Source organism: Molothrus aeneus, chromosome 4 (assembly GCF_037042795.1).
Source record: "Molothrus aeneus isolate 106 chromosome 4, BPBGC_Maene_1.0, whole genome shotgun sequence".
Classification (NCBI taxonomy): Eukaryota; Metazoa; Chordata; class Aves; order Passeriformes; family Icteridae; genus Molothrus; species Molothrus aeneus.
Window position 1 is genome coordinate 60,362,759 of NC_089649.1, and position 143,109 is coordinate 60,505,867.

At 39.6% G+C, this 143,109-nt stretch overlaps 2 protein-coding genes across 3 annotated transcripts; one reads left to right on the top strand and one right to left on the bottom strand.

The window, feature by feature from the left end:
- Window positions 1-19,159: 19,159 nt before the first annotated feature.
- On the top strand, window positions 19,160-95,874 carry SLC2A9 (solute carrier family 2 member 9). 2 transcript variants are annotated; one of them, XM_066549195.1, is made up of 12 exons: window positions 19,160-19,246; window positions 22,844-22,942; window positions 27,750-27,910; window positions 31,714-31,838; window positions 33,017-33,162; window positions 47,816-47,948; window positions 55,888-56,075; window positions 59,480-59,590; window positions 67,600-67,701; window positions 70,220-70,295; window positions 86,447-86,574; window positions 95,617-95,874. In XM_066549195.1, exons 1-12 carry the CDS (start codon window positions 19,160-19,162, stop codon window positions 95,872-95,874), a joined length of 1,614 nt encoding a protein of 537 aa, XP_066405292.1. The 2 variants fall into 2 exon arrangements, with proteins under 2 accessions (XP_066405292.1, XP_066405291.1); XM_066549194.1 differs by having other exon boundaries at window positions 19,160-19,237.
- Window positions 95,875-134,553: 38,679 nt separating this feature from the next.
- DRD5 (dopamine receptor D5) lies at window positions 134,554-136,624 on the bottom strand. The gene has a single exon (XM_066549196.1). It carries the CDS (start codon window positions 136,622-136,624, stop codon window positions 135,167-135,169), a length of 1,458 nt encoding a protein of 485 aa, XP_066405293.1. The 3' UTR covers window positions 134,554-135,166.
- Window positions 136,625-143,109: the final 6,485 nt, after the last annotated feature.

Sequence of the window (143,109 nt, forward strand, 5' to 3'; positions counted from 1 at the left end):
GATCTCCTGAAAACACTGAAAAGTAGTGTACACCATACAGTACTGAGGTTGTGATCTTTTATCTTTTTTTATCCTTTATCTTTTTGAGTCCAAAGGTAGAAGAAAGTAATTCACAGAAAGCACCCTTTGCTTAGCCACACAGTGTGAAAGGCAAGCAAAGATCACAGACTGCCTCAAGTCTGTCAAGAACATCCTAAGAACAGACCCATCTCTTTTTAATTACCTTCAGTATTAAGTGATTTGGAGTAAATTTTCACTTCATGATTTTTGAGAAGAGTACCTAACACCTGTAAAATTCATTCTTCCTGCAAGCACTTTTTGGATCATCTATCCTCAGAGGTAGGAGACAAAAACTGGCAATATCACAGACTTTATTACCTGCTTGCTTTGAATTTTGTTTCTATGTTTCTGTTCTAATGCTCTATGGTCTAATGGTTGTCCCCAGTCTTTTTGAGTGCAACATTATGGTTAAATCACCAAAATTCTTTATTTGGAAATTCCACTTCCACTAAGTCATAGAGTTAAAGACTCTAAGGCTGAAAAACTGCAAGTTAGGCAGGTCAAGAACCTGGTTTGACAGTGGGTACCTCCCTCTCCTACTGGTAGACTCTCCTAGTGAATGTATTTAATGCTAATCATAAAAGGATGAATCAAAATGAATACAAAATGTGTATAAAATCCAAATCCCTTAGTCTCAAATACCTGTGAAGGTTGGTCAGACTCACCCAGTCACATTGTCAGGGAACTGGAGAGCCAGTTGATGGCAGGCTCTGCATGCTGCCCTGTTTGCTCCTGAAGCAACCTGATACCTCCCAGGCTCCTAGTCCAGTCAGGATTGATTCTCTCCGTATTAGCCCCTGTTCAAGTCTCACTAACCTCCTATTTCTCATTCTTCCCTCCCTCTGCTCCTCATGTGAGGAAGGGGTTTGTTCCTCTGCCTGTGTAGGTGAGATTTGCTCTTTGTTGCTCAGTCACAGTGCTGAGAGGGCAGGAATAGAAGAGAAGGAAGCTAATGGCTGTATGGAGAAAACAAAAAATGGGAAAAATCTGCTTCTCAGTTCTCATAATGTGGGGTATGTGTGGTGGTGGTGGTTTAGTGGGTTTGTTCTGTCCCGTTTTGCTTTTCAAAACAAACCTTTCTAAATAGCACTATGTTGAAACATGGAGTAGCCCTCCCTATCCATTGCCACATCCAAAAACCTTGATAATCTCTCTGTACTTCAGGAATGTGTGTTTCCCAATGAGTCTCATGTTATGGAAACAAAAAGTCAAATATAGGTTCTATAATTTTTACATATATATAGGTACAGCAAATCACTGAAGAATAATCTTCAGTCCTTCTTCACAGTAAAAAAAAGGGGCTGATAAGAAATAGAAATTAACTACTTGTTTCTGACACTAATCTATAACGCCAACTGCTTAAAGACAGTTAATCTCTATTTCTGGATTTCCAGTCAAACAAAACTAGTCCATGAATGAAAAAGAAGAAAATGGACAAGTAAAGGAACGAGGGGTTTTCCTTCTTTTCCACACTGCACTGAAACAGAGGAATCCTACCAAGGGATACAGCTTTCTCATTACTTTGTTTTAGCAGACAGACGTTGTTCCTCATTCCTAAACTGTGTGTTACAGTGGAGAGGAAAATGAAGCTTTTGACTCTTAATAGAATTTTACTAGGAAGGAATTTTATGAACAAACATCATAGACAATGGGTAGAAGGAGAAGTAGTAGAGATTTGTTTACAAAGAGTTGTCAAATCAGGTTTCTCTAATTGCAAAATGATTTTGAGGTGTGCCACAAAGTTTGGAAGATGTTTATTACTGTTCCATTACTTTATTACTGCTTCTTAGTTTACAAGTTGGCAAGAGATTTTGTGGTCATACAACAATACATTTTAATTTAAGTTTAAAAGGAAGAACAAATAGGTAATATTGGAAGCTACTAGGATTTCCAGATGAAAAAAACCCTTCAGATTCTGCAATAGGAAGCTATTCCAGTAAAAATCTTTTTGATTGCAAACTGTTTTTAAAAGGATTAAAATCCCCCCCAATTCGAGTTCTTGAGCAAGTGAAGCAGATAGAACAAGATCATAACACAGAGACTGGAAAATTTGAAAGGAATGGTATCAGCTCCTAGACTTGGACAAAGGGCTTGGAGTCTACATTGCTACAGAAACCAAATCATTTAATTTCATGCTAAAACACCTAACAGTAACCTTGAAGAGGAGAAACTGTAGTTAACATAATGTTTTGTCTGCCAAGCTGTTAGTATTTCAAGGCAATACTTGCAAACATGAAAGAACATGTAGAGAAGAGGGCAGCTTAAAGGAAGTCAAAACCAGATTCCTCCCTTCTTGGATTTTTGAAAAAAAAGCTAAGCCACTTGTGATCTAAAGCTGTGAGATCTTCTCAGTCTCCACAGTTGCTTGTAGTTGTCACATTATCCCTTTAATTGCTTTCATATCTATAAGATCCCTCACTCTGAAGTCCAAGAATTTCCTTGGGAATTTAGGTGGAAGAATCTGTATCAACAGTTCAGATCGCTTCAGCTGAGAGGCAACAGTGAATTAGGAGAGCTTTGGATGGTTGGTGTCCAAATGCAGTTGGAATCTTCTCCATGCTTTCTTTCACCTAAAGCTTACCACAACAGAAGTGTAGATCAAGGAGTAAGACCTGAGAAGTAACGTCACATGTAATCTGCTGTCTCTAAAATCTGTGGTCAGTCCTAGACCGACAAACAAGACACAAACAAGGCTTGATTAGGCCAGAGAGGGCTGTGGCTTCCGTGTAACTATGTGTACAGGCATGAATCAGAGCAAAGACGTGCATGGCAAGGTGATGCAATCTAACCTCTGATGTGGGAGATTATCTTGTCTCTGATATATCCCACCCACAAAGGATACTAGACCTCAATCAGCTGATGTAGGTCAGGACAGAGGTCACCAATGAGGTCTGAATGCCATAGAGCTTGGTATGGTACACAGTCTTTGGCTGTTATATCTCTTGTGGATTTTTGGGTAAAGAATCAGTATACAGTTATGTCCCCATAAAGAGACCAGGAACAGCATAATATGCATTAATTCCAGCAGGAATTAAATTACTTACACACAGAGAAAGGAGTTGAAGAGTTAAAGCTAGGGTTTCAAACAAAATTGAAGCTGTGATAATTGCAGACAGCAGGATATTGGGGCAGTGCTTTGCACCTAGAGGGAAAAAAATATTAATCAAAATGATCAAGGATGGAGGGGCCATGTGGCAGTACTGAGCCTCAGATAACACCATATTATGATCTGGCAGAGATAGGAGGAAAGGCAAGATGGGGAGAGCTTAAGGAGTTTCATGAATGAATTAACTAAATAATTTGAGGGGCAGACAGGAAATTATAGTAAGAGAAGAACAGGAGAATGAATGGAGAAGATCATAAAAATTTTCCAAATTTCTGTTTCAAGAGAAATGCAAAACCTCTTACATCTGAAGAATATGGCATTTATCATATCTTGCTGCCTTGAGGACTGTTGGGAGCATATCAAACTACAGCTGACACCAGCATTTAACCCTTTCAAGCATTTAGATATATTCTGGGTGTTCCATGAAAAGAGTTTATATGTTTGTAAGTATGAGCTTATGTGTCTACCCAATGCAGCTTTGGTGGCAGATCCTGCAGAGAGAAAAGTTACTATGGTATGTCATCATTTTCCTTCCTTTGAGACAGTAATTCATGCAGGAGTGAGAGAGACTACATTAAATGTAGCACATCAGCACACCAGGTGTTTCTCACAGGCTGGATAGAAGCTGCAAGCTCTTTTGCAACTGCAATTATACAAGTCAGATTTTTAGTGCTCCTGCTTCCCTGGGTTATGTTTTTTCCAGTCCAATGAAACAATCAGGCAAGTTTCCAGCTGTTAGTTAACTGCATGTGAATTTTTTTTTTTGAAGAAAGGGAAATATCAAACAGAGTCTGTAATAACTAGGGAAACACCATCATGAGTTTCAGTTTATACAAATGCATGGTGTTTCCCTCTTCCATGGTGATTCTTCTCTCAATGTCTATTAAAATCTTGTATAAAAAGTTGGAAAAACTGAATACTGTGGCATTATAATCATGTTTGCTTGCAAATGATTATGTTGTCCTCATGCAGCAGATAAAACAGTAATGGTTCTATTTAAATGTCATACCATTTGTTGATAATGAGTTATTAAACTACGGGGTGGATATTTGCTCTCACTACTTCTGCAGAACACCATATTATGCCTATTAAACTGTTTCATCTGAAGCTTAAATGCCACTCAGAAGATTCTTTCAGGGACAGGATTAATTATGTTGTCTGCATCTCACTAATTGATACATGACGTATTATGGAACATCAACAAACTGTTTTAGAATTAACCATCTCTGGAGCAGACCTCACAGTGGCATTTCAGACAGTTTTATGTTCACAGTTCAGCTGTCAGGAGAGTGAGGATAAGAAGAAGAGCAAATGTGCATAAGAGAAGGATTTTACTATACCTATTGCTAAAAGCTCTCAATAGTTCCTATAAGACACATCTGTTTCTGCTGTCTCAGTTACCTGCCTGGCTGTCATCTTGTTTTTGACCAGACCTAGTCTCACTAATTGAGAATCCACTCTATTTTGCAAAATAAATGAGAGGAAAAAGGTTAATGAATTTCCCTATTTGCCTTGTACCCCTCTATAGTGAGATTTGTGAGTCATGGTATTGAAGCAGTTTGCAGGGCTCCAGAGCACACTCAACACTCACAACATGCACAAACCTTTGCTGTGCAATATCAGTGAACAAAAACCACTCTGAGAGCCTGATGTGCACACTCTGGAGAGGGGTTGGGCAGGGGGAAAAAGGGAGCAGGCATGCCAGGCACTGGTGGTATGTAACAATCTGATTCCTCAAATACAACCCATCTCATATATAATTCCTCAGCCACAAAACCATGCAAGTACAAGAATCTCTATATTTTTGCTTAACTACAATATTTCTTTTTCCAGGACTTTAGGAATAAATGGTCAGAAACCTGTGCCCCTCTGCTCCAAAGACAGTACAAACCTGTTTTATCACAACTGAAGTAGAAAAAGCATAAGGATTCATCTAATAAGATGGGAGTGAAGGGGCGAGAACTATAATTAAACCTTTTCTGAAGAGGAAATAAACTGAGCAAGGAATGTTTTTTCAGGAATCTTGAGAGGATGAAAAATATGGAGAAAAATTAAATTAATTAAATATTGCCCCAAGGCAAACTAATAACTCAGAGTAATCTAATAGAGGTCCAGTCTTCAGTCAAGGTGTGATTGATTGCCTCTGCTCTTTACTTCTTATTCTCAGCCTCTTGCCCTAAGAGAGTACACTGAGGACTCTGCCTCTGTAGGCTGTAGTGCTCCATATTGTTGATAATTCTGCTTTGCTACTTCTGATGCCCTGCTTTTCCCTGTCCTGGAGCATCTGGCTCCAGCTCAGGTTTGTCTGTACTCTGAGTGATCTCTTGCACCAGTTCCTGGCACTACTGCAGCAGGTCAGAAAAAGAAGTGAAGAATTTTGCCAAAACAGACATTTCCTGTCCATAGCAATTCCTTTTGAAAATAAACACACCACAACGCTCCTGGCAGAGGAGAAACCTGAGGCTGAGGTTGCCTGTTACAGCATTACATGAAGAGAGATTCCTTGGGCACATTGGAGAGGTTATGGTGCGACCACAGTGGTGTTTTTGTTTGAGTTTCAGCAAACCAAGACATGTTCTGGCTAATAAGGCAGAGTAGCCTTGAAGCATGTGGACTGGATGTCTTGTAAAGTCTAGGAAAATGAGAACTATTTTAGTGACTAATATATATACAGCCTGTGAGATGTAACTGCTTAATGTAGCACAATAGGAGTGTGCCCAAGGGACCAATGCAGGGATGTGCAGGTAAACCTGCACAACTTCACTTAGGAAGGGTATGGCTGATAAGTCTCACAACACAAGAATTAGGGAAATTCCAGATAAGTAATCAGAAAAGAAGTCAAAATTGACAACCCTGTCAAGATAAAATTGAACCCTGTCAAACTCATTGCCACAGGAAGCTGGAACAAACAATATAAGTAAATTGGGCAAGTGACACAGAAGAATGGAAAGTGGATCCAAATACATACTTTAGTTTGGGAAGTTTTTAAGGAACCTATTACCAGAATCTGGACACATAAACTTTCTTTGTTTCTCATAAGATTAATTTTATTGTTTTTCTTGTTTTTTCTGTCTCAGAGAACTCAACTGTCAGCTTTCTAAGACTATTCACAATGGTTTCAGGATCTTTCAAAAAATAGCTACATGTGAGTCCATTTCTGTGTATTTATTAAGAGTTTTTCTACATTAATATGCATATATAGCAATTAATTTTATCTGCCACTTGATGTACAAAGTGACTTTCTACAGGTCTTTCTAATCAGCCTTAGATTTGAGTGTCCCTAGTTCACTTTTATGTGAACTTTCTCCTTACATTTCCCCTTCTTTTCAAAATAACTCATTGATAGGTTGAGCAATACAATTCTCAGATAGCCATATTATTGTGTGTTGTTCTTTCATTTAATGGAATTGATTTGATACAGAAGCAGCTCAATTCAGCAGTATTACCAAGGCCAGGTTTAGCATAGAGTGCTTTAGCTCTTGCATAACTTGTTTGTGTGTTTGGATAGCATTTACTTGCATCCTATACTGGTGTGGAACAGTGAATGACCCTTCAAGCAACAAAGCCACAGGAAGTATTTAAAAACCTGATTTTCATGACATCCATAAATGGGAGATAAGGGGACCTATAAACAGAACTCTGCTGTGCAGCTATCAGTAATTCCAATAATGGCTTGTGGAATAAGATGACTACTTTGAATATTCTTCTCAATGGCTTAGTGTGCACTACCTATAGATTCCTGTTTCTGTTCTCAGGTTAATGTTTTATTAGTTGACAACATAAGTCTTAGCATGAAAGCAATGCCCCTTGAACCAACAGCAAAGTGGAATGCAGTAACATAGTGTTGTTACAGGATTTTTTTGCCATACATGGCATGAGTCATGCACTTGGACATAATTCAGTCACTATCACACCCTGTTCATATAATTGGCAATAAAACTAGGAACAATTTCACTGTTAGTGACTTGCCCTATGTCAGTGTTCTTGCTTTCACACACTACACCGTGAAATTACAGTAGTTTGTTCAATTTTTGAACCTTTAATAGCAAGAGTGGGCAGAAATCAACTCTGACTGAACCCTAAACCAGTACTTAAGTCTGAAGAGACCAAAAGGTTGCTACAGTGGGAAATGCTGGAGTAGAAGGGAAGCAGGAAAGCTGGAATACAGTAGCTGTCAGTAGCAACACAAACAAAGAATATTGGGCTATATAGGATGTCATACAAATTTATAACCTGGGGATTTTGTGTTGCCTAAGAAGCTGTGCATCTGTCTGGATACTTGTGCAGGTCCAGAGTAGGCTATCACAGAATCATAGAATCATTTACTTTGGAAAAGACCTAAGAGTGATAAGGTCTCTCCTGAGCCTCCTTTTCTCCAGGCTAAGCAACCCCTGTTCCCTCAGCTGCTCCTCATAAGAGAAGCTCCTCCCCCATCATCAGCTCCTTTGCCCTTCTCTGAACTTGCTCCAGGACGCAAATGTCCTTCCTGAACTGAGGGGCCTGGAACTGAACATAGGATTCCATGTGAGGCCTCCCCAGTGCTGAGTACAGGGGGAGGATCCCTGCTCTAGCCCTAGTCTTTCTCTCCATAGGAAAGTCTGGACCCTAAATGATGGCTTTCTGTCAGTGTCCTTTTATTTCATAAAATGAGATAAAGAATATCTTATTCACTCAAAATTACAGTGACATTAATTTAATTTCTAACATCTTCCTAGGATACGCTGTTCTGCTTACATAATTATTTCCATGAATGATTAGACCACCTAAATAATTAGGTGGTTAAAAAGTATTACTTACCATCCTAAGCAAAGATTGACAATGAAGTTTACTGCAAAAAAATTGTTTTACAATTCAACTGCAACTGAAGCAAAGATGATCTTTTATGGAGAATTCCATTTGCTGTCACTAGTGCTCACCTGCTGAGAGAGTCCTGCTTTTGACAAATAAAAATACTGTACTAAACGTTTGCAGTATCTTCTACCTCCCTGTCTGGACATCACATTTCAAGTGACTGGCTTTCAGAGCAGAAAAACATGGAACAGAAACACTGCCCAAAGCATTGTTTACTGTCAAAGAGGAAACATACCTTAGATCTATTAAGACTTTACTGTTAACTGTGAGCCTGTTTCTATAATTGAGATTTTAAGAGTCTCGCTATTAGTCCAGATCTACTTATTACAGAGAAAGAGAGAACAACAGTGAGTCAGCAATGTTACCCCACACTGCTCAGATCCTGCTCCTCTCCCTAGCATGACACTCATCCATCCCCTGCTCCTCCCAAGGCTGATGGTTTCACCCTGGTGGGGGTGGGTTATGGCAACTCACCTGCACCTCCAAGTCCTTTGGTTCTGGGGTTTTTTTTGCCTGCAACTCCACAGATGCTGGATTTATGATATAATTGTGTCTTTCATGCATGTTTGATACTATTTCTTTGACAATTTCTTTGTTTGACTTCCAGTCACCTGGTAGCAGTGATCAGGCTCAGCCAGAAGCGCGACCTGCCCTGGTGATGAGGCAGGTCTGGGGTTCAGATGTGAACTGAAGTCACCAAGCCAGGGCCAGATACAGCCCTGTGACCAACAGGCAAGTCCACAGTGATAGGGCAGGTCTGAGTTAGTCAGGGTAAAGTTCAGTTTTACCTGGACTGAGGACAGGGCTGAGAACGTCCCTTAGGTGCTCTCCTGAGGGAGGTGGAGGGGAGTCCCCCTCATGGCTGGCTGCCATGAGCTGCTGAAAATGGTAATGACTAACAGACTTTGATCCCAATATCTCTGAAATGCAAAGTAGGCACTTCAGCCACCAGAATTTCCAGTGTTTCATAAGCCTTGGCAATGTAAGGGAGTTTTGTATCTTTATGTTCGCGTAATTGAAACTTACTGAGTGTGACAAAGCATTTTTTGTACCATTTTTTAAACTACAACAAAAGACATTGAAATGCCTCTGGAAATCACAGCTAAAGCTTGAGTGAGGAGGGAGGACCTACCTTACTAGCTTTTTCTTTTATTCCCCAGTTCCTCAAAGTGGGAGAAAAGTACACATGTCTAAATCATGCAGGATTTTACCATATTTACATATCAAGATTTAATTACACAAATTAGGGTAGTGATACATTGACACCTATTTTTGTATTACATCACCTACCCTACTTTTAGAGGGGAATACTTTGATAATATCTCTTAACCTTCAAGAGAATAAATCGTGAGCCGCTGTTTGCCAGGTTTCATGAATCTGAGAATGGGAGAATAATTTGTTACACAAATATCCCTGATTATTTTTAGTCCCTAGATGAAGAAAAATGAAACTTCAAACCTAAAACTACAGCTAGGCAAACTAAAAGGGTTTGACTTAGATTGAAGCAAAGCAGGGATTGGGGTTATTTAAAATAGCTGGACAGGTTGGATAGGGCAAAGTTTGGCAAAGTTTATTTTCCTAGCTTGATTTCCAGGACTGACTTTCAGAAGAAAGTAACATGAGTATATATTTCTACCCTAGGCTTGTTCTGCATCCTTTTTAGGCACATTCAGCCTTGAGAGGAATGTGTGTACTCCAGGCTCAGGCAGTGCTTGCTGCTCTCAGGGGACTGGAGCTTTGCAACTCAAGGTTTGAGCAAGCACGTGACTGGCTGAGGTTGCAGTGCATGCAAAGGCATTTTGATTCTTTCTTCTCCACAGAGATTGAGAGTCATGTCTAAGGCTAGAAGAAGTCATTATATCAGTGAGAATGATCCTTGAGTCAGGACAGAGAGCTTGTTCTGTAGGGTTAGGAATTCAAGTGATCTTTCAAAAGATCACCAGTTCTCTAAAGATTTTGAGAAGTAATAAACAGTTCCTGAGTGTTATAACACTGCTCAAATGTCTTGATCTCAGAAACGTTGAAATATTCTTTGACGTTCAACCAAAAGGAACTCAGATGCTGGGTACTCTGCCTTCAGGATTGAGTCCAAATTTCTCATCCTAGGAGGGCTTCATTTTGTGGCATCATCCTTCTTTATAACACAAATTGCTTAAAAAGTGTTTCCTGTCCACCTGGAGTGAACTTATACAAGGCAGCAGCTCTGGTCTTACCTCAGGGCATGACCTCACAACATAAAAGCTTTCACTTGTCAATATTTAATTCAACATTTACTAAATGGTACATAGATGCTAGGCTGATTTCACTGGTAATAACTTTGCAAAGATTTAACTAGCTTTACTGTACATGGAGGGTAATGTTGGAAATAACCCTAACATAATAAAAAACATTAAACTCATGGCTCATAAGATTTTTCCTAAATGATGACATACCAGACTTGCATGTGTACACAAGAAAAAATGGTTAAAACAACACTAATGGCCAACACAGCAAAGAGTAATTATTAACCACTTTTTCTTGCAAAATAGCTGGAAAATACTTTGTTGTAGCTTACCCTATGAACTGTCATATACAATCAACAAAAAAACTATTTTAAAATATTCAATATTCTTGTTCTGTTCCCCCCAGATCTGTTTGATCTCGTTGTACAGAAGCATAAGGATTTGGAACTTTGAGATTTTTAAGATTAAAGAACTTCTAAATGAAAATAGTCAATGTCCTTCCTTTTCTCTTAAAACTGTACTTTTAGCAGTGCAGGAAGCACTGCATTTCACTAATGACATGCAGCCATAAAAAGACACCAAATTCCAGTTTTGGTGGTTTGACTGAGTGAGAAGCTAGATATTCTCTCTTTCACTAGAAAAGTATTTATGGATATGGTTAATTTTCCTATGGAATTAGCTTAAAACTAAACTGTATGCTACTCTTTTGCTAGATCAGAACATTTTTGTAGACCCAAAATCTTAGCATCAGTTTAAACCTGCATTTCCAAAGGGACCTATCCATCTTTATGTGTGAATGAGCATTCACACCCATGGTTACAGACACTGTACAGCCTCTGGTTATCACATTTTCTCTAGCATTTGTGTTTCCAACTTCCTAATAATGAAAAAAACCATTGCAAGCAGCAAAATTTCACAGCCTTCTGATTGAATAGTCAATTTGTAAGCTTTTGACATGGGCTTGCTTGTAATATTCTAATTTTTCTGTTTTGTTTGTGATTTCTTTCTTGTATGACTTCTAACATAGAAGTTCATGTTTTGATTGTGCTTTTTCTTGGTCATGTCTGTGTAAGTTGCCCTTGAGATGGGCAAAGTTTCTTTGTATTCTTGATCAAGATGAAACAGGGCAAACTAATAAACCTGAATCTACAGTTTGGGAAAACTTGGATCAAAGAGGTAGTTTGTTTAGCTTGAAAGGATTAGTTTTATCACAGAATGAGCTTCAATGATCATTGAATTAATGCTCTTTGAACATGCATGTGTGTCCAAAGCATACATAACTATGTGAAACTTGTTTTATAATGTAGCAGTACCAGCTTTATAGTTCTTCTTGTTTATTTTCCTGTCCTTATGCCAATCATGGGACATGCTGAGCAACAAGACCTTTCCAGTAGTGACAGGTGCTACTAGGAAGCAGAGCATCTTGGTTTTAGTTTTCATAACATAATCACCTTGGATTAATTTTAAAATTGTAAAAGTTTCTGTTCAAGTGTAGATTATTTGAAGTGAAAATTAAAAGTATACCAGTCTGGAAGGCATCATCTCTCATTGGTAGCTGAGATATAAGATTTGTTTGAAACTCACCTGTCTGCTCCCTCATTCTCACTCCAGAGAATGAATCTCCTATTTTCTTTTAGCCACCATGTTACATAGAGCTAAAGTACAAGAGTGTATATCCTGTTAATTGTAAGATATTGGATTCTAAGTCTAAAGACACTTTTACATAAAATATGCCAGGGGATCTTAAGGAGAACTTCTTTCCTGTTGCTCAGAAGTGGTGTTTTCTTTGATTAGCATCTTGCAACTGGAGAAGGATGCCTATGTTAAGCTGAAGAGAAACTGATGCTAATATCTTTTGAGAACCTCAGCAAGGTTTATGTAACAGGGTCAGAGGTGATCTGTAGAGCTGCCAGAACAATCACAACTTGAAATACAAACCAAGTACCACATGCTCAGTAATCCCACTTTCCCCAAAAAACAAGGTTACTTCAAATCCCAGCCAGAGTTTACAGTTTCAGCCAACTCACCTCTGCACAGCTGCTTCTCTACCTAACATATCTTGGATACCTTAACATCCGCAAATTTAGGAATAATCCAACTAAATTACCTATCAGGTCCTTAGAAAAATGCTGATGAGACCGATTTAACATACCTTGAACTTTCCAAGAGAGCAATATGTGTAGGATCAGGGAAAATTCAAGGCAGAGAGCACCTTTTTACAATGGAGTGTTCTTATCTCTCTTAGCTTTGGGATGTAAGGAATTTATAACAAAGCAACACTGCTACACCCTTGTCCTGATCCATATTTTGTTCAATTTTTAAACTAATGTTGATATGGAGCACCTCTCTATGGCACAAAGCCAGAACAGCAAACAAGGTAAATCTTTTTTATTAACTCCTGAGAGGTTAATTAGTGTACAGTATGTTCTGTACTGTACTGTCCCAACCTTCTATCATCTTGCAAAGAGGAGAATCCTTACAAGTACCAGACACCAGCTCTCATGCTGACCTCCTGGCCACTGTTAAAAGCTATTTATAACACATGGAATGCTGTGGGTGTTCCTCAGTGTAGTCACTTGTAATCAGGTAAAAGTATAAGAATGCAGGTCCTAGCCTTAGGCACTTGCATTTCAAATATCTAATGGTTCAAATTCGGGAAGCAAAGCTTTTTCATGTTTGTGGCATCTGAAACAAAGACCTCTTGTAGGGTGTCACAGCCATACAAGGCAGTTTGTTTTCTATTGGGCAAAAAAGAGACATTGCATGAATTCCAGTTGAAACGTCATACTATGCTTTGTTTTTACTGTTAATTATTTATTACTTCTGAAATGGTATAAAAGAGTTAAATCTGGCTTTACATTTGACTCAATGACTTAGTTGTCCCTATTTTAGAGAAGAAGTCAGCAGCAGCAATTCTGAGGAGGACTGCTTCTGAGCTGCACTGAACTTCACTGGAAGAGAAGAATACTTCAGATCAGTGGTGAGTAGCATCTAAAAGTTGGACTTGACACTTTGCAGCAAATTTGACAATGTTCTCAAGGGGTTGACTTGGGGAGGGAAGAATAGATTTATCTTGGTATAAACCAATGTTTTGAAGTTCATAAACAAATAATTACCTGTGCTAGCCAAGTACTCAGCTTCTCTGTAACTAGTCATTAACTCTGAAATCTGTCTTCCTCTCCTAGTGTAACACATTTCTGTGGAAAATAGCTTTAATTTTCACCAGAATTTTTTAGAAGAAAATCCACCCAAAACCCAACAACAAACCACAACAGAACACTTTGAGATAGAAACTCAGTCTTTCCGCTTCTCAGTATAAAAGGTCAGATTATGAATTGTATGAAATATTGAAATGCAAATGTAATAATTCGTCATTTTGCAAAGGCACTTTAGGATGAATACTACAGGTACAGGAAAAAAAGACGTGTTTTTTTCCCACTCAGTTAACTAATTACGTATGAGACATGTATTTCTGGGATGGGGTGTCTACAGCATTTGAGAATAACTTTTTCTAAATAGTTCAGTAGCATTGGAATGCTCTGTGTCTAATTAAAGTCATACCCCATCTGATTCCATCAATGGTATTTTAATATTGGTACTCCGAGATATTTTTCATGAACAATATAAGGAACATTGACCTGTACAGTCTCACTAGAATCAGACTAGATGTAGATTAACAAAACTGCTTGAGAAGAAAAGAATCCCTTCAGTTTTCAATGGAGTTCCATTGTACCTATTTTAACCAGACAGTTATGTCACTTCCCAGGATCTAATACATAAACCATTACTGCTTTGGGGACACAGACACTCAGAATGTGTTCTTCACATTGGATGCTCTAATTAATCAATCCTTTAATTAATCGATGGTGGATTTCTTCTATGTGAGTGTGTATGTGTGCTTTATGGTACCAGGGAGAGGAGCACATTCATTGTAGTACACACCACAAACTAGGGGCAGAGGTATCTGTCTTGAAGCACAGGCCAGTCCTCTGCTTGCATGTCTTACACTGCAAGAACAGCTCAATTTTTGAAAGGCACAAGCAGTCAGCAACAGAGGACTTCTTCTATAGCTGAGTAGAAAAAAGATAGCAGCACACAAGCTATGGAATAAGAGTGAGATGCAAAACTTTTCTCCTCCATGCTCTTTTGCTAGAGTTTTAGAGCTGAATCAAAAAAAAAAAAAAAAAAAGAAAGAGAAAAAAGATATTTTGAAACATGGACTTATTTCCAGTACAAAGCACAGCAAACCAAAGTAATTGAGTTGGGCAATTTTGCCTCCCAAAGGCAAAAATTATTAGATGTCAGTCTATCATGGACAATAAGACTTGCTGAGTCTATTTGGGTTATTTTTACACCAGTGTTTTACTAAGCTTTGCCATTCACACCTTATTGTGGTGTTGTCTCTCCTGGTGCTTCTTTCTCCTGCTTTTAGAAGAAAGGAAACTATTCTGTGCTTCAGTTGAGAGAGATGTGTCCTGAGGGGTATAAAGCCCTTTCCATCCCTGAGAGGTCATACTAGTTTATAATTACAAGTGAGTTTTGTCAGCTGGAGCCTGCTCTTCCACAGTTCTCCTGTCCATAGTAGTGCAATGTTGACAGAGAGATTATTTTTCCATGGAGATGGTATAATTTTTTACTTGGGATACAGACAGGGAAGCTGTGCATGCTCATCATGAGGAATTTGTGACAGAAGAGTCTTTTATATCACAGATAAACTGACTGAAGCTTGTTTGTGTTTTGCATTGGGTGGGGTGACCAGGGCCTTGGTGTTAGTCCAAGCTCATCTGATGAAGATGGCAAATGGGCCCTCAACGGCTACTGAGCCTTGTGCTCAGACTGGACAACAATAATTGATCCAGTCCACATTTTATACACTTCTGGCTTGGTCTCATTGGTTTTTTAAACAACTCTGTCCTTTAACTCAGCTTTTCTGAGGTGGTCATCCCCTTGGTGATTTCATCATCTAACTTAGCAAATATGGCTGGTTAGAATCTTAGTCCACCTGAACAGCTCCCTTTGCATATTTGCTTTTTCTGAACAGCTTTCCAACAGCTTTTATTTTTCCTGACTTGCAGTCAGTAGGTGAAAGATGAATGTTCAATAGAAGCTCAGAATTAAATCTGGGTTACAGTTGGTTTATTCATACCCCTCCCAAGTCAGTTTGCTGTGCCAGTCATAATGTTCCTTTTTTGTGAACTGCTGAGCCTTCCTTGCCAAAGCTAACAATTCATAGGACTCAGCTGGATTCCATGTCCTACTAGTGAACTCAACCCATACATCACCAAATAAACTGTTGGATAAACAGATAAGCAAACTGTAGCTGAAATTGAAGATGCCCTGGGCCTGACATAAATGAGCCTTTCCTGATTTGTGAGTCACCTCCTGACTAACTGTACAAGCTATGGAACAGAAAAATCTAATCTTCTGTGTCAAAGAAAAAATATTGAATGAATATCTTTGGATCAACAACTTTAGAAACTTTACCTGGTACTAGCAATATGAACTTCAGAGGGAAGGAATACTTTTTTACATTATCTACTAAAATTTTTCAGTGAGTGATAAACAGCAGCATCAGAGCAAATATGAACTTTTCATTACCCTAAGTGGATCATCACTTCTTTAGATTTTGTCAAACTCTGCAATCTGAAGATCAGGTTTCTGCTTGCTGTAATCATGTCTCCCTTCCCTGCACAGGAGTCAATAAGATGCAAAAAATAACATTGACACAGCCATACAGGATTTCAGTGATTTCTACTCCATCTCCAGTCCAGATTTCTTATTTTTTGCATCAACTAGAATGTCTGTTCTGGATATGATGATGTTCCTTTTGCTATACAGTCAAGTTGATATCTTAAAAGAGTAAAAGAGGGTTACCTGAAATATAGGAAGGATAGCTCAATCTTAACACTTACACTGATGGTGGATTGCTAGCAATTAAACTTTCCAGACATATCTTAAAATGTTTTAAAGATATTCTGAAAAAAATTCAGCCATATAAAAATAAGTTCAGTGAGGGAAGGCAGACGTAAGTTATCCTGCTAGTGGCTTAGCTGTGAGGCTATGCCTCCTAAGATATTTAGCAGATTGTTTCTGACTTTGTTGTTTCTGTTTCAGTGGTATGACCCATATATTCTTTATCTTGTCGGCTCTTAAATTCCAGTTTGACGATGCTTTGTTTGTGCTCTGTCAGAACCTTCATTAATTTAATCATCTAAATTATCCACATATGAAATCTGTATGGGATGTGGAAACTTCAGTGAACAGGTCATGACATTATTTTTCATATACTTGTTAAAAGTGGCATGGGACAGGAGAACTGTTTGGGGAGACTAAGTCTCTCTCCTATAAAGTTAAATACATTTTCATGAAAGTCCTTTTTGAAGAACAATTTAGCAGGAATTGACTAAGGCCCCTTGAAGCAGAGGAAAAGGAGGTTGTTTGCAGGTTGTTAGTACTGACCGCACTGGTAAGTAGAGAGGGAAGAAGGTAACTTTTCTGGCTTTAGTGCTTCTAGGATGTTGTTACCTCTCTGGTTTCTCTCACTCAGAAGCTCAGACTGGTTGCTTGGAACAATCTGATATAATGGCCTCAGTAATGTCAATGTCTCATGGAAGTGATTCCATCCTAAAACCCTCTTGTAAATGTGATGGCCACAATAACCCAGTGTGCTGCTTCACCAAACTGCCTGTTACTCCCCATGTCTCATGGCTCACTGTCTTGTAGACTCCTGTCTGGAAGACAACTTGTATTCAGGACTGGATCTATCATTACCACAATGGCCACGCAAGAAAAAATCTTGAAATGCACTATCATCTCAAGAGGTTGAAGCAGAATAACACAGTAATCCATGCTCCAAATTAACTGAACAAACTGGCAGACTGCCCAAGATCATACAATGAAGCACCATGTAGATATCAGATTGTCTCTGAAACCAGTTTAGTTTCTTCATAAATTAAGATTAAAATGCCCTTTAACATTGTTTAAGTACCTATGGTGACGTACAGGCAAGGATTTTCTTGACAGAACAGTAAATAAGTGGACTCCTCCTTTGCAAGTGCACAATGACCTAGCTAGTTTAGGTCTAATAATCTTTAGAATCACACCAACAATTAATCCAAGTGCCCTGGCTGGAACCCAGCCATAGTAATGTAGTTCTACCTGACTGACTAAACTTCTTTTGTAGTTGCAGTGGGTCTGATGTTCCTACTCTAATAGTGACAGTAGATCTACTAAAGAGCTTGTATCTTTCTTCCCTCCTGAACAGTAGCACAACTTTCCTTCTTTTCTTCCTCAGCTATTATTTCACAAGGTAACAGAATGGAGAACAAACAGCAAAGCAACGGCATGACAAAAGGAAATAATGCAGTAAAGAAAAATGTGGTGAGTGAATTCATCAAATCTTCTGTCAAGGCATTTGTTTGCTGTTTGGAGACTGGAGGTGGAAAATAATTATAAAATAATTATTTGGAACCTATATTAATATTTACTCTTTTTTTTTGAGTAGCATATGTTTAGTTTCTGTAACTAACCAACAGTGATTGGAATGGGTCAAAAATTGTGAGTGTGTTAAGGTGGGAAATTATGTACATATTAATCACTTGTACATATCAATCACATGTAAACCTCACAGCTAAGCCATGGTATTTGTATTTGAGTATGAACTGAACTACTTGCACCTATTTAACATGAAACAAAACAAAACACAGGTGTCTGATTCATCTCAAATACACTCTGTATATTCCAGGGGCTTGATTCTCCTAATTTGACTTATTTTTTTGACTCTTACAACAATTCAAAGGGATGATAGATGTTGTCCAGATCTTCTATCAACATGTACAATAATTGTACACACTCATGAGTATCCTCTGGCTTTCTATTCAAACACCAGTCATCTTGATCTGAGCCAATGACACCTCGAAGTTGCTGCATCATAAAGTGTTTCCCAGCCTGCATCGCTCAGTGGTGTTACTTACTATGTGTCTGAGAGCTCTAAGATAGTTCTGAGGTATGTAACATATCAGAACTGAAAACAGCTCAGATTTACACCAATATCAGCTACAGTCACTTGGGGACAATTCCCAGATGCACTTAATACTCATCATTGCCAACTAGAAGGTGTCATTTGACTCTTAGCAGTTCAAAATTCCATGTTTGCAAGTAGGTACCTTCAACTATAATAGCTGAAAGCTTTTATCTTCCCCAGGTGGCATGTCTAATCCCCATGCTTAACACAGCAGTAGTGTGGCGTGTCAGATCTAAACCTCCTAAGGCTGTGGAAACATCCGAAACATCTTAATTGGCTACAAGTCTTGTGGTACTTTCACTTTCCAGCCTCGGCAACACGGGAAGTCTTCCCCACCTTAGTCTAGAGTCTAGCTCACAGAAAGGCTGCCTGGATCTCCAGTCGGGACCCTGCAAGCCGTGGTCCTCCAGCCCCACTGCCACTCGGCGGCGGGGCCGCGATGGACACGAGTGGTGACATTGCCCTGCCCTACCTGCTCTGCTGGCTCAATCCCCGCGGAGGGACGGGCCCGGCCGGGCAGCCCCAGGCACGGCGGCGAGCGGGCACATTCCCCTAAGTTATGTGCGAGCACGCACAGCAGTGCGCTCGTGTTCCCTCCCCATCGCTCGGTCCTGCCCGCAGCCCCGGGCACCGGCTCTGTGCCCTCCCGAGAGCCGCCTCCTCCCGCTGCGCGGCCGGGACAGGGACAGGGGCCGGGGCAGGGACAGGGATAGGGACAGGGATAGGGATAGGGACAGGGACAGGGGCAAGGACAGGGGCAGGGCCGCAGGGCCCCGAACGCCCCCGAGCGCCCGGCGCGTCCCCCTCGCCCGCCGCCGCCGCCCCCGCGGCCGCGCCCCCGCTGCCCCCGGAGATGCGCGGCCGTTGCGCCCGTGCGGCGGCGGCGCGGACGGAGCCATGGACGGAGCGGCGGAGCCCGAGGCGCACACGCTGGTGAAGCGGGGAGCGGGCGGCGAAGGCAGCGCCCGCAGGGGCGTAAGTAGTGCGGGGCAGCTTTCCGTGGTGCGGGAATGCCCGCAGCCCCTACCGCGGAGCGGGAGCGAGCCCGGCGGCGCGGGCGGGGAAGCTCGGCCTGCGATGCCCACGCCTCGGGGAGGATTAACGGGAGAGGGGGTGATTCCCATCCTCTCTGGCGTGATGGGCAGGGTGGTGCACGGAGGCTGCGGGAGCCGGAGTAACAGCCCGGGGCTTCCCCGAGGGCCGGGCAGAGCTTAGGTTGCACAGCCCTTCCCCGCCCGGGAAGTTGTTGGTGCCGGTGCAGCGGAGGCCGGTGGTGGGCAGAGCTAAAGGCACCGCAGCCGCCGAGCGGGACCCGGAGGATGCGCGGGGTCAGCGCGGGGCCGGTCTGTGCCGGGCCGGGGGGCGCCGCCGCCGCGGGTGAAGCGCCGGCCGGCGAGGGCTGAGCAAGGCGAGGGCGCTGCTGCTGCTTCCTCGCTGCTCCCCAGGACCATCCTATTGGCAAGCTCTCAGGGCGAGGGCAGAGCCGGGGAGAGAGGGACGGAGGTTTCCATTCATCGCCCGCAGCCCCGAGGGCAGAGCTGCCGGAGGGCGCCGGGACCGCGGGCACCTGCCGGGAATGCCTGGCCCGGGCCGGGTCTGGGGCTCCCCAGTAGGGTGCTCCAGAGTCCAGCCTTCCTGTGTCAATCAGCAATATCTATTTAAAAATATTAAACTTCCTTATGTATGCATGCAATGTTAACCACTAACAATTGTGCTTAATTTTATTCTGAGGAGGGGGCTATAACTAGCCAAAGTACAACACTCTAAACTGTGTTTTGAAAAATGAAGTGCAAACCGTCATGCAGTAAATGAAAAAAAAAAAAAAAAAAGACAAATTGAGACTCATGGTAGCCAGCAGAAATATTTCACTGCAATCTGAAAAAGGACTGGAGTTGAGAAAAACATCTGTAGATCACAGTGCCCTACGATCTGTGATTAGACCAAAAACGTGGGCTTCCACAAGTAAGCAGTCCTCGGGTATCTGCAGGTGTTTGCTGTGAGCTGACATGCAGCTTTCCTGACTGAACTCTTATTGCTGTGGTGACGGTGACACGTTCCTGCCCCTGGGCGGACAGCAGGGACGCATGAGCACACACACGGCCGTGAGGCCAAGGAACACCTGTGAAGGAGGCGTGGTTGCCTTCTTGCTTCCTGACCATTTAAAAGACACTGGGGGTTGTGTTTATCTTTTACTAATGTTGCCACAGGGTAAATTTTTTTTGAGCAACAGTTTGATTTTTGGGAATTTTTTTTGCATTCTTGCTTCATTGTGCTTTTGTCTTTATCTGGTGTTGCTGAAACCTGAGCAAATATTTAAAATAGTGAATGAGGAGACAGGACATGGAGAAGTTGAAGTTCATGTTCCAAGTTCCAAAACCTCTGAATTGAGTGAGCCTGAATTTTTCTGCAGCTGCCTATATACTTAAAAACTCCATAGTACTGAATAAGTTTCTAAACCCAGCTATCACAGTGCAAGATTTTCTAAGCACTTCTGTGATTTGCCCTACAGTATCTTCCACTTAGACTCATGTGCATATAATTTGCCTGTACTGAAATTTTATGCATTCATTGATGTTTTTAATAACCATTTGGCTATATGTTCCAAATAATTTTGATTGGAGGATTTTTCTGATGTGTCTAATGTTGTTGAAGTAGAGCCCTTTAGAAATACTGCATCAACATTACTGCATAACACTTGGGAACTCACTGTTGGTGAACCCTTTGGGAGCAGCCTGGTAGACCACCAGAAATATTTTCCCCAGCATCATTCATTCAGAGTAGTAGCAATTCCTTCTAAGTGGAGGAATGTTTGTGCATAGCAGAGAAATAATGAGCGCCCAATATGAGGTGTTATCATCAGAAGTTAAATAAAGCCTTATGTCAAGTTTCTGCATTTTGTTAACAAAGTGATGGTGCAAACTCTGTGTGTGTGTGTGTGTGTGTGTGGCAGGCTCATTTTAAGAAGCTGGCTAATAACAATAAATTGTGTTTGGCTTATGTAATGATCTCAACGGGATATATTTCGTATACAAGGCTTTTCACCCCCTGCACACTTCCTCCTGACCTGACCAAAAGCAGGCTGGTTAATGAACTGTGTAATCTCTTAAAAGGTTCCCACACCATGTGGAAGAAGTTAAAGCACTCAGCCGTCCTGCAGGGTTCATTTTGAACACTCAGAGCTGGCAGGTCTGAGCATGGCAAACCCCACATATACTGGGCAGTACGCTGTGCTCCCCACCCTGGCACCTGGGTATCTCATCCCTTCTCCACAGGTGACAGAGCCTGTGAGAACAGTGTGGCACAGGAGCTCTGGCACATGCCAATAGCCATGGCATGTTCACCTGCCCACAAGGCTGGTGGAGCTTGTTCCAGTCCACTGTCACTGCAGCTCTGCCATGAGCCAGCTACACAAACCTCCTTCATGCTCAGGACCTGCATTTCCCAAAGTGAACACACAGCTTTGTGCAGCTGACAGAACATATTCATTCATTAACCTGTTGTGGTGTGGTCAGTGGTAGAACTGAAGCTGAGCTCCTTAAGCAGGTCTTCCAACTTTTGAAAGGATTGGGGCTCCAGTGAGTGAGGAGGCTGGGCATAAACAGCAGTGAACTGTGCTCGAAATTCTATATTCTTGTCATAGCTGGTTTTTAAAATTGAAAACACATTAAAATACATCCATTTTAATACATTCAGAGTTGTCTTTCATTATCTACACAATTACATTTGCAATTGACCAGCCACCCAAACACTAACTTCAATGTCTCTTGGGAATGGCTGGGAATGGTCTCTTCTGCCATATTCTGTGACCCAGCAGGAGAAGTGAATGGCAGAAAGTAATACTGGGGAAGTTGGAAAGGAATGCAAATGCAAAATGTCTCAAATCAAAGCAGTTCTACCTTTTATTCAACAGCTGTTGTGGAAGCAGAAATTGCAGATTTGGGCTAAAAAGAGTATGAGGAGGATGAGGGGAGGGAGAAGTACAGATGTGCCACTGGGAAAAGGGCACTGGAGAGTGTGTGTGGCAACAAGTTGGAAACTGGCATGCAGATTGCAAAACCTAGTTTGTAGGCATCATTTTGATGGTTTTGGTCATAATTTCATTAATCCTTTGGGGGGGGGGGGGGGGGGGCGTGTGGGGCATGTGTGAGAGTATGGTGTGCACACCATCTCATGAATTTTCAGCCAAGTCAGATCTACCCACAGACCTGTTGTATCACATATATGCTATACCTTACTTCATTGTGTTAGTGATATACTGTCAACAGCTTCCTTTGCTGAGATTATGCTTCCCCAGCATTTTACTTTTTGGTGTGGGAGCTGCTACAACACTTGCAGCAGAACTCTGTAAGGTTGAAAGAAGTTCAAATGTTCACTTATGCCTCCATAGATGTTAAGTGACATGCTGTCACTTCAAATGTAATGTTTCTCAGAATGAGCAGGGGGAAGTGTTTCAGGCTATTATTGTGCAGCAAGGACATCTGCCTGCAGGAGCTATGCAAGATAGCTAAAGGGTGTTTAAAACCTGAGGTATGTTAATTTTGAGTGGATTATCAATGGCTGCATCTTTTCTTTGTTTTGCAGAATTGGTCTGGGAGTCTTATTGTAGCCTCCTTAACTGGTGCTTTTGGGTCGTCTTTTCTTTACGGTTACAATCTGTCGGTGGTGAACGCTCCCGCAGGGGTAAGTGACTGACTAAAGAGGAATTTAATATCAGTAGAGGGCAGCCTTGTCCAACTATTCTCTCCTCAGCATCCTGCCCTTATAGTCCTCCTGATTACATAGTAGAAGGGGATTAAATCTCGTATAGTAACATTGTTTACCCAAAACCTTCTTTCTGCTTCCCGTGAGGTTTTCACATAAATTCAGTAAAAGTCAGAGAGCTAAATGCTGCTGTTGAGGTGAATGGGTGCACATGGTTTGCTTCTCACTCTCCCAGGTCCAGGCTAATCATGACTCTTCTTGCACACTTTTATGTGATAAAGTATTTGTAATATCTGACTGGTGAGTATTCAGTGGCTGCATGCACATGTTCAGCAGCTTCTGTTCATCCAATTCTAGAGGGTTGCACAACATTTCATTCCCACAGTACTGATATTGTAAATAATGCCTCTGGTTCCCTCTTAAATAATGGGCCCCCTCTTCTGTGTTCTGTTGTGATGTCTTCTTTGGTTCTGAATTCTAAACTTCTTCATCTATTGGCTACAACATGTGAGATTGATTTGATGAATAGAGCACTGTGAAATCAGTATACAAAAATGGTGGGTGGGGATTTCATTAAAATATCAGGTATTACAAATGGAAATCTGAACATTTTGTTTTTACACTGGCTATCTAGAGACCCCCAATTCAGTCAAGCATAGCAGGAAGCAATTCAGGGGTGTTGCAAGCAACACTATTTTGAAAAGTAGCTAGCAAATATTGGAAATAAACTGTGCCAAATATTTAGTTCCTTTCCAAAATAGTTCATTTCCAAAGCTAAGCTCCTTCTTTTATGAAAATCTCCCATTAAAATATGTTGCCAGATTTATACCTAAGCAGGTTTTTCGTGTTAAAGCTGGATGCAATATTTATGCAAATAACAAAAGAAACATTTTTTTAAATTTATGTTCTATATGTGGATTTTATTTGGTAAACTGTTGATCCAAAGGAGCAGGAAGAGACTCAGCCTATAGAAATCTGTAATTGCTTGCTTCATAACTTCTGGGAGTTTTCTTCAAGTTCCTTTTATATACTAGTTAGTCAAGGCTGGAAAAACTGGATGTTAGCATGACATGTCCAGTCATCACTTTACCTTGCAGTCATCAGAGGATAAAAACAGCTTAGAAAAACTCAGCAAGAAGCTGTAATTCTGTGAGCAATGGTGTTGATTGTCCTGATGGAAAAATCCTTCCTGCACTGCCTTGGGGCTGTCAACAGAGCAGTGAGAATGAGCCAATTTCTAAACTTTTAAGTACCATTTAAAAAATGGACTGTCCTGGTAGTCAGAGCTTTCTGTCACTTTCTGCAGGAGTAAGGGAAAGAAAGGATGATGGGATGTGCTCCTTGGCAGCACTCAGAAAGTCCTCTTTGAATCATGTGATAGATTACAGTGGTGTGGGTGGGGAGGTTGAAGATGCAGCCCTGTGAAAAATGCTGAATTCCAGGTTTTGTACTTAATAACACTTCCAGGATTGTCTGGTTCTGTTTGAAATCTTTAGTGTGGCTTTTGTGCTGAAACTGGGCACTATGATGCTGGCTTTGGTAATACCAGTACAGGTATGCATGAAGTCTCCCTTGGTGTTCAGTGTTTGATTGAGAACTTCATAACTCTCTTATTCATCTTAAGCCATCCATTAGCTAGGGCCAGGGAGTAGTCCTACTGACAAGGAAGCTGTGTAGTTCAAGAAGAAAATACCACTCTGTCCTCTGGCCCTCTCTCCAGCTCCAGGATTAATGTGTGTCTCCATTTGCCTACAACAGACCCCTTTCCTGTCCCTGTCCCTGGAGATGCAGTGACCAGGTTGAAGGGAAGAGCAAAGGCTGAGGTCACAGCCATGGTGGGTAGCAGTGAGCCACATCAAAGCTGTGCTTCTTGCAGCACAACAAAAGGAACTTTTGCCCCATCTGTTTTCTCCTGTATGTGACTAAATCAGACTGCTGCAAGGTGACCCTTTGGGAATCCTGATGTGATCTGATGGAGAAACACCAAAGCTGAGCATCTTGTAGCTGTACAAAAACCAGCCTTGTAAGAGGTTATACTGGGAGTGCAGTAATTCCTGCAAGTTATAAGCTGTGTTTCTTTTATAAACTTGGTAGGAAGAATAATTTCTTGTGGTGACATGTGGCTTACATCTGACATTGTCAGATTGTCCTTTTCTCCATAGGATGCTGGGTATGTTCTGCCCCTGTTTACCTCAGTACAACTCTTCTTGATGCTGAAGCCCTGAAGTGAAAAAGGGCTTGATTAGGACAGTTGACTAAAATACAGAATGTTTCCAGGATCCTTGAACTGAGCATGTCAGCAGGAGCTGATGGAGTGAAGGGAGTTAATTTAAGACTGAAGTGTTGAAGAATAATATGTAAATTCTTGTGTCCACTTCCTTTCAGTGCCACAAAATGTGTCAGCTCATCAAACCACAGGGGAATTCTCCTACAGTTCTCACTGGTGGGCTTTATTTCAGGTCATCTCATGAGGCAGAGTTAGTCTAACTTCCTGATTGTTACAAGGGGGAAATAAGCTGCACATACTCTGTTCAGAGCTGAGATTGCTTCCCACTCAGTTCCCTGTAGTTCTGTGGGAAAGAGCATGGCCCATCACAGGTATGATTCCCTGAGAAACCCAGAATTACAAGTTTCCATGGGCTTGTTCAAAGAGTCACCAGAATTTATTAAAAACATATGGGAGCATTTGGCAACAGGAAGACAAAAGCTTTAATTGAATACAAGATGAAGCTGTCTTTTTTCTGAGCTGGATTTCTACAGTTCATTTCATGAGCTGATTGTGGCAATGCCTGTGAAACAATGATGTGCTTTGTGCTCTGTGAGGGAAGCAAAGTCCCTGCTACTTTCTGCTCTGCAGCCCTTGCCCTCTTCCTGCAGGAGGCTGCAGCTCTGAGTTCCTATGGCACAAACATACAGCCTGCTGTGAGAGCTGGCTCTGTAGTTGTCACTGTGTGTGAATGACCTCTGTTACTATTTCTGTTCTTTTTAAAATATATCCATTAAATTAATATATATATAAATTTATATATTCCTTCTATTTCTCTTCTCTTTCTCATCCCAGCACTACTATTATAATGAAGTGAGGCAGTTGAGAAAATAAGACACTGATATCAGTCAGCCACCATTTTTGTAGGCTTTGTTTAGACGCTAAAATTTTTGTATACAGGTTTATGCTTTTAGTGTTATTGAGACACCTGATCAAAAACCCCAAGAGAGCTTTTACACAGAATTTAACGGATTCAAAATCAGTGGATTTGTTCTACCAAGTTTGTTTTGTTTCATGTGCATCTTCTGAAAACTTCTGTGTTTTATTAGCTTCCTATGTATTGGTAATGGGAGTGCAGAAAGAGGTACTAGTACATGTCAGAACATCCATCTATCTGTTACTAGTGAGCGTTTTAGTTTGTACTTTCTTTTCTTGAATATTTGCAGTTATTTGATGTCTCCTTGTAAATAACTAAGATATGCTGAGAAAATTAGTCATAACACAAGGGGAGAGTAATTTACATACATACTATTTTTAGCCATTATCATTAACAAGAAATGCTAATAGTGTTCTAAAAGTGTTTTCTCTCAGTAATCATTACTATCAGAAATTAATTTCAAATAGACAAGAAGATGTCTGAATCTAAATATAATCTGAGTATTGGTGTTAAAGAACTAAGATGTTGTTACTTGATTTTATGGCAGATTCATTTTGAATCTTACTCTGAGACTTCTAAATGATTCAAGAACCAAAATTACTTGTCTTTTTTAGTTTTATTTTTAAGATTATTTTTAAATGTTTTTTTCCCTCTCCGTTTAGAAACATTCAAGATGGGATGGGAGAAATAACCCTGTTCTCCTTTTAATTCAGGGCACAAAAAGTTTAATAGAAATTTGATAGATGGAAGACAAGCAATTGTATATTCCACCTTCACCTTTCTTAGGTATTTTGTAGATGGAGAGATGATGATTTTAGTTTGCTAAAAGCCCTCAAATAGAATATTTCATGTGTCCAAGGCCAGACTTTAGGCAAAGTTTGAAATTCCTGGTTTGAACAGGGAAAATGTAGTGGCTTACTATGCTGAGAAGAAACTGGGAAGTAATTAAAGATACAAGATTAAACTTTGGATACTGTAGAGCTTGAGAGCTTTTCCCAAGTGTGTTGTGCCCTTCTGCTGTAATGACTGCAACTTCCTGGCACTGTATCCTCACCAGAGCACCAGGCACCACAGCAGCATTTCCTTGGTTTTGAAATAGGAGCAGCATGAAAACAAGGACGTTCGACTAAAGAGAAAGTAAATAGGAGATGTCTCTGCAGGGAAACAGAGACTGTGTTAAAACTCTGTCCTGGAGCTATAACATCTTTACCTTTTAAAAAGATGAAGAACTTTGTCTAATTAAACATCAGGGAAGGGAAGTTGTTAGAAGGCATCCTTCAAAAACCTGTGGTTGTGCTCATGTGAGGAAAGCAGAGGAAGAGTGTAAACTTCAGCAAGTTAAAGGTTAAAGAGTGATCTTATCCTGGGCATTCTTCTCTGCCTGTGGAGTTTTTTCCCCATCTGGTTTTGGTACTGCCTTCTAGTTATATTTATATATGCTTGGACTGACTGAGTTAGTTTTATTGCAGTTTTATCTATAAATGAAGCCCCATTTTTCAGAGGAGAGAGAAAGAAGAGCAAGAGTGATTCCTGCAGGAAAGCTACTGTGGGTTTTCTGGGTTTTTAATTCTGTTTCTCTCAGTTGTAGTCCTCAAGTGTGATATATTTTTTTGCACATATTTTTATTATTTCTTTTCTTTCAGTATATCAAGAAGTTTTACAATGAAACTTGGGAGAGGAGATATGGCTTCTCAGTGGATGAAGGCACCCTGACACTCCTCTGGTCCATAACTGTTTCCATTTTTGCCATTGGTGGCCTTGTGGGTGCCATTATTGTTACCCCAATTGTGAAGTTCTTTGGAAGGTAAGTGTTTTGGAAAACTTGCATTTTCTAAAGTCGTTTCTCACTTAGTCTCTCTAGAAAGTTTTACTTTTATTACAAAACAAAAAAAAACCCAAATCTTTAAATTCTGAAAGCTTACTGTGCATCATTTGAGTCACAGAAGCCATTTGCTCTGAAAGGGCAGTAGGTTGAGATCTCAAGGAGTGTGACTTGTCAAATATGCCAAAGGAAAACACATAAAATAGAAATGATTTCACAAAAGACTGGCAGCATCTTGTTTCATGAGTTTATTGAATATCTTACTGTAAACAAAGAAAGCTATCAACATATCTCATTTGCTTCTTATCAGCATTTGCTGTCATATGGTAATAAAAATTTACTCTTTTTTCAATCCTTGTCAACTCAAAATACAGTTCAGAGAACCGGATTCAGATGAAGTTCCTGTATGGCCTTCCCCAAGAAGGGGGTATGCCATCCATTCTGTACAATGCAGTATTTGACCAAGTCTTGATCAAGTCATATTCCTGAGAATATGAGTATTTTAGGAATGTTTGTGTTGGTGTGTGTTTGCATTTTTGCTGCAGGTACTAACTAGGTATTTCTGTCAAATTTTTGTGTCATACAGTCTTTCAAATAGAATTTGAAAGGTCATTTATAATTTATCTATATTTAGAAGGGCATGGGAAAAAAACCCACCATTGTAGCATTCATCATAACTGCTCATTTGGATTTTTCTTAATTGTAAATTCAAATTATTTGATATCTTTTAGTCAGTTAAATTACAGGAGAACATCATCATTGAGGCTTAAATATAAGTGTAAACTTTTAGTGTTCTTACTTTCCTATTTTACATTTTGACTATTTCTGTTAGATTGTACTTTCCTAGGTCTATTTTTCATTCTCCCAACCTGTCCACATGTCATATTTCATCTCAAAGGGTGTATTTTCAGGTTCCTCCATTTCATGCTTACAGCAAGTCAGTATTCTTAGCTGTTACCCATTCTTCATGAATTTATTTTGTCACTTCAGCACTTGATTTTCAATTTTTAAATATTTTCCATAGTTACATTATTTATTTTTTTAGGTTTTCAATTTCTTCTGCCAAATCATGCTTTTGGCTTTAACATACTTGTTAGAAATATGAAACTGTGCCTGACTCAGACTGATTAATTCTCAGAAAATTGTTGAGTTTTTATTAAAAAGTAAAAATGGGTTCACAGAAGGCTAGAATTTTTAGTGAAGAGTAGAAGAGCTTTGTGTATAGGTTTGTTAAAACTGTTAAATTGTTAAAAGAGTTAAAATGGTGGCTGATCTCTGCTGTAGATACATTTCCACTGGAGCTGGTCAGGTTTCCATGGCAGACCTTTACACTTGCACACTCTGCCCCTGTTTGCCATGTTTATCTCCATTAAGCCATGAAAACAGCTCTGTTGCAGACACAGGGGGTGAGTGCTGGAGCAGAGATGGGAAGGGGCTGTGTGAATAAAGGCTGCTCACCAAAGAGTGGTTCTTGAGTTTGCTGCTCACACTGCAGAGTGTTTGTCTGGTCTAGGAGCCCAGACTGACACGTCATTATGGTAATTGAGGAGCACACAGTGAAATGTTGACAGAACAATAAAATACTTTGCTGTGAAATTGCTCAAGTGTAGGTTGGAGGGTGGTATCTATGATGAAGCTGAGCTCCATTTACACTGACACAGAATAATGAGCTAAGGGGGATTAAAAGCACTAGTCAGAAATAATGTATGACTTTAAAAGAACACTTTTGAATCATATTGCTTTAAGGTTAAAAACATAAATTCCAAAGTACTAGATTCCTAGGCCCTATTTACTTCAAGAGAAATGTAAAGTAATTTTTTGAAAGGGAACCTTCATCCACATAAACATAATTCCCAAGTTCAGGTGTGGCTTTAACTCTTTGTAATTTAAATTCTCCTCTTCTAACGAAGAGGGTCTGCTGCTGTTTATCCTGAGCACCCAGACCAATATGCTCAAGGGATTGTTTAGGTCACTTCCAGGGTCTCCCTAGAAGGAGGGAGAGGCTGAGCATCACACCAGGCTCCTCTCCCTGTTCTTGGTACCACAGCCATGGTCACACTCAGTGCCTTCAGTGAGAGAGAAAGGGCAGTGCAAGGGCTTAGGGTCAGTGTGCAGAAACTCCTCTGTGCCATTCCTTGCTCCTCACTCCCCTGTGCTCCAGAGTGGGTCCCTCTGGGGATGTCCCTGCTCAGGCCTGGATCACGCTCTCCTCCAGTGACCTTGTTACACCCTCGCTCCATCTCCCCACAGAAGCCACCCCTGCAGCCCCAATACTCCCCAAACCTTTCCACAGACACTGCTTTCCACAGCAACACCCTAAATAGAGAGTTCTCTTGTTTTCATTTCCTTTTCATTCTGCCAAAGTCTCTGTTTTTATCATGCTTAGTTAGGCTGTGCTTTTCTCTTCTCAGCTGCATAGTATAAAGATTTGCTGGCCAACTTTTTCTCAAAAATATATATTTTATAGTTTTTATTTAAATTAAAGGAGAAAAAAGCAGTATTTTCAGATGAATGTATAAGACTTGTTTGACCTGAATGAACATTTTCTTTCCGTTTTTGTCATTATTTGTATCACTTCAGCCATCTCAGAGTGTATATCCATCTGAAAAATCTGTTCTAAACAGTTACAGTCATCAGTCTGAAGGTTGTGTTGTATAGACTTTAAATGAATTGCATCTCATTTTTCCATCTTCAAGCCATGTTATTCATTCAGTGTTCAAAACTCATTAGAAATCAGGAAACATGATTAAAAACACAAGTGTTAAAAATATTTCCTTTCAAAAACATATGCATCTGTTGGGAGAAGTTGGGTGACTTTTTCAATGGGGGTGAAATTTCCTCTTGATACTTACATATTGAAAAAAATTAGATCTGGTGGGACAGTTGTCACCTGCTCTAGAAAGGAAAGGGATAGACAGCCTTCCTGGTCACTCCTTTTTAATTAATCCCTCAAACTTGAACAGAAAGTTCTGAGAGATGAAAACTAAAAGGAATTGGGGTGTTGGCAAATTAAAAGTTTAGATGTTCTGAAAATTTTAAAATACATTTTTGTGATTTGGTTTAAGCTTTTTAACAAAGTAATAATTTGCCACAAAGAGTATTTCTTTTATTTGAGAAATAAGACCCTAATGTTTTATTTCACTGTTATAGAATGAAATAATTTCAAAGGGGGGAAGAAATACGTAAACCTGTATTTTTATTAATTCCAACAATTTTTAGAAAAGCGTTGATTTTTATTACTTGAATGAGCCCAAACATTTTTCCTAACTCTACAAGCAGGAAGTAATTTTCCCCAATGTATAGTTTTAATATTGAGAATTTAAGGATGAATTTTAATGACACAGATGATGTCACAGTTGGGAAGTTCTTGAAGTGTGAAAAACTGTATGTAACATTAAAGAGTCTGTAGTTATATCAGCTTATTGCTATTTGAAGTACATTCTTTGGGTTCTTTGTACAGACATCTATCCAGAATATGCTTATTTAAATTCATGTACAGACCTGACACTTGGGTTTTAGGATGCATAAGCTGGCTCCTTGAGGTGCTGTTGTAGTACAGCCCTTTAGTTATCTGTTATGTTTTCTTTTAAACTGTGGTGTAGGGTTGAAACTGTATCCATGTGGGTACAGTGCTGTTTTTCAGAACTCTGCACATCTAAGAGGCAGAGTTTGTTAGGTGCTTTTTATTTATAGATATTTAAGAATAATAGCTTAGTGTGCTCCTAATATAACCAGATTTAGCTGCCACAATGCTGGTTTCTACCTAAACCATCTTTGCCTTTTAGGAAATGCACATTGGTGCTTAATAACGTGTTTGCACTGGCAGCTGCACTCTTGATGTCCCTGTCCTTGCTGGCTGGGTCATTTGAAATGCTCATCCTGGGCCGCATCATCATGGGTGTGGATGCAGGTAAGCTTTGGTCACACTCTGCATGTCTGAAATGCTTGTGCTGTGCACACACTGCAGGTCAGCTTTGGTCACACTCTGCATGTCTGAAGTGCTTGTGCTGTGCACACACTGTCTCCTCTTCTCCCATTAGAATTTTCTTTACATCAAAGAGGTGTTCCAGGGACTAGCAATAGCCACACTGATTTCACTGGGACAAAATGGCACACTAAGGGCTGGAAGATCTGATGTTTGGAGGAGACACTGGAATGAATGCTCACCACTGCTAACAAAGCTGTTGTTTCCCCACCTTTCCTCTTCCAGCCATGGCAGACTGTATTTGTTTCCATGCCATGAAAATCCCTTGACTAGGAGAGTGTATTCTGCTATTAACACTGCTTTTTGCTCTGCTTAGCACCTGTTGGATCCCGTGTTAATAACTGCAGTGCTAGGGAAGGTTGGTACTTCATCAACTGTTCCTAGAACTATGGTCTTCCCAGTTTGAAAGTAAACCGTGGGGGCACTGCAGCACCAGAATAATCTTGCAGCTAGAAGGAAGGGTTTCTGCTAGTTTTTGTCCCAGATTACCATCAAGCAACGAAACTTCTGGAGCTGTGCAAACATTGCCATTGTACTGACCAGGGTCATGCATTTGTTTGTTCTGTTCCTGGCTTTAAACAGCATTCCAACTCTTATTTTATGCCTATTGTGAAGAGTTCATTGCAGCAATAAGCCTGTATTGAGAGGAACATCTGCTAATACTGTTTACAGTAAAAATACTCCATCTGACAATGTCTGCTCTGACTGATGCACTGGGCTTTTTTTCCCTTACCCACACCTGTGTTAACATGATTTTGCTTGCTTTGGGATGAGAAAATTTAAAATATAAAATCTGTTCTCCTGGAGATTCTCATCTCTGAGTAACCTTTGGTGCTCCACATCAAAAAGCAGCCTACGCATGTTGCTGTAGATCTGTAACAGATAATCAATCCCATTGTTATTAAATAGTGTGAGGCTAATTAGACATGCAGGGAAAATAATTCATGTTATATATGGATAGATATAATTCTGTTCCTTGCATGTTTTTATGCCACCCTTGTGAGCAGATTATCACTCAGGCTCCTTTCAATAGAAATTTGTTGCATACATGGCATAATAAATATGTTTTGACTTAATATATGGGTTTTGTTCTTCTTTTGTAGGCATTTCATTAAGTGCCCTCCCCATGTATTTGAGTGAAATATCTCCTAAGGAAATCCGTGGTTCATTGGGTCAGGTCACAGCAATTTTCATTTGCATTGGTGTTTTCACTGGTCAAGTTTTGGGGCTGCCAGAAATATTTGGGCAAGTAAGTATTTAACAGATCTTTTCTATGAAAGAACACAAGCGTGATCTAAGTGTCATATTTTCGTATTTTGACTGGATTATTCACAAAAGTGGAAAACAGAAGTATTTCTTTCTCATTTTGAAGCACTTTGAAAAGTAGTTTCCTCCATGTCTTCTACAAGCACATACTAAAAGCATGGCTAAGTTTGGTAGATGTGGCCAGCAGGTTCAACAGCTTAAGTGGCTTGTGTATGTCATATGCAGACCTCCTTCTCCCCCTTTTTTGATGTACATCTAGTTTTTTAGTTTCCAGTTCCTTTGGACACCATGGAAATGCTTAAGAGTTTTTATATTTTTGATCTCTAATTTTCCAATGTGAGATAGAGCTGAAAAAGGCTTGGTTAGAGTTATTATAAGAACCTGAATAGGAAGACTCTTGCTTAGTGGTTATAGTGTTCCTTTTAGTGCAATCCTTACTTGCCCAGCTTTTAGACATAGTGATAGAAGAGCAGAATTAACATACACCTTTATGGAAAGATTATCTATTCAGATAAGAGGTTGTCTTGCTGTCATAGGCTGAGATTAACTTGGTGGCCACTGGATGTCATTATTACTCTGAATAAATGAACCCGAGTTTTGTTCAGGCTGGCAATTGGAAATACAGAATCACACAACAGGTAAGGATGAAAGGAACCATGCTGGTCATCTGATCTGACCAGGTGCTTTCCATTCAGAGATGATTCTTCAAGGCAGTGTGGAGGAAAGGTCTGCAGCAACTCTCTCACAGTGAAACTTGAACTCAGAATCCCTTCTGTCAGCCAGAAAAAGTAGTAAGGAGTTGGAAAGTGAGAGGACCTTTTCCTTCTCTGTCCATCCAAAGGCAACTCCTTTGTGGATACATGATACCATCCTCCCTGACACTTTTATTTTTGCCTGACCAGCTTTCTTATTCTGTACCTTTATTATGTTTAGCTCTCCTGAAGGCAAATGATTTGATTCAATTTGCCCTTTATTGAAGGACAGATTTCTCCCCTGCCTATCCAAAGCAATAGATTTTGGGAAAAAACTTTAAATGGCTTTTGTTGTGTGACTTCAAAAGATGTCCCTTCAATTAGCTTGGGAGCAAGTCTATGACAAACAAGTGTATGAAATTTCAAGGCCAATATGATTGCTTATGTGTATGCTTGTGAGTATGGCAGCCCTTATGTAGAAGGAGGTTTTTTTAATTTGGGTTTTTGAAACATGTATACACTTTTAAAGTTGAGGTGTCATGCAAATTCTTATTCCTTGATTTCAGCTCATTATTGCTGGTTTTATTTCTCTTTTTGGCTTCCTTTCATCACTGTTGTTGCTGCTACCAAATTATGGAGGTAGTGTTTCTGCTTCTACAAATTCCGTTAGTGTGAAGTTAATTAATATTGCACCATTAAAGACAGACACTGTAAGAAGAAATATGCTTTATCTACAGAATTACTTTTCTCAAGATGGGTAACATCAGCATGTAAAAGAAGCAAAGTTTTGGCTGATGTGGATCACAATATTTCCAAACAATTTATTGGAGGCATCTTGAATATTCTAGTTGGGTATGTGGGTGGGTTTTTTTCTCTTAATTTCTCTTGGTTTCAGTCAAGCTAGGATTTTTTTTCCTTAGATTTGTGAAGTTCCCATTGAAACTCCTTCAGTGGGAGGTAGTTTTTATTTTGCTGGTCTGCAGTTGTTTGTTTCTTATCAGAATTTGTTATAAATAATACCACTTACAAATACCTGTCTTCTGTCATGGTTTCATAAGGTTTCTTATGAAACCATGAGATCTGAGATCTATTATGTATCTATTACTTGTAAATTGAACAAATATCTAAGAGATTGTTAACCATTGTATCTAAGCATTGATGGTTTTGAAGAAAGGAGGGACAAAACCAGAGATGAGTGTCTTGCTGGAAGAGACTCTGAAAAAGGGATGGACATAAGAATGGCTGTCAGCATGACTGAGGTCCTTCTTGTAAGAGGAGGTGACAGCAATATTGCTTGTGTGGTCAAGTAAACAGAGGGAAGGGACAGGAACTGACTGCACCTTGTTAACACAAGAAACAAGGAATAGAGTGGCTTAATCTCAAAGACAATATAGCTACAAGAATGATTTTTTTAATAAATATTGTGAGAATAATTGCACGCTGAAATTTGTCAGAGTGATGTTTGGAACAGACTCCCGGCTGAAGTAACTTGAGCAGAAAATTAAAATTTTAAATTGGAGCTTGATGCATTTATGTGAATTACATGAGGTTGTTGCCTTAAGTGGTTCTGTAGAAGTCTCTCTGCAGAAAAGGAAAGTGTTTATGTTGGCTGTGGGGCATAGTGTTAACAGGCACTTATTAGCAACCTAAGTGATGATTTCCTCTGTTATCAAATGCAAAAGTGTTTCTTTAAATGTGAAATTGTGATAAAAATAGCTCTAAAGCAATGAGTATTACTTGAGGCAATTCAAAAGTCCTTACTGCTTTTTGTATCAAGTATGTTAAGGAGCCCTAAACTGATTTTTTAGCAATTTTTCTTTTGTCAAGATTGGTCAAGGTGCAGCAGGAGGGATGTGGGCAGCCCCAGGTGCTGTGCTGAGGGGCAGTGTCAGCTCTGGCTGGGTTACTGCCTTACATACTGCCTTATACTGCCTTATACTGGGTTGGCTGCTTCCTATTCCTTCAGTTTTCCCAAGCTTTTTATTGAAAGTGCTGAGGATTGACAATCTTCTCATTTCCTTCTAATACCTTTTCATGCCAGTTCTGTCAACTTATTCTCATTATTCTTTTGATCAAGTTTTATTTATTCCTTAGTACTTTTCTGTTTCTTTTTTTTTCACCACCTTCTACAGTGTGCTTCCTCCCTCCTCCCCATATCACTTGTGATCTTTGTGTTTCAGATTAAACTTCATCTCCTCTAGTAACACAAGCTCTTTAATCTCTTTCTCACCCTGTAAGCTGTTGTCTTGAATAGTTCCTGGTTTAAATTCAAACCTAGGAGAACAAGATTATACAGCTAATCCAGATGAAATAATACTTAAAAAAACCAGAATTATATCAAATATTTCCTGGTTTTCCTGGGAATATTTTGTCTGAAGTATTGCAGAAATGCATTTAATTCTTTTCTGCGTCCTGCCATATTGACGTGAACTAGACAAACATGACTATGTCCAATTTTTAAATTACAGTATTAAAGAGCAAATGGAACAAAAATTTACAATCTAATAAAGATTGTAACACCTAAGTACAGGCAATTTTTTTGATTCTGGATATAGAATATATATATAATATATATATATATTATATATATATTATATATATAATATATATAGATAATATATAGATAATATATATTATATATATATAATTTTATATATAATTATATATATAAATATATATTATTATATATATATAGAATTCTATTGTATTTGTCTCCAAAGGTACTAATTTTAGAATGTGTTTCTTTAGTATGAAGTGCTTACCAAGAGTGATTATTTGAGAAAAGTTCCAGTTGTGATAACAGTCCTCTGCTGCAGTGACTTGATAATCTTACTTGCTTCCCACAGTCCTAATTGCCTCTCATCCAACAAATCACAGCTATGCTTTTTGTTCAAGATTCTGATTCTTATAGGTCTGGAAATTGCACCATGGTAAAGGGGGCTGGTGATCGGAGTACTGAGCACGATGGCTTCATGTGCTGGTGACCTGCTTCTCCCCACCACCCCAGCTGCTGAGAGCTGTGTGCTTGTTTTCATGTGCTGGCATCTTGTGTTCTGTAAGCCAGAGTCCTGAACTCTTCAGGAAGCCATGGCATCTGTAGGTGACAACTTGGTGCAGGCCCACGGGTGTGCAATGATGTTATCTGCTGTAATGTGGGCACTGAATTATTGCTGCTGGCTACAGGATTATTTAATTCAGGCCATTTTTGGTTGTACAGCATGTGCAGCTTTCCATATATCGGACTGAAGGAAAAAAACAGATAATAAGATAAGGACAAACTATCTTAGACCTGTCACGTCTTCAAAAACTGCCCTTCAGGTATTTCTGTTCTCTCTGTTTCTGTGATTCTGCAATTGAATCACCCAGCCTATTTTTCCTGACAGATTGCTCTTGCAAAGCAAAGGCCAACGCACTGTCAGCTTCAGTTTTGAAAGTTCAAATTTACACTTACTGTCTTGGGGAAATATTGTCTGGCCTGATTCTGACACATTCCATGTAACTTTAGGTATCACTCTAGCTAACTCATCTAGTTCCTCCTGCAGGGAATGTCCTGCTCCACAGGTTTTCCTTAGCATGGTAACAACTCCTAAACATTGTAAACTGTCTGACTGTCTATTCTATGGCTTCATGTTGTTTAATGAAGGTGGGCTTTAACTTTTCCCTAAATTATAGAGGATTTAATTTCTGAATCCATTTGCAGTAGTCACAGTATTCTTATTTTCAATATACATTGAGCTTCAATATCTCTTTCATCTGTGTATCAATACCAGAGAGAAAAAAATGTTTCACAGTGTGTATACTGATTCAGGACAGGTAAAGCTGACACAGTTGCCTTTGCCCTGCTTTCCTCAGACCTGGCTTGGAGCCCCTTTTCCTGTGCCTGGTGTGGCAGGCTTTGCCGAGCTGCAGTTGTTTTCCCTGGAGCTGGCCCCAGTGGCTGGCCAGCTCTGGCTGCTTCTCTGACTGAGCAGCTGCTCTTCCCATTGGTGCACCAATGGACAAATAGATTTTTTTTTTTTTTTTGGTCTGCTTACTTCAGCAGCCTTACTTTAAAAAATTCAAGTGTTTCTAGGTCACACATGCAGGAGCTTCCCTGACTACATGGTTGCATTGTTTCCTAGTGGATAGCATGTTACTCTAAAAACTTTACTTTGCTTGCATCCTAAAATTCACCAGGGGAGCATGTCCTGAATGAATCCATTTGCTGTGTAAGTGTTTCAAGGCAAAAAAAAAAAAAAAAGAAAAAAAAAAAAGAAAAAAAAAAAGGGAAAGATCCTGATGTGTCCATCTCTTGAATGTTGTGAGTAGGTTTGGTCATTCTGTTTTGGAAAGAGTGTAATCAAGCAGTACAAGGTACGGGAGTGAGCAACAATGATCAGATTTGGGAAGTGGCTTCTTGAGGAGAAAAATCGGGGTTAGATAGCTCTTAGGGGTAACCCCATGCTGGGGAAACACTCAAAGCCTGAGTGCTTCAGAAACAAAGTCTACCAGAGAAGGTTTAGAATTTATTCTGAAATGGCATGCTGTCTTTTCTAGACTCTTCTCAATCTTTCCTCAAAAGCACTTGGAATTTATTGCAAAAATCTTGTGTACATGGTTAGAGTTACAAACTTTATGAATCGGATGCTGTCTTTGTCAGAGAAGACATATTAATTAGTCTAATTAAACTTTTTTGAGGATTTTTAGCAGCTTTAATGTATATTTGGCTAGAGAATACCTCTTTTTAAAAAGGGATTTAGCTGGAAATATGTTTGTGATACACAATGACACTGGCCAAATCTTCCTCCCCATAACTCATTATTTTAGCAAAGAAATTCTGTTACTGATATAAGTATCAATATCAATTTTGGCAGCAAATTGAGCTAAATCTGGAAAAGGACCAATTAACTCCATAGACACTGTACAATATGTCTAGTAAGGAAGCATCTTTGTGATGAGTCCCTTTCAAGTTAGTTTTTTAGACAAGTGAGCCTTGCTGAGGAATAGTTGTGATAAAGCTAAAAACTTCTGTAGATGCTGTGTTACACTCTCATTTTCTTTACCAGTCTTCTTAAAATGATGTATTTGATGCAACAGATAACTGTGTATTTAGGAAAGTTTATATAGGAGTGTTACATTTTGCTCCACCAAGGTCTTTTAAAAATACTCCTTCACTTGCACAAAAACAGTCATGGAATAGGTTGTACAGCCTGTGCAGTTGAAGGCTGTTCTGAAAATAAGCTTTGATTTTACTTGTCAAAGCTTCATTTCCAGCATGATTTTGCTTTGTTTTTTTGCTTTGTTTTTCTTTTCTTTTCCTTTTTTTTTTTTAATTGATCCTTCTTCCTAAGACTCTTGACTCAGATTCAAGGATTCCTTAAAAACTGTCAGTGAATTATAGATGAGTAGAGAAAGCAATTCCAAGTCAGTCTAGGGACCTAAAGCCTGCAGGTGGACACCAATGGCAAACTGGTCTTCTGGAGATGCTCTTGAAATGAATCTGACACATTAGCATGATAACACAAAGTATGAATCAACCAGTTTCTGAATATTTTTCTACGAGCTCTTTTGTTCTGTGTGTTTATCTTCTCCTTGAGCCATGATAGTGACTATAGTTAAAGACACTATTCTTTAAAATACAAGTGAGAATTTCAGAGTATAGAACAAAGAGCTCTTGTGGCAATAAGAGACGACAGGTGAACTCTTGCAGCTTCATGCAGACTGTGGGAAATTAAAGCAGCTTATGCCTTATGCTGTCTACAGAATATAAAAAGATGTTTGTACTTTCCATTACAGGAGGACAAATGCCTCCACCAGTTTAGCATTTTCCATTTAGCATCACTTGAAATCCTAAAGTGTCCTCTTTGTAATAATTTCAAACATCTGGCTACAGGCTATGTAGAATAAAAAAATGCCATAACATCTTCACTCTGCCTAGTTATATTCTGAAAATAAAGTGACCTGAAGCAAAGTCTAGATTGGAAGCCAGTAATTAGTGGTGTGGCCCAGAGTTCCAGTCCTGTTCAATATCTTCAATAATGACCTGGATGATGGTGGAGCTGTTTGTATCTGTAGAAACATGATGCTTTGTGGAGTCTATTTTAGTATATGAATTGCTAGTCCTCAATGAGTTCTTAAGAGCAAAGGTGAGTGTAGGACTTGGGAAAAATAGCATAGGAATTTTTCTCATCAGCTCTAGTTCCCAGTTGTGGGGGTTTTTGGTCAGGATTTGTCTAAGTTTAGAGCAAGTGTTTGAGGAGGTGATCTCATAGTACTTCTGGGAACCATTCTGCTGTTAAGCCAGGCTTGCAAAAGGTTACTCCAAGTTACCCTGGTCCCTATTAATTCACTGGACTGCTGAGCTTGTACAGTATTTCTTAAAAACACAGAAGCAAAACTGCCTTATATTCATGTAGTAAAATACAAAACTGAATGAAAAGCTGAAGCCTTCCCTGAAGAGTGTTTTAAAACTTCTGCTAAGGATACAGGTGACACATTGCTGCTTATAAGTGGCTACTCAAATTTTTTGGGAATATTGCTAAGAATAACTCAGAGAAACATCCTTACAAAGAAAGGAATTTCTGGAGGTAGGGAGGGAGGGAGGAAGGAAGGAGGAGAAAGAGAGAGAGAGAGAGAGAGAAAGAAAGAAAGGCCAAAAATATTTCAGTGCTCATTCAGCTAGTCACTGATTTCAGCAGGTGTTTGGTGTCTGCCTGCACTTCCTGCAAACTGCTACCAGACACACCAATTAAGAATTGCTTGAGGCAGTGATTTTGAAGATGGAAATCCTTTTTCAAATTTTCTCAGTTCTTTTCCTTTTCTAGCCATGGGATGTTTCCATCCTCTTTTCACAGTAACACATAAGGCACAAAGTTTGTTACTGCTGAAGCAATTTCCAAGTCTTTTATCAAGGCACAAGCACTTCATACAAGCTATGAGCTGCTGATCTGGGACATGAAGGCCACCTCACCCAAGGGTTGGTTGATCCAGGCAAAGGAAGATGCTGTGTAGGCACCAGGCACAGCCTTGGTGGGTCTGATAAAAGTGCAGAAATGCTGCCAGGACCCTCTGGGTTCTTGCACATTCACGGTTCAGTAGGACCCATGGGAAGAGGTCTACTCTGTCATACCAGCCCTGCTGTAGGAGTGTGGTAGAGTTGATAAATTTCTAATGGAGACATTTAGTGAGGTGCTTTGTTTATATCTATTGTGGATCAGCTGAGATTATGTATTTACTGGAGATTATAAATCAACTTTTTATCGGTTCCCTGAGACAGACACAACAGTATTTATTCATCCCTTTTCTGTACAGAACTCATTAAGTGATGCATGGGAAAACAGCTGTGTGTCTGCATGTTCGCAAATGAGTTTCAGTCCATTAAAGCTGTGCTGTGAGGCTTCAATTCCCAAAGTTGTAACAACATATGGCTGATGGGCCATTTGTAATATTGAAATGTTGCAGTTTTGCATTTGGGAAGGACAGCATCTTACAGGAGAGGAGTTGTCTGAAAGTGGAAGTGTGATTATGGAAATAAGAGCACTGTGGAGATAGATATATAATTTAGACTCAACAATGAACAAAAGACTTAATTGCAGATCATCTAATGCTGGGATGAGAGTTTATCATCAGTGAGGACTCCTACTCATAGACAGTAAAACAGTGCTCACCTGAGTCTTGAGAAGATTCTATGTAGCTGTTCTCTGCTTAATTAGGTCAGCTGGAAATGCAGTAGACAAGCTTTCCTGGAAAGATATCCTCCAACAGATGTGAAGGAAAGAAAGACATCAAAACACCATGGAGGCTGATAGCAGTTGCTGATCATTTTCCCTTATCCACTGAAACATAGTTAACACATGTAACTAAACTTGGAGCATTTTCTTATACTAATATTTAAAATATGACTTTGTGCTACTTTATCAGACTTTAAAAGGTGAGGTTTTTTCACTTACTGTAGCTGATCTAATAACAAATAGTATCTGTTTATAAAACTTATCTTACTCTGTGTAAGTTGGACTCTGCTTCAAATGTTTAGAAGCAAATGAACATTTCAGATTTTCCTGTTTCCTTAGTGCTTGAGTATTTGATAATGCTTACAAATCTGTTATTAAGAAATAAATCTAAATAAATTTGACCTGTGACTTCCTTCCAAGTGTGTTTCTCACACTGGGGAGATAATCACCACTTAAACATTTTTGAAGGTTCTTAACCTTCAAGATTAACATTTCAGTTTTACTTTCTATTATATATTGTAAAATTACCCATTATTGCAAATTCATGTCCTAAGACATAAATTTATCCTCTACAAATTAGGTATTAATGCCGTGGTATGTTGGTCAAGCCCTGTAGGATAGCATGCAGTTATCATATTGAGTAGGAGGGTATGTTTTCTACTCTTGAGTGCCTTTGCTTTTGAAACTACTGGCAAAAGAAAAAAAAATGGGAGGTATATTATTGATTAGTATTTTGAGGGATTTTTTTAAACCTGAAGTAAATGTCAAGTTAAAATTAATTGGGTTTTGATTTTTTTTAAATCCAAACCAGATTTTTTTGTCATTAAAAAAATGTTAAGATGAAATATTCAATAATTTCCATTGTTTTTAAAACAGCAAATGTGCTTTGGGTGTTTTTATGTTTGTTTTTCTCTTAACCTTAATATACCTTAGTCTAACTTTCGTAACTTCAGTTTGGCAAAATACAATAAAATAAAAAAACATTTGCATCTAATGCAATTTCTAGATGCCCTGGAGCACTTATTTTCATCTCCCACTACAGTCCCAAAAGGATGCAGGTCTCTGGATTTCCATGTGCTGCATCTGCCAGTCCCACAGGGACATCTGAGGTACCCAAGGGCATCAGAATGATAGTATCTTCTCATGTTTAAAAAGCTGAGTCTTAGCCTCCTCAATTATTTTAATTTACTATTTTTATATTTTGTTATTTATGGATGCTAACCTGAGTCTAAATGCATCACTGAAAGGAAGTTCTGTCAGAAATTTTGTCTAGCTCCAGCATACCTCTAGTATTTCTTCCTAAATAAGCTCAAATATATATGCTGGCTGCTGATAATAATCCTATGTGAAAGATTCCCATTTCCCATTTCTTATCTCTGAACTTTTTGCTTCTCTTGGAGATGAATAAATGGGGACAAATTATGCCATCTAAGGGTGCAGTAAAAAGTTAGCTGTTACTCCAAGAAAAAGCTGCACAAAAAAACCATCTGGGGAACTTGTAACAGATCCTTTAATTCTCCCTCTCAATACTTCCATGATCTAACATGCCATTTAGTGAAGAGAAAATCATGGGACTCAGACACCAGACACTTTCAAAGCTGTTTTAAGTTCTCAGTACTCAGTAACAAAAATCTCCTGCTGATTTCTGTGAATTTTACATCAGACTTGTACAGCCTTGAGTCTGTGATTTTTTGTACTGATTATTACCTGGGAAGATACTGATACCTGAATAATCTTCTTGTCAGAGTTATAGCTGTAGTAGTGACCTGTAAAAATACACATCTGGGTACAGAACAGAGGTGAAATACACATATTATCTGAGTTGCCTTTGTTTTAAACAGGAAGGTAAGCAATTTGTAGCTCTGTTATTGAAATATATTTTGACAAATTGGGTTACAGAAATGGTCATGCAAAGAGAAAATTGTGTCCAGCAGGGATATAACTGTGAGATTAGCATCCCCTGCAGCCAGAGGAGATTGTAGAGCAGTGCTTGGAGTGGTACAAAGAAGGTAGGAGGAAGGCAGTTGTTTTGCACCTTACTTGAGCAGCTGCTCTGAAGCCTGAGATGCAGAAGTTCTCTCAGCTGCCACATGATCATCACCACTGTGCCATAGCCTTGGCTAAAGGAAGAGAAGATAGTTCTAAAGCTAGAAATTAGTTCCATCTCAGTGCTTTTTCAGTCCTTGGCCCCAGGCCAGCATGGTTGTCCTTTACTTTTAGGAGTGTTTTATGTGGTGTGGTAGCAGATTAACAGAGAAATGCTGAACTTGTGCAGTATTCTGGGCTTTGCATGCCTAAGTAAATTTTCCCAGTCTATTCTGAGCAGGGATACAATTTTTTTTTTTTTTTTGTGGGGCAAATGGAATATTTCTGATATACATTTTTTGTGCCAAGTCTGTACAAGAAAGGACAAAATTCAATTGCTTGAATATGAGCAGATAGTTTCATCTTGATGCCCTATGGTACCTTAGGTGTCCCTGTGAGACTGGCAGATGTGACACAGAATATCACAGAGACCTGCATCCTCCTGTAGCTGCAGCAGGAGGCTGAGGCAAGATGCTCCAGGGCAGCTAGAAATTAGACTAGACTAGATGTAATTATTTCTGTCTGTGTGTGTGATTATATTTTGCAAAATTAGAATTTTAAAAGTGTTCCTGCTTTTTATAGAAAATGAAAAATAAGAGACTACCAAATCACTATTTCCTGGTTCTTTTCAGTATCTTGCATTGGATGCCAGAGGCTTTTGTCTCTTTGTTCCCCACATACAAAATGGGTAAAATATGTCATTTTACACAAGAAAGTTATCCAAAAAGGTAATTTCTGTTTATAAGTTGTTCATCACTGCAGTAAACTCATCACAACCGCATCCCCAAGGAATTAATTCCAAAATAAATACTTAAACGGTGACTACTCAATAATAACTGGTAAATGGACTTGCTCACTGAAATCACAGATCATCCTGTGCACTGAGTGCTAAAAAGGGGAAAAGAGTATTTCTTTTGGTGCCATCTCCTGCACGTTTCAGGCAGCAGAGGTAGCCAAGCCCTTGACAGTGCTGTGAGGCAGCATGGTGGCTGCACAGGGATGCAGAGCAGGGCTGGGGAGTGTCCTGTGCTACCCCATGTCCAGCCTGAGCCTAGGAGAAGGTGTTTGGGGTGTGGGCATTCCCCTGTGGCTCTAGAATGGACAGGAGACAAGATGGGGGAAGCTTACCTGGGAGCAGCTGGGGTCAGGATGCTCAGTGGGACATGAGGATCTCCGCAGCACAGAAACCCAGACTCTGGGCAGAGAGCAAATGAGGACCCTGACTGTGCAGTAGGGGCTGAGTTGGGAATGGGAGACTGTCCAGATTATATGTCCAGATATGTCCAGATCATGCTTTTAAAATAAATAGATAAAAAAAAATTAAAATCTATTTATTAAAATAAAAGAGGAGAGGTTTAGCACAGATGTTAGGAAGAAATCCTTCACTATGAGAGTGGTGAGACACTGGATCAGACTGCCCAGAGAAATTGTGGATGCTCCAGCCCTGGAAGTGTTCAAGGCCAGGCTGGAGAGGTCTCTGAGGATCCTGGGATAGCAGAAGGTGTCCCTGCCCACGGCAGGGTAGTGGAACAAGGTGATCTTAGAGGTCCCTTCCAACCCATTCTGTTTCTCTGTTTCTGTGAAATTTTTTAGAGGGAAACAAAGAGAGTGAAGCCTGTCACAGTTGCATATTTCCTTACTCCTGTAATCCATTTTATTCTGGGATATTTAATTGGCCACACTAAATCTTTCAAAAAACGGGTGCCCATGTCCAGGGCACTACAGCACTTCTTCCCAACCTCTGTTGCATGACCTTGTTAACAATTCTCTTCTCCCTTTAAAATGTATCTATATGTACATTGTTTACCTGGTCTGTGTTGAGAGTGTCTTCACATTTCATCAAAATCTTCCAAATTGCTGAGAATACTAAATGTAACTGATATTTAAATAGATTATTGAGTTTGACAGGGATAGTTCAGCTGTCAGCAGTGCCTGTTGACATTTCTCCATGCCACTTTCTTTTCCATCTTTTGATGGTTACAATAAGTTCCATTTTCTGCATTTTAGCTGATGATTTTCTGACATGGCAACATTTTCTTTACTGTAATTCAGTGCACCATAATCTTGTTTCATTTGCAGCTGATAAATCCATGCCATACTTTATCTCCCTCCCTTCCACCCAATCTTCTGTCTCTGCAGCTTTGCACTTTATTCCATCAACCTTTGAATGAGTCTGTGGTTGTCAAACTTGCTCTACTGTTTAACTGTCTTTTGTAAATACATCAAAGCCAGGTTTTTCATGCTCCAGCCTAAGCAAATATCCATAATGTGACAGTTTAAAATGAAAATTTTACCATCTTGACATGTTATTTGTACCAATTCTGAGCAGGTGATGAAATCAGGTCCCCTGTAATTAAAACATTTCATGCTCTTTTAAATTTTCCCTGAAATAAAATGGGATGTAGCTGTTTTCATTTCTCCCAGCAGTGCCTGTGTGCTTCTCCTTACTGCTGACAATTGAGGCAAAGTGCTTTAAGTGTCTTCTCAGTCACCTACACTGTCTTTTGCCTTTAGCTTATTACTGCTTCTGAGCACTGTCCCAGTATGTGTCCTATTCTATTCCTTCTTAAAGAGGTTATGAAACCCTCCTTTTGCCTGCTTCTCTTAGTTCTCTTTAGAGGGTCTAGTTCAACCTGATTTCCAGCAATTTAATGAATCCTTTAAGCTTATATTACTCCTACTATTTCTTTTCTGTAGTGGGAGGAAGGAGTTAAGATTGTATAATGTAAATGAGGAGAAAAGCTAGTAGAGCACACACTCCATAGTGTTGAATAGGCATGAAATCTTTTGAAATGGATGGAGAGGTTTCCACTGGCTTCAGTGACTTTCTGATTAATTCACACCAAAATGGCAATTGGGAGCATATTTATGAGCATTTATGAGTATTTCTTAAGGTTTTAGAAGTTAGCATGATAAAAAGTAAAACAGAAATCTTTAACAGAGGAAATAAAGGAAACTCCGTGTGTTATGTGGCAAAAATAAAGGGCTTTTCATTTAAGTAGCAGGGTTTGCTATTTATTGTGAAGGGTAATTTCAGAATCTTGTTCATAACTTTTTCAAAATAATACTCTCAAGAAGAGTTATTTGAGATAAATGTGACCAACTTATAAACCATACACTATAGGAGACTTTAAAAGGAGTGTAAGTTTATTCCACAGAAGTCTCCATAGGTAGGAGGGCAGAATGCTGATAATAACAGTATACAAAAAATACTTTTTTTCCTTTAAGAAGCATCCTTGACATGGTGGAAAAAAACCTTCAGAAAATATGATGGGCTGATCAAGAGTAACATTTTTATCTGGAGGTATAGTCAAAAATTATAACACCCTATAATTTTTTTATATGGTACATAGCAAAGAGGTTTATATTACAGGAAATTATTCCAGGCAGATATGGAATGAAGGTGACAAGTTCTACTGCCTGTTTTCCTAAATTACTGCTACAAAGCAGTACCCACTTTGATTATATAATTATTGACTGGTTTTAAAGACTGAACCTTAGTTTTCTAGTTTTTAAAATAAGATCCAGGCTTGTTTGTCCATAAACAGTATTAACTACCTTTGGTTCACCCACATTACAGAAAGTTTTCCACTCAGGTGGAAAAAAAAGAGAAAAAAGGAATGAAGAAATAGGGTCTTGAAGCCTTCATGATAATGTAGGCTCTTAGGGTGACCAATTACCTCAAGCTTTAAATTGTTTGAAAAAACACCTTCTCAAGTTGTTTTCCCATCCCAGGAGAATTTTTTAAAAACAACTCTCTCACCTAAAAGGGCAAGTGAAAAGTTTGATTAGGAGACACCACACCAATTATTTCTGGGAGTTATTTGGTTTTCTTGGGCCTGGTTTCAGGCTTGAGGCATGGATTACATCCCATACCATGCAGAACATTGTGCTTTAGGCTTTGCTGAAATGAAAGAATGTAAAATAAAAACTGACAATGGAAAGTGCTTTGGGGACTTGGCCCTTGAGTAAGGTGATCTGAGAGGGAAGTGCTCAAACGACTTACGAAGCTTAGGAGGAACACATCACTCTGGTGGTGGACACAATACTTTGAATGATGAAAAATTGCAGTGTTCCCTATCAAAGCTATTTTTCCTCCAAGTGTCACTATGAGAGAGTATTACTGACTCCTGTTTGCATCCATTTGCAGGAATCTCGGTGGCCTTTCTTATTTGGAGCAATCATTGTTCCATCATTGATACAAATTGTGATTCTGCCTTTTCTTCCTGAAAGCCCTCGGTACCTTCTACTCGAAAAGCATAACAGGAGCAAGGCAGAAAAAGGTAGGATATGTTCCTTTTTGCAGCAAAGAGTGTTTATTGTAAGAATTCAGACTGGAGACACCTGATTCTGATACCACACTAGAAGCAGAATATCCTCATAGGAGAGAATCTCTTGGCAATAATTTTTCTCCCTTTTTCATTTGTCTCTGTATGCGTAAATATAGCTGTAGCTTTGAAGTTTTTATAAATTAAATTCTCTATAAGGTATACCTCTATAAGGTAACTTATATAAGTTACCTCTATAAGGTAACTTATATAAGATTACACACACAGTGATATAGAACTAACCAAATCATCCTGCTATTGTGTGCCAGCCACTCTGTGCAGGGTTCATTTGAAAGTAAAAGGTGGTTTCAGTCACCATGACTCTCCCTTATCTACAGTTTTGTCTAATAAAAACACAGATTCCATTGCTGCTTTTTCCCCCCAGTATTTGCTGTGTTCTGTAACTCAATAACCTTTGTTGATCTAATAAAAACCCCATACATCTGTTTAACTGAAAAATTCCAGTGCTTCCATATTGCTTCAGCTTCAGAGACAGGGAATATTTTGTCCTTACTTCAGGTTCCAGGTATAAAACTATTGGCTTGCGTGATCACAGTTGCTGCATTCTTCACCCCAGTAAATTTACTATTGTCCCAATATAGGTGAGAGAGTGTTAAAAAATTTAGTTTAGCTTGTTATAACAGCATATGAAAAACAGGAGTCTATAAAAAGGAGTCTGATTATAATACCAAAATACCAAACATAAGTTCTTTACAAATTATTCTTAAAAACTTCACTTGAATATGACCCTTAACATTTTTAGTCATGAACTAGTTGCTTGCAAAAACTTGTAAAGTGTGTATCAGCCCCTGAAATATAAATTTAATAATCTTTAAGCATGAAATTAATGCAACTCCATCCAGTTTCTTCTATTTTGAAACTAAAAATTGGCCTTTTTTATTCTGAAGAGCCCTCTGAAAAAGCAATAGTATACTGGTGAAGAGACTCCCATGTTGTCTCAATTTGGTATTGAATGAAGAATTCTATAAAGTTTGGAGCCTCAGACACTCAGAGATACAGTTCAATGCTTAAAAAAAAAGGAGCACAAAAGCAACAATGTTTGGGAAAGTGTTCTTAAGGACTCAGCAGAGTTTTGAGGAGGCAGAGAGCTTCTCCAAGGAAAGGGCTGCCCTGCCAGCTGTGCTCAGAGCACCCAGCAGAGGTGCAGGACCCAGCTCAGGTTGGCTCTTGGGTGGAAATTTCTGCAGCACCATGGCTGGGCAGGGAAGAAATGCTTTTGGGTGCCAAGTTTAAACTGGCTCATTTCTGCCTGATAAAACTGTAGATATATTTCCAGAGCTATGGCTGGCAAAGGCTCTGCATCTGCAATGCAATTGCATAATGTTACACTTGCTCTGAGGAACCATTGAAAATCCTGCTACAGTACCTGGGGACCTCAGCACTGACAGTGAAACTGGACCTCTCATAGGTAGAGTTTAAAAATTAGAAAACATGGCAGTAAAATAACACCACCTGCCTTGAAATTCACACCATTTACTGTTGCTGATAGTGTGCCAACTGCACTCTGGGATGTTTTCAGCACATATGTTCTGAAAATAATTTGAAATCTAATCCAGAGGCATTGGAGGTAGGTTTTGGAGTAGAAGACATCAGGAGAGCAGTTACCTGGGGAAATGAGCTTTAGCCACTGGTTTACTGATTAAAAGAAGATGGCTTTCATGAGCCACCCTAAGGACTATAAATTTAGATACTCAGAGAAAAAAGAGACAGCTGATATAAAAAGCTTTTCAAAGTAACTGCATATGAATATATGCTTTTGGATTTTATTAAATCTGTAAGAAAAGACTCAATTCTGAGATATGTTGTAATACACCGTGTAACTCATTTTGAGTGTGGTCTGCAGTGAAATTCAAAAAATAGGAGAGTGAATCAACAATCGAGACAAATCATCTGGATATTCGCATTATCAGCAGAAATGGGGGAGGAAAAGTCTAACTATTAAGGAGACTGGAGGAGTTGTGATTTATTAAAATGCCCTTCTGCTTATAAGTCATATAATGACAAAGCAGAATTCTTCATTTTAGTGATGACTACAGCAATGTTTTTAAATTATTTGCCTCTTAGCTTAAATCTGCATATTAATATTGGAAAATTGCAACGCTTTCTACTGACTAAATCCCTTTTCTTTCCCTTAATGGATCAAGACTATTCATGCAAATATATATTTCACTGTGGATTATACCTTGTCAGAGAAATATAAAACTATTATTTGCAAAAGGTCTGCTGTATTTAAAGCAGATGACTATGTTAGTTTATGAAATACTCCAAAGTATGCATGTATGTCAAAGCTCCTAAAATGGACCCGACAACATTAATCTTCCTAATTGTTATAGAGCAATAATATCCAGTGAGATAATTTAGGTCATTGAGTTTCCACAAAGTTTTGCCCCTGCTTTCATCCCCTTCTTTTCTTCTCTGTCAAGCTCTTTTCTGGCAGATGTCTTTAAGGGGCAAATAAGAGATGAGAGAAGGGGAAGGACCAAAATGTGTTGTGTAAATGATGAAAAAATGAATGGATGAGGGTAGAGGGTTAGAGAGGCATCATGTGCAAGCCTAAGCCACAGCACCATGAGAGAAGCGGCGCGCGGCTGAGCCGACCTCTGGCCGGTCGGACACACGGACTCCGTGTCTGACTCGCTGCTCTCTGCTGCCAAAAGCAGCACTGGCAGACGAGCTTTGCTCATCTTCCTGCATGTCACCAACCTGTATCCTACTCCCTGAGACCCAGAGGATCTGAACTATCTCTCATATTCCTGTCTCACTGCTGAGCATGGGAGAACTGATCCATATGTTTTGGGGAGAGAACAGTCCACTGGAACAACAGCATAATCTGTAAACTTGCTTTGCTCAAGAAGCAAAATCCGGTAATGAAGCAAGGGCAGAACCACTCTAGCTCCTCTCCCAGCTCCCATAACTAATATTCTTCTCATTTGATAAGAATAGAAGGGAAGAAATTGCCTAGCATTTAACTGGTGTGATCCTTCTTAATCAAGGCCAGACAGCAGAGGAGAAATGGATATTCAAGGGGTTGAAGAGAAGGACTTTGGAAGGAGATTGTGGAAATGAAAAGTGACAAGGATAGAAACAGGAAGAAAAAGAAAAACTTGCTGCTATAATTACATCAGTTTACCATCCAAGTTCTAGGACAGTTAAGACAGGGATTTCACACTGGCTGTCTATTAGTTTCATGCCAAGTGCACCCCTGACCCGTGAGTATCACAACGATGTAAAATAAATAAAATCAGTAGTAGTAATAAAATGGAACATTTGTTACAACTAAAAACATGGGTTATTAAGACTTGCAGTTGGTGAGTTGAGGTGTCTTTTTTCAAGTGCACTGTTACAGGGAGGGAATCTTGCATTTTCTATGCAGCCACAGTAGCAGGTCATGTAAATCAATAATTCAGCTGGTATCCCAGCTTTCCAGAGAAAAAATATTATTATGTCTTAAGGGTCAGACAACTTGGATAAAATGTCACAGCAACATCTGTTGGTGGCATACAAAATCTGTTCATGCAGTATGTTGGGTCATACATTAAAAGTCCCATGGTTATGAAAAAAGCATTACAATAGGTATAATGAGAAGCATAGGTTTAAATTTTTAGAAAGATGGATTAGGGTTGACATCTTTTCACGTGACAATAGAGCAAGGCCACTCCTGATTTAAAAAAGCAGGCAGCCAATTTTTGACAAAGCCCTTCAGGGGGCCCACATGGACTGGAGAGGTGTTAAACCCAAACTTTAAGAGCAGGAACAAGTTGCTACAAATCCAGTGATTAAAATAGGTTGTTATGACTGACAACAAGCACATATATGATTTATTTTTGTTTCTCTGTGGGTTTTGTATGTCTGTCAGGATTAGAAACTATTCTTACTGGAAAGGAAGAGACAGCCATGGCTACTACACTTGCTGGCTTACGGTGATGGCTTCATCTCAGACACTTACCTGCCAAAAGCTGGAGTGATTGTGGTGTGTCTGATTTGTTTTTAAACTTTTCTTAAGCCTCCTGTCTTTTAGAAAGGATATTATGTCATTGGACCTTTAATACAACTCTGTTTACCAATTCTTGTGTTATTTTAGGGTGGCATGTATATGTTTTGTTTTACCAGTACATATTGGCTAGTTTCAGGTGAACCTGAACAGGCCTATTGATGTGTGTAAAACCACACCTACAAACAGGCAAAGATGTAATCCTTAACTGGATAATAACTCAAAAAAGATCTGTGTGTTCTTTACTTAGAAGAAGAGGGAGGTGACATATGGGAAAAGCCTGAAGTCATTTGTCTGTAGTTATATTTCCTGAGATTTTTTTCTTAAATTTTGCTATGCTGCATGCTAGTAGATAATCTATATTTTTCTAGATTTAAATAGCATTATTATATTTATATCTCTTGTAGGAAGATATACCTGGGTTATTCTTCTGGATATTCAGTACTCTAATAAAATTAGTTTATATGAAATAACTGTTAGTTCATTTTGTGAATTATTTCTGTGTTAACATGGAGTTATTACAGGGAAATTTCTACTAACTATCTTGAACAGTGGCCAAATAAGATCCTGTTTAAGCAGAACTTAGAAAAAGATGTGTGAGACAGTGTGACACTGGATATAATATAATTGATCATCAGGGAAGTGAATGTATCCATGGGAAACAGATGACAATAATACTCCTGCAGCTTATTTTAGTTTTTTTCCATTTCTTTCAAAGAATAAGCCTAAGCAAACTTTGACCACTTCTCTCTTTTTCTGCCCCCCTTTGCCTGGTGCTGGCTTTATACTGTAAACCACTCAATAACATTTTGATCTTTTAAAATTTCTTCTCAAAGTTCACATGCTAATTCTGTTGATAACTACTTTCTTTGCCAAGTCCTGGAAGTACTATAGTGGAAAAAGAATTAGTAATTCCCTATGTTGCTGAGATGTTGAGTGCCCTTCTTCAGTTAATTTAAAGGCCTGATTGGTTTCAGAGATGGTACCAACTGATTTTTTTTCAGATCTTTGAACCTTTTTCAGGTGCTTCACCTTCACTTAGGTGAGATGAATAAAAACTGGTGGAGTAAATTGAAGGGTTTCCTGACTTCTTTCCCCTTGACTGGAACCATCCAGTTCTTTTCCTCTTTATGAAGGCAGTATTCCAGCTTTTGGAGGCTGAGCTTCTAAAACCTTCTGATCCAAGGGAATTAAATAGGAATCTGGAAAGTTTTAAAAGCTTCTAGAACTTCAACTCCTTAGATGTTTTAAGTGTTACATGAAAATAAAGCTTCCCTACAGAGAGAAGCAGCCAGTCACGGAGGGAAATGAGTCATTGCAGTGAGGAGAGGAACGACTTCTGTGCTTCCAGTGCCAGCAATGCCAGGGTTTAGACAGTAAAACTAATAAATTGAACATCACACATTGAAAAACATTTGAGTTTCCCTATCTCTCTGCTAATGCAGAATTTCTTTCCACATTATTTATATATAAAATTGTGATTCTTATGGTACTGAGATGTTGAGTAGCAGGAAAATGTTTTTCCAAGAAGGTTGGGTGATGTCTATTCAAAACTGTGCATGGATAGCATAATAATTTCTTAGTATTTCTTGACTTGTTGGTAATTTTAGTATCCATCACCATTGCCTAGTGGCATTTACATCTTTTTACTTAATGCCATGAAGGAAAGCAAAGAAATCAGGTATCTATGCTTTTCCTGCCTTGTACTTGACAATTTTGGTAATTGCAGTTTTTTAGTTCCTCATCCCTCTAGAAATACAGCAAACTCCCTTGTGCAAAAAAGAGAGATTGCTATCTTTTTACTTGATTGCACCTATATTTTTGACTTGTGTGACCTAAAGAATGCTGAGGATTTTAAGAACAGGAAAAATAAAGAAAACTGTGCACTGACCTATATTACACCAGATGCTTAAAAATCTGAGAGAATCCTTCCATGCAAGACTATGGTGATATATGTCTGGTTGTTCTCATCTTTACCTTAATTTTTCTCGATCGGCATTCTAATAGTACTGAGGAAAGTGTAATTTCAGCATGAGACATTGACTTAAACATACTGTAGGCCCACATTGTTTCTAATTTTACATCTCTTATCACTGTCTTTAAATATATCACACTGGCTAAAATGGGTGTTTAGCATGTTATTTATTAAAAAATGGGCAATAACCAAGGAAAAAACTGAGCAGCTTAACTTTAGTTCTGAGGTCTCAAATTGTTAATTAATTTCTGATTGTACAGCCTGTGTGAAAAGATAAGTGAAAGTGCTTTTACTAAGAGATTTAAAAGTTCTGACCTCTCCTCTCACAAGAGAGAAACTGGCTATCAGAATATATGAATGTTATGAATTGACTCAACACTCAGAGGTGGTTCATGCCTTAAAAAATCATCCTCCTTGTTAAGCAGAATCAGGTGGGCCCATTAAAATGCATTAGAAGTGCTGAGTGCCTCAGAAAAGCTTGGCCCAGAGCTCAACTTAGTTCCTTCCACTGCCAGGAGCAGGCAGAATGTGCAGCCTTGTGCATTCACCAAAGTATCAGAGAGGGAGGCTCTGGGAGGCCACCAGTTCATTTGTGTGTCCTATCTGTCACAGAAATGAAATGCCACAAATTGCCCTTTTCACCTGGGTAAAGATAAAATTTTGCAACTTCAATATCTAAATAAAGTCTGGAAGTATTAACCATGACTAGTCAGTATCTCTAATTTTCTTGACCATCAAAGGGCTTTTTATGATCCAAAAATGTGTAAACATACTGAAATATGTGGTCACTTGTTAATAGGCAGTGTTATGCAAAGCTGTGGATAAGAAAAAATGGTTTTTCTCTTAGGTGAACTAAATGAACTTATTCATTTAATAAAAATGACAATTTTAAGTGACCTGCTGTGTAAAGGATTGTTTTGAATGTTAGCATCCTACTGGGTTGCAAAGCCTTGTTGCAGGGGTGTTTGTAATGTCATTGTTTCTCTGCAGTGACTCGGAGATGATGAGCATTTTAAACATCTCTTAAAATGCCAACCCCTGGGGTATGTTCATTAGATTGAGACAAAAGTATCTATGACTGCATAGACAGCATCTGTCAAACAAGGTTGGTGGAGACACATCACATTCAGTTGTGGGTATCTCTGTCTTGAGGGAGGTGTGAGGTGTAAAACCTGTCTTATTCACAGTGGAAGGATAATTCAGGAAGCTTTCAGTGTGCAATACTAAATGGTGTGGTGTGTTTCTGGGGATTTAAGGTTGGTTGGTTGCTTACATTGGCCATGTAAATTTGTTCCCATGACTCCAGCAATGACAAATATAAAGTCTTGAAATGCTCTGGGTAATTATTTCTAGTATTAATTACCTTGACAAAGTGATTTCTTGTCTATATGCTAGTAAAAACAAGAGGTAATATGAAGAATAGTAGTTATTCCTTTCCAATGTCTCCCTTTTTTTGGTTTACCAGACTTATATGCATTTTTACATCTTACTACTTCTTTTACATCTTACTACTTCTCTGTCCAATCTATCTCCAGCAATGAAGCCAGCTATACTGTTAGGCTGCAAAAGTCAAGTCAAATAATGTTCAGAGGCACTCTGGTAATATTTTCAAGTCACACAGACTTTTCACTCTTCACTAGACCTTAGGCTGTATTATATATGAAATAACATAAGAGAGATCTCTTAGGGAGACAATTTATGGTTGTGTTTCAGTTTTTGAGCCCAATAGAAGGGATTAACCAGATCACATCCAGAGCAGAATGATATTGTTGGCAGAAGAATAATTGAGTTGTAGCCCATGTTTGCCTCCTGTTTGTGCCAAATATTTCTATTTTAAAGAAGCAAGACAGTTATAAATGCACACAGTGCCAAGTGTCTGGCCTAAAGTACATGTCCTTTCTTTGCAGCATTTCAGAGATTCCTTGGGAAAGATGATGTGTCTCAGGAGATAGAGGAAGTTTTGGCAGAGTCTCGGGCCCAGAGGAACACCAAGCTGGTGTCGGTTGTTCAGCTGCTGAGAACGCGCGCGGTGCGATGGCAGATCCTGACCGTGGTCGTCACCATGGGCTGCTACCAGCTCTGTGGGCTGAATGCTGTAAGTGTCCTGCCTCAGGCCATGGCACCTCCTGGGGAGCCCCTTTCCCTTATAACGAGGTTTGAATTACACTATTTACCCACCTCTGTGAATTCCCTTCAGCAGTGACTCTGTGAGAGCAGTGTGTGGGAAGATCCACAGAGATCTGTATTGCCTGGGGGCTTGTAAGACAAAAAATGTTTGAGGAAAGCCATGTTGGGTTAACTTTGAAGGAATACATGGAAAGGTAGAAAAGATCAGCAAAGGAAGAGGATGCAGCTTTCACATCTGATACTCAGATTCTCTGTTTCTGAACATGCCCCATGCTTATTCAGAGTTTTTTCAGTAGACATTTCAGCTTGGATTCATTCAGTTCAGTACTTACAGAAGTCATCAAAATCAAAACTTCCTATAAGGGATTTTAAAAGGTTGCACTGCATATTTGTTGTTTTTTTTTGTTTTTTGGGGGGTTTTTTTGTTGGTTTTTTTTTGTTTGTTTGTTTGTTTTGTTGCTTCAATATTCCTGTCTTGGAAAGTGAAGCAAAAGAGGTAAAAGACATCAAACAGTGAATCCTATTGGCCATTAATATGTCTAAGGCTAATGGATATCAGAAGTCTCCTTCACAACCTATCTGAGCCTATATGAGAAGATCACAATTCAGTTTAGGTCTGAAGATCCCTCCACCTTGTCCAAGCCCTTGGTTAGAGCAGGAATGGCTTCAGGGCTGTCTCAGGCTACTAAGGGCCTTGTGCAGTTGTGTTTTAAACATATTCAAGGGTCAAGAGTCCATAACCCTCCTGGGCAGCCTCTGCCAGGTGTTTACACCACTTATGCTGTGGAAAGTGTGTTCTTTATGTCCAGCCAGAACTATCCTTGCTGCAGCTTGTGGCATCTGGCTTAGATGCTTTATGCTGCTCAAAACAAATATTCTCATGAAGCACCTCAAAGGGAAAGGGATTTTTGTCATAGTTCAAAGGCATTACTTGCTTATATATATAAGTAATATTCTTACTGATGCAAGGAACTCTCACTGTGCTCTACATCACACTCCAGCTAGATTTTCCCCCCAGGGCTAATAAATCTATGTGCTTTTGTATCTGTGAACATTAGCTCAGGCTTATCTCAGGTATCTCTATAGCTTTAAGACTCCAAATAAAAGTAATTTGTCTAAGACTATTTAAAAGATTAATGCAATTGGAACTCTGGTATCTGAAAGCTTTTTGCAAAATACTAGGAGGGCATTAAAAGAGTTTTTTCATCCTGTGGGGTAAACTACAATAATGTTTGTATAGGTGGAATTTTCTTCTAATGGTAGGATTTCAGTGCTAATGGCAGGTTATTTTATTCCTCATTGTGGATATATTTTTGAGGAAAAAAGCCCCAGAATTATCTTGTCATCCAGTCTTTCTAAGATTTATCAACACATAATGGAGAAAAAAATGACACTTATAGTAGTAAACAGACTGTTCAATGGAGCACATTGCCTATAAGAAAAGATCACAACTAAATTTTCTGGGGAAACTGAAGAGTTTTGTGACTTTGAGAATACTTGATAGTTGATGGAAATTGTCAAGTATTCTGTGGCAGAACGAAACCACACTCTCATGGCTGCAGTGAGGGTGTGGGTAGATAGTCAGGCAACTTAAGTCCAAAATGGATGCCAGAGTTACTTAAAAGTCTCATTGGATGGCCATTTTCTGAAAATATGCCTCAGAAAAACTGTCTTTGTCAGGGAACCTGTGTGTTGAGTTGGCTATTTCAAGCCTTCCTTTTTATTATTATTCTGTTTCTCCTCTCATGCAATGTCACCAAACATGAAAAAAAATTATTCACACAAAACTTGTGTTCTGAAATGGATTATTTAGATGGTTGTAAGTAACAGTTAATAGTAAAACCAAGAGAATTAAGAGAGAGGTCAAGAGAAATAGCTGGACCACTTGGCTTTCCTGGCTGATGCTGCTCAAGCAATCTGAAGCTCCAAGATGAGAGGACAGGTCCAGGTGTGCAGATACTGGTGAACCTGCGCCTTGGTTTGCCTGAGTGCATCTGAACCAACCTGCTGGGTGTGAGCCAGCACCAGCCAGGTTTTGCTGGCAGGGAAGGCTCCTTCTAACTCATTTGCTTTGTCTGTAGTGTCCTGTTAATCAGTCTGGTCTTTTCCACAACTACCATCTGGACAGGGCATATGGGAAAGTTGGGATTCCTTCAGGCGACAATCTCAGGTCGTTCTCCAGGGAAATTGCCAACTGGCAGATTTGTGTAATCATCCTGCTGGTACCTGAGAACACTTGCTTCTTTTTAAGGATTTTACTTAAGATCAAAATTTGTTTTGCTTAAAACAGTACATTTGTTTATTTCCACATGGAACATAAATCATGGTGAAGCTCCAACCATGTTAATGTTTTCAATTAGAACAAAATACCAGACAGTCTGACCTAAACTGACATAAATAAAATATTTCCTATTAGTATCTTTTACTCTGTTAACATTTACCTGATACATATAAGTCTTAATAAACTTGTTTATCCTCCACCATTTTGTCTCAGTTCTAAAGAAGTCACAAAACTATGGTGAAGTTTCACTGGTGAATGTTATACTTTTTCATATTGAGGAATACACTGTATGACATACTGCTTTAAGGGGGTCATTCCCAAAGTGGGAAATTGATGTGAATGAGACCCTGATGCCTACCAGACTTGCTATTTTAGAATATTGCCACTATATATTCTCTGCTTGGACATGTCACTGCTGGATATGGTTTTAATGACTAAACATGACTGACTTCCTCTAAGTCATACAACCTGTATTTCTGCCCTTTAGTGACGGCTACTTCAAGCCTCTGATTAAAACAGCATATTACTTTTCGCCAAGCAACTCTACTCTTAAAAGTATCTTTTCTTTCTGTGGATAATAAAGAGAGATTGGGGAGATGGCTTGACTGCAGATATCCACACTCCAGTAAGGTTAATAACACGTCACTCCTTCTGTCCAAAAAATGAGCAGCTTCTTGTTGCCTCACAACACCTCTTTCCTGTTCTCTTCTCTGTTGTTACATGCTATTGAAGTATTCCATAAAGCTACACAAACCTGCTTTGTAAGCCACATGAAACCTGTTTGTATCCTGTTGCTCAAGCTTAAAGTGAGTTTCTTTGATTTACTCCCAAAGTGAATTAAGCTAAATTGAGTTGAAGCTGTTTGTAATTCTGCCTGGGTCTGCAAGTGGAACTACAGCAGCATTGTGCCTAATGCACCTGGAATTTGCACTTTCCCTGCATCTGTTTTCCTGTTCAGCCCTCGGTGACTTGGGAGTGCTCAGAGTTTTAACAAGTCTCACCTCAAGCAGACTGAATGGTTGGACTGAATACCAATATATTGTAGTTCAACCTGTAATGATTAATAACTCCTTTTATTCTCTCTGATGCAGATCTGGTACTACACAAACAACATCTTTAGTGAATCTGGGATCGATCGGGAAACAATCCCTTATGTTACACTAAGTACTGGTGGTGTTGAGACTCTGGCTGCTGTTTTTTCTGTAAGTATGGTTATGAAAATCCATTAGCATGCTTGATATTTTAATATGATTAGATTTTATTTTCTTATACAGGCAAAAATATAAAAAGAATAATATGTTGATGAAGTGTAATGGTTGATAATGCAATTCAAAATATTATTTCTAATTTTAATCCTAAACCAAATTGTTTTCTTGGAATATTTTTTTAAGATGCTCTTTAATTTTAGATCCACAAAAGGAACAGAAAAAGTTGGTATGTCTTTCAGTGCTCTGTATGTGTGAAGAGAAGTAAGTCAGAAACAGCAAGGGCCAAAGTATATTACATGGTGACTCATAAATGAGTTCACCTGGGAGAGCAACCTTACCTGGCAGAGGTTTATTCACATCTCAGTCTTCTCCTGTGCCTGCTGGGCAGCTGTGGTGCTGTTTGGAGAAGGCTCAGGCAGCTACAGGCACAGTTCAGTGTGGCTGGCAGGAACAGCCACCCAGGAGGTGGAACTGTAAAGGCAGCCTGCTGGAACAAGGGAGTCCCATGTGGTGTTCAGTTGTGCTGCCTCACTTAGCACAAACAGGCATCCTTTCCCAACCCATGAGCTCCAGAGCAGGTCCTTTGCTCTGCTCTGAATGTAGAGGGAGATGTCAATAGAAAAACTCATCCATGCACAGGAAAGGACTAGGGAAAAAATACACTAAATGAGCAAACTAAAACTACAAGTAACTGCTAAAGGAAATACATTTATGTTTGCACTGCAATAGATAAGAAACAATGGGAGAAGTCTTAGGAATGGAAAGCTGCAAACAAGCCCGTAGTCCTTTCTTTGTAAGAATTTTTCCTTCATATATTCTATACCAACTCTACTTGAACAATACTGAACACAGAAGCAAGCATTTTTAAATGTCAGAAGAATGGTTTTGGAAAAAGATTCCTTTTCAGTGGCAGAGTAACTGCTTGTGGCCTACAAAATGTTAAACTAAATCCAGCTATCAGGTATGTTTTCTTATAGTCTAGGACATAAGGACTCTACAGGGTCACAAATTACCTTCTGATGTTTGGGAATTTCCACAAATCTGGGTTTTTTAATTAAAGATACTTTTATTTTATTATTCATTTTAATAGATAGAAATAGAGAAATATGAAAGTGCCTACCTCTTACAGTTTCTTTGTGATACTGCACACATTGTTCTTTAAGATATATGGAAAAATAATAATGATAATTCTACCACTGATTTAAGTGAAGAATACACCTCTTTTATGTGAAAACAGATGATAATTACATGGAGATGATTCCATGATATTAAAGCCATTCTATAAATAGGGTCTGTTATTTTCCAATTCCTTCTGTGCTGTCAGCTTGTGGGGCTTCTCCAGAGCACACTCTTCATACATAATGAGGTGGATGGGTGTGCTTTGGCTCCTGGTATGTGTTTTAACTTTCTGTACTCAAGAGGAGCAAGAGGAGGTTTTCTTAATAATTTTTCTGTTAGTGCTACCTGCTGTGCCTCTGGAAATGCTGATGTACCAATATACCTGTTCCCTTCCAATTTCTCAGTTCGGACACACTGCCTTTTAGCCTTAGTTTTATTTCCTTAATCTTCATAAATGTTTCATTTCTGTTGTTTAAAGGAACAACAATATGAATTTCATTTTTCAGTTGAAGATTTTGCAGCTTCTTTATTTGAGTAAGTTCCTATCAAGTTTTCATGCCTAGTGCTGAGGACGGGATTCCTCCCACTCCCAACCTCTCCCAATGTCTCCTTTTGATAAATTTTTTAAAAATCTCTTTCACAGCCTTAAATGTTAAGCCAGGTGTATGCCTTTTATATTACTCAGGGAATAAACAGAAGAAAGAAAGGAGAAAACTCAATTCAATTTTCCTGGTATTTTTTAATATGTTGTGTTTGCTAGCAGAAACTAGATTTTACTCCCAATAAACTCCACAATTTCAGTAAAGGTAAACAGTTATAGAGGTATAGTTTCTGTCCTCTTAAATGAAATAGCAATTGGAAATGTCCACTAGAAATCATGCACCATCTGTGATCATTTTGCATAAATTAGGTGGTATGAGATTGAGCCTCAGTAAGAATACTTTGGTATTGATGACCTCCATTGATGGGACCCTTACAAATGCCAAAGGAAAATAGTGAAATAGAGATGTATTTCATGGAGAAACAAAGTAATATTTAGGAGATAAAATACTGAAACTGTGAAAATTTTTGAAAGTCTCCCTTTAATTCATCTCTTGGGAGCAGCAGCAGCACAACAATAATAATGTTGATGTGGTCCATGAGGAAATACAATTAATATTCCACCCTTTTCATGGCTCTGTATTGCCTCAGATCCCTTGATATGCCCACTTGTAGCATGATTTGCCTACAGCTCCATCCCTCCTCCTTTCCAGCAAAAGCCATATAAACAAGACATTGAAAGACAAAACATTTATCATAATTTTCCTTTCATTCACATAATTTGGCTGCAGCTTCCACTTACACCAACTCATCCTAATTTACTTCATGAAATATGTATAGCATTGCATACCTGATGCCCTGGCTTCTCTCTAGGGAGACAATATAAATTTTCTGTATATTTTTTGATTAGTGATAGAGAATTCCACCCATTGTACGTAACACAGATTTGATTTAGAGGAATGGCTAGACAATTACTTTTTAGTGGGGTGCTCATTAATTTAAGTTTGTTTCTGAAGGTTTTTATCCGCTAGAATGAAATACTGAGTAGATTTACTATTCATAGACATGTTACAGCAGTAAGTTATCTAACCTGATGCAATTCTTTGCAGCAGGGTGGAATATACCTAAATAATTCCCTGTGTTTAGTAGAAGTCGGTTCTATAACTTCTAAAGTACCACAAACTTAGTTGTTCTTCCGTAAGAATGATTACTGTTGATGTTTTCTAAGTTTTAGTATTTCAGTTTAATTTTAGTTGTTGCCTTACTCTCAGTGGGCAAAGAAAACAATTTTCCAGTGCCTTTCTTTAGCTCAGCAGCAGGGTGAATGGAAGGGGAGACAGAAGCAAATGTCTGAAAAGATTCCTTCCCTCCTCCATGAAGCCAGCCTAGAATAAAAGAGAATGTTATTCAAATTAAGCATCCCACATCCAATTTTGCCATCTGTGGCACCAAATTTGGTTTTCTTACAGTGTTCACAGAAAGAGTCTAGACGTGACTATATTGAGAAGACTGTGCCCCAAGTATTTCCCATAGGATGATGCATGGAGGTGTTACTAAAAGCCTGTGACAGAGACAAGCTGTGTGAAGGCTGGAATGAGTTAAAATACACTGCAGTACTAGATCACAAAAGAATGTAGGAAAGCCTTTGCAGTATCACACAGAAGTCAGGGAAGCCAGCCTTCTTTAGCAAGATGATTCTTATCTGCTTTAGGATGTCATGAGAAATGGCTCTTAGACTCATTCTTTGTTTCTTTTATTGTTAATAGATCTCAGTATAGAAGGAAATATTCCCTGCTCAGGGCATGGCACATCTTAAATAAAGGGTATTCCAGATACTTCCAGAGGTGTTCTCATCTCCAACACATTTCCTTCATGGTTTCCACAGGATGATGCAAGACATCTCCACTGAAACTCTGGGTCCACTGTCAGAGGAGAAAGAGATATGTCCAAGTAACAGCCAGTCTTAGCAAGTGAAAAAAATTAGGTGACAAATACCAGAATCTCGAGGGTTCCTAGGAAGTTCTTAGCCAGAAATACCAGAATCTCAAGGGTTCCTAGGAAGTTCTTAGCCAGTTAGAATCTGATTTTTAGTAAGACTTTTAATGCAGTCCCATGTGACATTGTTCCCACCAACTCAGAATCAGCCTTCACATACCCATCATTTCCAGGAGGATGTAAGTAGGGAGGTCAAGAATGGGGCAAACATGGCATTTCCCCCTATTTCTCCCCTCACCCTGCCAAGCTGTTGCTCAAGAATTACCAGAATTTGAAGGTGATATCTTGGTCTGTAGTAGACTAGATAGAGACAGCAGTAGAAAAGAGATTGGTCAAGCAGCATCTCAGATCATGGTGTTTGTCAAAGGCCAGAGGCATTTGGACATATTTTCTCTGCAGAGTGGACTGCAGAGAGAGACTGTGCTAATGCACACTGCCTTATCCCACAACTGATCAACAGGATTGCTTTTAGGTAAAGATATTACTCCTTTGTAATTGTTTTAATACACATGGATTTTGAATAGATGAGGACTGCATGTGTTGAAGTAACTGTGTAGTGCCTTCCAGAAGAAAAAGTCTAATCATGAAGGTCTGCCTTACAACACCACTCCTAAGACCCAAGGTGTGCATGGTTAAAGGCTGCATTTACGTAGTACAAATTCTTTGGCAGGATATATTCAGAAATTGGAAGTTTTAAAGATGTATATTCTGCTGCTGAGGATTAAAAGCATTGTGTTTGAGTAATTCTTTTATCAATCTATTCAGGATGATCTGCATCAGGGCGTTCAAATACCATAATTAGAAAATAAAGCATCAGCCACAATAAGTTGTCACAGATCAAGGTTGAGATCCAGTCTGGCTTTTATAGCATAAACTTGATAGCTCAACACTTTTAATAACTGAATCATCACTAGAAGGAGCTTTGCTTCTGAAGCTATTGCTTCAGAAATATCTACAATTTACTCAAGGGACAGAATAGGAGTAAGGAAATGAATGGTTTTGTGCTGCCCTAGGGGCTGTTGCCAAGCACTGCTGAGGCAAAAGTTTCTGGCTGAGTCCTTGCATGGGCTATGTCCTGGCTGTGCTGGTCTTGGCAGGTATCAAGTATGGAGAGCATCTTTAGTGAACAGAAAATTTCACTGCCAAGTGAAGCTGAGTAAGGATGCCTTATATAAGATATATTGTATAAGATCCTGTTGTGGCTTTAATACAGATACAGGCAAATTGATGTGAGAACCTCGCAGACAGACATTTCTTTAAGGCTTGTGCTTATGTGGTCAAAGTTGATCCTAGGCCTCTAAATTCCAGTTTAAGTACTTAAATATAATACCCCCTTTTTTGTTTTAAAATTAATAATTCATACAGTAGACTAATGGATATACATCAAAGTATGAATCAAAACCCCCCAGTTTATAATTCTCAGTCTCCTGTTCCTCTCCTTTTCCTGGGTACAACATACTACACATTGTGTCATAGAGTGATATAAATGAGGTTATCCATTTTAATCCTGATATTTAAAATGGAAATAACACAGTGTTAACTTGCCATGTTAAGTCTGAGTCTAGTCACAGAGTCTTAGACCTTTATCCAAAATACATGAGAAAGAAAGTGTGGCTATTCTTGACATTAACTTATAGTGCAAACTTCTTCACAGAGCTGAGACATCAAGAAAACCTGAGAGGGTTTCTTTAGTATAATTTAGGGCCAGGATATAAGTGGGGAATAGTATGCAATGACCTGCTATTTGGACTGCAGGACTTGCTTGCACATTCATTTTATCCAAGGAAGCTTGTCTGATCTATTTTAATGCACTCTGCTTTCATTATGTCAGCCCTGGTATCTGCAGCTGACTCAAGTGAAAAGGTTGACATTTGCTTCTTTAACTTTATTCACAAGTGTTTCCTGACAGACAGAAGTAAGTTGTGTGAGCTGTTAATGTAGTTTGTATATCAGTTGCCTTTTTATCACAAAACATTTGTGTTATGAGAATTTTGGATGCAATATTTTTTACACATTTTCAGTCATTTCAGTTGTGCTAACCATCATGGCTGGGTATAGGTTTCTACAAATGCGTGTTTATGATCACACAGAAACAAGTATCAGCCTACACAGCCTGGCACATAACTCAGGTGTTATCACAGAAAACAGTTCTAATGTTCTTCTGTTGTCTGTACTTGAGCATCCACTGGATTTCTTGTTATTTCATTTACTCTACTGTACAGCATATTTTGATTTGCTATAGATCTTCAATAGGTAACAGTTACCAGTACATAGCAGTGGAGCATTCAGAACTATAAATACTTGGAAACTGGTGAATCATATTCCACTTCTTATGAGTCATAAGCATCTTAGTGGGTTTTGCAAGTGAACAAGTTTTGGATTTGTATAATCATAACTAAAAAATTAAGTTGTTGTCTGTTTACACCCTCAAAACCAGCATTTCTTTCACGAGGAAAACTTTCTTTTATGGAAGACCAAGTCCAAACTGTCCTTCCTTACTGGAATTTGTTTTGCATTGAGTTTTACAAGTGAAAACTATATATAACATTTTTCCCATGTTTTGTATGAGAGGCATCCATGAACTTTTTCCCTCTAAGAGAAGCATCATACCTGACCCTGTTTTAATACAAAACCCCTCAGCTGTGTAACACCAAGATGTCTTGATCATGGCCACCAATCCAGCATTGAAAAAATAAGAGAAATTACACAGCATGTCAAATTACATGTGCAACATTTATTGCTGAACATATGATCCACTCCAAATTACATGTGAAACATCTGTTGCAGAAGTTTCTTGCAGAAATTGCAGAAGATGGGTCTTACAGACCTATCAAATAATTTTTTAGCCCTCCCAGCCATTGAAGTTGTCTCTTGGTTCAGTGTCTGTCTGGTCATGTGTGTTTGCAAGATGGATTTATTAATCATAATGGGAAATACCTGCCATATTGTAGAGGTTTTGACAGTGAAACAGTTGCAGTTTTGAAACATTTGGACCTCATAACATCTTCTTAAGATCAGTGCAGGTCTTTTTAAAATTCCAAAATTCTATTATGGAACCCGTGGAAATTGTCCAAATTAATATATTTCACCATTTAAAGAAAGAAAGAATGAAAAAACTTGCCACAGAGCTGTTTTCAGTGACCTGCAGCACCACAGAGCATAGCTCTGGTGAGGAAGTTCAGCTCAGGGTGCAACATCAACATGAGTTTAGGACAGCCTGCCCTAAAATCCACTGGTGAGCTCCAGACTGAGGGAGAAGCACTTGCCTCTCAAGGCATTTGATCTGTGGGTGTCTCTGTACTTTGCTTTAACACATTTCTTTTGGTTGCTGGCAGTGGAGTGATGTGTGTTGTTTCCCAGAATTAAGGGTATTACTCCAGATTTCATTTTAGTTGCCTGTTTTATTTTTTTCCTCAAAGGATGTGCAGAAGATGGCATTCAGTCACCAGTCAATAATGATATGGCAAACAGTTTTGGGATTCTGACTTCAACTTATTTGAAGTGGTACATTATAATCTTCATAAAATCCTCTTATTTTTCTTATAAGAAAGCCAAGTGTAATTAGTAATTCTAGTAGTTACCAACATGAAATGTACATCAGCTGTTATGACAAAATGAGTCAGACTAGCAGAGTTTCAAGTTACAGCTTTTTAAGAAATTTTTCATTGTGTTTTTCTCTAGTAGATAAGTATTTAGATTTTGTGGTTTATATTCAGATGTTAAATATAAATTGAAAATAGGTGTAACTGCACAAGTATCAGTGTTAAAATCACTTCTCTGAGCAAAATTTTCTGCTGCATGGATTTCTTTTGCTTAGATATTCTAATTGCACTAATTATCCAAAATGAAAATTAAATGCTTATCCTACATTTGAGAAAGAAAGAAATTTAAAATAAATTTTTGTTTAATTAAGATGTAATTTATGCTAAAAATATTTAAATCTCAAATTTTAAAAGTCTTAAGCTTAAATTCAGAGAGATGTTGAAATTAGGAAACAGTCAAAATGCAAAAGCAAGAGACTATAATTCACTTTAACGCAGTGGTATTTAAAAATTATGTATTGTAAGAACATTGTCATAGAAATTTAGTGCATATTTGTAAGCCATTCAAACAATGAACAATTTTTTCAGTGGTCTTAGATAAGGATACCATACTGACTTGTTCTTTCAAACATGTTAAATGTTGTAAATATAACTGTGAGCACAGTTATGAATGTCATAACTTACGAACAGTGTAAAATCAATTCATGGTTGAGTTTTGATCTTCATATTTAATAGGAGAACATATTTCCTGATCCAAGCTTTTCAGTGTTTTCTCAAGAAAGTCAAATGCCGCCTTTTGTTTTCCAGGGCTTGGTTATTGAGCGGCTTGGGCGCAGGCCTCTGCTCATTGGAGGTTTTGGGCTGATGATCGTCTTCTTTGCCGTGCTCACTGTCTCCCTAACCTTACAGGTAACTGTAGATTTTTACTCTCTCATTTACCTATTTTAAATCTGCTTGATACTGGTTTGTTTCAACATTCTTGCATGAGCCAATCCTTTTAATCAGCTTGGCATGAGGAGGGAAAAGTCTCTTATACTAATTTATGAATCTGTTTGCTCCAAAGCTTTTGCATTAAAAAGCTATAGGGACTTTCACACATTTTCACATTCAGACTCCTTAACTCAAAGATTTATGCATATGATGAACCATTATGAAGACAGTTTTACCCATAGCTGAATAAACAGTTTACCCATATTCTGTGGGTGTATCTTTGTAATTCACTCTCTCTGAGATTTCTTTCATGCTTTATATGTCATTCCTACTTTACATTTGGAATTTTTTTAGTGAAAAATTTCCACATTTGATGTTTCTTTCAAGTTACTTTTCTGGTGTTTGTATAGGCAATAAAAAGACTCATCCTTTGGAGAACATTTGGCCTTAGAAGAAAGATGGGAATAGACTTTTTAGCAGGGCTTTTTGTGATAGGACAAGGGGCAATAATTTTTAACTGAACCAGGGTCAGTTTAGATTAGATATAAGGAAGAAGTGTTTTGCACTGAGGGTGGTGAAGTGTTGGAACAGGTTGTCCAGAGAAATGGTTGATGCCCCATGTCTGGAAACACTCATGGCAAGGTTGGACAGGCCCTGAAGAAACTGATTTGGTTGAAGATGTCTCTGCTCATTGCAGGGGGATTGGAATTAGATGAGCTCTAAAGGTCTCTTTCAATCAATATCTTCCTATGATGATATGGTTTTATGTTATCAGATGTTATTAGTACTCAATTGTCCAGATGTTTCAAATTATCATATTTTATTTATTAAACCAGTTTAAACTCTGGCCCTGCATAATTTTCCTTGTTTAACTTCCATCTGTGTAATAATGTGGTTTGTTTATGTTCCTGAGGACTTTAGAGAAGTAAAACTGAGATTTGCAATGGCACGGATTTGGGTGGTGTTTCATCAAAGTGTTTTCCTGCTGGTTTTGACTCCTGTGTGGTGCCATTAATCTGACTTCCAAATCTTGTTTCTTGTTTGAAGGGAGTCAGTAGGTCAGGTTGACTGGCAGGTCTGTGTCACAGCACTGCAGTGTAATTTGATTTACCTCTATGTACATCACAACAAAGCTTTACTTCACACTCCTGCCAGAACAGCTGTAAGAGAGCTCTCCTCCTGAAGAGAGATGCTAAGGCATATTTTGTATGCCAAATGAAAAACTTCCTTCCAGATCTTTTAAAGCCAAACTGGGGGTGTGATGACCTTCAGCTATTTAAAATCCCTTTCAGTTTTACCTCCTTTCAAAAGGAAAATCTTTTCAATCTGTAAACTATTAGAGATTTGCTTTGAACAAAGGATCACAGTACAAATAGGCTAAATCCCGGAGAAATTTATATTTACTCCATATTTGCACCTTTTCTTTCTCAGAGACCTTGGATTTGCTTCCAGACAAGAACCCTAGATTGTGTAATTTTAATAGATCTAGAACCCTTTTTGTTAATGTTAATGTCCAGGAGACCATGGTTTCCACATAACTAGGGAAATAACCCAGACTAGAAGAGGAAAATATCAGAAAATGGGGGCCTTTCCTTAACACTGAAAAAATAATTACTTCCTTTAGCAAGGATATTTTTAGAGTGCCATTCAAGGTGGTGATAGTACACTTACATGTATGGTAACAAACTTTTAAAAAATAGCAAAATTCTATTAAAAATATCATTCACACTTTGCTGCAGTAAAGCACCTGTTGGAGAGAGAAAGAAATGGGCATATATGTTTTTTTCTCATCTATTAGTATTAGACTAAAACATACACATTCATGATTCAGAAACAGTGTCCTGCAAGCTCCACAGGAATTGCTCTTCATATTTCAAGTTCCTGATATTTAGAGGTCTCAGTAGAGAAAAATCTACTTAGAAGTAGAGGAAAGATAGCATACATGGCCTTCCTTGTCTGCAAAACCAGATTATAGCTAAAAAGCCCTGGACTGTGGCTTTCCTATGCTTTGGCAAGGTTCAGATCCCTGATTGAACTACCAAATGTCAGCCATAGTCTTCAGCCAAGCCTTTCACTGGTGAACTGTGAAGCTCTGTGGGCCATCCTAGATGCTCTTTTAAAACATGACTGAAATAATGTTTTAAAAATGAAATTAAAAAATTTTAAAAATCCACCTGAGGTGGATGGAGGTGCTGAAGTGTTCAGTGTTCCAGGTTGGCTTGAGCTTTGCCACAAGAAGCTGTGATTTTTTGGAGTTCTGACTGTGGTAGATTGCTTGTCTACTGTTTCTCTACAGGGATTTCAGAGAGACCAAGGCCTCTAAACACAAATCATCTAATAAGGTCCTATAGAAATGCTGGGATTTTCTAAAGTAACCCCAAACTAAATTCTGAAATAGATCAAGAATCATGGAAAACACTATCTATTATCTGCAAGTTTTTAAAAATATTTGTGATATGTACAATATATCTAAAATCAATGTCTTTTATCTACCCAGAACACTGTGCGTTGGCTTCCTTACCTCAGTATATTTTGTATCCTTGCAATCATTGCATCGTTCTGCATTGGACCAGGTATGTTTGTACCTATTTTTTCATGTTTCATTGTACATCTGAGGACAGGTATTTTTACACTGGCATTATGCTAGCAAATCAGTTGTACAGAACTTCGCCTTGGCAGTAAACCAGAAAGTAAGACTTTTGTTCCCTTGAGCTTTTGGAGGTTTTTTATGCACTATTTATTGCCTCTTTTTCTTTGTAAGGAGTTTGACATTAAACATTAATCAGCTGTTTATACATCTTCACCACTGAAGTGGTCTAATTGATTGATTGTGGTTTATTTGGGGAAGAGTTCCTGATGTTTGATATGACTCTAATGAAATACTGCTATAATTCCATCGATCCTCTTTTGAAAAGCTGAGAAAAAATATGCTTCTTTAGAGAAAAATGGGGAGAATACCAAGATATTTCTTTTTTTTCCAGGAAAAGAGTTTGTCAATAATTTCTGTGCAAAATACTGTGAACATACTGGGGAAAAAATAGCAATCCCTTTGTCCTTCTGTAAGGACAAATCTCAGGTTCAGCTAAGTCCACTGTTCTGCTGACATATGTTTCTTAGACTGAGATCTGGGGGGTGGATGTTAAAGAATTCTGTGGAATAGAACTTTTCTTGAATTTTAAATACCTTAGGAATGTCAAATGTTGACTTGAAACTTCTTTAAAACTTCTTTAAAACTTCTGGTGTTTTATGTGGTTCAGAGGGTTTAAGTGCAGCTACCTGCAGTATCACCATTGGGTTTTTTTTAAATCTCGGTTAAAACAAACTGAAGTTTTTTCCCTATTACAGATATGTTCCACCAATTTTTAGAACCTCCAAATCAATGTGTTATATTTCCAGCATATTAAAATTAACCCTCTGCTTTTCTTCTTCATCTTACCATTCTTCAAAATGGGTTCTAGAGTTCCTCATTTAGATTCTTTCTCTTTACTGACGTTATTCATGATTTGTGCTGTACTTCACAATCTCTTTGGACCAAAGTGTCTGCAGATGCATCCAGGACAAACAGCTATTGTTAGAAATTGCTTGCTTGCTTTCTGCAGCAATTCATTAAAATTAAAGCTTCTATTGTGTTTTTCACTGTGCTCAGTGCTGTTAAAGTCAAAGAACATTAATAGTGTACCAGCAGCTACCTAGTTGTCCTCTCCACCTTTCCTTGTGTACAAACATGTCATATCTGACAATAGTGGGAATATCTGGGTAGCACTTATAATTGAATTGCTTTTAATGAAAATCGTGGTAATTGACTCTTCAGCTGTTGAGAAGAAGCCATGAAGAGTCATATTGTAATATCTCTGCAAATCAATAGCAATATTTTAGCTGACTTTGATGGGGCTTGATTTATCTTCAATGAAAGTTCTCTGCTCTCCTTAGAAGATCTTAATAGATCTGAATTACTTTACTGCCTTTTAGCTGGGCAACTTCCATTATTAGCAATGTTTTGAGATGATTGAATAAGAAGAGAGCATATATTTTTTTTTTCTGAATAAAGAAATTATTTCCAATAAGTCCACTTTGCATCCATTGCTTTTTGTGCCACAAGGCACAACTCAACAATTGAGAGCAACTACTATGTCATGTTTTGCCCCCCTTTTCTTGTATGGGAAAGACATCAATAGCCTGTGACGCGTCCATTGGAGAGTCACCATGTCAGTGTCAGGAGACCTGTGAGAAGGGACTGGGTGAACTGGACTTGTCCAGCCTGAGAAGAGACAGCTTTGGGGACCTAAAAGCAGTGCCACTAGCTGTGAGAAGGGTGTTGCAAGGGCAGAGCCAGTCTCCTGTTGGTGAGCTGCTTGAGAGACAGAATGAAAGTGTAAAAAAAAAAGAAAGATGCAGAGAGACTGGAAGGAAAACCTTTTTGATTCTAGGCAGTCGAGCAGGCTACCAAGGATACTGAGTCCTTAATTACTACAGAAAGATCAAAACTGAATAGTTGGTACTTCTCTTTTTCTCCATTGCAGTGGTTGTAGGGAAGTATCCAGAGCAAAACACAAACATGGCAAGTAGGTGAGAAAATTTTAGAGAACAAATGCACATTTTTTTTTCCATCTTAGGGTCTTTCTGATGCATAGCTTCTAACACTATCATCGTCTCCCATGGATTTGTTAAATCTCTGTCTGAAACAGCAGACTTTTAGTATTCTTTAGCAAAGAAAACTACATGTCTACCACGTTTCATGCATACACTCTTTGTTATTTTTGTGTGATACCCTCTAGGTCTTGCAGAAACAGAGCAACTGATCCTCTTCCTCCTTTTCAACATTCTTGTGATCTTGTAAACTTTTACCTTATCAACACAGATTTTTCTGGAATAAACTATGAAGCTATTTCTTCCTGCTACCTTTTCTCATTGATATTTTGTGACATCCCTTTAGCAGGAAAATTTCACACTTTGGTGTTCTTTTGTAGCACTCTGATGGTTTAATGAGAAAACACTGAAGTTCAAGAATAATTTTCCCACCTTTCTGGTAGTAAAATGGGTTTTCCCCATGAAAATTAAGATATATATTCTTTTTTATAAAGCTGCATATTTTTTATACTTCTAGCCTTTTGTAGAAGTCTTGCCATTCATTTGTAGTGCTTAAGCAGGGACAATTGTCAACTAATCCTCAGTATCTTAATTCCTCCTGTAGTTACACTACAAAAACAATTTGTAATGATTCCATAGGTACAAATCTTAAGCTAGGAAGAATTTCGTGTATGTTCATTGAATTATTGGTACTTGGAAAAATTATCCCATCTAAAGACAACAAATAACGTGAGGAATTGAGTTTATAGAAATACTGCTTTAACTTTCTAGAGCATAAAATTGTCTTTAAATGTAAAATATTTTCTCTCTTGTTAGAACATCTAATACCTTCTTGATATTTTAGATGGTGTGTAAAACATTTTCTGATAGCATATGCATGAGTCCCATCTGTTCCTTTACAGTGAGGATCAGCTGTTACTGTAAACTGTGGAGGGTGTTCATTGGTTTCATTTTTCTGAACTCAGCTTTTCAGCTTGCAGGTATTTTTGAGGACTGAAAGAGTAATGCTAGCAACAGGTATGTTCAGACACGTGTAGGGTTTGGTACTTCATCATTTTTGTCAAGACAAACATCAGAAAGCTTTCACTTTCTAAATATTAAAGGGGCCCTTATGCTTGATACAGTCAATGTGTGATCTGAGAGAAAATTATTTGTTGTTCTATAGATTAGGGAGCCATGTTGCCCCAGACAGTTGCTTCATTGTGCTTATTTAGTTAATTTTACTCAAGTTATTTGCTGGACCTGAAATAAATACAGGATACATTTCAAAGAATTGTTTCAAAGAATAGGATACAAATGAAGAATTGTCATCCAGCAAAAAGTAAATGGAAAAAACTGAGGGAATTGCAGCTGAGAAAACAAATCAAAGGAAAAAGTAAAAGAACATTTTCAGGATCTGCAGAGAGCATTTGTGCTGTTCAGGTTATGCATCATGAGCAAATGCATTGATTTGTAATGCCTTTACAGAATGGGTAAATAATGTGCAGTTTTTTGGAAATTTGGATAGTGATAGACAGGTTTAGGTACATGTGAAATGACTTCCTTCTTTAACTTTGCCTTAGTTAATATTTAATAAAAAAGGAAAACTAAGATTTATTCCCACTTTCTCAGTTAAACCTATGTGGATGCCTCTTCAAGGACTGAGCACTCATGTTCAACTGTGCCTGCAGAATCAATCTCTTTAAGGAAAGATGGTCTAAAATCTGACTTAAACAGAAAAAAGAAAAGCTTCTGATTATTTTTAGCTATTTTCTTGAACTCCCCATTCACCCATTGTACCTTTACAACAGTTGCTGTGCCAGCAAGAGATTTTTGATTTTTCAGAGAAAATTGAAAAATTGTGCATTGTAGTTTTAGAAAACCTGCTACAGATTGTTCCCTTTTACCCACCAGCCAAATATTTTTAAAAAGAACTGAACACCCAAAAACTGACACAGAATGTATTCCATTCAGTTTCCTGATTTGTCTGAAGGGATTTTGACCCCATTTGTCAGTAAGTCTGTCATGCATTTTCAGATGAGGGGCTTGCAGGTTTTGATTTTGAAGTTTTTCCCACTCACATAACACAATTATATGTTCATCCTCTGAACCAAATAATGGCTTTTCTGCCACCTGTCAAGATGCATCAGGTGGTGGAACATGTGGAGAAAAAACCTGATCTGATTAATTGGGGATTACAGAAACATTGGCATGAACTTCCAGACAACCTTCCTAGTGAAAATAAGTGTAACAAAGACAGTCAAGACCTTGAGAGCTTGGAAACCTGGCATAAAGCATTTCCATGCATTATCTTTGCATTAAGTGATTTATTGGTATTTCTTCCTTAGAAGCATATTCTGTTTAAGTGTAACACCTTTCCATCCTGTTTTGATAAGTGGAGAAGGCACTACTGCAGAGAAGGGACAGGAAACCAGGGTGGCTGAGGTTAGGCATGATGCCTGTCTTTAACTAAATGGAAGGATGGGAGGAGGTGGACGGAAGTGTATTGTTTTGATAAAATACCTAGCTTTGAAACAATCTTCTGTTACTGACTTCTTTCAGAAACTGAGTAAGTATTGTTGCTTTCAAATCTCTGCAAATTTGCTGGCTCTGGAAACATGATGCACTGAAGCACTGGAGTTATTTTACCACTGGAAATACAGAAATACTAGAAATAACCCCAGACCCTAATTGTGGCAGGAAGATCTGTAAAAAGTGTTGGTGTAGCACAAATGTGTTGCCCACCCTTTGACCACTGCATCTGAGAGGGAGATCAGCCACATGTGTGCACAGGAAGGCACATGGTAATGCTCCTTCTTCCAAGGAGTTCCTTGGAGTCCTTTGGAAAGAAAAGAAAAATTGCCTTTTTATTACAACAAAGAGTAACACTCATGGAAGTTCCAAAAATTGGGGGAGTTGATTTTATATCAATTGCCTGATCCTGACAACTCAAGCCATTTTTGTGCCAGAAATCTGTGTTATTTTGGTGACACTCCAAGTTTGAGATTAGTGATTTTGTGGAAATCTTTTGCATTTTGCCCATTTCTAAGAATGGGACATATATGCCTGTATGACCTGGAGAGAAAAAGAGGCTTAGAAACTCGGAACAGGGTGAGGATTTAAGGATGTCTGAAAAATGCCAGTTAGCTAGAGAAAAATATAATATCTCTAAGTATCACATGGAAGACTTCCACATAGCTGATTATATTTTATCTAAGTAATTTGAAAAACTGTTTTATATGAACACTCTGTATGCACATTCTTTTACATGTTTTCTTAAAGACCTAATACATCGTATTGTCATGCATTGTCTCACTGTATTGTAATGTGAAAAAATGCTCATTGTGTTGTCAGGCATCATGTCATCGTTTTTGAGATGACTTAGAGCTGAATGTTGGAGCATAAAACTGCTCAGGCAGCAGTTAGCAAAGAAGGCCTGCAAAGGTGAAGAAACCATGGAGGTGAAGAAAATAGATTTATACATAAAAAAATCAAGAATAACTTCAGTGTCTCACAGAGAAGGTTGAGAATTAAATAGTGCCTGAAATAACTGAGGATTGTATTTGAACCAGATGATCTAATATGATCCTGGATTCTTTGATCTTCTAATCTTGTGTTCTTTTTTTATCTCTGAGATGCTCAGTCCTCTGTATAAAGTCATACCTTGTTTCTACCTGTCTAAAGCCCTTGGTATTTGCAAAGATGCACAGGTGGCCAGAGGGATTTTCTAGTGGGTCACTGCAACAAAATGCAGCCCCTGACTTCATTTATGTCAAAAGCTGCTATTTTTAAATCAGTGGCACTAGAGAGAAGAAAGCAGGAGTCTCTGGCTAAGTCATACCCACTGGCTTCAGGCATTTTGGCTTTACAGTCTTATGTAATGTCTTAGAAGTACTAATTCTGGTCTTGAATCCTGTAAGTGGACAAGTAGCATTTCCCCACACAAGTCCTGCTGAGTTCAGTGTAGCACAGATAAGGCTGAATTTAGCGTGATCAAACATGAGTCTGTGATTTTACTTAAATTTCTGCTTTTAAAATAAGTTTCTATTTAGTATGCATAAGGATGACAAAATCAGATCAGTGGTATGTTTCCAGTCACACTGTGATTACAGGAAAGAGAAATCAGTAAAATTCAAACTCAGATGAATTTGGAAAAAATAGTAATTTTATGGTAGCAAGATCTTCATTTTTCAATTGTTACTTTTTATAGTAATTGCATTTTCAAACACAACTGAGAAATATCAACGAACCAGGCCATTCCAGAAAAATGTTTCACTTATGCTTGTCTCTTTTTGAGAGTTTTATAATATTTGGCATGGCTTGTGGAAGGTGAGTGAAGTCTTCCCTAACACAGCTGAATACAATGAATACAACTGAATAGCATTTTAAATTGACATTGCAAGGTAAAAAAAAGAAAACTCAGAGGAAATCATTGCTGTGCCCTGAGGCATATCAAAGATACTTTGGTATTTAAAGTTTAAATCAGTCCATGCTCTTACTCTGAATGCCAATGTGCAGCTGTATTGACAGCAGAGGGTTTGTTGTCCTAAAAGGGTCACTTTGAAAATCACGAGGTTTGTTCAGCCTGAAATGTCATGAGTTCATGAAGAAGATAAAAATCAGCTTTTAGATGTGAAACAACCAAAGGTGTGATAGCACACATGTAGACAGAAAAGTACTGCAATGAAAGGCAGCATCAGTATTATTGCCTGAAGTAGGCATTTACAGAAGCTTTGTGCCATGCTTTAGCTTCTCCACTTACAGTGAGATGTAAGGATTTCTAACACACCTGGCCTCCCACAGAGGCATTATGCCAGTCCACTTTGAGAAAGATTTTGAGCTTTCTTGAGTGCAAAAAAAAACCTACTCTCTGTACCAGAAAAGTGTATGCAGTAAAAAAGAAACAAATAAACCGATGTTATTCTAAATTTAGTTTAAAACTTGTAGATTTGAAAGGTTAGGTTAATTTTCAATTTTTTTTTTTAATTCTATAAACTAGAAGCATTTCCAGTTTTTTTTTCCAGCATCTTCCCAGCAGATAGGCATTTTTTGACAATGCCAAGTAGTGCCTGCATTGGATATGGAGGGTATTTGTGCAGAAATAACCTTTAGTTTTCCCAGGTATTTAGGAAAAGGCTTGGTGTGTTATAGTTATAAGGCTTTTGTGGGCACAACAGCAAAATTAAAATATGCTGCATAAATAGCAGTTAAATACTCCAAATGTGAGTTATGGTTCTGTTCAGAAATTTGTAATAACCTGCAGACAGTACATTCCAGTCTCAGCTGAAGATTTTCTGAGACCCCTGGCCCCATTCTCTTGCTCTCAGGTGCCATCCACCCAAAGCAGGTGTCCTTGGGATGGGTGTTTTGCCCTGCCAGCTGCAGCCATCACAGCCTGCCCTGCCAATGCCCTTTAACAGCTGTGGCTGTGCAGCACAGCCACAGGAGGTTCACTTACCTTCCTTTCTCTGCTTCTCTCCAGCGATGGAAAAACTCCTGCCTACCCCCGGGGCAGGAGTATTAACTACTTCTACCAAGTGAAGTAGTTGAGAATTTAGCTTTTGATTACCTTTGAGTGAACAAACTGATTTTTTTAGGCTGTTAAGAAATAAGACTAGAATTGCTTTCAAAATTCATTGAATTTTTGTTGGGGGGGGAGGATAACGTGTCCCTTGAATAAATTAAATGCAGTGTCATTCAACGTATATTTTGGGATTAATGCCTGTTTTACATTTTGTTTGAATTCTTCTCTCTTGAAGAGCAGCATAGAGAAAATGTGCAGCTTTTAACAGTTCTGCAGCAAAAGTGATTAAAATTCTTCATAATTAGTGGCAGTTCTAACGAAAAATGAACCCTTAGTATTTGAAAGGTAATTGTATCTGTTGAATAAAGGAATTGCTGGAGGTGACACCTGGAGTTCTCAGCAGCAGGAAAACTTATGAACTTTATCCTGCTAACAATAGATTAAAAAAATTATCTTAATTGAAGCTTTCAAAATGTGAATACTTTGACACTTGACAGCACTCCTCCTACCTGAACTAGCAGCTTTTCCTGAATGATCATTAATTAGTTGCTGATGGCTCACAACTCTATCCTGAAGAAATGTACTGGTTCAAAAATGCACTCGTGTTTTAGAGGTCCATGTAACCATGAAATAAAGCATTTATTCAAAAGCTGTGTAAGTGACCTATGTACATTATTCAGATGAATAGGCATTTGATATGGAAAGCATAGTAAAAAAATGTTTCACAGAATTCATAGGTTTTTTTTCTGTGAGTTCGAATAAAATGGTTATACTTGCAAAGGTGCAAACTAATAAATATATAGAACAATAGATGTGGAATTAATGAATGTAAGGCAATTAAAATATTTTATTTCCCTTATTCCCAGGTGCAATGCACAGCAAAGAAAAGTTTTCTGTTCATCTCATCTATTTCTGACTAATCTCCATGACTAAGGTCTAAATGCAGAAGTTTATTAGTTGGATGTTGCAATGAACACTGCTCTGGAGTCCAGACAGTGTTTCTTGGTACCCAATGCACTGCATAGAAAGATGAATAAACACCAGCAATAGACTTTCAGAGGAAAAAAATAGGTCAGGAGAACTACATGAACAAGGGTACTCAGTGCCGGTTTGACCAAGCAAACAGTCAAAGCAGTTGTTTCCTTTAAATCTCCAGATGTTCTGTCCTACTCCAGAAACTTCACTTTTTTGAAACACTGAGTTATGAACTCTTTCTGAGTTTGATCAGAAAGAAGGCTTATATTGTTCATCACAGCAAGACTGTTACTGTCTTCAGCTGGTACTTCTAGTCAAAGATCATCTTCTGAATCCCTCTTCCTTTTCCTTTCTGTTTGTTAGCAAGCAAGTACTGCTATTTGTTATATTTGTTATATTTGTTCTGGTTATTGGTCACAGTAAGTGATTTTTTTTTTGTTATTATTATCTTACCTTTTTCTTTTGTTATTATCTTAGTTCTACAACTACTGCTCCTCAAACCTTGTCCACCATCCTGTAGCAGCAACCAATTTCTTTAATTACAGGTGTTTGAGGCTATGTGTCCTAAAAACTTCAGCAGTTTCCAGAAATCATAAGCAGTGAAGGCATGGTCTGTTACCCATCTTAAACAGCAGAAGGACAGGGAGAACTCTTCAGTCCCAGCTTCTCTGAAAATTTGACCCGCTATTTTTACTGTTGGCATCCTTCAGGATGAATACAGCTAAACAATTACATAATTGTGCACTGCTAGCATGAATAATTTGTTTGTTAAAATATACTGACTTTACAAGACTTCTTTAGCTTGCAGGTTCACAACCAGCAGCATTTTGTGCTAATGGTCTGTCAACTTGAATTCCTTACAGGAAATCATGTCTGATGGTTTTATATTTCTTTCAGAAGATTATCATAGAAGTAATGAGCCTAGAATAGATAGGGGTTGGTTTTTTTCTTCTTTTCAGTCCTCATACAGTGATGTGACTGTATGAATATTTCTCCTACCTAGGGCTGAACATGAGTCTTTAATTTGGGTATTTCCACACTCCTTCCATCTGTATAGTGGATGAATATACAAGGGACACTTCTGTGCTTTTATTATAGTAAAAACTCTTTCATCATTGTTCTCATAATTGAGATAATTGGTTTTAACAATTTAATATGAACAGAAGTGCCTAATCATCATTGTTACTGAGAATAATTATAAATTTAATTCTATTATATAGTCACAGAGTCATAGTTCAGTAAAAAAAAATGTTCTTCACGTTCAATTAGAACAGAAAGTTGGGCTATAATTAGATTTGTGATGTTATGTGGTAGATCTGAATATATGGCGGAAATGTTGAAAATATTATTAACTGTTTACGTGGTTATAAGTTGAGTGTACTTTCTTAAATTTCATTTTATTCTTTGGTAGCTATGCAGCATTATAATTGAAGCAAAAAGAAATGTTGCCAAGAACCAGAGGAGAAATTTAATGTTGATGTTCCGTTTTTACAAACAAAAGCCAAGACCAAAAAAAATCGAACAACAATTTAAAAAAAAACAAAAGCTTATCAAATATCCCAATCGACTGAAACTGTTACCAAAAAAACAAAAAACCAATGTATTAATTTTGTTCAGAATGGCCTACATACTGCTGGTTTGTCTTACAATAAAAGAGGCAAAAAAATAAATATTACATTAAATTAATACATTAAAATAAATTCAAGATTAAATATATTTCTTACATTTACAGCCAACAATTATACTTCAAAGGGAATTTTTATAACTCATCTAAAGAAAAATATCTTTAAAGTACTGAACATATTTGGATTCATCAGTTGTATGATAAGTATTTTGTCAAAAAAATTTTCAGAGGAAAGTGATTCAGTTAGTAAAGGATTGCTCATAAAATTCTGCTTGAGTGCACTGACTTATGGAAGTAAAAATTATAGGAAATACGCTAATTAATATTCAAGAGGGGGAGAATTTCACTGAAGAGGAAATTATCAGGTGGTTCATGTAAGGGTAGTGTGGTTTTTTGCATGGAATATCCACTGTAGAACTAATTACCTAAATGGACCTAGAAAGAATTTTGTTGATTTACTATATTTTATGTAATAGCCTTGTTGTTGTATGTCAACCATTTTAGTGTAAATTACCTGATGAGAATCAAGAAATAACATTTTAACTACCGAGGTTAGAATAGCGTGAATCAATATTTTTGTTCTCCACCATCGCTTAGTTTTGTTTTATTTACCTTGAATGATATGGGTTGCCTTGCACCAACAAAGTTCAGAATACCTCCAGAAATGGCCTTCTGAATGCTATTGGAATAGCAGGTTTTATATAGATGCTAAACCAAAGGCCAATTAATCAATGCAAAAAGTCTTTCACACAATACTGAATTAAAAACAAGTCCTTAATAATTATAAATACTATTTATTATAATATCAGAGTTTGCAAGGTATTATGTGTGTGTTTTAGTTTGGTCTTATCATTTGCACTTTTTGTTTGCCACAGACTGACTGCTTTAAATGTCTTTTACTCAAGTGGCCTTTAATCTAAGAAAATATTCAAATGGTACAAATTAATATGGTTAATGAACTATACCATTTTCTATAAACAAAGTGCCTGTTTTACTTAATTATCCTGTGGAGAAGAGCTGCAGACAGCTAGAAAAGTCTGTAGCATGAAGCTGTGACTCAGTACACCCCTGTCACACCTTCTGTTCCCAGTTCTCTCAGCAGGATTAGCTGGGAGTACAGCTGTCATATCTGACTGTAATGTCATATTTGGTGGGGTATTACTCAATCAAATACAAAGTGCAAGTTAAAATATCTAACAGGTGACAGAACACCTTTATAAAGATTGAGATATCTATTTTGCAAATTTTTTATTCTATCTGTAGACCTACAGAAATGGAAGAAACTCAGTAGCTGCATTGCATCTCTCCCTAGCAGTATTCCTGAAGTATATTTTCCCATGGGTTTTGTTGCACATTTTTGGGGGTTTTGTTCATTGGTTAGGTTGGGGTTTGTTGGTTTCTTTGTTCTTTTTAAATAACTAAAGTCTGGTTAGAAACTAACAGCCTTTTGTTCTCCCACTGAAGAGCACTGGGTTGTTTTTCCAGCAGTTATCTTCCAGGAATTTTGTCTCACTTCCACTGCTTCTCTCCCAGAGATGCTCTCTAGAGGTCGCTTGACTTGCAAATAGCAAAACCTTTGGCTGGGACAGTCCTTTATCTCCCAACCCTATTAGGATATATCAGTCTTCCCTACATGCCCTTCCTTGCAGACAAAGCCACTTTGCTTGATCATATTTGGAGCTCCACAGACTTCTTTTTCCCCCCAAACCAGAATATTGTTGCAAGGTAATTGTCTGTTTTCTCAAAAACTTTGAAGCCTCCTTTTCTCAAAGCATGGAGTTGGAAAGTCTGGGAGCTCTTGCCCTAATCAGCCTTTTGGGATTCCCAGACTCCCCCCTGCAGAGCAGAATTTGGAGAGCTGAGTCCTGCAGGAGGTCACCAGGCTGGGTGGCCATGGGTGATTCTTCTGGTGGGGCTGGAAATCCTCTGGCTGCCATGGGGCCACTGCCTGAGCACACCAGGGTTTGGCTTGGGTGGGTATTGAATGATGAGCTGCTAGCTCAGGGAGAGTTCCTTTCTCTTTAGTTGTTCTTGGGGCACAAAGTCTCTGTCACCTTTAGAGGTGATTTACCACTGTGACCAATCTCCCTGATTTATATTAGGCATTGATTCTTATAACAATCTCATTTCTTAAATCATATATATAGCCATAACATAAATTCCCAGTTAGGTACTGGATAAAACAGAATGAGGAGTTCAGCATTTTCCTTCCTTTGTCAGGTTTTCTGTATTCAGGTTTTTGCACTGACTCATGTAACTTCTGCTAAGCAATATTTATTCATAATTGCTCACTGAAAAAAACAGTAAATATGAGCACCTATTTTTTCCTGAGAAAACATTTGTATAAATTTAAATATATATTTGAAGATCTAGAGCATGGATACAAGAATATTTTTTCTGTTCTAACATTCAAATTTCATGCATAAAAGAGTACTGGGTTGAGAGTCTGGAATTTCACTAGCACATGACATTGATTCTATGTTTAACCGGACTAATTACAGAGATAAATTAATAAAGAATACAGAAACAGGAGTATTTATGCATGTCTAATTGTTCCATATGGGTTTAATCTTGTTTTATAAAACACCTTATTGTTATACAAGTCCTGCAGTAAGACATTTGTAGTTTCCAATAGATGTAGAATCCTATAGGTATAGCAATCTTTCTTTACTAGCACTGCAGTATGTTAAGAGTTTTTTAAATATGTTCACTGCAATGCTAAAAAGAACAAAGTATTAGAAATTAATCACTGTAATTATGTGGTCAATGCATTACCTATTTAAATTCATGTTTGGAAGCTACTTTGCTGAAAAACTCCTACGGGAAATCCTAATATACACTTTTTTGTTTTATGATCAGAGCTAAAATAAAGCTGCTTCACTGAAAATTATATGGAAAGCTTTCCAGGGGAAAAGACAATGCCAGGTTCATCCTCCATGAGAAAGATCATGTAGCGTTTTTGTGAATTGTTTCGCCCACATACAAATACGTGTTAAAGCTGCAAAACTCATGACAAAGTGTTTAAAGGCTTTTCCAAAAATACAGAGGTTTGGTTGGATTGCTTTTGACAGTGGTTTCCAAGCTTCCATGTTTGAGCACAGGCTGCTACAAACCCATCTGGCCTAGAGATTATGTAGGGTACCTTGCAGAGACCAACTCTGAGAAGTGGCTGGGAAGATGTCACAGTATTGTGATCTCTGCTCAGATCCAGCTTAGGCAGGCAAAGCATAACACAGCTTCCTTCAGCCCCAGGCACTCAGATTTGTATCTCAAAGAACAGTGAGTTCCAGGAGAAAGGGACTCCTTGAGCATATCCCTGACATCTTGAAATGACTGAGGGTGGAATGCTGGGGATGTAAGTTCAGCTCATCTCAGGTGCCAACACTGACTGTGACTTTAAGGCTTTACAGTTTTCCTTCAGCTCTCCCAAATTTCTTTTTCCCTTCACTCAGTTGCAGAGTGTGTTTTTCACAGTGGTGTGGCCCTTGGGAGGCATTCACATGCCCTCCTCTTCATCTTCTTAAGGTCAAGTCTGCTCTTCCAGGCACACAGCAATAGACAGCAATGACCTGGCTTTATTCCATTTCTTGTGTTCCCAGACCTGACCTGACTTTCACATAACTCATGTACCACTTTCCAGGCTCCTGGGTTCCTCCTTACAATTCTTTATAGTCATCCCCCTACATAAGCTGACTTTCTGTTTTGTGATGCTGTGGCTATACTTCTCTAGACCATGAGAAAGATGGGAGGTCTGTCTGTGCCACACTTTCCATTCCTCTACAGAATTTTTAAAAGTTAGAGATAGTTGATATGTTCTTAGAAATTAAATTGGAATTTCAAGGAACCTGTTTCCAAGATAGTGCCCATGCATTTTTATTTCCATTACACTTATGCTTTCTGATAGGTTTCTGTCCTTTCATACTTTTTTTTTTTTGCCTCTGGCTTTTTTCTCTCTTGTATAATATGTATTTTTCCAAATGCTGCTTTTCCAAATGCTGCTTCCAACAGCATATTTTATTATACTGACAAGAACAGCAACACTTCTGTAGATTGTCCTACAGCAAAGGCATGACAGAATAAATGATTATAAATAAGTCATCTTACACAATTTCTGTGTTTCCAGTCCTTCAGTTCCTCTCTCCAAGGGGCAAGTGTCCTGGCAAACTGCTGCCTCATATGGTATTTAAGACCCAAACCAGATGCTGACAGAACAGATGTGATTGCTGACAGAACAGATGTGATTTGAACCCAAATCCCAAGGGTATGATAGAATGGCCACTGGAAGCCATCAAGCATTGATAGACCCCATCTTGCTGGAATTTTGTTAAGTTTTGGGGGTTCAGATATTTATTCTACATGTTCAAACTTCTGCTGGAAGGGATTACTTTTTTTTTAGCAGAATTCTGATACTACATATGTCTTGTAGAAAGGTACAAAGCTGCAGTTTGGATGGCTTAAACTCTCCATATCTCAGTTTCCTATGTATAAAGTAGGAGTAAATAAATTTATTTATTTATTCTCCACTTTTTTGGTGTAATTTATACTGACACTCTTTGGCACAGAAAGTTCAGTTGAAGGCTTTGCTACCACTTCAGATGTGTTCTCACAAAAAGCCACACAAGCTCACGATGGAGAGCAGCTCTTTGCTGCATCACATTGCCTTTATTTATGCACATATTCATGGCTTCTGCATCTGGAAGGGTGTCTGACAACACGTGTCATCTGCATGTCATGTTCTGTGTTTGCAAGTCCCTATCTCACGCTGCTCACAGGGGCTTCTGGTGCATGTGCTAAAGCTCAGGGCCATTGAGCACATAAGGATGCAGCCCTATAATGCACTTAGAGATGTATTCCCAAATGTCCAAGGATAAAGGTAGTGCAAAAGATTAGCACATAGACCAAGGGAAGATGTGCGAGGAGAAAACCCAGTGGATAGGTAAGTCTGTAGTGGTGTTTTCTTATTAATTTATAAATCTTTTGGAGGTCAGTATTGCTATAGAGGTTTTTGAAAGTAAATATATATATATAAATATGGTTTTGGTTGTTTACACTATCTTATTAATATGCTTAAAACTGAGGCAGGACTTACATAATCTTCCACAGTGTATATGGGTCTTGCCTACAAAGCTGAATGGTAATACCAGCATACTTGAGGACCTAGAGGCAGAAACTGGTAAGAGCAAAATACTGATGTTACTAGCTGTACAGTTCTTCAAACTGTAATGAAATAATTCTGCAAGTAGATATATGTCTGATCAACAAGTAAAATCCAGGTTTTGTTCTCTAAAAATAGAAATACTTCCATGGAAATATCAGATAGGAATGAAGGAAGCCAAAGATCATAAATTGAGACTTTCAGCTACTAGACAGCTACTCCCTGGGGGTTACTGCTATATGCCAGTGCTGTACAAAATAGTCCACTGCCTAAGTGGAAGAAAACACGTCACAAATGTGGTATTCAAATGCAATTGTTATTATGGAGGTCAGAGTCCTTGGGTGATGGGAGAAATAGACCTCGCCAGAAGTGCCAGCAGTATCTGGTAAGGAAACATACTAAATAAGCATCAATGACAAATGTACTCATAGGGAAGCAAAAGTTTTGTATTTTATTGCTGAGAAATTGGGTAATAATTATAAAAAAAAATAGGAGTTAGTCTCTTTGGAGCCATCTTTCCAACTGTTAAGATCTAAAAGTATTTTGGAGTATCTCTGAATTTTCAGAATTTCAAGCATTGTAGTAGAAACAATTGTTCTTATTTTGAATAAACAGTTTATCACATGATGCTCTGGAAGCTGGTGTGTGGATTCCCTGCTCTGTTACCTGCTTGTCATCCCTAAAAAGAATGTCAAACAGGAGATGTGATGGCATGAAAGAAAGAAGTGTCACTTCTCTCAAATATGATTTTGACAGATCTGTTTCAGAAGGCCCTGCAGAGCAGCGCTAGTCATGGATGTGTGCGTCAGGCGGCTTGTTCATCTCTGCTGATGGGTGGGGGACTTTACTAATACCACTGTCTTGTTGGACCCTGTTTCAGGTGGGATTCCCTTTGTCCTCACTGGAGAGCTTTTCCAGCAGTCACAGAGGCCAGCTGCATTCATGATAGCTGGGACAGTCAACTGGCTCTGCAACTTCGCAGTGGGACTGCTCTTCCCCTTCATCCAGGTACTCCACGTCCCTGCTAATTGACATGCTGTGATACCACTGCTGCAGACAATTCCCTTGAGGTTTTGAAAACCTGACCTAGTCCATGGGGCAGCCCCAGTTCATCCAGCAAATGGATGCTTCTGTGTGGTTAATAGGTTTTTCTTGCAGAAGATGAGGAGTGACTATTTTGGTAGCATTAGACCCTCCCTTCCAGCCCAGCTGGCCAGGCACTCCTGGTTCCACCACCTGCCCCCATGGCAGCTGGGTAGGGACAGAGAACAAGATCTCAAACCTAGGGACATTTACTCAGAATACTTTCATTTAGGTAAATTTTTGGGTTTGGGTTTTTTTTTGTTTGGTTGGTTGGGTTGGTTTGGTTGGTTTTTTGTTTGTTTTTGTTTTGTTTTGGTTTTTTGGTGGGTTTTTTTTTGGGGGGGGTGTATTTTTTTCTTCTGTTTTTGTTTTTGTTTTTTAATTATCCAGACACATTTCTTCAAAATTGCAGTTTCTGCCTCCTGCACAAAACCAGGGATAACCCTGAGTTCTGCTTAGCTGTCAGATTTGAATTAATGCAACTCATGACAATCCCTACTTGTTCTGCTAATGCTACCTGACAGATCACCTGGTGAAAATGCTTAAAAAGACCCTCAATAAATTCAAATTAAAAGGCAAACTGCATTTTATAATTTTCCACACGCATATTAAATCTTTTTGAGTGATTTAGTATGCATCCATATGAAGTTTGCTGTAGCCTTGGGGAATTTATCCTTATGTGTCATAAAAATATCCAGCTGTGTGATTAGAAAATTATCTAGTTTATTTTTAATGAGGATAAATTTTATTTCCAGCTTGAGCGTTTTTTTTGGGGATTTTTTTCTTCTTTTAAAGAAAAGAGAAATAAAAAGAGAAAAAGCTTAGAGTTTGTACCTAAAGATGAAAGCAGTGTTACTCAGACTTTGATTTTTAAAGCTTTTTCACAAGATCAAACTAGAACATCTCCCCTTTCCCAAGCTTTAACTTTTTTCCTATTTCAGTCAACCTTATTCTCAAAATTCAGTTTATGAGTCACCACTTTCTTCACATAGAGGCAATATCTTCTTAGCTCATTTTATAAACCTTAACCAGGAAAAAAAAAATCTTTAAGGTACCTTCACAGGATGAATGCATAATCCTGCCTGTGTATTTGAATACTAACCTGATTGCTTGAGAAACAGCAGCCACTTTTTTTGATCCTTGGTGTGCTTCTACAAAATTATTCCAAACATTTGGGAAACAAATCTGTTCAGTTTAGGGTTACTAAAAAAATCAACCAGTAATTAGTTTTCCAAATGTCACCAATTAACTAATTTGAATGACTAGATTTTTGCCCTTCAACCATCTGTAGATAAATATAATCAAAGAGTGGCTTGAGTCATACATTAAAATATATGGATGAAATTGAAAAGCTAGTATACAAATAAATTTTTGACAAATTTTAAAAAGAAATTGGATGTGGCTTCTCTTCCAGGCCTCATCACTACCTATTTGAGGTGCTGAAATGTGAACAGGGTCACAGTAAATCAGAAATTAGAATGTATATATGTGGAAATGGGTGCAATGAGCTGAAGCAGGCACAGGGAACAAGAAACCAGCAGAAAAGTATGATCTAAAAGGCCAAAAACTGCTGGTGCACTAGGATAGGCTTCTTGTGTTAAAGAAATACTCTTCATTAGTTTGCAGGGATAGACTTCAGTAATTCAGTGGTGTAGCAGGACCTTAAATTCCATGTCATCTAGAAAAAGTTTCTGTTTACTTTTTGTAATGTGTTGTGTAAATACAAAGAATTGCTAAACATCAATAACTACCAAATAATTTCCCAACATGCTATTTTTAATACATGCTGATACACTTTTATTTCATATTTCAAGTTGTGCTATTAGATTGCTATGAGGCACTTAAAGACTTCATGGTAAATTAGTAATATACTGAAGGAAAATGTACCAGATTTCTCCAGAAGTTTTCTGTCCTAATAATTTCTCTTTCTATAAAACTGTGCAGAGTCTTTTTCTGCTGTCAAAGTCACATTGTAAATTCAGTACATATTCAAGAAATATTTAAATTGTTGTGCATTTTATAATTTTAATTTTCAAGAACAGCTCATCTTCCGACTTTCCTCCTAATACAAAAGTTTCCAATAACTGGGGAATGCAGGGGAATATCCCATTGTGATTAGGGAACTTCTATATGGAAAACTGATTTGACTCTTAACTGGGCTTTGACCAAAATAATCTGTTTGGATCTGTGATCCAGAAGGAGCTCAGTATCATATGGGATAAAGGTGCTACAGGCCTTGAAGGCTTAGTTCAGATTGCCTATTAGTACAATGCCAAGACCTGTATGTGTGTTTATTTTCCTCCTTTCAGAAACTAATTTATTTGTGCCTGGGAAGTAGTACTTCTGAGTCACTGGTTTCTGGAGGTTCTCTTTTACTCCTACTTTATTTCTTCCTTAGTTTAACACTAGAGATTTTCATTCTCAAGATTCATTTACATTGCAATCAGCAAGATTGTCTTTTGGTTGTCCTTATTATTTCCTTACTGTGTAATAGTATCCCTTGACTTTTTCTATTACTCAGGATAAAGGATTTCAATAACAGGTGTGCCCAGAAAGTTATGCATAGTCTCCCTGAGCCAAGGTGTTTTAAGCTTCTTCAAATACATTGGATGTTTCATGTAATGACAGTGTCCCTGTGTTAGGGGAAATGGTTAAAGTTCCCCTCAAAGATGAGAAAATGAAATTTGGGCTATCAGAGGGTTAGGTGTGCTTATCTTAATTAGAAGCAGCCCCCTTTAGAGATACAATATAAGGATGTGTAACACTTTTATGAAGAGATAGTGTGTGTGTGTGAAGGTCATGGTTGAAATTGCAGTTCATGTCTAAAAATGTCTCTATTTTTTACTTAGGAATTATGTTTCATGAGCATTACACTTCAGTCCTTCTTCATTGTCCTGCACTTTCAGCAGAACCTTAAATTATGTCTGGAACAGAAGAAGGACAAAGGGGAAAGGACACAAGCCCTTATCCATTTGCTTCACTGCATTATATCAATTTGAAACAAAGTGAAGCCAAATGTCTACATGAATAACAGTTTTTCTGCTGATCAATTCTGTAAGACATTGAACCATTATCACTTGACCTCAGCACTTCAAAAGCCAGTTTGACCCACAGCTCATGACACTAATCTTCATGGCAAGTTACAAATGCAAGGAGCCTTTGCTAGTGTCAGGGGCTGTGACTTTGCAAGTTGAGAATTTAGAGTCACGTTTGGCATTTGCTGGGAAGAGCCAAAAGTTTTGTTTTAAAAATATTAATGTGTTACGTTTGTTAAGTTAATTCAGATTTTTTTCATTTGCTCATTTATTTTGTTGTATCTGCCCTAGAATATATGTTTTCCAGTATCACAGTCCTGCTTAGAATTTAACTTTTGCTACAGGGTGTGTTAAGTCAGTAAGCAACCATTGTTAAATAGCACATAATGGTCCTCTCAACTACTTTTAGATTCCTCCAGAATATGGTGTTCACAGCATGCAAGCTATTAACAGGAAGACTGTTCTCAGCTAGATTGCTTCAAAAGTAGCAAATTGTGCAGGTTTTGTAATTAAAACAAGAATTCTGGTTATTTCAATGTTAGGTTTTTTATTTGTTTCAGTTTACTTTTTAGCTTTAAAAAATCATTCATTTTGGGCACCTAAAGTCAGTTCATGATGCTAAAAATTAAGTATTTTTTACTATTGTGTCGTGAACGGCGGAAGAAATGCCTCACACTATATGCGTGAACAGCAAATCCCAAAGTTTATTGAAAGCTCACACATATTTATATTGGTGTTAATGAAGCTTATACATATTGCAAAAGCTGAGCTCATTATTGGCTAAAGCACACTTAGATCAACCACACCTACTTCTATGCTCTAATGATTATTTTGTTTCTATGTTTACTTTCTTATAGCTACTCTACCTAGGCTATCTTCATTTTCTGGCAAACGATTTTCTCCCCCATCTTCCCGTTTCAGCGAAGGTCACCATGACCTTTGTCAGTGATTGGACACTTATTACTTAATCCCCAGCTTGTTTCCCCTATCCTTATCCAACGGTATCACATCGAAGTGGCCTTTCTCAGCTAGCCAACTATCCACAAAGCTCTCCACACTATTGTATTTAAAGGGAGATGGGGGAAATGCCTGTATATTCTCTCTAACGTGTATAGCATCCCCCCACAAGCTGGGGATAGGTTTGTTCACCTCTTTGCTTACAAAAATGTGGCAAAGCTGCACCTGCTTACTCATACATGTTGCTTATGCAGCTCTATTTCATCCTCAAAGTCAGGCTTGATTGCTTGCCATGCCTGGGATCTGATTTGGGGGAATTGCCTGAGTACTTCAACTTTGATTCTTTTTTGTGGTAATTGCATGTGTGTCTTAGGTATATAATTTCTTGGTTTTCTTTTTTTTTTTCTTCCCACAAATAAAAAGACTTAATCATCTGCAGAAAAGACAAAAATGAGCAATTCAGGATTCAGCTGTCCAGAATTTGTAGAAATGCTGTTTTTCAAGTGGCCTCCTTAGAAAGCTGGCATTGAAATAGAAGGTGATGCATTTTAAAGTTTATGCTTAACTATTAAATATCCTGTATAGTAATAGCCCTCGCCAGCCTCGAAAAATCCAATGTAAATCCAGCTTTGAAGAGGTTTTACTAGTTTGCTGACCTAGTAGGTGCTTCCCTCAGGAGATTGCATCAATAAGTGTGTCTGCTGTTCTTTTGCCCTCCCCACAGACCTGATAGGGCAGGTGACCCTCAGTAACCCCAGAAAGCCTGGCCCTTCAAGGATCCTCACTGTGTATCTGCCCTTGATATGGAATGGATATCTACCAGGAGACAGCACTGCTCCTGTTTAGGGATCCACCTGAAGCTCTGCTCACCTTTGAACCTTGGGTGTTCCTGCAGGAGGTTATGCTTAAGGAAATGCTAAGGGAAAACAGCTGCAAAACACAGCCTGTTGTAGAGCTTTGTCCTGACCTCCTTCTGACCTTTGGGTTTGTAACCCTGCAGGTAAAAGCCTGGCTTCAGGTACTGCTGAGGAAACGTTCCCAGCTCTGGCAAGGCTGCCTGGGGGTGGGGAAGGAGAAGCAGCTTTGTTCTGTGAAGGTGCAGCGTGTTCTGAGCCTGAGCAGGACGTGCAGGCAGTGTGGAGAGAGCAGCATGGGTGGATGTGTCAGTGGGACATGGATGGGGCTGCCTTGGAGCTTCCTGCATGCCCAGGGCTGCTGCTGCTCCTGCTTGGAGCAGAGGGTGAGGCAGTAACCTGTCCTTACGTGAGGAAATGCAGAACTACAGAAACCACACACTTCCCTTGAATTTTTTCTCTATTTGCTTAGAACTTCCATTCAGAATTGGTTTGCTTTTACTTCTTCCTCTGACATTCCCTTCCTCTTTTAGCTGCACCTTCCAGCTGTTCAGAGGTGGTATGTTTTGAATACTTGTATGCACCAAAAGAGTCAAGCTACTCTTCTGGTAGACACAAGTATTCAATTTTTTGATCACTGAGGCTTCTACTCCATGTAGCAGGTGAAATACTGTCACAAAGCATAGAAAAAGGATTTACTGTTTCAGTTTTATCATATATATTGTCATTATTCTTGTATCATTGGCAGTGCACATGTCAGTGAGGAATCTTGAGGCCATCCATGTCTGTAGGCTCAAATACTCAGAGCTGCAGAGAATCCGTGCCTTGTCACCAAAGACTTTAACTGAAGTTCTTCCTCAACTTTTTACTCCCACCCCAGCCAAGGATAAGCAATATCCTTGGTTTTACTTCTGCAGTAGCAGCAGCAGGCTCACCTCTAGCACCTTGGAAGGGGTAAAAAAACAGAGAAACTACAGGTTAGTTAGGAGACTATGGTGATTACAAATAGTGAGGTATACAGGTTTCATAGACAAAACATAAATAATATCCAATATAAATAAAAGAAAGTACACTAATCTCATGGAACAAAGATCTTGTTTCCTGGCAGATCTGTCTATTAGTACCTTTTCTGTAGTAGCCATTGTTAAATATCTCAGCATTTACTGCACTTCACCACATTATTTCACCTTCTAGGTTCCCTGATGGGCCCATCAGATATGTTTAGGCCAATCTATTGCTTGTTCCATACCTCAGATCTTTCCTCCAGCACCAGGCAATTCAAAATACATCAGAAACAGATAAAAATGAATTAAACATCTAGGCTGAACTGTATCTCACCTATGTCCCACTAAAGGTTTTTACTGAGTTGGGATTTGTGATTTAACATTTTCCTCCCGCTTTCCCTGTATTTCTGTCTTACAACCTTTATCAGTGTGCAGTGCATATAGAGGGTTTCATGTTTATAATGAGTAATTTAATTAGTATGTGATGTTCTGTGTCAAATGCAGGTTTGGGTGATCTAAATTGAACTCTGGATGACTTATAGAAGGTTTATGAATTAGTGGTTTTCTTTGCTGTGAGTGTAAATAATAACCAGGTTTAAGAAAATATTATAACTGAAGAATGGCTGGAGATGAAAGGGCTTTTTATGGTCACCCTGCAGTGTTCCTCCTGTCTGGGAATTATGGACCTGTTGGACAAATCCTGCAGGACACAATAAACCCTACAAAACCCACTTGTAGGATTTATAACAAAATTTAATTTTTACCTTATTCTCTGTGAAACTTCAGTTGGAGGTCCTTGAGGGTTGCTTCTTAAGGGATTGTAGAAATTAAGAGTATGATTATTAAAATTAAATATAAATACATTAGGTAAAATAATTGCAAATAAAACATGCACTCATGAGTGTTTAGTTCAATTAGAAGAGGTTTACTTAGATATGAATCAAAGATAATAAGCACTAATTTATTTAGCTCATGGACAGCAAAGAAATCAAGAGGAATTAGAAAGGGGGCACAAAGTTGTGGCTGCATCACTAAAAGACACATTTATTTTAATTTATTACAATTGATTGCCATGTTTATTTATATGGTGTAGTAAAGGTTCACTTTCATCATGGAGAATATTTAATTCTGTGAAATTTTAAAAAGTGAGAAACATGATTCTGGGTTGAAATTCTGCCATTCAGCTGAAGAGCAATTACAAATGCGGAAGATCCAGATGTCAAATTTCAATTCTTAGCATGACAGGATGATTTATGAGGCACTGCAAATTATTTTCTCCTGTCTACTATATCCTTTTGCTTCTGCCTCTGTATAAGCTATTTGTTCTATTAAGTTCTATCTGTTACATGCCAGAATATTTCCCCCTCCACCATGTTATCCATGCTGTTTGGCTTCTGATTGTCAGCTTGCTCAGGACTTCATGCTTCTAGGATTTAATGAAAAAGCATTGGTGATCTCTAGGGTCCATAAACAATATCAGAGTATGCACTTGCTGGCTTTTCCTGTTACAGGCAGGATTTGAAGCACTGAACTAGGTAATGAATTATCCACAGAAACAAAGAACATTGTGACTAGGCAGGCTGGAAATCAGCCATGGTATTAAAAAGCAGCTGCAGGAAAGGGTTTGTTCCATTTTTTCTTTCTTGTTCCACGCAGGAATTAATGTTCTTCTTGCACACCACGCATGATGCATAATGAGCAAGTGAAACATAAAAATAGTGCCAAGAATTGCATACACCTTGAGCACCCAAAGCAGGGAGTTAAACCAGCATGCAGTGTAGGACTGGTGTGACTAACGAGGCATGATGAGAGTCTATTACAAAAATGTGTAAAATGAAGGTTACTGGCTCTGTCTTACTTGTTTCAGTTATATACCTTTAATGGCATAATAAGTATTTTGAGGAAGACAGTCTGCTTCTTCTGTCCTGAGTGGCTTTCCCTGGGGTAACCTCAGCCTCGCAGCACCTGAGGTGATGTGTGAGGAGTTTGGCTCTCCTTGGGTTTGCTGTTCAGGACCTGACACAGGGCACCACAGAAATGTCACCTTATTTTTGGAGTTGGAGATACCCTTTCTGGCTTGATTCAGCCTTGTTAATAAAAGCAATTAGAAAAATATGGGTACATAGCATGTTTGAGAGTGTAAATCAATAGAGGAAGGGAGGTTTCCTCAAATGTTGCAAGTGGCTTCTGTGGAGCCATAATATCAAACCTGTTCCAAGTTCAACAAAGCTCAGATGGCAATATGGTATTTATCAAATGTTTTTTTCACAACTGTACTGCTGAAAGGTATCTGGTAGCTTCTAAATGATCTAATAATCACCAGGCAAGAAATAGTTATGTTTCAGTGAACTACAACTCCTACTGGCTGGTTGGAGCCTTTATAATCAATTTATAAATGAACTTCTTTACATCTACTCTCTTTGGTTTTGCAGTGAAGTAAAATCCATAACATTCAAATATGGTCTGTACTTTGCATTCCTTTAACTAACTCTTACACTTTCTAGCATGAAAAGAAATGCATTTTAGGGACTTTTTTTTCCTTCTGTGAACTCCCGTAACCATAAGAGTGATAACAAATGTGTGCTATTTGGGGTTTTTCCTCATTTATTTTGCAAATCTCAAAGCCTGTAACTGCTGTGATGAAGATGCCCCTGGCTATGGCAGTTTTTCCATGGGTTTTGTAGAGGTGCACAGCACTGCTGAAGCGTGCCTCAGCTCCTGTACCTGGGACTGGGAGGCAGTGTGCAGAACCACCCAGTGAAACATCTGCCCCATTTCCAGCAACCCCAGGGCAGTGCCAGGCTCAGCTGAGCACAGTGCAGGATTCCTGCTCTCCCCCAGCTCAGTCTGGTGTCTCCCAGCACTGCCCAGATTGCAGCTCTCTGTGCCTGTGCCAGGAACCTGCTTTGCTGTCGACAGGCCACAGGCAGTGTTGGAAGAACCAAAATTTCATGCATTTTTATGAACGTTTCAGTGCTCCAACTAGCAATGAGTGCCAGTACTTTACTTGGTTAAAAATTGCTCCATATGCCCCATTTTTTTTTTTCAAACCATTCCTGTCTTTCTTCTGATTTTTTTCTCTTTTGTAATGACCATCTCCTCTGTTTTCATTCACAGGCTGGTTTACAGACCTACTGCTTCCTAGTGTTTGCTGGTGTCTGCTTTGCAGGAGCAGCCTACCTGTTTTTTGTCCTGCCTGAAACAAAAAATAAGACATTTCATGAGATCAGCCAAGCATTTGCCAAAAGGAACAAAGTAACTTTAGAAATGCAGGAGATGAACCACTACCCAGGGGAGAGGAAACCAAGTGAAGAACAAGAATCAAACTTCACAACTCCAGTGGACAATGGGGAAACCTTAAAAAGGATTGTGTAAACCCATGATGTTCTTTCAGGGGATGGGAGAGATAGTGCTCTTTTCATTTATAGCAATGCACAACTTGTATATTTTATCATGAACTGCTTCTCCTTTGAAAATGTTCTAAGTGAGTATGGGTGAACTCATTAGCAGCTGGAGTAACAGTTGAGACAATGAGGAGTGGGAGGAGTGGCAACTGATAAATTAAATGAGATGGAGTTTCCTTGGCACCTGTGAAGCAAGTTGCTGTGGTGAGTGGGATGGGGAATATAGACTTGGAGATGTGAAGTGGCAGTGGGGAGCCAGGGTGTTGAGCAGCAGCTGGCTGAGCACCCCTATGTGCTCACAGGGAGGTGGGCATGCTCTCTCCAAGAGGAGGAGGAGGCAGAAACAAGGGAAGAGATCCCAGTGGGGGTCTGCGGAGAAGCAAACCTGGAATGGCACCGGAATGAGTTTCTCCGTGTTTCCCAAGATGTCATTCAAGCTCCCCATGAGATCTGACATGACACCTCCCTGACCTCCCATTCCTTTTCTAGCTATTTTGACTTTCAGTTGCATTGTTTGAACATCTCCCACCTTCCCACAAATGGGCAGCTCAGGGCCCTGATGAGTTTCCTTGTCTCACTTGCAAATCCTGATTCACTAGTAATAGAGTTTGTAAAAATCGTGCTCAACAAGAGTTGTCTCTAGTTTCTGGGTTTGCTGGCACTGCATTTCTCTGAATATATATATTTACATAATTTTAATTTTTAAACTTAAAAGGTTTAATATGAAAGGAAAGCTAAACCTCATGGGGAAGTGAGAGAACTCTGATGGTATGCATAGGGCATAGTATTGAAACAAAAATTCAAACATGAAGTGTTCCAAGGGTTAGGGTTTTTTAATTTTTTTTGTTTGTTTATTGCTTTTGTTTTCAAATTCCTTTTAAAACAAGTCTTAGGAGCCCAAATTTCCCTGAGACCTGGCAACTTAGTTCTTAACACTCAGATGTCTGCATAGGAATTTAGGCCCTTATTTCTTAAACACTAATTTTTATTTGGGCATTAGATTCTGAAGCACCAGGCCTAGCTCTTATTAACAAGTTTCTAAGCTATCTAAAGCTTTGTAAAACTGCTTGATTTCATGAGAGAAAGACTCAGCAGGCTCTCAGTGGTTCAGCCACCAATTAATGGGATTTTTTTCTTAATGAACATCATCTTTACAGTTTTAATTTTGATAACAGTTTTTCTTGATCCCTCTAGGTACCTGGATGTTGATGTAAAAAGAATTTTTAAATTAAATAACTAAGTCTTTGAGCTGCTCTCAGTTAGGAGTAAGACACAAGAAGAAAGTGCAGCATGTAGGTAGAGTCAACTGCTTCCACAAGTTATATTTACTAATCTAGAAATTCATGAATTTTGAGCATTTTTGCATACATTAATATATATGTATATACATTCCAAGTGTAGATACTTATTAATATTCAATGGCTTTATATTAGTGCCTTTAAGGTGAAAGAGGGTAGATAGAGATTGGATATTAGGAAGAAATTCTTTACTGTGAGGCAGCCACAGCTTCTTTGGGCAACCTCTTCCAGTGCCTCATAGTAAAGAATAGAAATTCTTTAAAAGAATTCTTTAAAAATTCTTTAAAGAATTCTTTAAAGAATTTCTATTCTTTACTATGAGGCATTGGAAGAGGTTGCCCAAAGAAGCTGTGGCTGCCCCATCCCTGGAATTGTTCAAGTCCAGATTGGAGGGGGCTTTGAGCAATCTGGTCTAGTGGAAGGTGGTGGGGGATTGGAACCCATGGTGGGGGATTGGAACAAGATGATCTTTAGGTGCCTTCCAACCCAGGCTATTCTATGATTCTGTGATTTATATTCATGTATATACACATACAGTGGATAATTATTTTCTGGTATCTGCAGGGGGAGGGGGGGTTGTTTGTATTTCTCCAAGTAATAAGCTCATTTTTGTTTTGTTCTATGCTGTAAATTACACTGTAAATTATAATCAGAGATCTTAATGTTCAGCTGTTATGACTTTATGACTAATTTATGCATATAGTTTTATACTGTGATTTATTTGTATATGGCATATTTACCACAGACATTGTAAGCTGACCTAATAGGACAATTTCATTACTAGATAATTGACAAAAAATTGATGGGTGCTTTTATGCCAGACTTTATGGAGTTTTTTTTCCATTGAGATAGAAGTACAGCAGTAAGAAAATTAAATATATACGAGAAAGCAAATTGAGAATGAAAAATAAAAAATTTATGGGTTTGGTGCTACTATTAAGAAAGAGAGCGAAGTGGGATTATTCCAACAGACAGTCAGAAATGGAAGCTAATCAAATACTGTGGAGAAAACTCAACAAAAATATTATTGTAATAACCACTTGTAAAATTATATATACAGCAAATGAAAGTATTACTTTTCAGTGCCTTTAGTTCTCTATTCCAAGGGTTATATGAGGCTTGCAAGGTGAATGGTTATGTAAACACTGAGTGTGAATGCCAGGCCTCCAGAAAATTTTATGAAAAAATTTCTTCCTTTTTTGCCTGCAGGGCAAGACTGGCAAATTCAGACCTTCTCCTTCAGACTGGGAATTACCTTACTTTGTAGTTAGGGCTACTAACATGGTATGATGAGATCTGTTTTGAGCCAAGTTGGAAGATTGGAAACCAATATTATTAGAATGAGCAGAATTTAGCACTTAGTGCTGTTCATCAGCATACATTAGACACTGTTGAAAATGTTACAATTGGATAACTTCAATTAAATATCATGCTGACCTGATACAGCAGTTGTATCAGAAATCAGGACTTCTGCAACAAGATAAAATCATCTTACATTTGCCTACAGTTGCATTTGGAGCCCAGCTCTGAATGCATAGGTAGAGATGTCTGATAGAATTTCCTATCACATCTCGGGGGTCTTGTACAGCATTAACAGCAAGGGGTCATATTTTCATTTCTGAAATCCCATTTGCCCTCTCCTGTCCTGCCTGAGATGGGCACACACTTTCTATGTGGCTGCAAAGAGCTGCTACAGACTGGGCATGGTGTGGGACAGGGGTTCCACATCTCACCTGATTTTCCTTGCCATCCAGTGTTCAAAGCAATTCCAGGCCAAGCTAGTGCTTTGTTCACTAGCCAGGGAAGTGTCCTCTGCCTTGGGCTGTGGAAGTTTCAGATGTGCCAGTACTTCATTAACTTTCTCATCTCTGACCCCAATGAGTCTGCTGTTCTTGAAGTTGTTCTATACAGTTTTTTTTTTTCCATTGTTACGCTGCTATAATTTTTCCAGCAATGAGAGGACCACATGGAAAATATCAGCAACTTATAGTTTATTTTTTTCTTATTGAATGTATCTAATTGTCTATAGCCTGTGTGTTTGTCAGCAAGTGTTGTGTGGTGTCACATTCCCTTTTCCTGTCTGACACTGAGGTGAGGTACTGTGAGGTGGTGTTTGTATGAGTATCACAAGTCTGTGTGATCAACCATGTCCATGCACAGTGATTGCAAAATAAACCTTTGGAATAAAATTTAAATTATGTGGATTTTGTTCTGGGTAAATCTGAACCTCCCCTATGCACATGTTTCAGTTCCCTGGGGTTTTGTATGTCCCAGTACAAGACTGTTCAGTCTGTCTGGATGAGCCAAGTCATTGTGAACTCTGCACTTGGGTCATTGGGAATTATGGGAAAAAAATGGTCCCTGAAACTGTATATTTTTTGAAGCATTATTTATATTTTGATTCTCAAATCAGATTCCACACTTCATTCTTTCATATGTTTATACTGGGCTTCAGAAATAAAAATGCAGACAACGGTGTGAGGAAAATTATTAAAACTGGCTAGTGGTAGTAATAACTGCTTATAAAAATTGTTGAAACTGGTGAGGCTTTTTGCAGAAAGTTGTCATTTGCAATGGATGAATTTGAGTTGCTACAGCTCTACTTTTTGATGAGAAATTCAGTCAAGTGACTATTTCTGCTACAAGGATATGCAAAAACTGAAATCTGAAATATGTATAAAAAGTTGAATTTCATACTTCAGGTTTTGAAGCCAATTTTCACTCCACAAGGATCTGCTTTCTAGTGGGGGAAGATGTGAGTAATAATCCATATGGGATAATTTTCATCTTCAGAGTAAAATTTTAAAAAGTAAAAAAAAAAAGTGAAAAAAAGCCCACTCTAAAATCAACTCTTTGAAATTTGCTTTCTTTCATTTGACTATTTTTATGTGCTTTTCCTTAAAGACATCACCATATAAACTACTGGAGCTCACATCACACAGCAGGAAGAACAAATCCAAGTACAGCATTCTTAGGAAATGCCTGTGGACTTTTCCTCTCAGTCTAACTCTAGTAAACAGAGTTCAGATAAAATCTAAAACCCTGAAACACAGAGGCCCAGATTGAAGCAGGTTGGTTAAGGTAAACATTTGTGCAGTTAAAACATTCAGGTTTGACTCCATACTTGATTCTCTCTTCAAGTGATTTTATTTGAAAGTGAGTTCGGTGGAAAGGTGAATTTCTTGGACTTGGACTCCTAATCAAGTTATCACAGCTCAGTAAGCAATCATGAATAACCTGAGTCACTAGAGCCTCTTCCTTGCAGGCTAAGCTGCATTAACCTTGCTTTTGCCATGACCCAAGACAAACATGGGCAGTGGATAATTGAGCTGGTTTTTGAGATGTTCCTGCTAAAGCTTCACTACAGTTAAACTCTTTTAAACTTGGATTTTGACTTTAAAAAAAAAAAAAAGTACACAAGAAAAGTTTTCAGGGGATATTACACAGTGAGTGGTGAAGTCAACAGGAATCTTCTCCAGTGGTTTCAGCTCCACAAGTGTACCAAGAAAGACATGCTATATGTACAGGAATGCTAAGTTTGGCACATTTTTATCTTCTTTAGAAAGCAAGCCAGTGGCTTGTTCTCTCAGTCTAGGAAAATAATGGTATAATTCAGAGGCTGCAAAAGCACCAATCTGAGGCATTTCTTCTGAATTGGGAGCAGGGGCTTGGTTGGTTGGTTGGAGATTTGTTGAGGTTTTTTTAAGAGAACAATTTCAGTCTGGCTCATACACCAAAGCAGAGTACCAAGAATGAGACTGCTGGAGTTGTTGATTCTCTTAAGATTATTCCCAAAAGGTATAAAGACAAATATGACTCTGTCACACCCTTGAAACACAATCCATTAAGAGCATGATCTTGCAAATGTAGGAGGTAATTGGTCTGCTGATGTGTAAGGTACCATGCAGAGACATTGATTTTTGTTTCGTTTTCTCTTGGTCCTCTCAGTTAAAAAAATCAGTCAAGCTAAATGCAATGCTCATCTCTACATTTGTTCCACCTTTTGTTTCTGATTAGTTCCACCCAATTATATAAAAATTTTTACAGTTCACATTTGAAAATCAGAAAGCAATAGTTACTTAGGAAAAGCAAACATGCCAAAGATTACAAAAGTGATAAGTACAATTTTCTCTAGAGGCTGGCATTTTCAAAGATGAATTCAAGATTTAATCCCTTAAATCCAAATTTCATATAATTTCATCTCTTTGAATTAAACTCTACTGTCTATGTATATGTGTATATATAGAAAGACTTCTATGTTATCCCATGGAAAAAGTTCAGCAGTTATAATTCTTATACATAAAATAAATTGGACCTTTTGGATACTATATCAAGTTGTTAACTGGACAGGTCAGACACACTGGGACTCAGACACTTGCATTAATAAACTTAGCTAAAGTTTGCATCATCTTAAGGTTGGAAAAATTGCCTAGCAAGGCTGTCTCCTTTTGGCCAGGCTTAGAGTTTTCACTTTCCACTTTTCTAGGCTGCTAGGGAGAGACTATAATGCTAATTTGCTTAAATTTATTTTGAGGCATCAAAGGAAAACATCAAAACTCTTTTCATCCAACTAGATTGAAGACCCTCAAGAAGCAGCATGTATTAGCATAGTGCTCAGGCTAAATATACTCTTCCAGGATCTGCTGATGCATTTTGTACACCAGAATCTCTCAGCCTTTCGGTGGGGAGGGCCTCATTGCCACCCCTCCCTTCTTTTCTCTCCTCTATCTCCACCTTCCCCTGACATGGGCTGTGCTTTGCCTCTACGTGTGCCAGCACATCTTTAGAAACAGCATTTTCATCAACTGAAAGAATCAGAAAAGCTGGTGCTTTTCTGGACTACCATTCAGGTATGCTGTCACAATTCTTACAGGTTGCAGTGAGCATTATTTCCTGACCCAGACTACCACAGAAGTGGGGAAGCCCCAGCACCACCCAAAAATTACATAAAGAGGCAGAAAGGAGGTCTCACCTCTCAATGGGATGAAAGGGATGCAACCATGGCTCTCCTGCAGACAGGTACAGCTGCACTTTTAAACTTCTTTTATGGACTTTAAATAGGCCATGAGCAATGCAACCACAAGGAAGGTGGAAGAAACTCAGGAGTTTGTGACTGGGCAGCTGCTGACAGATGAAATCTCTGCCTGAGAAATCATCCAAGTGGCTTAGACATTGCTGCTGTTGATTTAGTCAGTATGAAACATGAAGGTGGGCACCTGCAGTATCACTCTGAGATCACAGTAAAAGCACTGCTCACTTGGCAATAGTAATCAAAGGAAACAAAAGGCCAAAGGGATAACAGTGGACATCACAAGAAAAATTTAATATTACAAAATAAGTTTTCTAATGGAATATGAGTTAAGAATAAACATGGCCAAGAAAAACGGGATGCAAGACAGATGGTTTAATTTTTAGTACATGACACCTATTCAATGAGCAATTAAAAATTAATTTAAAGGTAATAGAAAAGTTCAGAAATGCATAACCAAAGCTGTAGAATTCATTAGCACAAATTAGAATTAATGAATTTTTATAGGCGTAGATATTTAAATTAATGATAACTTTCATATTTAGGTTAGGCACTAGGAATAAAGAAAAGCTGTAGCTAATAACAGCTAAGAAATTTCTCTAAGGAGCTGAATTGCCTATAATTGGCCATTAGAACACACTTCCATCTTCTTTTCAGATGTACAGATAAATTATGGACACAAGCTGAGGCTTTTCTGGACCACCATTCAGGCATGCTGTCACAATTCTTACAGGTTGCAGTGAGCACTATTTACTGACCATAGAAGTGGGGAAACCCCAGCACTACCCAAAAAATACATAAATAAGACTTGAGGAAGGTGGGGATAGAGGAGGGAAAAGAAAGGAGGGGTGGCAATGAGGCTCCCCACTGAAAGGCTGAGAGACTCTGGTGTACAAAATGCATCACTAGATCCTAGAAGAGTATATTTAGCTTGGGCCAGCCTGAGCACTATGCTAATACATGCTGCTTCTTGAGGATCTTCAATACAAATTATTCTCTAGTTGGATGAAAAGAGTTTTGATGTTTTCCTTTGATGCTTCAAAATAAATTTAAGCAAATTAGCATAGAACTCTCACATTGTTTCAAAAAAACCCAAAACCCAAGCCTTAAGTTGTTTCCACACAAGGAAGCTTTCATATTAAATTTGAATTATGTCTAGTGATAACCATTGGGAGATTGTGCTCTGAACTTTTTCAGCTCTTTTAAAACCGTTGCTACATTTTATTAACTCAGATTTTGCACAGCTGTTACTTGGTAGAAGTTTCAACCTCTTCTCATTGTTCACAGCCTTGGCTAATCAGCATGAGAAATGAATGTTAGTAAGACAAAAAAAATTCTAACAATTCAGCAAGAGTAGGAGGAGAATCAGCATGTCTGGCAAGCTTGTGTGTTCACTATGAACCAGGACAGCTGGCTCTGATTACTTAAAATTGTAAAAACTTAATAAGTAGGTTTTCTAAATATTCTCAAACTATTTACTAAATAGGGTCAGCTTTGTACTCCAAAGTACTGACTTGAGGAGCTGGAGTCCAAATGGAGTAGGTGACGTTGGCGCTCAGGATGTGGGTGGTGCTGAAGAGATGATCACTCTGGAATTCAAAATTGTTCTCAGCTCTAAGACAATTTTTGGTTTAAATTTAGAAGTGACAGAATATTGTAACACATCACACATGCTTTCACTGTCATTAAGTTACTCAATACTACTTTAAAATCAGATTTTTGAAGGCAAAGACATTTCTTTTATCTTTCAAATGAAAGACATTGACAATGCTTTCTTCTGTACACAATATTAGATAATGGGCATTTATGATGGCCACTTTTGATCAGTTGAATCATGAACAGCTTCACTAGGTGAACAGTAGAAAGTTTTTTCCATCTCCAGTAGATAATGCAATGTCTTTTAGGCTGCTCATATTTCAGAATCAAAAGAAAAATGCCAAAATAGTCAAATGTTAAAGCCACTCCCTCTGGAGCCCCACACCATAGCTCTTGGAGAGGTTTTACCTTTAAATATTGCAGGTGGGATCTGAGGTAGTCAATGTTTGGCATTTTACCCTTCCCTGTCATCACAGGCCAGGATTTCAGGATTTCACTCAGAAACCTTTACACAGCACTGAATATTCACATAAGTACTTTCAGTGGTGAGAAAATTATTGATAAGCAACAAAATGAGAGCTAGTCATAAGGTTAAAAATTAGCAGGACTGGGTCCTTGTTCAGTAAACAGCAGATATTACCAATCTCCCCAGTCTGTGGTCCTAAAGATTTATTGTGTAGCTAAGCAGGATACAACTGCTGCCTCCTAAGAGTGAAATTAAAACCATCTCTATAAGTTGCTTTCTGCTTTGAGAATATGCTCAGCAGGAATTATTACTATGGCCAGATTTGCTCTGGGTGTTTATCTGTAATATTTCATCTGATCTACATGCACAACTCGACCAGCTCAGGATCTGCCCTCGTTAGAGCTGGCTGGGTTTGACCAAGCTCCTACACAGTGTCACTGCTGGCAGCAGGTCACAGATCCACCCCTTCACCTCAGCCTGGCAGCAATGCTTGGTTTAGTCCTTTCACAGTTACTTAAAGGACAAAAATCTTACAATTTCTTGAGATGATACATGGTAAATGCCTAATCTGCTCTATGACATTTTGTGCTTCATATTTATGAAACTCAAGAGTTGCTTTATTCTGTCATTGTTGGTGTTCTCTTTATTTGTATATGTGTTGTTCATGGCAAAAAGTCCTGCCCTTGCCTCTTCCGAGATTCAGAAACATGAGAGATCAGATTCTCTTGCATCAGAAAACAAAACCAAAAAAAATCTTGCATGGTATTTATTTAATAAATCATTAAATAACATTTTCACAGCCCCCTTCAAAGTCTATGCTTTTGCCAGCTGGACAATAGTGAGGGGACTATCAGAGAAGAAGGAAGAAGAGCAAATGTGATAGAAGTTCACAAAGATGTTGAAGCTGGAAGAGTTCCTCTTCCTCTGGCTGCTGCTGTCCTGGAAGGAGCCAGCTCACCTGCAGGACAGCCCTGGGGCTGGCAGGCTCCTACCACACACCTGAGGGAGCAGCGCCACTCTCCCTTGCTGCATTCTGCTTATCTTTCCAACAGCTTCTCAGGCAAAAAGCAAACTCTGAAGGGGTTGTGAGAAGCAGAAACAGCAGCTAAATGCCAGGCTCTGCCCAGCCAGGCTCTGCCAGCTGACCCTGCAACCTAAGGTGCATCCTTGGCACATTAAATTGAACACACAGCAAACGTGCATGCAAACATTTCTAGCCCAAGGAAAAACCCCTGCCTGGAAAAAAAAATCATGCATAATGCTCAAAACTTGGAAAAAAATAATGCATAATGCTCAAAAGTTGGGTTTTCTTCAGGTATGATAGCCCAGTGCCAGTGGCACTGCAGTCATGTGCCAGTTTGGTTAGACCTCACTGTTATTTGGTGGAGCAACTAGAGTTCTGTCACTGTGGTGACTAATGACTCTGCATCAGATGCATCCCAGTGCAAAACAGAAGGAAAAACAAAGAGTAGACAGCCAGATATTAGTCAGTTATTCCTTGTATACATTCAGCAGGGTATGAAGAATGCTCACAGACTTTAAATATCTCTTCTGTCATGATGGTAGTTGATCTTATAAAATAATGATGTTCAGATAATTGCTCTTTCCAAATGTTTCTTCTGCAATAAATTCAAATAATAGTTATGCACAGAGAAACAAGCACCTCAGACTCAAGGGGAGTCTTGTTTATGGGTCAATAGTGCAGCTATGTGATTCATTCCCAAAATTACATGTGCAGAGATCTTTTTATTCAAAACAGGGAATGTATAAAAAAAAATCCTTTCATTTTAATAATTGTATTCAGTTAGTAAATCCATTCCCAGAATAATGGAAATCATATGCAGCGTAGGGGAATAATTATATATGTATTTTCATGCAGAGTTATTTATATTTAGATGATTTTATACATATATACACACACACACAAAGACATATAAAATACAGCTTTATGTGCTGTAAAATAGTAAACATTTTTTTCTATTTCTAATGGCAGTAGTTCAGTAAGCTGTATCTCCTTGCATCATGTATGTCTTTACTAAATTGCACAAACTGAAGCCCTTCTCCAGACCAGTTCACAGATTTATAATTTATTTATGTATCTGTCAAGAGTTTAGTGATTTGCTCTCTTTAGTTAGAAAGGAGAAGTTCTAGAAATCATCACTGGAATAGTTCTAGTCCTTCAAATAGAAATACAACTGTATATAATTAGTGAAGAGGGATTCCAGGTCCCTGCTGCTTTGGCTTTTTCTACATTCATTCCCAGTTATTGATGTAAAGTTTTTAACATCTGTGTAATTCTGTGAGAGCTGTCTGTGCAAATCCAGGGCCAAATAACAATAACAAATAACAAAAGGCAAATCATAGTTCTTGCAGAACTTAGAGCAGCTTAAAAAGCCACTGAAACTATGTTTTTGTGAGTTATTTTCAGTCAAGTCCTACACAGAGCATATTCAGAAATTCTCACACAGCTTAACTAGCAGCTTTGAATGCCTCATGAATTTTTATGATCTTGTTAATACTGAAATAGTGGAGTCCTTTCTATATTGCTTAGTTTATGTTGGCAGTAGAATGGGGAGTTATATTAATCTATTGATGCCTGCATCTTTTTATGTACTCTAGCAAAATGTATGTAGAAAATAACATGTGTGATTCAGAGTTTTTGGGGCTTGACAGCTAAAGCCTGGGTTTATACATGACAAGATGGCTCAGGTACAGTGAAACATTTTTTAATTTAGTCTCCAAGCAGAATCCACTGTTTTTGCACAACCTGGAACTGTTCTCCTTGTTCGAATTTGCCAAACAACTTTAGAGCTGCTCAGTGGGTGCTCTCAGCCTGCCTGACCAGGTCAAAATCCTGGCTTCTGATGAGTGTTTTCAGGGCACTGCTAAGGTTACAGAGGGGAAAAATCACATTATTCAGCCTACCTGTTGACTCAAAATGACACCAAGACATTGAGAATACCCTTTTTCTTGGTCTCAGCTGCTTCTCTAAGCACAATTCTCACAGCACCTTCACTCCCTACACAGTTCCAGCCCACTCCCCATACTACCCATCAATTCCATTGTTTTCTGCCTTCTATCAGCTTATACACCACTGGTGCAAGCAGCATTTCTCAGGTCTGTGATCCTGCAGGCTTTTGATGAGGATTGTGATTTTCACATTTTCACTCCCCCTTCAAGCCCACCACCAGTGTGGCTGAGCCACTGCTCAGGGCTCATCAGGAGGTGCAGTTCACAAACCAAAGCTGCAGTTCAGTCCTGCTGGTCACAAACCAAAGCTGCACTGAAGAGAATGAAACCAATCCACAGAATCCAACACTTATGGAATCATTTAGGTTGGAAAACACCTCTAAGACCACCAAGTCCCACTCTTGACCCAGCAGTGTCAGGTTCAACACTAAACCTGGAACATCTACATGTCTTTGAAACACTTCCAGGGGTGACGACTCTGCCATTTCCCTGACAACCCTTTGGAACAGGCTGCCCAGGGAAGTGGCTGAGTCTCACCTCAGAAATTTTGAGGAAGAAGATTTTGTGGTGCTGACATACATCATCCTCTGAAGAATGAAAGAACTAGGGCTCAGCCTAAAGAAATCCACCACACAGAGAAAAGCCACATATAGAAGAGCTTGCTGCAGAAATGGAAGACATAAACTGTCTTCTTGCTGTATTCCTCAAGAATTAGTGGGGTTCACTTGCAATTTCTTTTTTTTTTTTTTAATACCAGCAAGGTCAGCATGACAGTATAGTAGATGTTTGTGGAAGCTGGGGAAGGTTTTTGTCTGGTGGTGCTAAGGAATAAATTGCAGAAAGGTGACTTAGTTGCAATTAATCCCTCTCTAACAAGGCACTAGGTTACTTCCATGGTTCTCCCATGGCCTTTTGCAGCAGTTTTCTGGTGCTCACAGGTTAAAACTTCTGGACTAAATCATTGGCAACCTGATACAAGACAAGATAAAACCTTTATCACAACAAGACTATGAACAGCCAGAAATCACATAGTGACCAGTAATGTAATGACAATTTCTCTTACTCTATAGGTGCCCTGAATCCCCAAACCCTGGCTGGGAGTGAGAAATATGCAGACACAGGTGTTTCTAACTCCACGTGGAATAATCTGTGCTTCAGCTCTCTTCATCCTTTTCTCTTTTTCCACACTATAATCAAAGCCTTTCAGTGCAATTTTCTTAACTGACAGAAAACAAGAGATAATTGTTGAATCTTTGAATGACTTCACCCAGAAAAGTCTCTCTCCCATTAATCCATATATTTCTGTCTCCAGCAGAACCATTATATACAGATGAGAGGGTTTTTATTTGCTCAGAACTTATTTCACCCTGAATTTTTTTACAGTGCAGCAGAGAAAAAGCCATAGTCATACTGAGTGTATCACTTCTAGATAATAGCTCTGCAAAACAGGGCTTCCTGCTCTCATCCATACATTATGCACAGAGCCAGGGCTTAACTGTGCTCCCCCTAGCTGACAGAAAAAGAGCAAAAAAGGAAAATCAATAGGAATGGGGAAAAGTTTTAATTAACATCTAAAATTCAAAATGCTGCACGCATCAGTCTGGAAAGTCTCTAGTGATAACACCTGAGCATCACAATATAGAAATGCCACAACACTCAGTTACACTGTGTTTTAAAGCCATGTGGTAAAAAAATAAAATAAAGTTGCTGCTAAATAATTGTATTCTCTTGGCCCAACTTTAGTGGAAGCAGAGATTTGTGTTGATATTCTGGAGCAGGAGATTCCAGTTTGTGTCATCTGGATGGAACCAGTGGGTGGTGTAAATGTGCTCTTCATTAAGGCAATGTTAAATGAAAAAGCTCTATCAAAACCCATTGAAAACTTCCCAGGTGCCTTGCTGGGCATTGGAACTTGGGAGGCACAAGTTTATCTTCCCAAACAAGTCACAAGAATATACACTCACACATGTTGAAAATAAACAGAAAATGGAGTCTCTTCAATATATACTCCAATTTCCCAACATCTGCTCCACAATAAACATACACTGCACAGTTGCTGAACATTAGTCCTTTCATCAGCAGAGGTAATTAACTTTGAATAGCTGACTATCTATTTCCAGTTGTTACATAATGCTTTACCTTAAATAGCTCTCTTGGAAGAGAGAAACCCCATGAAGTACATCTTAAGGATCACTTTTCAACAGCATCAACGTGGTCATGGCCACAATGTCTGCCTCGGGGTGAGCTGTGCCCCACCACTCTCCCAGCACCTCCTCAGGTGGCACGGGGGCAATGGCTAACACCACACAGCAAGCAATGAGTTCTACTGCTGCAAGAGCTGCTGCAGCAGTAAAGGGTGAAATGTGCCTGCAGGGAGGCTGGGAGAGCTCAGGAACCCATCTGCAGATGCTGCTGCTCCTCCTCTGAGAGCAGAGCCCCAGGACCCCCGAGGAGCTGCTTCATCTCCACCCAGCTGCCCAGGGTCCTTTTGTCCCGTCACAGAGGGCATCTGGAGGCATAGGGACAACTGGTGGGTCTTCCCCTTGTAAAGACTGTCAGATGAGCCTGAAAGGAGGCAGGGAAGCTGGCCATGCCTACCACAGCCAGAGTGCTTCTGAGCAGCAGAATAAAACCAAATGCAGTGCAGACTGCAGGGGCAGCAGTGCTTGAGGCAGAGAGGACTCGGCTGGCTCCGGCCCCACTCTGAACTGGGAGGACAGCACCCCTCCAGGACACCCCTCCAGACCTCTAACATCTCCAGCTTACTTTTTGGCATGTAAATTTCACCAAAATCATCTCTCAAGCTCTAGAAGTCCCTGATGCAGGCATATTATTATATATTATATATTATATATTATATATTATATATTATATGTTCAATTTTAAATGAAATTGAAAGCCAGACCTCCAGTTCCAGTGGTAGAAGGGGCCTGCCTTGTCTCTCTGTCATGTCTTTCCACTATTATTGCTATAAAAGGCATTTTGCAGTGAAACAGTAGCAAATCCATACTTTATGTCTCATCCTGGGCAGTTACAACTTATCTAAAACATCTGAATGACTAAACTACAGGAAAAAAAACCCCACTGAAACAACAACTTTGATTGCACAAAGAAAACAGAGGACACCTAAAATCAGGGCAGTGGCCTGAGTTTTACACTCATAAAGTCTAAAAGCATTCTTCCAACAGTATAAGAAAAACAAGGGCTAGTATTAAAATTGTTCCCTCCCACCCAGAGCCCAAATCTCACTGTTGGACTGACATTTCTTGTGCTCAGTTCATCCATTACTCACAGAGCAACACTAGTGACTGGCAATTTTTAATTAGTTGGACTTTTTCTTTATAAAATACTAGTGATAAAGGACAGGCTTTTCAGGAGACCTCGAAAAGCATATGAGCAATAACAGAGAAAGATGGCTAGATTTTGACATTAAATCAGTATGGAAAGTTGGGCCATGAGCATCTTTAAAAAGGGCTACTCTGTCAGCACCTGAGCAATGGGAAAAGGTCTGCAAGCAGAATGGGTTTGAAATCTGTCTCTTCTAAATTATTCAAAATAGTTTTTGAATGTTACAGTTTGTGTTGTTCTTTAAGGAAGTAAACTCAAGTGCCAGCTTTTTGTAGCATAGTTCCTGCAGTTATCAAATCTGCCTCATTCAAATTTCTGCCCAGCTGCTCAGTAATCTAATAATCGCCTTCCAATTTTACAGCTTACACAAATTACTTTTAAATAGAAAGATATGACTGACAGGGAGAGAAATGAACCTGAGAATTATCTAAATCATTCTTTCCCTGTCCATCTTGACATTGCCTAGGTTTCAGAGATACCAGGGTTGCTGGAGTCACACCTTTAATCACTTTGTGCCAGGAATATCAGGCTGGAGAGCTGATAAATGTGTGCAGTTTGCAGAAAGATTAAGAAAAATAAGTACTACCTGGATGCCATGGTGATAAGTGAATGATAGCATTACATTGCTTCCCACCAAAAGTATTGCCCCAGCTGTAACCAGGGCTGGATGCAGTGCTTTGTTTCCACAGTTACAGAATGAAATTTTAGATCCATAATTTAAAAACAAAAATAAAAAAAATAAATAGTATTTTCCTGAAGTAAAAATGATCCTCTAAATTCTGATGAGACTATAACTGCTATTGTGCCTATGTAACTTTGCATATATTGGCCCTGGGTGTATATCACTATAATGGTGATAAAGTCCTGGCCTTTTACACCTCCAAGAAGAAATGAAAATTTTATGCTAAGGTGAAATGTGAAAAATTGAAACTTTCCTGTTAACAAAGGATTTTCATACGGGAAAAAGACTTAGAGGCTGTCCAAGGCACTGAGAGACATCCACAAAGGCTGCGCTCAGTCCTGGGGCTGCCTGCCTCAGACTGTGTCCTAGGGAATCCTTCCCTCCCTGGGCTATAGGGCAGCCAAGGAAACAAGCCACAACAGCTGAAAGTGAGCCTTTTTTTTCTAAAACTGCCTCACAAAGGGATACACATAGTGTAGTAAGTGTGGGCCACCACAAAGCCAAAGTGGTGCAACCCTTCTTCAGTGATCCATGGGAAACTGGTGTCAGAAGATCAGAGCTACACAGCAGCTGATTAATGAGCACCTGGTCTTGCATGAGTTACAGCCATGCCCATGCTTGAACAGACCTGTAGGCAGCCCCATCCCATCCTGGTTTATCCATGGCCTGACAGTTCAGCCCAGACCCAGTGAGATGAGCTGGGAGAGAGAACCCCAACTCCAGCCTCTCCTCCCACGCTCCTGAGCAACCAGGTCTAGTGGAAGGTAACCCTGCCCATGGGAGTGGGGGTGGAACCAGATGATTTTTAAGGTGCTTTCCAATCAAAGCCATTCTATGAATCTATGGGGTTTTTTTCCCATGCACTCTTTCTTTAGATAATTATAGATTTATCCAGATGCCATTTTTTTCTTCCTGGATCTTATGGTTGATTCTTAATCTAAATCAAGTTCTGCTGATTCTGTTGAAAGCAGACACTAAAGTGTAATGGTAATTACTGCCATTGCAAGCAGAGATGATCAAACTATTCAGTGCACAAGATTTCTGGTTTTCAGGAAAAACCATCCCCATCTACTTATGGCATTTATCTAAATGTGCTTTTAAAACAGTTTGGCAAAGGAATAATTAGTATTGTTTTCACAACTATAAAATACCTTTTCTGCTATCATGTGATTTTCAGTGAACACCAATAAATAAGCAAGAATGAAATAAGTAAATATTTGAGTGATGTAGGTTTGAATATGTGGACATGTCTTTATTAACACAGTTGAAATTTTTGGGATCAGGCCTCATGAACCTGTGTTGTTTGGTCCCTTTTCCTCCCTCTTCTAACACCACAGAATATGTCTTGTTAAGTTTTTCTAATCATCTCTCTGAAGTTGAAAAAAAATCATAGAAACATAGAATGGTATAAGTTGGAAATTATCTTCAAGATCATCAAATTCCAACTTCCTGCCATGTGCAGGGACTCTTTCACTATTCCAGGTTTCTTAAAACCCCATCAAACCCGGGCCTGAATGCTTCCAGAGGTGGGGCATCCACATATTTTCTGGGCAACCTGTTCCAGTGCCCCACCACCCTCATGTAAATTTCCTCCTAATATCTAATATAAATATGACCTCCTTCAGCTTAAAATCATTCCCCTTGTCCTATCACTGTATCTGTAATCTATTTTAAGGTGTTCCTGGGAATAAGTGAATCTAAGTCCTGACATCCACACAGCATTGCACAAAACTCTGGGTCTCTGGTCCTACATGCTGTTCCTGGAAAGCCAAAATTCAAATATTTCAGAGCTAGATACTTTTTAAAAATTGAGATATGCATTGGATTAATGTACATACAGACTTTAAAACACCTGGAATAAACTGACATCCTGGCTTTTCCAAGCTAATTCAGGCATAACAGCCAGGTATCTGGAACTGATTTCATTGTAACATTACAGCTGCCAGGAAAAAACCATATTTTTTATAATTTCATAAAGTATCTTATACAATGTAATCAATGTGCACTATGGTCCACAATTTATTACCTACAAAGGCTTGAATTCAACTCCCAAAGCACATGCTGTTACTATACAATATAACACAAGTAATTTCTGGAATCATTTTCCTGTCCTTTAGGATTAAATTCTATCTTAGTAAATTTCCCACATGCTTCAAAACAAAAACAGTGTAAAAGATGGTAAATGCTGTGGTTTGGCCCAGTCCATACTAAAATAATAAACAAAGGCAAAATTTATTGTGTATTGGAAGCTACTTTTCAGATCACTTCAGAGAGGACATGAATCTGTGTGCCAGAAAAGGAGATAAATGTCTCCCTTAATGCATATCTCTCTTTTCACTCCAGTAGAGTAGCAGGTTATATTTAAACTCTAAAGGACACCATCACCTTGCCCCTCTTGTTGGTAAACATATTAGCCCCTAAATTTGTTCCTAAAAAAGTCAGTATTTATTAGGCTCTAGTCCAAAGCCTGACATTCACAAAGGTCTGCACACAAGTCCCATTTAACTCTCTAACTTGCACCTTTCTTGCAGAGCCAGGATTTGTGTTTCAGTTGAAATTCTAATAGGTGATGTTCATACCAGCTGCCTGGTCTCCAGTGGAAGCCTCCTGCCATAGCTCACTGCACACTGACTGCTCCTCCACACAGTCCAACAGAGCTGCTGGTGGGACCCTCTGCCCCTGCTGCCTCTGCTCCAGGTCCATAGCAGGGGCTCCTCCTGGCTGCACAAACTCCATGCACACACCTTCCTGCACATCCACGGGGGTCAGGTGGCAGCAGAGCTGCACAGAGGAATGGCACTCATCTCAGTGAGATGGCCGAAAAATAATAATATTCCTTATGTTCTCTGACAGTTGAGCCCAGGCCTGTAAATGGGAAGGGAACATGCCCAGACACACTCTCAATTTACAGCTGTCTAGCACAGAATCACTACAGACATGTCTGGCTCAGTTTGGCCCATGCTAACCAGCATGGGCCAAAAATTTCCCAGGCAGAGTCTGGGAGTTGGGACAAGCCAAGAACCATTCCTGACAAACTGTTTCTCATTTCTCTGTCATTCCTTACAGGAGATCAGTGTGATGAGTTCATGTATCTAGATAATAGGTCAAATTTCCCCACTGTTTGGAGAACATGTTTGTGTGTATCACCCTCATATCTCTCAGAAAAGAGTTATGCAAAACTTTCTGGGTTTTTTGTTGGGTTTTTTTCAATATGGAGCAGGAAAACAGAAAATAATTTCCAGGTTCACACTCACCAATGTTTTCCTATTTGCTGGTCCCTAAAAATTTCCCAGTGACTCCAGATTCTTGTAGGACACAAAGCTCACTGACAGGAAAATTGCTTTTCTTAGACACTTCCATGTACCTTCTGAAGTAACAGCTGATGCCCCAGTGACCAGACTCAGGGTAAAGCCAGTTGTCCAAGCACAGTACTGCAGTTTGAGGGTGAGGAGAGCTGCCCTTCTGCTCTCTGCATTTTTCATCCTGTACTGAAGCTCCCTAAAAGACAACTGCCTTAATTCTTTGTGATGTTAAATGGCAGGAGATGACTCATTTTGAACTAGCAAAAAAAAAAAAAAACCAAGAAAGAAAATGCCAAAGTTCTCAAGTTCAGCATTCCAAAAATGACTTTCAATTTGACAAGCATGAGTAGAAAGAGCTCTTCACCAGACTTTGAACTGCATCTCTGCTTAGCCCAGGAGCAGCAAAGCACAGGTCAGGCCAGTGAAAAACACAATGGAGAGCAAAACAGAGAACTGACAAGGAAGGCATTTGCATTCACAGAAGAAAAAGAGCAGAATAATATTAATCTAAAAAAACAGACAAGGATTTTGTTTTTAACAAAATAAAAGAGGGGTGGTAACAACTCTGCCTGCTCCCTAGGAGTAAAGCTGTTGCCATTCTCCACAGTATCTCCAATGGTGCATAAATCAAAATCCTGAAAGCAAAATGAGATGACTCATCTCTCAGATGGGCATCTGTCTTGCTGAGAGCAATGCAGAGCAACCAGTTACACTCCTGGAGAAGGTATTCTGAGGAAACAGACTTACAGGCAAACTATCACCAGCTGAAGGTACTGTCTGGTGACAGTGAAGTTTTCTACATCTTGTAAGATGTGGTCTCTTCTCAAGCCCTTAATCAAATTATTACATTCATATATTTCTGAAAGCCATGACATGGAATGATAATGTTTCCAAGAACATTTCCTGGTTTGATTTCAAAACCCTGGTAAAGAAAAATCAACTTTTCTAGAAAGGTAAGTTTGCACTCCTGGGGGAGGCTACATTACTGCTCGGGTGTAGCAAAGTAAAACACCAACATTTTGGGCAGAAACAAACACAGCTTTAAAACAGAAATGCAGCACAGCATCAATCAGTTTGTCTGTGTACAATGGGAATGCACTTCCTGTTGCACAAGAAGCCCAAAAGAACAAAATGTGGAAGAATATAGGAAGTTATCTGTAACATCCTAAAACAAGCTAACAGGTAAAAAGTTGTAACAAGAACTATGCAATAAATATAGTTTACTGGCCCTCTGGGCATTTTTGTCTTCACTTACTAATCTATCTTCCATTCCAGCCATCGTTAACATTTCAAAATGTCAGCAGCTTCCAAAGAGCCACTGTGTCTTTCAAAGTAAATAGCTTTAAAAAAACATCTTCCCCAAAGTTCATTAGTAATGCAGCGCTGCTGCCATAGTTGATGCTTCATGCTGATGAGGTGGAAGCACTGTGAACTAGCATACTTTTATTTTATCTTAAATTAGAGGAACCATCCCATGAAGGCTCACTGCAGGTTAAGGTGGCTGCCCAAGCTGGAGCAGTCAGGCTGAGGGACAGCCCCTCCTGCTGCAGACATAGCAGTGGGCAAGAGACCAAGGACAAAGAATTTGCAGACAGCTTCACTAAAGAAAGTTTGGCATGGATGAGGACAGCTCCAGAGCAAGTGAGTGAATGACATGATGACAACTAGATACACGGATGTAGTTTTTTCCCAAATACATATAAGCCCTGTGATATAGGGAAGGCCAGCAAAATGTGCACAAGCAGGAGTCTAGTGAGCTCTTCTTTTAGCCTCTCCACAGGTCCAAGCTGAAAATTCATGCAGTTGTACACAGCCAAGTGGTATTTTGTAAAACAGAGTGGACAAAGAAAACCCATTTATGAGGTACATGTCTTCTGTCAATTGCCTGTTATGGAGCAGGCCTACCTGGTAAGGTGAGTCATGAACTTATGTTTTCTCCATCCTTGGCAGAGCAGCATGTACTGCAGGGACATTTTAATGGCCTCAAGCTAAAAGAGAGTAGGTCTAGACCAGATACTATGAATAAATTCAGCAACAATTCCATACCTCTTAGCCATGGCCTGCTTCATTCTGAACATCAAAAATCCCAAACACAAAATTTACGTCATAGAAAGATTTTCTAATGGCCAGCACGTGAGTATAAAATATCCAGGCAGGGAAGACATACCTGAGCTGTTATGGTCTAAGGCCACTGAAGGACTTTGTCCCTCCAGGTGAGGGAACACACCTGGCCTCCAGGCTGAAATACAAAGGAACAGGTGTCTCTCGGGGTCTCTTGCTGGTCAGAGTGACCCCAAGAAATGTTAAAAAGTCTCTTTTCCCAGCCCAAGGGTCGAAGAAGGGGTCAGAACTCTTCATTTCTCAGTCTCAAGGTTGTTTATTATTCCTTATCTATAAAATTCTTTCTCCTGGCCTGCCGAGGTCCCCTCAGCAGGGCAGTCAGAGGCACTCTGCCTGCCCCAGGGCAGTGTTATCTTTTTATACTAAAAACTACCTGTACAATGTTTACAATTACTTTCCAATACCTATCACCTATGTTAGACAGTGAGCTTCTACTCTAAACCAATCTAAAAGTGCCAACATCACAGCAGAAGATGGAGGCCAAGAAGAAGGAGAAAGGCTGGACATGGCCAGATTCCTCCATCTTACCCCCTGAACCCCCATTCTAAAAACAACAAAATTCTACATTTTCACCTTGTGAAAAACTCACTATCATTCTACTTAAACTATCCTTCATATAAAGGTTGGGAATTGTTTTTTCCAAGGGCTAAATCAAAGGCACAGGGGTCTTGGGCTCTGTGCCAAGGTCTCTGAGCCCCCTGGGCAGGGTCTCGAGCCCTCCAGGGCAGCCAGAGGAATTTCCTGGGTTCCCACAGGTATCAACCTTCTAGACTGTGGGAGGACTCCCCAGAAGGGATACACAAAGAGCCCACAGGATGTGGAAGAGAGTTGTCCAGAGCTGGTGCTAAATACATGTTCTTGGAATGAAGCTTGGACCTCAATTCTGAGCTGTAGGATGGGTGATGAGCTTTCAGCCTTTGGGATCCAGAGACTGAGATCTGCTGGGAACATGTCAAAGAGCTCCTGTGAGCTCATTCCCTTATCTGTCTCTCACCTGGCATACAGAAACCTGGTTAAAGCACAGCACAAAGACCTGGACTTATTGCTTTACTTTTGTGCGAGACAGGATGTTCAAATTTCAACTTCGTAGGAGAAATTTAGACAAAGCTGCTAAACATTTCCACAACATTGCTTAGGCTTCTGGGGACATGCCCCAGGTGTCTTCTTGATCTTTATCTCCTCAAACTAAAGGAAAAAAATGTGTTTTTCTAACCCTATCTAGGAACTGCTGTGTTGCCAGCACTTAAGTTCAGATCATGACTCAAACCTGACAATCACGAGACAGAAATATCCCCTTCTAGTCTAGGGGAAGCTAGTATGGTGAAAAAAATTATCAAATTTCATCACTAGTCTCTTTACCTTTCTAGTTCACCTCCCTTTCCCACACAGCTGTGATAACTGTTAACGTGTTTCCTTGCTAATTGCACAGAGGGTGAGTTTACTTTTATTCTCTTCAAAAGAAAATTACAGTAATTTTCAATTACTCACTTGATTAGTTTCCTTCTTAGTTTCTTCCTTCCAGTGTGTCTTACCCCCTGTCTTCCTCCATACTCTTCCTTGCCTGCAAGTGAACCCCCTGGCAATGCCAATCCATCAGCAAATCCTTCAGCTGAGGGCCATGCTCTGCTCCCTCCTCTTCCTCCCTCCTTCACCTCCTCACTGGCCATGAACACATCCCTAATTTACACTGAAGGGAGAAAGAACCACCCTGATCCCCCAAGCCTCAGCCAGTCCTTTGGTGTCCCAAGGAGCATCTGTAGCCCCAGGACCAAGGTCAGTGTGATGGCACCCATGTAAAATGACCCATGTTTGGGATCATTCACAAGCCTCAACTTTAGGGGGGCATCCTGCAATCACTTCCGTTTTTCAGAAGATCTTGCCATGGAACATGACTTTTTTTGTCTGTAGAAATCTGAAAAAAATAGACATGAATAAAAAAAATTGATGAGTTTTTCTGTCCTGGCTGCGGCTTTTTTTTTATTTTTTAAGAACCAGTGTGGGATTTACCAGATATATGTATAGATATAGATATATAGATATAGATATGTAGATGTGTAGATATATAGATATATAGATTTATAGATATAAATAGATATAGAGATAGATAGATGATATAGATATAGATATAGATATAGATGTGAGGTGTGTAGTCCACTTTTCATTTGCACTTCACTGTGAAGCTGCATGATTGCACAAGATGTCTGAGCCTGCTCTCACTCACCCAGTCTCCTCTGCCCCTGGTACTGCACTAAATAAAACAAGTGCTTTACCTCCTCTACTGCTCAGTAAACTCACTGTCATGGTTTGACACTGGCACAATGCCAGTGCCCCCATGAAGATACATTCTCCCTGGTAGCTGCTGTGAGATGTGACCAGGAATAAGCAAAGCAGGCTCCTACTTAGGGAAAAAAAAGAACCAGAACTTTATTAACTACTCTACAACTACAGATAAAAAGGAACACACACACAGGGAAAATGAAAACCTCACAAATGCATTTCCTCCTCCCCCCACCAAATTTCCAACACAATACATTTGTTCCTCAAATCACCAACTCTCGGTCCAGCAGCACCTTTTAGACAATCAATCCTCAGTTCATCAAGAGGAGAGGAGTCCTTCTTGTGCCATGGGCTTCCCCTGGAAACACAGCTGAAGCCTCGTGTGTTTCCGTGTCACTCGTGGCACCGCCCGGAGTGCATCTGCCGTCGTGACTTCTTCCTTTCCATGTCCAGTGCTCTCACCACTGAACACGGACCAGAGCTGCTTCTAGGGTTGTCTTTTAAGGATGCTCTGTCCTGATCCAAAAAAGGCACAGTCTCTCCTTTGGGACACCTGTCCCCACAATCTCTCCTTTGGGACACCTGTCCCCCCCATATTTTTTCACCCCCTGGGGCCGAGGGGCATCAACACTGAACCCTCTTGGTTCTGAGGCCATTGCCTCCCCCTAGAATGCAGTCTCTGTATCACAAGTAACATGGTTCTGTCCATCTCTCTTTTGGGACACCTGTCCCCACAATCTCTCCTTTGGGACACCTGTCCTCCCCATATTTTTTCACCCCCTGGGGCCGAGGGGCATCAACACTGAACCCTCTTGGTCCTGAGGCATTGCCTCCCCCTAGAATGCAGTCTCTGTGTCACAAGGAACATGGCTCTGTCCATGGCTATACAAAAAGAGTCCAGCAAAAGCTACTCCATCATCTCTTCCCACTAGGATTCTTCTCTATTCTTTTACTATCTCTCACTCGCCCAGACCTCTCTCACACTGGCCCATTTCCTTCCTCATCTTCCACTCTATCTTCTAGGAAAGATCAATGTTCTGTAAAGTTCTCATTCTCCAAAAAGGGGTTAAAAGCTCCTACAAGCGGCCGGCTGAACCCCCCCCCCCTCTTCTCCGTCCCAGCCGTGCTGCCGGCGCAGGCCCATGTTTATCAAGTCTCAAGGTTACAGTCCCAGGCAGCGGCTCTCTCTCTCTCTCTCTCTCTCTCTCTCTCTCTCTCTGTGTCTCTCAGGGGGGGCTGCCTGATGGCTCCCGGTGTCTCTCTCTCTTTCTCTCTCTTCCACCCTTCCACCCCGGGGCTCAGGCCTACCTCTCCCGGCCACATGGCTTTCCCCTCCCCCTGCCCAGCCAGCAGCTGGGCCGGGGGAGAGACCCGAACTCTTTCTCGCCGGAAACCCAAGAGGACCCTCCCAGGGGAGAGCTCTGCTTTTAACCCCGTGTTCTCAGAGGCGTGTCCATGTCCCAATGGCCAGGTTAAATGCCAATATTAAAGCCTGAATATCCATTGGCCCAAAACACAGCATCCCAAAAAACACATTTCCTGTCAAACCACCACGCTCACCCACAATGATGGCTACAGAGTGACCAACAGCTAAGGGGAAAACAATGGTATCATCAGGGGATTAGTAAAAATAGAAAGACAAGTTTTACCTGGAAATGTGTCTACTTTTGTCAGCCTGTGTCATTTTTATCTGAATTGGAAAGAAAATTTTGAAAATAATTTTTTACTTGGATTTGAAATGTGTACCTGAAAAATAGCTCCTAAATAAGAACAAATGCAGCTTAACAGAATGGTGAGTCAAATTGGAGAAAGAAATAGAGAAGATTTCTTTTTGTAACATAATGATAATTCCACTGGCATAAAGTATCTCTCAATGCATGATTGAAGGTAATACTCAGACAAATGTCTCCATCACTAAAGGCATAATAATGACCTAAAAATGTGGGGCATATTCAAAAACTCGCATTTCATCAGATCATCCATGCAAACAGCAAATTTTTTAAATCAGCCTTCCTTCATCTCGCTCTTCCCACCTGCAAAAGACACCACTCATCAGTTCTTCCCTTTCTCAGTCTCTTTTTTCTTTTTTTAAGGCAAGTTTCCAGTTCTGGCAGGATGATGGGCTAAGATTAGATACACTGTGGTACAAGCAGGAAAGCGACAGGGTCCACAAAGACCCAGCATGGAACAGGTCCCAGAAGCTCATGGTAAGAGACACTGCCCTGCCTGCCCCAGTCCCAGCTGCCTGTGCCGGAGCATGGGAGCATGGGGGGCTCTGCAAGCCCCACTCATTTCATACAGAGCCCTGGGCTTGGGACCATCCCACCCAGCTGCAACCCAGCAGTCTTGTCTTTAACTTGTGGTATTTTGTGAGGGAGGAAAAGAGCTAGGGGAAACATAATGCTGCTGATGGAATTTCCTAACAACTTGGCCATCAACTGGAAAAATACAAATTATTTTAGATGCGCCTGAGTGAAATATTTTTACTTGAATCCTCACATTTCAACATCTTATTTGGAGTCCGAGTTATTGTGATTTCGGTTGGGAATGGGGAAGAGACCTTCTAGACTCATCAGATCTCAGCTGTCAGCTGCACCTCCAAATCTGTGGATACATGACATGTTCACTTTTGTCATCTGTCACTAGCTTTAGAACCAGATTTGTCCTAAGAAGGATATGGAAATTAAAAACCCACTCAGTTACAAAACTAGTCAGTTACTCCTACTAGAGCAGGATGCTGCACTTACTCTTTTGTTGTTGTAGTTACGTCCAAATTTCAACACTGAAATAAATAGTCTTCCACATTTCAGTTGTGGGAAGGCAAACACCAGGTGGCCTTTGCAGGGAGCCACACACATGTGGCTGCTGCCACTGCTGCCACTCACACTCCCAGCAGTCCGTCCGCAGCATGGACACTGTTCTGTCATTAAAAACCTTTCTTTTCTTTCCTCAGCCTAACACTTCTTCCTTTCCCTCTAAACCCTGCAGCTATAATCCTCCAGGCAAGGAAAGAACACTGGCAGAAGAAGGGTTTTTAATAGCATGTTATCTGCACAGCACTGACTTGAATAGTTAATGATGAATGGGGATATTAAATAAAATTTGCCATTTTCTTTTATCTGGCCTTTCACCCCCTAGATGGATAATTTAAAAAAAGAACTTCAATGTTTTCCCAAATCTGCACAGGTCAAGGTAGTTACTCTCAAAACTTCCCTAAGATTGAAAATACATGGAAAAATAAGACAATTCTCTGTTCAATGTCTCTGAGTTGCATCAGTGAGTCAGACTCTCTCTGAACCACATTCCCTGCTTCTCTTTTTTATTTTGTTTTGTTTTACTTCTCTTCCTGCAGCTTTATTACCAACTAACGATTCCTAGTAATCTATTGCAAATTTACAGCTGTGTTTTTACTGAGATTACACATTACACATTAAGATGGTGTAAAAGTGCCATAATTCACCTCCAAATTAGGCCTGCAGTGTGCACAAAATACTTTACATAAACTAGGGAGGCAGAACTGTAGTAGGGAACAGCTTCTGCACAAGAACTATGAGAGTCATCAACAACTCCATGGTAAAGTGTAACTGAAAATTTGGAACCATTTATTTAACAAGCACAGAAGCTCACAATACACTAGACTGGGAGGGTTTGGTCTCCTTGCCATGTGGGAAAGCATAAGATGAAACAGAAAGGCAGTAAATCAAAAGCTGATGACAGCAACTAATTCTTCAGTTTGACATCCTCAGATTTGAAAGGGAAACTGTAGTGAACTTTTAAGACCAATTTGTGTATGTACAAAACCTTCAGTGATAGTTGAAACTGTAGAGGAATCACTGCTCATCAGGGCTACAAACACAGCACTATTTGTAGCAGGTGGTGATATCTTTTATCCTCTATGACAGAAACTTTTAAGCACACACAAATTGCTTCACTAGATATAGAGGCAAAGTACTTTAGACCTTTAGAAGCAGGGTTTTTGTTCCCAGAAATTTAACTGTTATTGTATTGGTTAGACAGAACATATCAGAGCTTTTTAGGGATTTATAATAATGGCAACAAAAATCATGGATGGAGTATAAAACTTCATGGCTCAGACACCAGAATCTTAAGCAGAATTTAACAAGGAGCAGCTATAGAAAAGGAAATGTCTTCATTTTGAGTTACAGTATTTGAAGGTGTTAGACAAACCATGCACACAACTTACCAAGGGTAACAGTTCCTTTTGTCTGGGATTTCAGTGCAAGATCTTCCTGAAGACATCAGCAACCTCCATCCCCAGTCCAGGAAAGAATTATTGGCTCATTTTCCAATGCCTTCAATACCAGACTGGCAGACAGGACATAAACGTACTTAACTCTGGAAGAAGTTAAAACTAACACTTCACCACACCCACGTTAGGGCTTATTAAAAGTTTGACAAGTGACATTTAAGTCCCTTTTTGGAGCTTTTCCTCCATGTCTCCCTACAGAAAGAACTTCATGCTGTGGGAGTACAATGATTTATCTTATATAGGTCACTCAATGGACTTCATTGATCCTGTAATCACTAAAACCATGTCTGGATTTCAACTAGAGGCCAAATACAAAGATATTTTGTATAATCCACCTTCTTGGATATTTTGTGTTGTTGTATGAATTATTGGCTAAGAGGTGGGAGTGGGAGGAAGCAGCTGAGGCTGAAATGAAGCAAGAAAGCAATCCAATTACTGCTTGCTAAGCCTACAATATTTTTTGTTGGGATTTTTTTTTCCCCTTTAACTTTTTAAGTGTAGGTTTGTCAGCCAGGACATCTCATCTTTCCTTCTAATCAAGTTCAGAGGTTTACCAGTAGGGAGGAAATTAAGCCAGTGGTATGCACAACATCGGCTGAACAGCACAGTAGACAAGAAGGTAAAAAAGCATTACAATTTCCATTTAACTCTCAGTTTTGGAAAATCAAAAATGAGTGGAAGTTATGGGAGGGGAATACCAGACAACTATTTATATCAAGGACTTTAGATTTGGGCTGAGCCTTTGAACAGGTGGGAACCATAGCTGGACCAAGCTTGCAAAAGACATTATTTACACCAGGACTCCCTGAGCTCTGCCCACTGGGAGAGGAGATCTGGACAGAGAATTGCTGCCAAAGTTAGTCTGGGTGGGAGCTGGCCCCAAGCCTGTCCTTGAAGGAAGGAGATACACAGGTGTAGCCAGCTCATGAAAAGCCAGTCTTGCATGGGGTGCTGGGACCACAAATTGTTAAGTCTTTGTGTAGCTAATAATTTTGGTTTATATTTCATCTTCCTTTCGTGTATTATCTTTTTGTGTCTGCATACTTTAATTTACAAATATGGTGACTGGCCATACTACGCTGCTTATCCTGTAGAGAAGGCAAAAAGGGGGCACATGAGAAGACATCTCCACTGTTCAGAGCCTTGATGGATACAATTTGAGTCCACAGTGCAGGCAGGTGGTGCAGGTCCCATCACCTCCAACAGAGTCAGAGTCACTTCACTGAATAGATGAGAGCAGCAGGAACTTCATAACCTGACACAAGCAACACATGAGACCTCCAAGGGCTCAGGAAAATGTGCTCCTCTTTTCTCAAAGGAGAACAGATTCCTAAAGGGATATAGTACTGGACAGAACAACCCTGATGGACCTTGAAGGTTCCATCCTCACTTCAGTCACAAGTCAGTTGCAGGTCAGCCAGAAACCCAATTCCAGTCTGGCCTGAGACTGTCACTGCTTGCCAGCCAGAAAGAATGCACAAAGAGGAGTTCTCATGTAACCTGGAAGCTACTGACTTGAACACAGAATGAGACATGCAGAATTAAGCCTCCTCTGAATCTGGGGTTTCTTCACAAGGAATAAGAATTTGTGAAGGATAATTCCAAGCAGAGAATCCTTTCTAGCTGTTGAAGTTGAAAGAAGAAAATTCAGTTTGAACATCAATAGGCTGCAGAAAACTGATATGGAGAACCAGTATCTGATTCCAAACTTTCGACTCTCAAGCAGAAGCCCACTACTGAAACCAATACAGACAGATGAATTTTGATAAAACCTGGACTGAACTAAAGGGCCACATCCCAAATCCTCCAGAAATAAAGAAGTGTAAACCAGTCCCAATTGGCTGCTCATGCAATATGCTTCTGTGGTGCTTGGGGCTCTGGAAAGCAGAGGTGGTGCACAAAAGGAGAGTTTCCAAAAAGAAGTCATCTTGGAAAGAAGAAGGGAGCACAGAAAGAAGAAAGATGACACCTTGGCTAGAGGAAAGATCTGGAAGGTGTGTTTCTTCCAGCTACTGATTAGCAGCCCCTAAGGAGATTATTTGACATTTTCAGAACAGTTAATCATATCTGATAAAGTAGAAAAAATTTTTCTTCCTGTACCAAACAACTGCCTCTAGTGCTCCAACTAATATGCTTGGAAAGAGAGGAGAGGGAGAAGGAGAGGGAGAGGGAGAGACAAATTTAGAATGGCAGCCACCCCTTTTAAATCAGCTTCACCACTGAATGATCTGTCCTAGTAGATTAAAGTTATAAAGTTTGTATTGCTGCCATCAGTGTGTTCATTCCATTTGCTTTTATACACAAGGCACTGAAGCATACTATCTTTCAAAAAAGCAACTGGAAGTCAGCTGTGCCTCTTTGAGTCACAAAATAAACCTCTCAGCCCAGAAATGTGAAGCTAAAGGCATCTCTTAGGTTCCCCAAGGCAGCCTGAATGCTGTGCAAAGAGGCACTGATGTAACACAAGCTGTTCTTCAGCCAGCTCAAGTTGGGGAGCACATCACATAGAATGGTCCTCATTTTACATCCTTTGCTGCATCCTTTGCATCCCACTGCTGCAAAATCCTGCTCCAAGGTGTTTTAATAACCCCTGTACATGATTCAGTGCAGCAGTATGTGGGAGGCAGTGGTTTGCTTCAGCTTACTGTGAGAGAATTTAAATCAGGTGCTGAACCAGGTGATGCTCACAAGTGAGAAGGAATGATCCTGCTCAATCCAAATTTACAAAGTCATCCACTTTGTACATACACTTATGCTGCATTTAAAATCTTGACCAGATGGGATCCAGATTCATCTGCAACATCTGCAGGTGTACTTGGACAAATACATCTGTAACCTAGAAGGCATTAAAGTTCTTACATTGTCATTTACAGGGAATTTAGGTGCCTAAGGACAAGACAACAGTTTTGAAAAAATCTCGCTTCCACACCCGGATGATTTTTAAGGCAATGTTGTCTCCATATGCCTTAACCTGTGCCATCACATACACCCCAGTGCTCTTCATTTTTGCTGAGCCACCTTCCCACCAGCTCTGGCACCTGCAGACCAGGTGTTCCTGCATTGCTCCCACTTGATTTACTGAGCACACGCAGAACCTGACATTTAGCTTGACTGAGAAACATCCAGTAAGGAGAGTTATTTACAATGTGTATCACACTCTGGTGGTTAAGAGATCCTGCTGAAGAGAGACCAAGCTTCTGCAACCTCCAAGGAGAGCTGATGAACAGAAGGGTGAGCAGGGGCATTATCTCCTCTTCTCAAACGTGGGGCACTACTGTGGTGTGCATAGATCCAGGAGGAGTGCAGAGTTGAGGTGCAGGCCTTTGTGCTAGCATGGGAACACATTCAAGCAGAGGTACCATCACCTCTCTTTCAAACAGTACATAAGTAAAACATTTACTTTTTGGATTTTGCTCTGCAGATCTCTGCAGGCTGTTACCATCACCTGGATATCCTGAAAGAAGCCACTAAAAGATTAAAAAAAAAAAGAAGACACATTCTGCAAAGATGTAAAACAGCACAAGCATTGCTACATTATATACTAAAATTTTCCTATTAGATACTACATGATATGTAAATATTTATGTATGAAGTTAAGCTTTCTGTCCTAGGCCCATTCCAGCTGTCCTATCACTGTACAAGACTATCTTTATTCAACAGGCAAAAATAGCAGAACTTGGTACCTCTATATTGAAAAAATGTTGCTAATACTTTTCATTTAGCAGAAAGTAGAGCCCCCACATCTCTTGTACTGACACGTTGGCAGATTTAGCCTTGAGTCACTAAAAGTCACCTCTGTATCATTGTGTTATAAGTCACCACAGATCAGCTTTGCACAATGAATATATGCATTTAATACATAGCACCACAATTTGACTATGTTCCTCATGCACCTTAATTGCACAGATCAAAGAAATCAGAGCACTGACATACTGAGGGCCATTCTACCTGAGATTTCAATTAGGCACCTTCAGAAAGTTTCTGGAAGGCAGACTTGCTTCCAGCAATCCAGCAGAAGAAACCTCTAAAGTGCCCTGCCACTGTACAGCACAAGCAGCAACCCCTGTCTGCTCTCCCCTCCCTGAGACAGCACTCCTTGCAGGATAATGCAGAGTGTTGCTCTGAAAGTTATTTTCCAAGCTGTACCACAATGGAATAAGTGTGACTGCTCTTCATCTGCTGCACACAGCAGACAGACACTTGAGTTGCAAGTGTTTAATGATAAAATAAATTATCATTATGGCACTGCTGAAGTTATTCAGAAGTGGCAGGAGGGATTGCACAGAGCAGGAGAGCCTGTGGATCCTGGGAGGTGGACAGGACTCAGCCCTTCTCTCTTGGCTTCTCCATGTAAATCTCACCCATCTCTGTGTGGCCTCCCTGAGTCCCAGGAGCCCATGGGGACAGTCCCTGCCCTGGCCCCATCCTGACCCCTTCCAGTCCCCTTTCACCTGCTTGCTCCAAAACCCACTGACCTCTGTTATCATCCCTGCCTCAGCCACCAGGCACCATAGCACTTCCTCCTGGTCCCTTCCTTTGTTCAACCACCACCAAATTTGTGGATTGATGGACTCTCAGTTAGTTTCTCAAATTCCTCCTTAAATTCTCTCCTTCCCTTCTACCCAACTATTTTCTTTCCCATGCTCAGACAAGAGCTCTGCTATTGCCAGGAATTTCAATCCTGCCACTTTTCCCAGGGCTGCTGAGCTGGCCCTGGAATTTGCACTTTTATATCTCATTTTATCTATGAAACTCTGTCTGCAAATACTATTTTTTAAGAGAATGGCATTATTTGACTTATCAAAGTAATTGTTTAATTCAGAAAACATTTCTATCTAAGAAGACATTTAATATTCAGACACTGTCTTACCTCAGTTGGATGTCTGGAGATTAGGCAAAACATTTTATCTTCTGATGAAGCAGAAATTCTTTGCACACTGTGAAAAAGTTTGCGTCTTTGTTTTACTGATCCAGAAAGACAAAAAGCGTTGTTTAATATCCATTGTTGAGAGACCTCGAGGTACTTCTAAGTCTTCTTTTCTTGCTGTCTCAGAATGCTTATAGATAAAGATTGATTAGAAAATAATATAGAACTGCTTTGAATATAAATTAGTTGAAAGAAATTTGCCCTGGGATGTCTAATATGGGAAGACTGTGAATTAGTATTTTATTCTTGTAATGAAAGATAATAAAATGTTAAGATCTGATTTGCTTCTTCTGGATGAATTTGTACATTTTACTTTTATAGAGAAAAATATATTTAATTACCTTATAAATATGATTGAAATGTTTTTTTAAATATATTTAAAAGAACGTATACATGCAAGTACATAAAAATCAAATGCATATACTCTTCACAATTAAAATATTCAGCCTTTATTTCTAGAAAAGCCAAAAAATTAAACCTTTTGTAAAAAAAAACTCCATTACCTCTATGTCTAATACTGATCCATTCTCACTTTGTATTTTCAAGCAAAATCCCCAAGAGCTTTTTAAAAAATTCATTTACTCTTGTCCTCTAAATTATGGTTTTGGTGAATAATCTTGTGTTGAGAAAGGAGACGTTGCTTGGAAAAAAAAAAAAAAACATACCTAACAACAACAAGACCTATGAGCTTCCCCTTGGGCAGAGAAATAATGTAATTTAAGTGTAGCTTGAGGTAGTTCCAGATCTGGGGACAATAAGGTACCTGAGCAGCAAGCTCCATGCCAGGAGCTTCTGCTCACCAAAGGAGAGACTAATTATATCAAGTCAACAGAGAAAGCAAAAGGTCAAGGCCAAAGGCTAGAAACTTGGATTTTGAATCTTACTGAAAACTGTTCAGATTGGAAAAACAAGGTCAGAGGGTAAAAGCAAGTACACTGAACTTCCTGGTTAATATTTGATTGATGGGACTTTTTCAAAACTGCATCAGGTCAGCTGCAGACCAGATTTCTTCAATTCCTCAGAAGCAACCAAGCTCAAGCTGTGGTCAAGGCTCATCTCTGCTATGCAGCTACCAGGGCCTCTGGAAAAACAAGATGAATTTAGGATTGGATGTCTTCAGCTCAATACTGGGTCCCTAAACTGTGACCTACGTGCAGCTCAGAGAGCAAAGCCCCGAGCAGCTCTCGTAGCCACATCCGTTCAAGCCACAGCCAGGCACAGCTGTGCCGGAGAGGCCACGCTAAGCAGATCTCACTTGAAACCACTTCATTCAGAGCAGAACCTCAGAAAAGAAAATGTGGTTTCTCTTTTCTTTAACAACCAAAAAACATCTGTTGCTTTAAAAATTCATATTTCCTAAGCATCACATGCAGGTTTTGAGCACCTGTCTTAGGAGCACGGCACCTGTGGTGGAGGGTGAGGCTCTTGTGTGTCAGGAAAGACTCCCTGCAGTCCCCTGCACCAGCTGGCTGACACCACACTGATTTCATGGAAACAGAACCCATTTTGCCATTTCTTTCCTTGTTTTGCCATTTCTTTCCAAGGCAAGATACTCCTACCATGAATCAGTAGATTAATAGTAATGGGTTCAGAGCTTTCCAGCTTCTGGTAGCAGTGAGGGCACAGTTCTCAATACAAACAAGTATTTGCTGTTAACTGCAGGGAATAATTCATAGGAAGGTTTTTTTTTTACATACTGGAATTTTTAATTTTTATGATTACTGCATAGTATTTTATAAATCTCATAAATGTGACTGTGATGGCTATGATATAAAGATTAGGTCCATAAAAGTATTTATCCTCCTTAAGTAACTGCCTACTATAAATATTATTGACTGTTATCTCCATTTACAACTAAGAATGGATTTCAACATATAACAATATAAAATCATCTTGTAAATTTTCCATTAAACTAAACTATCCTGGGAGAGACAGCAGGTTCTCCAAAAAAAACAATCCATCATCTGCATCAAATGATATTATTTCTGTTTCCACTCTTGACACACCTAATGCTATTACTGTTCACTACCATCAACTGCAATGATAACACTGCAACAATAAACAAAAGGCTGAAGAGACATATCTTTGATCCCCCATTAACAGAAATATCCTCATTTATAGTTTGTTTTGTGCACATCATTGTTTTTAAACCATAAGTATACCCTTATCTTTAAAAAAAAATTAAACTTGGAGGGTAAAATCCTGTCAATAAATACTTAGTGCACTATATAGTTAACAAGACTCAAAATAGCTGTTGCTGATCTATGATCAAAGTGGAGATTCTCAGTGCAGACTTCATAAAGCTTCTGAGAAGTTTGAAAAGTCTTCCAATTTTTGAAAACAAATACATCTGAGAAAAAAAAATATTTCTGCATTGCAGCAGGTGAAATGTTTTGTTCAGTGTGCTGACTTTAAGATGGTTTCATCCACTATCAGAGAATACCAGTGGCAATATTTATAAGAAGCAAGGAGAAATAATTTCATTGCTCCATGACCTAAGCACACATCTATCCCTGAGGTCTTCTGCTGAATTAAATAGGCACTGCATATTTTTAAAGATCTTATGAATTCAATTAAAGAGTAGTGAAGATGGCCTCAGAGGAAAGACAAATCTCTGCATTATTACTAGCACTGACATAGATGTGTACCCTGCCTTCTGTGGGACAGTGACAAAAATGGCCTCCTTATTAAGAGTGGTGATTTTGGTAGATAGAAACAGCTGAGGAACTCGTGACCTCTCAAACCTCCAGTCTGATGCATGTTCTGAACACTGCCTCCAGTCCTGTCAGTCTTGAATGCTGAGTATGTACATGATTGACTCCTAAATGGTGTGAGATTGTGCTCAGTGTCAGTGCCACAAGAAAGCTTCCGAATTTTAAAGCCTTTTTTTGTTACATGTTACAAAAATTCTCGGTCGGGAGACTCCCTGCAGACACACATCAGATGTGGTTGGCAAAAGCAAAAAATACAATGAAAGCAAAGCAATAAAGTACCAGACTTACCAAAAATTACTGCAGTATTTTTCCTCCCTTTGGAAAGTGTTTTATTTGTGTTCACCTCTCAGAAAGACACCTACATTTCTTTAGCTTGTGGAAAAAAAAAACAAAAGCACTATACAACCCAACATCCATTGAAAAGCCAGAGCTGTTAAAAGTTCTTTGAGGGTTTGAAGAGTGAAAGAGTTCATATGGTGTTTGCACATTTTACAACGAACACAGAACAGAACTTTCATGTTCTCCATGTCCCAGCTTCTTAAAAATTAAGATACTTTCCCATAAGTCCTCAAAATGCCTCATCTGTAATTACACACAAAGATACACACAAAAATTATAAATACACTGACTCTCCTTAGGTATGGTGCTATCCAGGACTAACAGATCCAGCTGCCGAAGAGGTAATTTAAAAGTTTAACAAATTGCAAGGTAAGATTTCTAAAAGTAATACAAAACAGAAACTGAAAATTATCTGGGACCTTGAAATCAGCCACCACTCAGGACTAGATTAAGTTAAAGTCAAACTGTATCATGAAATCAAATAATTTAGGTAAAAAAAAAAAAAAAAAAGGCAGATAAGAGGCACAGAACTATCAGCATAGAGGAGTTCCAGAGAGACACTACAGGGATATGAGGATTGTAAAAACCCACATGCACTTCCAGTGAACTCCACTCCTTGTACAGGCAGATGCATTAGTCCTTAAGAGGGAAACCATTAAAAAGTAGGGCAGCAGTTTCATCTGAGGGAAACAAGTTAGAACAATCCTTTTGGGGATGTTTTCATTAAAAGGGGCTGCCCCTTTTTATAGTTCAAGGCAAGATACACATTTCTTTTAAAAGTTTATCTTACTAATTCTGAATACTCTAGCTTTGTCAGTGGTAAGTAATTAAGGCATATTAAAATGCAACAAATTGTCCCTTTGAGTTAAGAAAATATTTTCTTTAAGATCCATAAGGTCAAGCTCTGCTTCCAGCAAAGAAAGTACCTTCTGTGAGTCTTTTGAAGCACAAATGTTGCCTTTCTGATGCTCTTAGGCTTTGAAAGATTAAAACCCCTGACAGACACATATTTCAAGACACATATTTCTATTATCATAGAATCACCACCAGAAATCATTTACCAAATGAAGTCATAAACTGAAAATTACTGATGGAAAGTGGCAATTTGGCCAGTTTTCTGTACTGCCCTGACCATGCTCACAAAATCTAGGGGCTGGCTAAAAAATGCCTTCCTTCAGATCTAAGCTAAGGACTGTTTCTAATATTCTGCACAAAGCTGTTACATAAACTCACTGATGGAGATGTCTTCTTGCATCCCAGAGCCAGCCCACTCACTGATTCCAGACACCCAGGCAGGTGAAGCCTCCATGAGGAGAGCTCTGGTCAGGGTGATGCAGGAACATCTTGTACACTTGTACCCCTGAGCCTCACCTGCAGTGAGCTGGATCCAGGGGAGCTGTCACAGCCCTGCACAGGCATCCCTGGGAAGCAGAAAGGACACATGGGCAGGTGGGGGGACACCCTCTGTTCTAATGCTCTGTACTGCCACTGGAGCAGGGGAACCAGGCAGCACCAGGCTGCACAGCCTGCTGGCACACAGGTGCTCAGGGAGAGATCAAGATTTCCCATCCCCATTTCCCCAGGCTGCTTCTGATTTAATGCAGAAAAACTGGATAAAACACAGGCATTGCCCTGGGAGTTGGAATCAGCACCAGGTGCCTGCACCTCTTCCATCTGATATCACTGGTTTTTTGCACAAATCCAGCTTAAAATGCTGTACTAGCCTCAATATTGGAGTAGTAACTAGAAAATGCAAAAAAAAAAAATCTAAACTCAGGTTGGGATAATGCATTTCTGCACCACTGGAAGCAGTTTCCTTGATTCTCGTTTGAGCAAATTATTTTATTCTGGGCAAGTTTATCTAATCAGGAGGGCTACAACTATGGTTAACTCTAACAACGTATGATTGCTTTAGCATAAGAATGTATTCACTCTCAGTGTCAAGCCATTAGTAAGTTGAACCTGGTTATGGGCATGAGATTTGTTTTTCAAGCTTCCCTAAGCCACAGTCACAAGACCCTTCCCCTAAGGACAGCTGTAAAGGGATATTACACTGGGATTTCATATCAACAGAAAAAAAAATGCTCAGGTAGATGTCAATCTTCAGTGACAAGCAATTGAAAAGGTAATCCAAGATGACACAACTAATTAATATCAAAGACTAAACACATAAAACATTCCTTGCAGACCAGATTGCAGCAGAGCCACCACAAAGGGATTTCAATCACGTGCCCCCTGCGCTTCTCCCACCCCACATCCCCAGGGGGTAGAAGATAACCCCAAACCAGCATGAAGGGTTGAACTTCCAAGCAGCCTCAATACTAAGCCCATAACATTCACAAGTTCCAGCATCTGGTTAAATTATTTCCCCTGAAATAATGCAGATTCCACTTTTCTTCCATACATCTTACAGGGGCCTTCAGCTCACAGTTAGGCAGGATGGGGAGGCCCCAGCTCAGGGCCATTAGGAGGGAGGGCTGCAGAATCTACACTTACCACTCAATTTAAATCTGCTCAGCTCATGGCACAGGTATTTCTAAAGGGTAAATTAATCCAAGTGTTGTTCACTTTGTGAGCCAAAACTTGAAATAAATATTGGTATTGCTTTTACTACCTTTGATCACTTGTTTTGGAAATAGCATCAGTTTTGATTTCTGAGCTGAAAGCTTACAACTGTTTCTAATATTCCATTTGATGTAAATGATTCAATACAAACAGAGTCAAAGATACTCTTCTCAGTTGTAAAGATTGCTTTCAAATGTTTAGTATAGTTGTACTTACAGCACCTTAAAATTCCAGTTAATAAGTAACTAAAAAAATTCATTATCAGAATTGTTTTCTTCTCTCTGTGTGAATGAGTTCTCTAGTGTCTGCAATGGGAAATAATGATTATTAATAGAATTTTCAACCATAATTATTGTTTTTAGACACACCCAGCTCCTAATTCTATAATCAAACTCTTGACATCAATAACATTTTAACAAAGTTCAAGTACAGAATTAAATGGAAAGTTTTAATAGCTTATCCATATGTATACTTGATATTCTTGGCTACAGAAAGGGATAGCATCATAATATTAAAGAAAAAAAGGTATAAATCTAGCTGTAAGAGCCATATAAACAAGTTCATTTATGTCAAGAATTCCTATGAGCCCTGCTTTTACACAAAAACTGTATTTTCCATACAGACTATTTGCCTTTAAAATGATAGGGTTAAGCTGTTAGTCATTTAACTATTCATATAGAAACATTAGTTGGAATACGTGTTATAAAACCTTTCAGGGTGACAAACGAAAGATAATAAACCCTTGATCAATATAACTTTTATTTATTCATCCAGGAACAGAGGATATCATAGGCAACAACGCCGCCTAGGAGAACAAGGATTTCACATAAACTGTTTTGGCAGAAACACGCATTTAAATAATCATCCAAATCACCACCTCACTATCTCTATCTTAAAAAAAAAAACCAAAAAAAAAAAAACTGAACAAACAAAAAAATGGAGAAAAAGAAACATAAGATCTGAACAAACAAACAGCCCAGAATTTTTTTTTAATTTAATGTCTATGCCAGCCACATCTGTCCCTGATTTTAGAAGTCATAATACTTAGCAGTGACAATGGCACCTTTCATTTGCAAACACATTATAAACATGAACTGACTGCAATTATACCACAATACCTCACCACAGCTAATCACCAGAACTGCCTGGTCTGCCCTCAGCCTGGGGAAGTGCTGATTTCAGTTTGTGCTGCCAGGCCCCTGTATGACAGTGTCTACACCCTGCAAAGTACTACCCTCAGAAGTGAATTTAGCATAAACTGACTGACCAAGTTACAGCACATCATCAAGCAGGTGCTTCCACTCAGGGCTAATATTTTCTTTTATATTGCAAGAAGAACTGACCAGACCAGGACACAATTTAATGTAAACCATTTGGAGTGAAAGGTGTTATCTTGCCTAGCGAAATCTCCCCCTCACAGTCCAGCTCACAGGCAGAGTCAGTGGCAACCTCATGGTCAGGGGAGATCTGGGACATCCTATCAAAAGGGTCCTCACGATTTTCCTCACAGTCAACCACATTTGGGATCATGTTAACATAAGCAGTCACTATCTCCTTATGGTAAAGGGTGTCCTGGTTGTAAGAGATAAGCTCATTGCTTATATTAACAGTCTCCACTGCAGTACCAGAGCAAAACTGACCACATCCCAGGAGGTTGGAGAAAACCTTTCTAAAGTCAGCATTGAAGGCATAGATGATGGGGTTAAGAGAAGAGTTAGCCCAACCAAACCAGACAAAGATATTAAAGGTGGTCTCACTGACGCAGGGCAGGCCGGCGTGGGGGTCACTGGGTGGGCTCTCGCAGAAGGGAACCATGCAGTTCAGGATGAAGAATGGCAACCAGCAACACACAAAGACACCCATGATGACAGAGAGCGTCTTTAACACCTTGGTTTCTTTCCTGATGGAGGACTTGAGGCTTGTGTGATGGTGGCAGTCAACGTGGCTGCTCCGGCAGCTCTGTGCATGCTCGGCTGCCCTCTCCAAGGAAGAGATACGACGAATCTGCACCTGGGCAATGCGGTAGATTCGGGTGTAGGTAACTATCATGATAGCCACCGGGATATAAAAACTGATCAAGGAGGAGGAAATAGCATAAGTCCTGTTGAGGCTGGAGTCACAGCTCTCTGATGGTCCAGTGAGGGTATCATTGCTGCCAGAGGTCCCATCAGAGGGTCTCACTGCTGCTAATGCCACCCATGTGGTACTCATATCTTCTGCCCAGGTGGTGACAGCACCTGCTGCTGCCCAGGCAGTGCCAAATCCATCTTCCATATCAGCAGCAGCAACAACATCCCCACCTTTGTGCCAGTTGAGCTGGACAGGGATGAAGGAGATGAGCACAGACAGCGCCCATGCCACGCTGATCATCACCAGAGCCAGGCGCTGGGTCATCTTCCTCTCATAGCGGAAAGGGCTGGAGATAGCCCAGTACCTGTCCACGCTGATCACACACAGGTTCAGGATGGAGGCCGTGGAGCACATGATATCAAAGGCCACCCAGACGTTGCAGAAAGCCCCAAAGGGCCAGTACCCAGCCACCTCTGCCACCGCCTTCCAGGGCATGACCAGCAGGGCCACCAGTAGGTCCGAGACAGCCAGGGACACGATGAAGATGTTGGTAACCTTGCTCCGCAGGTGCCGGTAGCGGACGATGGCCGCACACACGAGCACGTTCCCGAAGAGAGTCCAGAGGATGAGCAGCGCCAGCAGGCTGCCCGCCGCCACCTGCGCTGCCCCGGGGGAACCCGCCGTGTCCCGCGCCCCGCTGGGGGGCCCCGTCGCCGGGGGCGGTGGGCTCCGGCCACCCCGCAGCATCGCTGGCGGCTCCCGCCGGCGGCGGGGCGGCTCCGGCCGGGATGCGCCGAGCAGCCAGCGCCGCCCCGCCGCCCGGCCCCATGGGGCCGCTGCCCCCCCGCCCCACCGCCACCCCCGCCGGATGGCCCCGCTCGGCCGCTCAGAGCGCTCCGGGCTCCGCGGCTCGCCACTACCGCGGCGCCAGCCCCGCCGGGGTCCCTCTCCCGCGCTCCGGGGACCCCAGGCGGGGTCCCCGCCCCGCGGCTCAGTGCAAGTACCTCCGCTGGGGATCCCCGCCCCGCGGCTCAGTGCAAGTACCTCCGCTGGGGATCCCCGCCCCGCGGCTCAGCGCAGATCCCCCTGCTCGAGGTCTCCGCCCCGCGGCTCCTTCCTGGGGTTCCAGCTCCGCGGTTCAGGGTGTCCCCTTGCTCGGGTCTCTATTCCGCGGACCCGCTTTGGGTACCCGCCTCGCGTCCTTTCGCTTGCGCTCCCGCTCCGCAGCTCAGCGCGCTCCTCTCTTGCCAGGCTTCGCGGCTCAGCGCGTACCCTGCCCGTGGCACACACGGCTTCGCGCCCGCTCCTTCTGGCTTCGCTCCGCGATTCCTGGCGGCTCCCGCCCGGGCTGGCGGCTCCGCTCGCCCCGTGCCCGCCCGGGCGCCCAGAGCAGCGGAGCGGCGCTCCCGCCTGTGCTGCCCGCCCGATCCCCGCTGCCCGGGCCGGCCCGCCCGCCCCCGCCGCCCTGTGAGCATGCTCCGGCGCCAGGGACGCCCCGTCCGGGCCGCTGGGCACCGCGGCTGGCCGAGGACGGGACGGCACGGGACGGAATGGGAAGGAAAGGTGCAGCGGGGCCAGCCGCCCGCCCCGCTCCTTCCCTCTCTCCAAGACCGAGTCACCCTCGCAATTGCTCGGTGCCGTCACCGGCTCTTTGCGCAGCACAAGAGGAGAGCGCGGGGAGCGGGGAAATGACCCCCAGCATCCCCGGGGCAAGAGGGGCTGTCCAGGACGGGCACGGACACAGCTCGGCCGGCCTCTCGCTGGGAGCGAACGGGGCTCAAAGGTGCGGTGTGGGAAGCGGGACGGGCTGGGTGTCTTCTACAGGGATGAGAAATAGAGTGTGCCTCCGTACTTATTCTGCTGGATGGCTGAGATGTATTACAGGCAGAAAGCCCGGCAAGAGAAAATCTGATTCTCTCTCTTTCCAGCTCTATGGGATGAATCACTCCTCTCGGTAGGGCTCCAGCACAACTAGAAACAGACTATGACCGTGAGCATTACAGGTGTTAATGCTCTTGGACTCACTGCGTGCTAATGTCATGCTTGAGTTTCTTCAGAGAACGTCTTAGTTATTTTTATTGGAAATACAATTGGTTTAGTTCCTCTAAAACTTAATTTCTTTTCAAAACGGTTGTCAGAGATCAAGCCCGTTCTTGACTCGGCAGCATGGGTTTTGGCACTGAAAGGGCTGAACTGACACTCTCCAGGGGCCTTCCAGCTGCTTCTCCAGGCAGATTGGGAGGGACAAGAATCACTACACCTTGCTGGATCTGCAGTGACATGAAGGAAGATTAAGTGCTAGTTACTAAACACAGAGGGAAAAGAAAAAAAAAAAATAATTCTAATTCTGAAACCTTTTAGGTAATTTTATAAAATTGTCACAAGAAAACTGAAGCTTCACTTTCGCTCTCGCTTAAGAAATTGGCGCTACTTTTCCACATTTAAGTAGAGTTATATTTAATATTGTAGGAAGAATTTAGCTTTTGTCACCACTGAATTCTAAACAGTGTGACTAAAGCTCTGATGCTGAGGCAATGTGTTGCTTGCACAAACTCTGCTTTCCTAAGCAATGCCTCCTACAATTTCTCTAAACGAAGAAGCAGATTGCACAAGTATTTGTGCACATGCCTGTTGGAGCTGCTTGTCATGGATATATTTTTTAATGTAGTTAATGGGGACATTTTATTCCAAAAAGCAATGGTCCAGTTTGCTTGTTTAGCTTATATTCATTGCTTCATCAATGTAGAGGTGTGTGCATTTGCTTGTAATATGGTATCTGTATGTTTACAGGTGTGTTTACATGTGTGCTGCCAGTATGCATGAGCTATTTAAAGAAACACACATGTAGGTATCTGTCTTAATAGCAAAAGTAGCCCAATAAAACATAGCCTGCTCACAACTCAGTAGCCCCTTGCCCACACTGGTAGCTTGGTACAAATCAGAGGTGCAGGTGTGTGTTATCTCCTGCCAGCTCTGCCGGCTGTGCTGGAGTCAGGCACAGAGGAGGTGCAAGCAGATGGGAAAGATGCCGTAACTCATTGAAACAAAGATTATAACAGCACACTTGTCAGATGTCTAAAGAATGAAGTTTTGCTATGCTTAGTTCCTCACTGTCTGCAATAGGTGGACCCAAAGTGGAGGACCTTCCAAAGTGTCCCATTTATTGGTGAAGAGTTGTATTTGGCTGTGTGAAGCGTGTAACTCAGAATTTAGAGGATGCAATATCCTTTCCCACCTATTTAATATTTGGCAATCATGCTTGGTTTCCAGCTGGTGTGAACTGATGTTGTTCCCCAAAGCTCCCTATGGATAAAGATCCAGCTTTGAGCTGGGGGAAGATTTGTCACTCAAAGGTGCAGCTGTCAATGAGTGCATCAGTGGCAGAGTCTCCAATTCTGATCCATTTCATGCATGCATGTTCAAAACTTTCTTTCAAGGCAAAGGAGTGCATTAGGAGATCAAGAATATTTTCAGTGGTAGTAGAAAGAAATCCTAGTTTGCGATGGGGTGGCATGTGAGACTAAAACCCCCATGCTGACAGACTCAGTGAATTGGGAAGAAGTGGTGCAGGAAAGAGCAACAGGCCAACTGCTTTGTGATTTTATGGGATCATTCATAATGACATCAGGTCACAGAAACAATCATTTAATGGGGACATTTATGGTTTGTTATAACTTTCCATCCACTGCCATCAAAAATTTTTGAGCCTGAGATAAAAACCTTTTGCATTTATAGGTTATTAGCATCCTTTTTTAACTTTCTGTAGGCAGTTTGCATATAAATCTCATTTTAAGAATAGTCCATTAAACCCACAGCTGTCACTTGCTGAGAGATCTGGGGTGGGGTTTTTTTCATCCTGAAATCATCTTTTTAATGTCTTTTGTGCTTTTCCTTCAGAGCTTTGCCTCATTTTCTTTTTTTTATTCACCTGTTAAAATTGCAGTTCTCTCTCACAGCTGGCAGATTGGAAGTAATGGAATTTATCTGCTATTGCAATGGTTCTGAGCAAAAAAAAATCTTTTCAGTTCCTGATTTTAGAAATGTATGTTTTACTAGCTCTTTCCCTTCATTGCCACATTTTCTATTTCCACTTCAAAATACAAATACAAACACCCTTGTTCTGCCTAATAATATTTATTTAAAAATCATCAACATGCATAAATTCACACATTCTCTCATTTGAGAGACACTTGGTGTAAAGAGATAGGAAAATAATTAAAGCTGAAAGGAAATACAGAGACACAGGTGTACCACTGAGGTTTAGGCTGTAAAAGCATCCCACCAAAAACCTCCCATTACTTCTCTCTAAACCAGAGAAGAAGAGGTAGTGATAGAGGCTTAAGTGTAGAAGGATGCTCAAGTGGAGCTGTATTTAGGAGCATGGCTGAACCCATGCTTAAGGTCAGTCACTTTTACTCACTGACACTGATGCTTTTTTTTATTGCACAGGTGCAGGTGTATATATAGCCATGTGAGAGTCCTGAGGAAGGAGGGAGATAACTGGTATCACCACTTTATGGAGTACAGAAAAATCCATGCAGACTGGGTTGGGTTCTGCTGTTCATGTTTCAAACAAAAATAAATATGAGCAATTGGAAAGTGATCAGAAATGCATTACAGGAATTATGTCTGGGGAACTTCCTCAGTTGAGGAGAGGGCAACAGGAGGGTTAGAACCAGCTGGTGATATCTGACAAGGGGAAAACTTTTCTATAACAGATGGCTTTTAATATTTTAGGTAAAATTAGAAAAATTTCAGAGGCTAAAAACTGAATCTATGAGAAATCAGGGTAGAGGTGGGGTACACATTTTTAACAGTAAGGATGATTAATGGCTGAAACAATTGGTTTTGGATTGTAATAGATTTGCCATCATTTGCAATCTGAAAGCCAAGGCTAAATGCATTTCTCAGAGGCTGTGCCTCAGCTCATCCCTCAGCTCTGTCTTCATTCCAAGGGTACCAAAGAGTGCTCTGTAGCCCATGTTGTGGGAAAAGTAGTTTTCAATGGCTACTGTTACCCCCACTGGCCTTAAATCCTGTTTATGTTTTTGTTGACACAATTAGCAATATGTAGCAGGATCTGTAATGAGTGTGACATGGTTCCTACATCAGCCATGGATCACTCAGGGAAATCATGAAAAAACTGATGCTAACAGAAGACATTTCCACAGTTTTATTTTTTTTTTAAATTCATACCAGGCTTGACTTCATTTAAACCTATGGTAAGAGATAAAGGATGGATGCAAGCCAAGGTCAAGATCAAAGGGAACAGCATTTTTGTAAATATGATTCCTACTGTATTGTCTTTATTAATTTTGGGGTTTTTGTCTTAGAAAATATTATCTTTTCTTTTTAGAGATTTATAAACATGTATTAAAAATAGTATCATTTTTTCTAATAAAGCAAGATTTCACATGATTAAAAAACTACTAAAGATCAGTCACATTTGAAAGAAGATAAATAAAAAGAGGGAAGCCCCTGTTTTTTACAATTCAAGAATTTTATTTCTATTCTCTGTGTGTGCATGGCCATATCCCAGGGGAAGAACTGTCCTGAGAAAATAATCAAGATGAAAAAGGTGACTTTAACTTTCTAATGCTGAACATTTCAAGATTTTTATTTTATCTTTTGCCAACTATACTATCAAACTGCAAATAAAAATCAGGTGGGCTTACTTCCCCAAGAAGCTGCTGTAATTCTGTATCTGACTTCAACAGTGTAACAATATGCCCTGTGGAGTAATTTCAAAACAAATTTCTTTACAGTGTTCTGATTTCTCTGTTCCTCTAACCTACCACACATTAGGAGGATCTATGAATTTTATATTGAACATGTAAAATATAGGCTTTTTTAGTGAAATAATTTTTATTGCAACTTTTACCAACAGCATCATTTATCTTAGGATTTTACCCTGTCCATTAACATAGCATGAGATTATCTTTCACGAAATGGGTAGGAAAACCAAATCCCTCATGGAACCAAACACTAATTTCAGCAATGAAATCAGACACTATTGTGAAGACTGTTAAGTCTGATAGAAAAGATGGGGCTCAGCAAACAGAAGTCAGCAGCTGGGTGTCTGCCTCTCAAGGAACACAGATGATGTCTCATAGGGTCAGACAGTGACTCATCCTTGGGCTCCCCTCCTCCCAGAAGGCAGCTGCTGCAAGGAAGGGAGCGGGGTTGGGAAGCAGGACAGGGAATGGGGCAGGGAATGGGGCTGGGAGCAGGACACCCAAACCTCATCAGTTTCACTGGCACTGTGGGAAAGCTGAATCCTTGCAGAAGAGCCTGTTGCAAATGCTACACAGAAAACTGCAGAGCCAGGTAATTTTACAAGTGTGCCAACAGTTAGAGCTGACAGGGTTTTTAATCCATACATTTTAGAGTTGTGTAAGACCAGCATTAGATTTTGTAGTTCAGGATTTATTTTCTGAAAGAATTCCAGCTTCAAATTTTTAAACATCAGTGGTAAGGATGAGCAACTTTGTTACTTTGAGATAAACAGCAATAAACTGCAACTTTTACTTATTTCTGCCTTCCCCCTCCCCCCCCCCCCCTTAAGCAGTGCTTGAAATAACATGCTCATTTAGAATCCTTCTGGTTTCTTCTCCAATACACATAATGAGGGTCAAAGGAATTTCAAGTGCAGAGAGTGTCAAGCATCCCTGTAATGCCTTTAGGACCTGGCTGGTGCACTGCAAATCAAAGGAGGGAACATACAGGTTGAAAAGCATATGCTGAAATAAGTCAAGGCAAATACCCCAAATTCAGCACAAGGTCAATGTATTGCTGCAGTGGAACAAAGTTTGAAAGGCAGGCACAGCCAGCTCTTCTTGATGTAGTGAAGTTTGGGTTCTTGACTTTTTTTGGATTGGAAAGGTCTTCCAAAATGGAGAACAAAGAAAATAAAATTAAAGGTTTAGAGAGGAGAAAGACATTCTGATGCTTGGAAAGGACTCGAGGACACTTTCAAAAGTCTCTTTGGCTAGTGATACATCTTTTAAATTTATTTCTTGGTAATTAAACTATTAGAGTCAAGCAGGTAGTGGTGGAAAACCCTGCCTGGGGAGCACTGCAGGCATGCTTCTCATACCTGGGAGAGGAGCAGCAGCAGGGACAAGGAAGGGGGTTCATGGAACCAGTCACCATTAAGATGTTGTTACAAAGCTGTTGCTTACTGCATTGTTGCTGTTGGTTGCTACCTTCCTACAAAAGTCATTGCCTGCTAG

Excerpts from the sequence above, each read along its gene's own strand:
- DRD5 (XM_066549196.1), bottom strand. The coding sequence starts at position 136,624 with ATGCTGCGGGGTGGCCGGAGCCCACCGCCCCCGGCGACGGGGCCCCCC.
- SLC2A9 (XM_066549195.1), top strand. The coding sequence starts at position 19,160 with ATGGACGGAGCGGCGGAGCCCGAGGCGCACACGCTGGTGAAGCGGGGA. Across the intron at positions 19,247-22,843 it reads CCCGCAGGGGCGTAAGTAGT|AATTGGTCTGGGAGTCTTAT; the intron begins GCGGGGCAGCTT and ends TTTGTTTTGCAG. Across the intron at positions 22,943-27,749 it reads TGGTGAACGCTCCCGCAGGG|TATATCAAGAAGTTTTACAA; the intron begins GTAAGTGACTGA and ends CTTTTCTTTCAG.